Source organism: Hyperoodon ampullatus (assembly GCF_949752795.1).
Source record: "Hyperoodon ampullatus genome assembly, chromosome: 18".
Taxonomy (NCBI): domain Eukaryota; kingdom Metazoa; phylum Chordata; class Mammalia; order Artiodactyla; family Ziphiidae; genus Hyperoodon; species Hyperoodon ampullatus.
The window spans coordinates 59729562-59868334 of NC_136931.1; the positions used below are offsets into that span (position 1 = coordinate 59729562).

The following is a 138773-nucleotide window of genomic DNA, read 5'->3' on the forward strand; positions in this document are numbered from 1 at the left end:
GCAGAGTGGAGAAGAATATCTCCAAGGTTGAGCGTTCCCAGGGGCCGACCTGGAGCCTTTTCAAATGGGCAATTGTGGATCTCCAGGCAAAAATGTCTTCCTTGAATGCCAAACTCTTACTTGTTTGCCTCCAAACTTATCTCCCTCCTTTAAATGTTTTTCGTTGTGAAATATAAGACGTATAGATGAAAAGAGCACGATAAAAACGCACAATTTAACAAATAATTATAAAATAATCACCAGATTAAGAAACGGAATGTTGGCAGCCACCCCAGAGCCCATAGAAGGTTCCACCATGTTCCATTCTGAATTTAACCGATCCAACTCCACAGTTCTGAGTTTTATGAAAAAAAAAATTTTCCTTGCTCTTCTAGATGGCTCACACCCACAAGGTATCCTAAACAATATTACAGTTTAGTTTTGCTTGCTTAAATGTTATAGAAACGGAATGGTATTCTATGTACCTGGTTTCTTGCGTCCAGCTTCTTTGTAACTTTCATTCATGTAATTTTGGGCATCTGTACTCATTCGTTCTCTTGCTGTGTAGTATTCCATGGCATAATATACCATCATTTATTTATCCACTGTATTGTTGATGAATGTCTTAATCTGTTGGGGCTGCTATAACAAAATACCACAGACCAGGTGGCTTATAAACAATAGAAATTTATTGCTCACACTTCTGGAAGCTGGGAAGTCCAAAATCAAGGTGCCAGCACGGTCACCTTCTTCTTTTTTTTTTTTTTTTTTTTTGGCGGTACGCGGGCCTCTTACTGCCATGGCCTCTCCCGTTGCGGAGCACAGGCTCCGGACGCGCAGGCTCAGCGGCCATGGCTCACGGGCCCAGCCGCTCCGCGGCATGTGGGACCCTCCCGGACCGGGGCACGAACCCGCGTCCCCTGCATCGGCAGGCGGACTTCCAACCACTGCGCCACCAGGGAAGCCCACGGTCACCTTCTGATGAGGGTCCTCTTCCTTGTTCACAGGCGTTCCTTCTTGCTGTGCCCTTACCTGGTAGAAGGGGCTAAGGGTCTCTCTGATGCCTCTTCTATAAAGGCACTAATCCCATTCATGAGGGCTCCACTCTCTTGACTTAAGCACCTTCCAAAGGCTCCACCTCCAAGTACCATCACATTGGGCCTTAGGATTTCTTTTATTTATTTATTTATTTATTTATTGGCTGCGTTCGGTCTTGGTTGCTACGCGCGGGCTTTCTCCAGTTGCGGCGAGCAGGGATTACTCTTTGTTGCGGTGCGCAGGCTTCTCATTGCTGTGGCTTCTCTTGTCGCGGAGCATGAGTTCCAGGTTCACAGGCTTCAGTAGTTGCAGCATGTGGGCTCAGTAGTTGCGGCACATAAGCTCTAGAGCACAGGCTCAGTAGTTGTGGTGCACAGACTTAGTTGCTCTACAGCTTTTGGGATCTTCCCGGACTAGGGCTTGAACCCATGTCCCCTGCATTGGCAGGCAGAGTCTTAACCACTGCACCACCAGGGAAGCCCCGGCGTTAGGATTTCGACATATGAATTTGGGGTGACACAAACATTCAGCCCAAACCAATGGACATTTGAGTTGTTCTGAGTTCAGGGCTGTACATTTTGCTGCTGTGAACGTTCTTATATGAATCTCCTGGTACAGGTGAACATGAGTTTCTCTAGGGTTCGTGCCTATCTTTGGCATATGGACATCTTCAGCCTTAGTAGAGCATGCCAATCTCCCAAGCATCTCAAATTTAAGAAGCTCAAGGTGGAACTCCTGACCCCTCTAGCCTCCACCCGAACTTGTTCTCTCTCCGTTTTCTGGTCTTAATACAAAGCAGCACCACGCAACCAGTTCCCAGCCCCGCCCCCATGCCTCCCTTCCCATTACGCACGCGCACACACAACACACGCTCGCACATTCCACCTCCAGAATTCATCTTGGGCCCCCCTAGTTCTGTGCATCCCTCTGCTCCGGGCCCCCACACCCCTCTCCCGGTGGACTGCAGTAGCCTCTGCTGCATCCACTCTGCCCCCACCAGGCCCTTTTCCGTGGTCGCGTCCCTTCACACTTCCAGTCTTGCCTGCCATTGCCCTTGCCCACAAAGCACAGTAGAATGCCCATCTCGGCCCACCAGTGTCTGTGTACCCTGACCCCTGCTTACCTCTCCACCTCACCTCACCCCTCCCTCCCCTCCTGGGCTCATCCAGGTGTCCCCCTGGCCGGCCCCTCCTCACCCTTCTGGTCTCAGATCAAATGCCACCTCTGCAGAGAAGCACCACCCCCCCACTTCCTCCCTGCTGGACCACCCCACCTAAGGTGGCACAGCCCAGCCACTCGTTTTCTTAAAGAGTTATTTTGTTCACTGTTGGATCCCCAGAGGGGGTGACAGCACCTGGCACTCGGTACCGGAATGTAATCTAGCGTGTAGGAGACAATCTGAGGGGCCCGCCCATCCTTAGATGGGCGGATCCTAATCGAGGGGAAGGATCTAGCGGCTAAGGTACAAACTTGGTTGCCTGGGAGACAGAGTCTAAGGGGCGGGGCCTCTTCCTAGGGGTAGGACGTCTGTAAGAGTTTGGTTTTCAGGGGGCGTGTCCTGTGGGATTGAAGGTTTCTAAAGGGCGAGTCTGGTCCTAGGGGGCATGTCCGTCCATTGGAGGTGGTAGTTAAGATGCAGGGTTCCACTTAGATGAGATCTAAACCATCTCTGATATGAAAAGGGTCTTGCACCGTCTAAAGGACTCGAAATTTCTCAGGTGGAAGGAAAGATCTGCCTCTATTTAGGAGGCCTGTCCTAAATCAGAGGGGGAGGAATCCCCACCTACCTAAAGCCAAGGATCAGAAAATGAGACGGCAGTGGCTGACAGGACAAGGTTTATTGGGGTCCAGGAGACACTGGGGAGTGGGACAGGGGGCAAGGTCGAGGCTCACAGGGGGAAACCCCCTAGCCAAATCCCCCTTCCCCTTGCGGTTGGGAAGAACACAGAGACAAACTGACAGAGATGGAGAGAAAGACCAACAGGTGCTACAGCAGAGCGGGAGGGATACCCCAGTGTCCCCCACCTCCCACTCGTGAGTTCACATAATGCGGAATGACGTGGACCTGCCCACACGCTAGAGGAAGGGAAGGAGTGTCTGCCGTGTGCGTTCTAAGGAGGGCGGGGCGCAGGTGGCAGCCTGGACCAGCCCATTCCAGTGGACAGGGCGTGGGGGTATGTCCATCCTACTGGGCGCAGGGATTTTGAACCAGGCTATTCTAGTTTTTGGGGTGGGGGAGATCATTAGATCCGTTCCTTAGTAGGGGAGGGAGACCTAATTGGGGAAGTGGTTGAGGGCAGGGGGCGACTACCCTGGTCCTCTTTCCGCATAGGGAATAAAGGGGGAGGGGAGAGGCAGATTCCGGCTATATCCTTTATCTGGGGGCACCAGTGACTCTGGTGGGTAGCATTTGGAGGGGATCCAGGGAAATCCGGGGACATGGTCCCCCCCCCATTCTCCGGATCAAGGTCGTCGGAATGATGGCTCTTAGGGAGAGGGGCAGTCTTCCCTTGGGGGAGGGGTGCCCATCTTTTATTATTTGGGCCCTCAAGATGAGAAGTACTTGTGGAGACTCATTCCTAGGTCCCGCAGCTTAGGAGCCTACTGATTTGTGGGTGCTCAGCACGTATTCCAGGGGCCTGGAGCTTAGGAATCTCTCCATAGATCCGGGACCCTCGAGCTGAGGAATCTCTCCGTTTATTCGCTGCCCCCCAGCTCAGGGGCCCGTGTGTTTGGTGGCTCCATATCTCCAGCCAGGGTCCCCTCATCTCGGGGCCCGTGTCTGGGTCTGGAGGGCCGAGGCTTCCCTCGTGGTCCCTAGGTCTCTTGGCCCGGGCCCTGAGTCCAGCCCTTGGGACGGGTGGTCTAGCGGAGGGGCGCACGGCCTGGCCACGTCAGTCCATGCCCCGGTGCAGCTTCAGGTGCCTGGAGAGGTTGCTGAGCGTGATGAAGCCCTTGCCGCAGATGTGGCAGGGGAACGGCCGCTCGGTGCCATGCAGCAGCCGGTGGCGCTTGAGGTAGCACTCGTGGCGGAAGAACTTGCCGCACTCCAGGCACGGGAACGGCTTCTCGCCCGTGTGCACCAGCACGTGCCGCTCCAGGTCCCGCGGCGAGCGGAACAGCTTCTCGCACTCGGAGCAGCCGAAGATCTTCTTGCCGCGGCCCGAGCCGGACGCAGGCTCCCCAGACGCGGGCTCCCTCTCCGGGGCGGGCGCCGCCGCCTCCTCCGCACCGCCGCCCTCGCCGTGGCTGGCGCGCCGGTGCTCCTCCAGGGCCGCCAGGGCCGCGTAGAGGGCCCCGCAGTGGCCGCAGCCGTAGGTCGCGGGGCGCGAGTGCGCCTCCAGGTGGCTGGCCAGCGCCGCCGCCGACGCGAAGAAGGTCCCGCAGTCGCACTGGTAGAGGGTGTCTTCCGACGGCTCGGCCGCGGCCGCGGGCGCAGGGGCCTCCCCGCCGCCCTCGGGGAGCAGCCCCCCCAGCTCGGGCACGCCGCCCCCGGCGCGGCCCAGGAGCAGCCCGCCGTCCCAGGCCGGCTGAGCCTCGCCCGCCTCCGCAGCGCCGCCCTCGCCGGCCTTCTCGGGCCCGGCGCCAGCCCCGGAGACCCAGGCCTGCGCGGGGGACGCGCCCGGCCCCTGCAGGTCGTGGGTCAGCTTGTGCCTCTCCAGCAGCGCGGGGGCGTTGAAGTCGCGCTCACAGCGCGGACACTTGAAGGGCTTCACGTCGGTGTGCGCAGCCCAGTGGGCTGCCAGCTCGCGGCCCTGGTCGAAGCGCCGCGCGCAAGCACCGCACGCAAACGGAGGCAGTGAGGCCGCCGCGGCGGCCGCCGCCTCCGCCAGCCCCCAGCTCCCCGGGCCCGCGCCTGCCCCCTCTGGGCCCTCTCCGCCGCCAGCCCCTGCGCCCCCGCACACCGAGCAGGGCCCCACGTTGCAGCAGACCGAGCAGGGAGCGCTCAGGGCGGGCAGGCCTGGGCCGGGCTGCAGGGGGGACGGGAGCACCCCACGGTGCTGGCGCTTGAGGTGGCGGCCCAGGCTGGAGCGCGAGGAGAAGCGGAGCTCGCAGACTAGGCAGCAGTAGGGCTTCTCGCCAGTGTGGACGACCTGGGAGGGCAGGAGGAAGAGCCCACCGTCAGGGCTGAGGGTCTAGCCCGCGGGACTGATTCTTGGCCTCCCAAAGAGATGCGGAGGAAGCTCCCTGCCAGGTCCACAGGGCCAAGATCTAGCTTCAACCCTCTCATTCTCGTTCTCTGCTTCCGGCCACGTTAGCATGCTTTTGGCCCCTCCAGCCTCAGGATCCTTGCACATGTTGCTCCCTTTGCCTGGAATGCTGTTCCATGGTGGATTCCTGCTCTTCCTTCAGGTCTCAGCTCAAATATCACCTTGCCCTGACCTTCCCCCACCTTGTGTGGTAGCCCATAGCTCTCCCCTCTTTACTCCTACATATCAGATGGTTATTATTGCTGTTGTTGTTTTAACTTCCTTCCCAACGCTTCTCCTTTTCCAGATCATCCTTGCCTGTGTATCTGCTTTCTTGCTGATTGTCTACCTGGCTATGGACCACTCACAATGGAATGTAAGTTCTCCGAAGGCGTGGACTTTATTGATTTCACCTTGGTATCCCAGGTGTTGGGAGCAGGGAAAACATTCAATAGGTAATTGCTGAGTAAAGGAATTAAGTACATACGTGGTAAATCTATCTTTAAAAACGGTAACGGAATGATGAGCACAGAGTTGCAGACGCTGGCATATGAGGAGGGGCACGGGGGAGGGGAGGTGCATAGCGGTGGGGCACATGTACTATGAATGCTTTAGTTCCTGGGTTGGGTGGAGACTGAAAGAGAAACAACTCATGCTTTGACTGGTCAGGGTGCTTCGATGGAGAGGGAAGGCGGGAGGGAGGGAGACAGAAATTTTCTTAGGGGCCAGCTGTCTGTTGCCCATAGTGGGTCCCCGGGGCTCCAAGGGCGAGTCCAGCCCAGGGAGGCCAGCTTGGGGCCGGCCTGCAGGACTCACCTGGTGGTGCAGCAGGCCGGTGGAGTCTCGGAACCCCTTGGGGCAGGCGGAGCAGCGGTAGGGCCGCTCGCCGGTGTGCGAGCGCAGGTGGTTGGCCAGGTTGAAGCTGTGCTTGAAGCCTTTGCCGCAGCGCGGGCACGCGTGGGGTTTGAGCGCAGTGTGCCGAGCGAAGTGGCGCCGCAGGTCCGAGCGGTAGCGGAAGCTCTTGCCACACTCACTGCAGTGAAACGGGACGCGGGGGGCAACAGCGGGCGGAGCCGGGGCCGGGGCCGGGACCGGGACCGGGGGCGCTGGCAGCGGGCCGTCATCCATGGTGGCGTGGCGCGAGGGCAGTGGCGGGTGGGGGCTCTCTCTGGAGCGGGGAGACATGGAGTGGGGTGAGGGACCACGTCCCCATCAGCCTCCCCCTATCAGGCTCCTTGGACTCACAGACCTGTGAGGCCCGGCCTACTACCTTCTAAGCCACGCCCATCTACCCAAGCCACACCTACTGCTCTTTAAGCCCCTCCCACTCTCCTACAACCGCTTCCACCACTCATCTATCTTCCTAATCACTTCCAAGTCACTTCTAAGCCACTGAATGCTTTTAAGCCTCTCCCCTTCTTTGTGAATGAACTCCCGCCCCGCTCTAAGCCCCGCCGAGTGTGGTTAAACCCCGCCCACTCGTGTTCAGGTCCCGCCTACCCCTTCCAAAGTCTCCATGTTGTTTCTGAAGCCTCTTATATGCCTTGACAAGCCTCCTCCCCTCTGAAAGCCACTCCCACTCTTTTTTGAAGATGAAAGTCACCTTCAGATGAAGATTGACGACATTCTTAGCCAATGACAGTATGAAAATTTGGGGCTAAGCGCACCTGAGTCAACCTTCCAGGGAGACCAGGACTAGTCCTGGAACCTTGGATAAAGCCAACTGATTCTCCTTCCATCTGCAAAATAGGAATAATGGGAGGACCTACCTCGTGGAGTGGTGGTGAGGACTAAGCAAACTTCTGGCCATGCATGCGGCGTGCTTACTGACGCTTGTGCACAGCAAAGACTCAACACGTAAGCTGTTTTGATCACCACTATCTGCTAAGTTCCTCCGAGTTTCCTCTTGAAGTCCCCCATCTCTTCCCCACTTTAAGATCCGCCTCCTAAACCCCACTCAAGTTTTCCTTTAAACTCAGCCTTTAAGTAAACCCCTTCCTTTCCAAGACCACCTGTCACTCTACCTCTCTTGCCATCTCAGCCCTTCCTCTCTGACACCCTCCCCATCCTAAGTCATTTCACCTGCAATATAAAGACTCCACTACGACGCCCCAAATTACACGCTTAAACCCCACCCCGCTATGTCCACCACTTCCTGAAAGCCACATCCCTAGACAAACTCCACCCCTTCTACTTTAAGCTCCTCCCACCTCCACACTGAACCCCTCTACCCCCCTCAGCCCCAATTAGGACCCTTCAACCTAGGGGCCCTCCTGCCATTCTCACTGAGCCACGCCCCTTTGTAAAACCCCACCCCTTTGCCTAAGCCCCTCCCATTTTCTACTCACAGTCCCGCCCATTTCCACTCTAAACCACGCCCACCTATTGCTCCGCCCCAGCCACCACTAAGCCCCGCCTCCTCCCCACCCAGTCGCCCGCGAGACTGAGCCCCCCTCCCCAGTCAGCTCGAGGACCCAGGCCCCTAGAGTCGGCCTTTTGTACCCCTCCCCCCTGTCCCTAAAAGGTGCGGCCCCGGGCGCCCGGGGCGGGGGTAGGTCAGGCTAGACCCGCAGTCGGGCGAGTCCACCTTGCTCGTACGGAGCGGGGGTTCTGGAGCCCTGAGGCGGCCCCGGGAGGCCGGGAAAGTCAGTCGGCTTTCCTCTTTAATTACTTACACCTCCCTCTGGGCGCCGACATTTTGGGCAGCGGGGGTAGCGTCACTTCCACCCGGGGGGCCCCTCGACTTCCGCCTCGGCTCCCTTCTCCCCCGCACTCCCCCTTTCTCCCGCCTTCTTGGCTTCCCTCCTCCCCGCCGCCCTCCCTTCTCTCTCTTTCCCGTCCCTTTCCTAGCTACTGGAGGTTCGAGAAGCCAGGGTGGCGCCATCTTGGGTGAGGGCATGGAGAAGGGGCGGGGCTTAGGGTGGCCCCCGGCGCCATACAGACTAAGGGCAACAAGCTCAGCGCGCGCGGCCTCCTCCCTGCGGTATCGACGCTGGCGGGTGTTAACATAGATGAGGGCTGACATGATTCCCTTTTCGCAGCCTCAGGCTCCTCCTGGGTAGGATGTAGAGTTGCATCAGGAGAAGAGAGAAATCGAAGTTCGCTGATCTGCGATAGAGATAGGAGGATAGAGCAGGCTCCATCTTGTGCTTAGGCTTCCAGTGGGCTTTGAAGCTAATCAGGAGCCATGTTAATTACGGGAATGAGGGGCCATTTTCCCGCTCTTTATCCTTTCGGTACCTTTCTTTGATTGGGTCACCCGGCTGGGTGCTTTGTGGGAGGAAAGACATTTCTGTGTGTTTGCGATGTGTTGGTGGGGTAATTTCCCGTTCGGGGCCAGCGAGGGCGACGGGTGCGCAGGCGCGGCTTGCCGACGGGGATGTGACCGGCTCTTAGGACCCAGCGGGTCCCCTTTGTTCCCCGCGGGCGCGGGCCCGACGGGGAGGGGAGGGGAGGGAGGGGCCAACCGGCATCCGCTCCGAGGGGCGGGGCAGTCCCGCGCGCGCGCGCCGCCGAGGGGCAGGGCCCCCTCGCCCCCGCCCTTTCCCACGCGCCGGCCCCGCGCCCCCGCGCGCGCACACTCGCGAGTCCAGGCGACATGCAAATGAGGTACCCAAGAGGCGGGGGGCCCGGGTGGGGGGAGAGGAGCGGAGGGAGGGGAGGCCCGGGGCCGCGCGCTCCTGGAGCGCGCCCCCCACCTGCTTCAGCTCTTGCGCTCGCTGAAGCGCGCGCGCCGACCTCGCGCCCCGCGGAGCCGGCCCGCCTGGGCGCGCGCGCGCAGACCCCCTTCCTGGCGGCCCTCGCCGTCCGCGGCCCGGCGCCGCTCATTGGCCGCCGCCCCCGCAGGGCCCGCCCCGCGCGGTCGGTGCTCACGGGCGCGCGCCTGCACCCGGGTGGAGGAGGGCGAGGGTTAGGGGCACCGTTCCAGGGACCCGTGTTCTAGTCCAGGCAACCCCAACCGAGCGAGCCGTGTGATCATGGAAAAGTGGCTGCCGTTCTCTGGACCTTAATCTGTGTGCTTGTTCCAGTGGGGTGCAGTGGCACCTGTAACCCCTAATCCTAACTGCACCTGTGCTCTCCTCCCCCTCCACTTTATTACTCTCCAGTCCCATGGTCCCAGACTTTGCTGCTGATGGTAGTGTTGGTGATGGTAGTTCATTTGGTGCTTACTATATATATGCCGACCGACAAGCCTGCTGTATCCATTTTACAGAGGTGGAAACTGGCTCAGATAGGCAAAGCCACTTGTTAATGAACGGTAGAGCTGGATTCAAACGCAGGACTAAGGGACCTATGATGTCCTTTGGGTCCACTACCGCTCACTCCCTGGGCCATTGGGGTCCATGAGATCAAGTCTTGGCCCTGCCACGTACCGCCAGAGGGAGCTTGGGCAACTGATTTGACTTTCCTGTGCCTTGGTTTCCCCATTTGCAAAATGGGCGTGATATACCCTTACTCAGAGAGTTGATGTGAGGCTTAGCTGCTCACCGTGATAATAAGAGCTAATATCTTCTAAGCACTTCCGTGTACTGAGCACTTTATGTGCGAGTGGGTGGAAATATTCATCCTGTTTTGCAAAAGGCTTAGCTGACGCTCAGAGAGGTGAGCACCTTGCCGAAGGCCACCACACAGAGAGGAAGTAACAGACTCAGGAATTGAACCCAGAACCTCTGGCTCCAGAGCTCACACTCTTTAACAGCTCTGACATATGTCCACATCCACAACTCAGGGGCAAACATCACCTGGGACCAGTCCCTTTCTTCTTCCAGTCCTGACCCCCCTTCTCTCCCTCTGTCACTTCTGTCAGAAGGAGGGACAAAAACATTTCTGAGGCCTCTGTAGCTCTTCTGTTTGATGGGTTCTCTGTTTTGAGGATCGAAATACTCGCCTGCACCCTCAGTTGGACTCTATCCTCCTTGGAAGATTTTTCTGTATTTTGGCTCAAGTTGACCCTGAATGTCTAGGAGGGGTTAGGGAGGTCTGGGAGACACCTGTGGGGCTCAGGACAGTGCCTGTTTACCAACTGGTACAGAATTATCTTGCTATTTTACCCACTAGCGTGGCTTTAATTGTGCGTCCAAGTGAATGTTGGCCACGCCCAGGTCGACAGACTCGGACCCAGGGATGGCGAGGTTTTGGGGGACGAGGGCGCTCCATACCCTCCTGCACTGACGGCTACCCCTTCTCTCCTCTTAGCCCGGCTCCAGTGCCCAGACCCAAGCCCCCCACTGCTCAATGGACACCCCCAGCCCAGACCCGTGGCCTTCGCCTTTGCCCGGGGAGGAAGAGAAACCTCTGGCCTTACCTCCTCCTGTTCCCCGGGGCCGCCGAGGCCGACGTCCCGGGGGGGCCACCTCCTCGAATCGGACTCTCAAGGCCTCCCTCCCTCGCAAGCGGGGCCGCCCCGCCAAGTCGGGGCAGGAGCCCCCACTGGCACAGGGGGTGACAGCCCCGGTGGGCAGCGGCGGTGGCAGTGACCTCCTGTTGATCGATGATCAGGGTGTGCCCTACACAGTCTCTGAAGGGTCAGTAGCAGGCGGGCCCGAGAGCTCTGGCCCTAAGAAGGCCCCGCACTTCTGCCCCGTGTGCCTTCGGGCCTTCCCCTACCTCTCCGACCTGGAGCGCCACAGTATCTCACACTCAGAGCTGAAGCCGCACGAGTGTAAGGATTGCGGCAAGACCTTCAAGCGGTCCAGCCACCTGCGGCGGCACTGCAACATCCATGCCGGCCTTCGGCCCTTCCGCTGCCCGCTCTGCCCCCGCCGCTTCCGAGAGGCGGGCGAGCTGGCCCACCACCACCGCGTCCACTCCGGGGAGCGCCCCTACCAGTGCCCCGTCTGCCGGCTGCGCTTCACCGAGGCCAACACGCTCCGGCGCCATGCCAGACGCAAGCACCCCGAGGCCATGGAGGCACCCCTGGGTCCTCGGGACCCAGGACCTGAACCACCGTGGGACGACGAGGGTATCCCGGCCACGGCAGGGGCCGATGAGGAGGAGCTGGAGGGGAAAGAGCTGGCTTGACCCCCACCCCCGGCCACCGCTCCCCAGGCCAGGTTTAGAGCTGGGCGTTCAGCTGGCACTGAACCTGGGCAGGGAAACTGGGACACGCTCTTGTCTGGTAGTCTTCCTGTTGTGGGAGAAGCTCGAGGGTGAGGACGTCCACTTCTGGGTCCTGCAGCCTTCTGCCACCCTCCCTCGGACTGACAGGCCTGTGGAGGCAGGGGCTGTGGAAATAAATTTCTGCCTACTGGCTTCCTGTGTGTGTTCCGTGATGATCCCAGGGCTGGCGCCCCTCTTCTCTTCCCTTCAAATGTTCTTCCCCGCTGCACCGCCCCCTTGTCATGTGCCTCGTTAGCTTGGCGCTAAAGACTGGCTTAGGGGAAGACTTTGCCCCTTCTCCCATCTCCAGTGGACCTCAAAGCACTCCCTCTGAAGATCCACTCTTAAGTAAAACATTGAACCTTCTGTGCAAACGTGACTCTAGGTCCCCCGCCAACCCCCGGCGCCGTTCTAACCAGATTCCCGGAAATTCTGCAGCCACCACTTTGGCCCATCTCTGTCCTGGCACTGTTTGCAGAGAAACACTGAGTTGAGGGTTGTGTGCGGGACTGACCACTTTGGTAGGGCCGGAGGGGCGGGGCTAAGGACTCATGAGGTGGGGCTGAGGCTGAGGGGCGAGGCTTGTAGGGCAGTTAGGTGAGAACTGGGCGGGGCTGGCTGAGCTGGCTTGGGGCTTAAGGAGGTGTAAGGGTTGGCGGGCAGAAACTGAGAGCATTTAGAGGGAATGGATAGCGTTTATCTGAGGGGAGGGGTTTCAAGGGGAAACTGCAGAACAAGGTGTTTGGAGAGGTAGGACTTGAACTGTTAAGATGCTGAGCGGTGGGTATGACTGCTATGCAGGCCAAGGGGAGAAAAGGGGGTACCTAAGAGGAGTAACGAAGGAAACGCCCTGAGAGAGGGGGCGCTTAGGAGGAAGAGCTGAATAGAATCGGGCTTAGCTGCTTGAGGTGGGGCCGAGTTAGGGGCGAGGCTTACAGAGAGTATACGAGAGGGGCCGTGTAAGGTGTGGTAAAGCTGTGGTTCGAAACTTCAGCCTGCATCAGAATCACCTGAAGGGTATTTTAAAAACCCAGGTCCTTAGGCCCCATCCCCAGGGTCTCTGATTCCGGAAGTCAGAGGCAGGGGGATCTGAGAATTTACATTTCTAACAAATTCCCCTGGTGATGCCAATGCTACTGGTCTCCAAACCATACTTTGAGACCCACTGACTTCAGAGAACGCTTTGGAAGTTCGAGGCAGAATTAATTTAGCATGAAAGTCATGAGAGAGGTGGGACTTAAATGCTATGGACGGAAGGGGCGGGGCTTAGGCGCAGGGGCGTGGTTCTGCCTAAGGAGCTCTGAGAGGAGGGGCTTATGAGGGAGAGCTGGAGTTCTAGAGATTAGGGGATTGGAGGCGGGGAAGAACAGGGTAAACTTCACGGGGCTGGGTCGAGGAGGACAGATTCTGAGACAATGGGTGGGGATTATGATAATTAAGCTCTGAAATAGGCGTGATTCGGGGACCAGGGCGGGGCTTAAATGTGAAATTTACATGAGGGGCGTGGCTTAACAGGATGTCCGGAGGATGTGGGCGGTGTCCTAAGAAGAGGCGGGCGCACAGGACGCAGGCGCACTATTCTCAGCTCACCCACAGGAAGCGGCCGGCTCTTCCCCCGCCCGCTGTCCCGTGCCAACGCGCAGGCGCACTTCCCCTTCCCGGTCGCCGCCGCCGCCGCCTCCTCTTTCCGCTGCTCCACGCCGGCGCCGCGGAGACGGGCGCGATTTCCGCTTCCGGGCGGGCGGGCAGGCGGGCGGCGCGGGGCTGCCGGGGAGGGGGAGGGGGCGGCACTTCCGGTCGGGCCCTCGGGTCTCCCCGGAGCGGCGGCGCCTCCTCCGCCTCCTCGGCCTCCTCCCGGCGGAGACCCCGGCGCCGGTGAGTGACGGGGCGCGTGGCCGGGGGTCCCGGGGGCAACGTGGGCGGGGGGCCCCGCCCTGGCCCGCCCTGGTCCCCAGAACGTTCCCATCAGTGCTTCTCCCGCCGAGCCCTCGCCGGGGGCCCCCCAGTGACTGCTCCCCCAAAAGACTACTCCAGATATCTCCCCATTAATGCCCCATGTAGGACAGCTGCCAGAGCGCCCTCATTCGTGGCGATCCCCCCAACTGCTGCCAGGGCCCCCCACTAAGGCTTTCTCATAGGATCCCTTCTACATACTCCCCCCCCGTCATTGCTTCCTCCAAGACAGCCCCAAAAATGCCACCGGCATTGCCCGTCCCCATGCAGGGCAGCTGCCCGTGAACCCTCCCTTTAGTATCCCCTGTAGGTTGCCTCCAAAGAGGGTGGCATTAGTGCTTTTCGGCAGATCTGTCTCCCATTATCTCTGTCTACACACAACAGCCCCCAAAGCTCCTAACCAGCAGCCCCCCAACGCCCCCTTCATTAGTGTAAAAATATTTTGCATTCTGGTCAGTGGCCAAGGATGCCTTTTTTCCTTCTCCAATTCCCCCCCACCAAAAATTCCCCTTGAGAATAATCCTTTCAATCACCGACACCCCTCACCCGCCCCCCCCATAAACAGCTCCGTCTAGAGTTGTGCTCTCACACCCACATCCTCTCCCCCTTTAGGTAGAAATAGCTGCCAGTTTAGCCCCAGGTTCCCATGAAACACTCTCACCCCACCCTCCTCCGGGTCAGCTCCTGTCTGCTGTCTTCCCACAGAGCAGTGCCCTACGTGAGGCTTTACCTCTCAGGATGCTGTCTTCCCCTGCCCCTGACAGCTCTCATCCTGACCTTCCACTTCCCACTCCCTTCTCCTGGACTCCCTGAGGAAGACTCCCAGCTCCACTAGGCGATGACTTCTTTTTTCCCTAGACATTCATTCATTCGCTCTTTACAGAATGAATATTCACTGTTCTAGGTCCAGGACGTACATCCATGAAAGAGAGAGACACACACAGTCTTTGTTTTGTGGGTCTTTACAGTCTAGTTGAGGAGACATCAAAAGCAAGCAAACAAACAAGACCAATGCTGTTTTCTGGGTTTTCTGAGTCTTATGAGCTACTTCAGAGGTGAAACCTGAATTAGCAGAGGCAACTTCGCCATGTAAAGATGTGGGTGAACTGTTCCAGGCATCCAGGCAGAGGAAGAGCACGTGCAAAGGCCCTGAGGTGGCCGTGATCGTGATGATCAGAGGGGCGGCAGGGGAGGCCAGTGAGGTTGGAGCAGAGGAATTGAAGGGAAGAATGAGGGGAGAGAAGGTTTGATCTCATAGTGCCTTAGAAGTGAGGGCATTGTGATCAGTCACCTGGCCTTTGTCAGCTCTACAGAGCCCAGAATGTTCTTCATTTGTTCATTCTTTGTTCAACAACTGTTTAATGAACACCTATACACACTGGGGATGCAGCAGAGAACAAAACAGACAAAAACCCCTGTCTTGGTGGAGTGTATATGCCAGTTCATGGTGCACAAAATTAAAAAGCAAACTACAAATGTTTGTGTGAAGAAAATACAGTAGGATAAGGGCATAGAGTTACAGGGGCTGCGGTGTCAGAGGGCGTGGCAGGAAGGCCTCTTCCAAGAGATTCCTATGATCCTCTTGTCACCCCGCCCCCCCCCCAGAAAGTTACACCTGTGTGTAAACTCCTCTCTGTGGCCCACCAGGGGGCTGCCTTACTGCTCCCCCCACCCCGAGAGTGAAATGGTTACAAGGATGAACCCTGGATCCCACCAGCCGTCATACCTCTGAGCAAACTATTCCCTATTTCCCAGGCTTCATTCATTCACTTATTTAAAAAATACTTGAGACAGGCCCTGTTCTAGGTCCTGGGGATAGAGCAGTGAACAAAACAGGTACAAAACCTTGCCTGCTTGGACCACCCCCCCCCCCCCAGAGCAGGAGCCCAACAGCAAGAAGACAGACAAACAGACCATATGGTTTGTCAGATGATGCTGACAGGAAAGGAGAGAAAGGAAGGAGGCTGGGGTGAGCAGGAATGTTGGTTTGGGTGACAGGTTACAGTGGTCTTGGAGCACCTCACTGAGAAGACAGCATCTGAGCAAAGACGTGGAGGAGGTGAGGGAGCGAGAGCCTTCCAGGCAGAAGCAACAGCCAGTGCAAAGGCCCTGGATCAGGAATAGAGCTGGCACGTTGGTGGAGCAGCCAGGAAGCTGCTGGAGCTGTGGAGGTCATCTCTGACCCGCTTTAAGATGGTGTCACTGAAGGTTTTGAGTGGAGGAGTGACACTGACATGGTTTGGCCTTAGTCCTCCTGTCTACTAAATGTGAACAGTAGTAATGCTTATCTTAGGAGTCTGTTGTGAAGTCTGCTTGAGACAAGCCACATAAGACACCTAGTGTGGTGCTAGTTAGCATTCAGTAAATGCCAGTGGCTAGTCCTGGGGCTGAGTGCCAGGGAAGTGGATGGGGCAAAGTATATTTCCAGTATAAGGTGGAGAGAGGGCTTTCCTTTATTTTGGAGAGAGAAATACCCGAAGACAGCATGGGAATTCCCTGGCGGTCCAGTGATTAGGACTCCACTGCTGTGGGCCCGGGTTCGATCCCTGGTCGGAGCCAAGATCCCACAAGCCACGCAGTGCGGCCAAAAAAAAAAAAAGGAAAGACAGGATGTTGTAAGGGTAACAGCACGTACTCTGGAACCCCACTGCTTGCCTTCAACTCCTGGCCTTGCCACTTGTTAGTGGTATGACTTTAGGAGATTAATTGACCTCTCTGGCCCTCAGTCTCTTCCTCTCTAAAATGGGGTTAATAATCCTAACCATCTTTTAGGGTTATTGGGAAGATTCATTGAGTCGACACATGTAAAGGATTTAGGAGGGTACTGGGCATGTAAAAAGCACTTGGTTCAGTGTTACATGTTACTATATGTTACTATTATTGTTATTACAGGCTAGAGTTTCATCACAAGGCAGGTTTGTTGTACCAGAATGGCCCACAGGTCCTGGCATCAGAGAGACCTGGAATCTCATACTTGCTTTCCCCTCCACTGGCTACATGACCTTAGGGAAATGACCCCCACTTCTCCTCAGTTTCCCTACATACAAAATGGGTCCAGTAATGGTACAGCACTATTATGAGGCATCAAGGTGATGGTACATGTGAAGCTGGTCAGACAATAAACACGAGCTGTCATGACTGTGATCGAGGTTGCTGTGGAACTCCTGCCCCTTGGGAGGGGCTCCCCCATCACACCACTCTGTGCATGAAATCCATGGCACATCTCCCCTTAGAAAGGTAGCAGTTTGAGGCTTGGGTCCCCTGAGAAAGGAAATGTCTCTCATTTACCATTGGAAATAATTGTGGGCCTGAGCAGTTGTGTCCCCCAGTAACACCCCCTGTGCCTCTCCCAGCAGCAGTCCTTCAGCAGCTGCCCAGCTGCCCTTGGGGCCCTCTTCGTAACATCACTTCCACCGGAATTCATTCTCCTGGGAACACCCTGCCAACATTAGCTGCATCTCCACTAAATGTCCCCCTTCCTCCCTCAGGTAGATCTGGTCAGCATAGTCTCATCCCTTCACTCATTCAACAAATATGTATCAGTAGACATTTACAGCTATAAATTTATCTCCGAGCACAGCTTTAGCTGCATCTCCTGTTTTGGTATGTTGCTTTTCCATTTCTTGTTCATCTAATTTTCCTTGTGATCTCATTGTAGACCCTCTGGTGATTTGGGAGGGCGCTGTTTAATTCCCACATTTCAGCAAATATTTATCAAGTACCCACACTGTGCCAGGTGCTGTGCTAGGTGCTAGGGGCCCAGTGGTGAACAAGACAGGCCAAGTCTTCACTCTCTTAGGTGAGGAGGCCAGACAGTAAATACATAGCAAAGGAAATATACGCAATAAGTTGGTGGCAATGACTGTGGTGAAAACAATGCAGCAGGATGAGGGGCTGGTGAGCGGTGGGGTCAGAGGTATTCCCTCTCTTGGAGATGACACCTGAGCAGAGACCTGAAGGAGGCACAGGAGGGAGCTTTGAGGTCTGGGGAAGAATGTTCCAGGCAAGAGGGAACGGCCTCACCACATCACTTCTCCATCTGTTCAGGATGGCAAATACCTCCCCCAGCCACCTGGCCCCTTCTATGAATGTCCCTCATAATGCGGACAGCACCCCCAAATAAGGCTCCTGTCCCCACAGTTCCACCCTCCCCTTCGTCCTCCTCAGGGAACAATCCTGTCTGTGTGTGTGGTGGTGGTGGTGGTAGTGGTGGGGTCCAGCCGCAAACTCGCTCTGTGACCTTGGCCCAGTCACGTGCCCTCTCTGTGCCTCTGTTTTGTCACATGGGGATAACAACAGTCCCTGGGTCATAGTCTCATAGAACCGTGGCGGGGATTCAGTGAGTTAGTGTGCGTGACCTGCTTGGAAGGGTGCTGGCCTGTGGGAAATGCCCCGGCAGAGCTAGCTGTTAACATGTGCTCTGATGGAGGCGCGCCAGGGCGGGGCTTCCTTCCTGGGACCCCCTCCCCCCGTGCCCCACCGTAACACCCCAGTGCTCCTCTACTCCGTGCACCCTTCCTCCATGTTCTTTCTCCCTGTCCCCCAGCCCAGTCCAGCACTGTCTGCCAGAGTCAGGTTCTGCCCACAGGCTTCCACGAGCACCCAGGCTCTCCTCTGCTGCTTCCGGAGATCAGCTTAACTAGGGGAGTGTGAAGGCCATAGGATGTTGAGTCTCATCCAGGGACACCCAGAGCTGGAGGCTAAAGATACTGACCTCTGGGCAGGGGAGGAGGAGACACTCTCCTTTCACCTGTCTGGGGAGCCAGCCAGCCAGATGGATGGGGGCTGATGGGCCCTGGCGTTGGTAGCCCCCGCTGACCCCTGTGGTGGGCTGGGCGCAGAGCCAGGCCCCCAGCGAAGGGGGATGGCGGCCAAGAATCATGGCAGACCTTGTGGGCCCTCCTCCCACCGGCCCTCCACCCGCTTAGTGGAGGCGTTGCCCGAGGTCCCTGGTGGGTCTGAGGCTCAGATCAGTTGCAGGAGACGAGGTTGGGGGGGTGGGTAGACAGACATGGACAGCTGCAGCCTGGAGTGAGAGTCCTGTAAAGGAGGCGCCCAGAGAGTAACTGCCATCCTGGAGGGGGCAGGAACCCATGCTCCCGGAGCATCCGCCGTCAGGCTCCTCCCAGCTGTGCGACGTCACTGGAGGTACAGATAGCTCCAGGGGCTGAACGAGCTCTGCCAACGGCTGTGTCTCCTTAACTCCTATTTCAGCCCCCTTAAGCCCCCCTGCCTTCTGGGGGTCACCGCCCCCTTTTAGAAGTGGAGAGGGTGTGGGTCAGGAAGGAGACGGGACTTGAACCCAGGGCCAGGGCCCACGTGTTTCCTGCTGTGTCAGGCTGCCCAGCTGCGCTGCTGAACTTGTTCTTCCCAGGCAAGCAGAGTCTCCTTCCTACCTAGTAAGAAGAAGAGTAAAAGAATGCCCCCTCCCCACACTGACTTCATCCCAGCTGTCCTCATTTGTCCTGACTTTCTCTTCGTGCTACTGGCAGTGAGAGTGCTAACCAGAATCCCGTCCAGCATGCCGGGAAGCATCCACCGTACACACATAGCTTGCTGGAGCCTCACGGCAGCCCTGTGAGGTAGCGATGTGCTCCGTCACCTTCATTTGTAGATGGGGAAATGCAGGCACAGAGAGGCTCAGGAACTTGTCCGTGGTCACACAGCCAGAGAATGGCAGGGCTTAGATTCAGATCTGGCATTCTGGCTCCAGAGGCCACCCTCTTAACCGCTCTGATGGAAACTTATTATCATCTGACAAGGCAAAACGTGAGGGGATTGAGAGCAGGGGGCTGGGGATAGTGTGTGTGTGTTGGGGGGGAGGGGGCTACAGAGCAGAGGGCCTGGGGGGGACCCAGAGTGGAGGCCTGAGAGGGTGCACGAGGGACGGAGAGCAGAAGCCAGGGATGCTGGAAGAACCAGAATCTGAGGAGAGGAAGTCGGGGGCCTGCAGGGTGTGCAGGATGGATAGAGATGTGTGAGAAGCCTAGAAAAAAGGGGAGAGACAGAAGGCATCCGAGAAACAGGAGGGGGACGAGGAGCGAAGAGGACTCAGAAAGGGGACAGGCCAAGGGGGAGAGGTCAGTGGGGCCAGCGGAGCCAAGAGGAAGGCTGGCCCGCGGGGTGGCAGGACTGAGGGCCGGGTGAGCAAGGCTGGACGAGGAGGGAGCCGATCTCGAGCCCGTGGGCGTGCGTCTTCCAGTGCCCGCAGCTGGGGGACCCCGCGCGAGGCCCTGCCTCCTCAGCCCCGTCCTCCTCTCTGCAGGGTCCCCCATCTCCCACCCGCCCAGGATGGAGGCCAACGCGGCGGGCAGCGGCGCCGGGGGCGGCGGGAGCAGCGGCCTAGGGGGCGAGGACGGGGTTCACTTCCAGAGCTACCCCTTCGACTTCCTGGAGTTCCTCAACCACCAGCGCTTCGAGCCCATGGAACTGTACGGGGAGCACGCCAAGGCGGTGGCGGCGCTGCCCTGCGCCCCCGGGCCCCCGCCGCAGCCGCCGCCCCAGCCGCCGCCCCCGCAGTACGACTACCCGCCCCAGTCCACCTTCAAACCCAAGGCCGAGGTGCCCTCCTCATCCTCGTCGTCCTCCTCGTCCTCCTCGTCGTCGTCCTCCCAAGCCAAGAAGCCCGACCCGCCCCTGCCGCCCGCCTTCGGGGCGCCCCCTCCTCCGCTCTTCGATGCCGCCTTCCCGGCCCCGCAGTGGGGCATCGTTGACCTCTCGGGACACCAGCACCTGTTCGGGAACCTGAAGCGCGGAGGGCCGGCATCCGGGCCGGGGGCGACGCCGGGGCTAGCTGCCCCCACGGGGACGCCCGGGCCGCTCCCCGCGCCCTCGCAGACGCCGCCGGGCCCCACCGCGGGGGCGGCCTGCGATCCAGCCAAGGACGACAAGGGCTACTTCCGGAGGCTGAAGTACCTGATGGAGCGGCGCTTCCCCTGCGGCGTGTGCCAGAAGTCCTTCAAGCAGTCCTCGCACCTGGTCCAGCACATGCTGGTGCACTCGGGGGAGAGGCCATACGAGTGCGGCGTCTGCGGCCGCACCTACAACCACGTCTCCAGCCTCATCCGCCACCGCCGCTGCCACAAGGACGTGCCGCCGGCCGCGGGGGGCCCGCAGCAGCCAGGCGCGCCGCTCCCACCGCTGGGACTGCCCGCGCCCGCGCCCGCCGCCGCCGCCGCCGCCGCCCCCACCTCGGCGTCCTCCGGCCCCCTGGCCACGCCCGCCGCCCCCGCCGACGGCAACGCGACCCCCACCGCCCCTGCGGGTCTGGGGGTGCCCCCTCCGGCGGCGGCGGCGGCGGCGGCGGCGGTGGCAGCGGGGGGCGGCGACGGCCCGTTCGCCTGCACGCTCTGCTGGAAGGTGTTCAAGAAGCCCAGCCACCTGCACCAGCACCAGATCATCCACACGGGCGAGAAGCCCTTCTCGTGCTCCGTGTGCAGCAAGAGCTTCAACCGCAGGGAGAGCCTCAAGCGGCACGTGAAGACGCACTCGGCCGACCTGCTGCGCCTGCCCTGCGGCATCTGCGGGAAGGCCTTCCGCGACGCTGCCTACCTGCTCAAGCACCAGGCGGCCCACGCGGGCGCGGGCGCGGCGGGGCCGAGGCCCGTGTACCCCTGCGACCTGTGCGGCAAGTCCTACTCGGCGCCCCAGAGCCTGCTGCGGCACAAGGCGGCCCACGCCCCGCCCGCGGCCCCTGACGCGCCCAAGGACGCGACGGCCTCTGTCCCGCAGCCCCCGCCCACCTTCCCCTCGGGACCCTACCTCCTACCCCCCGACCCCCCGGCCACAGACAGCGAGAAGGCGGCGGCGGCCGCGGCGGCGGTGGTGTACGGCGCCGTGCCCGTCCCGCTCCTGGGCGCTCACCCGCTGCTGCTCGGCGGGGCCGGTACCAGCGGGGCTGGAGCCTCGGGCGCCAGCGTCCCCGGCAAGACGTTCTGCTGCGGCATCTGCGGGCGTGGCTTCGGGCGCCGCGAGACCCTGAAGCGCCACGAGCGCATCCACACGGGCGAGAAGCCCCACCAGTGCCCGGTGTGCGGGAAGCGCTTCCGCGAGTCCTTCCACTTGAGCAAACACCACGTAGTGCACACCCGCGAGCGGCCCTACAAGTGCGAGCTGTGCGGCAAGGTCTTCGGCTACCCGCAGAGCCTCACCCGCCACCGCCAGGTGCACCGACTCCAGCTGCCCTGCGCCCTGGCCGGGGCCGCCGGCCTCCCCGCCAGCCAGGGCACGGCGGGGGCCTGTGGCCCGGGCGCTTCGGCCACGTCCGGGGGCGCCGCCGATGGACTGAGCTATGCCTGCTCGGACTGCGGCGAGCACTTCCCGGACCTCTTCCACGTCATGAGCCACAAGGAGGCGCACATGGCGGAGAAGCCGTACGGCTGCGACGCCTGCGGCAAGACGTTCGGCTTCATCGAGAACCTCATGTGGCACAAGCTGGTCCACCAGGCTGCTCCCGAGCGCCTGCTCCCGCCCGCGCCCGGCGGCCCGCAGCCCTCGGATGGCTCCAGCAGCACCGATGCGGCCAACGTGCTGGACAACGGGCTGGCCGGGGAGGTGGGGGCGGCCGTGGCGGCGCTGGCAGGGGTGTCTGGGGGCGACGATGCGAGCGGGGCGACGGTGGCCGGGGGCGGCGGGGCCGCTGGTGCGGGCCCCGAGCGCTTCAGTTGTGCCACGTGCGGCCAGAGCTTCAAGCACTTCCTGGGCCTCGTGACTCACAAGTACGTGCACCTGGTGCGGCGGACCCTGGGCTGCGGCCTCTGCGGCCAGAGCTTCGCGGGTGCCTACGACCTGCTCCTGCATCGCCGCAGCCACCGGCAGAAGCGGGGCTTCCGCTGCCCGGTGTGCGGCAAGCGCTTCTGGGAGGCGGCCCTGCTGATGCGCCACCAGCGCTGCCACACGGAGCAGCGGCCCTACCGGTGCGGCGTGTGTGGCCGAGGCTTCCTGCGCTCCTGGTACCTGCGGCAGCACCGCGTGGTGCACACGGGCGAGCGGGCCTTCAAGTGCGGCGTGTGCGCCAAGCGCTTCGCGCAGTCGTCCAGCCTGGCGGAGCATCGGCGGCTGCACGCGGTGGCCCGGCCCCAGCGCTGCGGCGCCTGCGGCAAGACCTTCCGCTACCGCTCCAACCTGCTGGAGCACCAGCGGCTGCACCTGGGCGAGCGCGCCTACCGCTGCGAGCACTGCGGCAAGGGCTTCTTCTACCTGAGCTCCGTGCTGCGCCACCAGCGCGCGCACGAGCCGCCGCGGCCCGAGCTCCGCTGTCCCGCCTGCCTCAAGGCCTTCAAGGATCCTGGCTACTTCCGCAAGCACCTGGCGGCTCACCAGGGCGGCCGGCCCTTCCGCTGCTCCTCCTGCGGTGAGGGTTTCGCCAACACCTACGGCCTCAAGAAACACCGCCTGGCCCACAAGGCCGAGGGCCTCGGGGGGCCTGGAGCAGGGACGGGCACCTTGCCCGGGAAGGATGCCTGACCAGGGCGGGGGGGTGCTTCCCATCTGCCACTCCAATCAGGTGTCCCCTTTCGGACTCGCCCCTTCGGGAGGCTGATCAGACTCTTTCCCCTCCTCTCTTTGTCCCATCCATCCTTCAGAACTTCAGACAGACTAGCCTCCTTCAAGGCCCATGTCATGCAAACGCAAGCCTGAACCACTCCCGTCTGGACCTCTCTGGCCCCCTTCTCCTCCCATCAAGACTCTGAACTTGATCCTCCGTCCAGCCCCGTTTTGTAGCCCTCATCAGCCCCCTGCCCCAGCAGCTGTTCGGTCCCCCAGTAAGCTTGGTGGAGATGGGCCTGAACTGCCCCTCCCCCTTCCTTTGGAATCTGGCCGGACAGTGGAGTGCGAGCAGTTTGGGAGGGCACAAGGGGGGACTGGGCGCTCTTGGTTCGTGGGGGTGGGCGGCGGGTGGCAGACGCGGCTTGTACAGAGCGGAGAATAATAAATCTTACCAACAGGGCCGCTGCAGTCCTTTCTTGCCTCCCAGGGGGAGGGGATTAAACACTGACAAACCGAAGGTCGAGAACTTTTGTTTCCTGGGATTTCGGTTTCCTGACACCTCCTGCCTCACCCTCGCTCTCTCTGCTTTTCCTCCTTCAGCTGGTAGTTACCACGGGTTCACCATATCCAGGCTCTAGGCTTCCAGTCGGGCAAGTGGGAGATGAACAAAACAGGTAAGTCGCTGTTTTCGGGAACTGACGATGTGCCTGGACTCCTTCCCCTTCAAGAAGCTTTTGGCATTTGTTCACTCAGCCAACATTTCCCCAAGGCCCCCGTCTGCCGGGTCCTTCGATGGACTCTGGGGAAACATGAATTGGACGTGTTCCTTGCCCTCGAGTGAGATGGAAGAGAACCGGTAAGCCATTACTGGGTTCCAGCCTTGTGCAGACGCGTGTTTATCATACAGCTCGCTCATAGTAACCTCTCCCTCCAGGGTGACGTAGGGGAGCTTCAAAAGCCCTTTCACAGCCCTCATTTTGGTTCTTGGAACAGTGAAATATATGACCTGCAAGGTTCATGTAGTTATCCTACTTGTCGGAAGAGGATGCTGAGGTCGTAGAGAAGAAAGAGGCTCCAAAGATACCTAAGAAGTTCGTGGTAGCACTGGGACTACAGTCCGGGGTCCCTCAATACTGAAACCTGAAGACAAAGCCGGTTCAGGGGGCACTGCCTGGGCGAGTCCGGTTTGACCCACGAGAGGGCGGCAGTGTGGCCACCATGCTCTAAGGCTGGAGATCCAGCAGGCGACAGACCTCGTACCAGGGCTCAAAAGTCACATGGATGTGGAACACCATAAAGGACATGGAAGTTTCACCGGGGGCTGAGAGCATGGAAGAGTCACTTTATCAGACTAGGGGACTAACCAAGCTTCCTGGAGGAGAACGATGCCCGAAGGACGACAGAGCCACAGGAGCTTGCCAGGTAAAGTGGGCAAAGAATTCCAGGTGGAGGGTTTTGTGTGTCTAACTCAACCCAGCTGTTCCAGAGAATTTCAAATAGGTTGGTGTGGTTTGAGAGGCTGGTGGTAGGAGACTGGATCCTGAAGGGCCATGAATTCCAAATAGCGGAGCTTGGGTGATCTTGTGGGCTGGAAGCTGGGGCTGGAAGCTGGCAGCTGCTGGATATAAGACACTGACACATTTGGTTTAGCCCATACATTAAAAAAAAGAAAAGGCTGAGTTAGTTGCCAACATTTGAAAATCAAGAGATTTTACATAATAGGAACTAATTCAACTTCTGAAAAATTTGGAAGATCTAGCAACACAGCCTGCACCCTCCCAGGACCAAGTAGCCGTGGCTCTCTTTGGACGTGGCATATATTCTCCAGTTTGCTGCCATTTCCCTAGCGCTGTCAAATCCCAATGCTGAGCCCAAGTGTCAGTGGTCCTATCTCACCTCGCCGGTCCTGGTGTTTCCCCTCAAACCCGGCCACCTTCCTCACTTAGTTACACTGCCACCACAGTTCCTGTAGGCACTCACATTTGGAATCCCTTCTCACGGCCACAAGGAGCTGTGGGTTGGTGACAAGGTTGGGATCTGAGTTTTGGAAGGATGGATCCACGTGGCCACAGTATGGAGAATGAAGCGGGCAGGGCGTGGACGTGTGAAACCACTGTCGGCTTGGTCTACAAGAGTAGTGATGATGAAAAGAAGCGTTCAGATTCCGAAGACATTTGACTCAACAGCGGGAAATTGATAGGGAGTCAGATAAATGGATGAAGGATGAAAAAGACTCAAGGAACCTGCCAAGGCTTCTAGCTTGGGTGGTGATGCCAGTGATGGGAAACATGGGCACTTCCTTGGTAAAAACTGAATTCTGTTCCCCTTATGAGTTGTCTGTGGGACAGCTTATGGGGGTGTTGGGTGGACAGGAAGGGGTGCGAATCCATGGCTCTCCCTTCTTTAGTATCCTGACACAGGAGTCCCTTTGTTTTGCCAAACTTCCCTGACCCCCAGTCCCAGAGCTGAACGATATAGCTTCTTTGAGTAGCCGGAAGCTGTCCACCCCCTTCTAAAGATGAGGAAACAGAGGTCTGGAGAGAGTTGCAACTCACTGCCAGGGCCAGGACCACAGTGTGGCCCTTCTACCCCCAGCCCTGGAACACAAGACCAACATAGAGAAAACCCTTCATAAAGTCCTTTAATGGGAATAGAACTGGAGGCTTCCCACCTCCAGCTTCTCCTCTGCCCAACCCCCCAGTGACCCAACTCCTGTTCCCCACCCGCCCGACGCCAGCCAGGCCACCACACTGCCACCCACCAGCCATTCCTTGGCATAGCTTGGGACCAGGCTGTAAGCCGTTTGCTTCAAATTGGGAGTGAAGCTAGTTAGAGAAACTTGAGGCTACTTTGTAGACCTGGGGGACCATGGGCTCTGAGCCTGAAGGTTTAGGAGGGGGATGTTTGGTGACTGTTCGTGGTCTGGGTTTTCAGGCCTTGGAAGAGGAGTCTGGGTGGCTCAGGGACGGACCACGTGGGAGCAGGCCTAGCAGCTCCTGCAGTCAAAATTCTTAGGGTCCGGCTTCCATCCTTGCGACTTGAGTGCTCTTGGCTATGACTTGGGGACCCTCTGGCTTTGAGGTGATGGGGTCCCAGTCTCTTTAGGGAGGACCCGGTGGGCGTCTTCTGCCTGAGGACGGGTAGGCATCCCATGGTCAGTGCAATCCAGTGAGGTAGGCAAAAGGTTCCATCCTGGACCCCCTCTGCAGCGCTCAGCTCTGCTGCCGCAAGCTGTGTCTTGCGCAAGGACAACCCGTCAGGGGGGCAAATGGGGCAATGAAATCGAGCCCGTGTTCCTTGCATTTCGCTGGGCATCCACAGGGCTGCCTCTTTGCCTTCCTCTGAATCTCATGCAGGTGCTGTGTGGTTTGTGAGCGTCCTAAGCCCGCTTCTCCCTCTGCTCGCCCACCCTGGCCGCTCGTTGCCATCTCCGTGGGCTCTTATGTCACCTCTCCCCCAGCCTCTCCCCTTCCTCCCCTGCCTCCGTCTCCCACCCACCCCTCCCCTGCAACCTGCCGCCGACCTCCCACGTTCCTGCTCTCCCGGACTACTGGTCGATCTCCACCTTCACTTTGGCGGTCTCCCCACGTCCCTCTTCCAGAGTGTTTCCTGCCCCACACCCACTCCCTGACCCGTCGGCCCCCGATGCCAGCTGACTTCCAGAGTCTCCCAACCCCGGTCCCGGCCCGTGGAAGTGGGTGCGCTGATGCTTTCGGAAGTTGGAGGAGTTGTTGAAAGTGCGATCGCAGAGGGTGCAGCGGAAGGGGCGCTCGCCAGTGTGGATGCGGGCGTGGCCGCTGAGCACCGAGGACTGGGTGAAGCCCTTGCCGCACACGCCGCAGTGGTAGGGCCGCTCGCCCGTGTGCACCCGCTCGTGGTCTCGCATGTCTGAGGAGCGGCGGAACGGCTTGGCGCAGAACCTGCAGGCGAAAGGCTTCCCCACCGCCGCGCCTGCGGCCGCCGCAGCCATCACCACCTCCGACCTCTCCTGGGGCACCCCCGGCCGCTGTTCTCGAGCCGCCGCCGCCTCCGGAGGCCTTTGAGAGGTCCCCGGCTCCACCCCGTGTCGGTGCTGGTGCCGCAGCAGAGGTGCCAGGGCCTTGAAGGCCCGGGGGCAGAGCGGGCAGCGGTAGGGCCGCTCTCCCGTGTGCAGGCTGTAGTGGGCACGGAGGCTGGCGGGGCCTGGACAGCTGTGGCCACACACATGACACCGGCTTGGGTCCCCACCCTGCCCACCACCCTCAGCCCCCGCCAGGTGGCCGTGTTCGTGGAACAGCAGCTCGGAGACCAGCCGGAAGACAGCTGGGCACAAGGCACAGTGGAGAGAACCTGGCTCCGGGGGCTCAGGTACCAGCGTGGTGCCCGTCACCCTCACCACCTGGATCTCGATGAGGTCACTCGGGGGCGTGGCCGGGCGGCTGTCATCAGGCACCAGGACCTGGGTGAAGGGGGGAGGGGAGAAACAAGGAGCCTGTGGACTCTGCCTCAAGGCCTCCCCAACATGCCTTACTAAAACACACTCTGTAACATACTGAGCCCCTTAATTTCTAGATTCAGCTCTCCTTCCCCAGAGATTCTGCCATGACCACCAAGACGTCCCCTCCTGTCCAAAATATATCGCAGATCCAGCCATTTCTCTCCTCCAACCCACTTACAATTAAGCCAATCATTTCTTGCCAAGCCCCCTGACCCTCTGAATGACTCTGTTCCTACGCCTGCTCCCTTATAACCCACCTCCCCAAAGCAGCCCGAATGACCTTTTGAAAACGGAAATCAGACGGCAGTCATTTTTCCCACTCAAAACCATCCCACGATTCCAACTGCTCTTAAAATCCAAAAACGCCATCTACTATCCATCATGATCCGGCTCCGGCTTATCTCTCTGACCCTAGTGTAAATATAAGCGGGCACACAGCCGACTTCTCTCGTCTAAATTTAGCTTCCCTACCCCCCAACTCTATCAGCTCACTCTTTTTTATAGAACGTAACACAGTAAGTCTCGTCTGTTGTCTCTCTTCCCTACCCAACTGCAAGCTGCAAAAGAATACAGCTTATGTGTCTCATTCACGTCTCCATCTGTCTAGCCCAAGTAGGAGCTGAGTAAATGTCTGTTGAATGAATGGTTGTCCTCAGATACTCTCCCATCCTGAGTGGGGTTCCAAGGTCACCTGGAGCAGTCAGTTCTCCCCCCAAATCCTCCCCTGGGCATCAGGACGCATCACTCAGACCCTTGCAGAATCATCCCCCCACCCCAACGTGCATGCCCCAACCATAACCCCACACCTTTGTCTTTCAGGGTCACCTTCCCAACCTCCCACCTTAGAATTTCTGAGGCCCCGCCCTCTGAAGGCTCCGCCCCCTAATTAGACAAACTTCATCCCTGGGACTCCTCTCTCTGGACCTATCCCCAGCTCAGATGTTCCGCCCAACCCCCTCCTCAGGCTCCACCCCCACTCAGGCCCCGCCCCTCCACCCTCATAGGCTCCGTGCTAAGCCCCACCCCTCGCCCACCCCGAGAAGCACCGCCCCCAGGGCCGGAGCCCTAAATACCTTCCCCGCCCCGCCCTAAGCCCCGCCCTGGCCCCGCCCCCCGCGCCCTCCTCCCGCCTCGAGACCCCCGCCCAAGCCCCTTCCTCGCCCGCACCAGGTCCGGAGGCTCCGGGGATCTCGGCTCCGGGGCCGCTGAGCTCGGACTCGGGGGCTCCGGGCGCGCAGCGGCCATCTTGTGCCCAGGCCCCGCCCCCGAGGACAGCGATCGCTCCGGGAGGGGGCGTGGCCTGGGCTGGCGTCAGCGCCTCGGCGCAGGCGCACTGGAGGACGGGCCGGGGCTTCCCGGGAGCCGGGTCTCCCCCTCCCCGGGGAGAAAGTGATGAATTTCTTCCTAATTTCCTGTCAGTTCCCGCAGGAGACAGCCTGCGTGGGTTACTGGGTGGCTGCGAACTAATTCGAATTTCTCTTTTTAACCTATATGAGTAAGCTCTGTCAGTCAGTTGACACTGACCAGAATTGAATAACCTTTGTTCTCTTTTCATGTTACACATTTTTGTGGTCACCTCCTCTGCATGGCTCGTGATAACCTAGTGAGGCAAAGTTTATGAATGTAAGGTGTTTAAAGTCCGTTTGCAGAAAGATATTCAGCAAACAGCAACACTGGTGATACTGGGACTTATTTGCAAAAGTCCTTAGGTGGTGTGACGTTTGGGAAACGCTTTTTTTTTTCAGCCACGCGCAATGGCATGCGGCATCTTAGTTCCCCGACCAGGGATGAACTCGTGCCCCCTGCAGTGGAAGTGCGGAGTCTTAACTACCGGACCGCCAGGGAAGTCCCGGGAAACGCTCTTTTGGAGGAAAGAGCCCAAAGACTGGCGGTTTTCGGCAGCACCAAGGACAGGGCTGAGGTCTTAGCCCTCCAACTGTTAATTTCATGGCCTGGGTGCGTGACCTTGGAGAGGTCAACATACTTCTCTAGACTGTGCCTGCATTTTCTCATGTACAAAACTGTAGAGGGTTGTAAAACCTAATAAGAAAGAGATATGTGGGCTTCCCTGGTGGCGCAGTGGTTGAGAGTCCGCCTGCTGATGCAGGGGACACGGGTTCGTGCCCCGCTCCGGGAGAATCCCACATGCCGCGGAGCGGCTGGGCCCGTGAGCCATGGCCGTTGGGCCTGTGCTCCGCAGCGGGAGAGGCCACAACAGTGAGAGGCCCACATACCGCAAAGAAAAAAAAAAAAAAAAAGAAAGGAAGAAAGAAAGAGATATGCAAGATCTTTGGAACAACCTTAAGTTGTTTTCTTGGCAGGGCAGGGTAGGAGATGCTAAACATGAAGGTCATTCCTAAATTCTCTGTTTCTCCTTATGGGAACGTGATAAGATTGCATTTTCCTTTGCGGTTAGACGTGGCCATGTGATTCCCTTTGCCCAATGAACTATAAGTGAAACCAATGTGTGTCAACTTCAGCACAAGATAAGAGCCAGCAAGCTGTTCACCACTTTCCATCCAGGCTGTTCTGTGTGTGGGGATCTATTGGGTGAAGTGAAGTTTCTATCAGCCTGAATTCCAGAGTATGTATCTACAGTGACCAGAAACTGATGCTCATCTTCCTTGGATATATAGCATTTAAAATTATCATTTGTTTGGTTAAAGCCACCGAGCTTTGGGGTTGTTTGTTACTGCAGCAGAACCTATTGTATCTTGTCTGATAAACCTAGGGAGTCTTTTTTCTTCTTCTTTTTTCTTTTGGCTGCATTGGGTCTTTGTTGCTGCAGGTGGGCTTTCTCTAGTGGTGGCGAGCAGGGGTTACTCTTTGTTGCAGTGTGCGGGTTTCTCATTGTGGTGGCTTCTCTTGTTGTGGAGTACAGGCTCTAGGCGCGTGGGCTCAGTAGTTGCACGCGAGCTCAGTATTTGTAGCGCATGGGCTTAGTTGCTCAGCGGCATGTGGGATCTTCCCGGACCAGGGATCGAACATTTGTCCCCTGCATTGGCAGGTGGATTCTTAACCACTGTTCCACCAGGGAAGTCCTAGAGAGTCTTTTCTTAATTTTATTTTGAACCATTTCTGTATACAAAAATTATTTGGAATCATATAAATGGCTCCCTATCCTCACTAATAAACTTAGAAGACTATACAACTTTACAGAAGCAGTCTAAGCCCTTTGTGTACCCCCCATCCATTTTCCTCCCTCCCTCCCCTAAGGTTATTAGGTTTTGCATTTTCTGTTTATCATTCCCATGTATGCATTCCTATTTTGCTACATATCTGATACAACGTGATATTGTTCTGCGTATGTTAACATGTTTAGGATAAATGATATCATTTTAGTGTAAGCTTCTCTAACTTTTTGCCCCCTCGACATTGTTTTTTATATTTGTAAACATGGATACCTGTAGTCTAGTCACTCACTGTCAATGCTGGTGTGATAGCCCACTGGTGATGATGTCATAGTACATTTTTTCATTCTCCTGTTGAAGGACATTGGGTTGGTTCCAATTTTTTTCCTTCTTATTGAAGTATAGCTGATTTACAATATTGTGTTAGTTTCAGGTGTACAGCAAAGTGATTCTGATATACATATATATATATGCATATATACATATATATTCTTTTTTGGATAGGAATATTCCTTTAAACATTTTTTCCATTATAATTTATTACAAGATGTTGAATATAGTACCCTGTGCTATACAGTAGATCCTTGTTGGTTATTTTTTATTTTTTAATTTTTTTGCTGCAGAAAGCTTTATTGTTTCCCTTTGGCCCAGGGCTCGGAGAGGGCTCCAGGGCGGTTAACAAGCTGCCCAGTGGCTGCAGGGAGAGGCTGCAGGCAGAAGCCCTGACGCCAGAGGGGCTCCTCACAGGCCGCTGGGCTCCAGGGGCTCCTAGTGGTGCCTGAGGCTCGCGCAGCCCAGCCTGGGGGCCGAGCAGCCTGCGGAGGTTGGTCAGGCGGTCGCCCATCTTCTTGATGAGCTTCACCTGCTCATCCAGGAAGTGGCTCCAGGAAGTCCAGAGGTGGAGTCTGCGTGGGGAGAACCGAGGGCCTGCGGACCCACAGGGCCTGGCGCAGGTTCTTCTCCGTCAGCCGGGCGGCTTCCACGGCGTCCTGGGCTTTACCCACGGCTCCTGGGACAGCTTCGGCACGTCCTGGAAGAGGGCGCGGCCACAGCGCTGCTTTTGCCTTTTCCAGTGAGCTCGGGCCCTCCGGCTTCTCCTCGGTCAGTTTGCGAAACGATGTCTCACGCCCTCGCGAGCTGCTGCGTCAGGTCGAAAGAGAAGCGCGGAGACAGGTAGGTGTGGGAGAGCGGCTGATGCACGTTACCAGGCGGGTGACGGCGGCCTCCACCGGGCGGAGTAATTGTGACGAATCTGGGAGCTCATGCTTGGTCGGCGACAAGGAGCTAAGCTCAGAAAATGGTGTTGGCTGGTCCGGGAGGCCGAGGAGAGCTGAGTGGGTGATTCCAAGGTTGTGACTGGAAAAAAGCTTGGAGGGTGGTCAGAGTCTGGAGGAAGGGGCGCCCTTGGGTCTGTTCAGTCCAAACACTGGGGAAGCAAGAGACACATGCGTGGCCAGCGCGCTGCGGGTTGTCTATAGTACTGTGCATCTGCTGACCCCATACTCCCAATTTATCCCTTCTCCCTTTCCCCTATGGTAACCCTAAGTTTGTTTTCTATGTCTGTGACTCTGTTCCTGTTTTGTAAATAAGTTCATTTGTACTATTTTTAAGATTCCTCACGTAAGTGATACTGTATAATGTTTGTGTTTCTCTGACTTACTTCACTTAGTGTGATCATCTCTAGGTCCATCCATGTTGCTGCAAATGGCATGACTTCATTCTTTTTTATGGCTTAATAGTATTGCATCATAGATATATGATGGAATATATGATGGATATATATGTGATGGAATACTACTCAGCCATAAAAAAGAATGAAATATTTATATCTCACAACTTCTTAATCCCATCATCTGTCGATGGACGTTTAGGTTGCTTCCATGTCTTGACTGTTGTAAATAGTGCTGCTATGAACATAGGGGTGCATGTATCTTTTCAAATTTGAGTTTTCTCTGGATATATGCCCAGGAGTGGGATTGCTGGGTCGTATGGTAATTCTATTTTTAGTGTTTTGAGGATCCTCAATACTGTTCTCCACAGTGGCTGCACCAATTTACATTCCCACCAACAGTGTAGGAGGGTCCCCTTCTCTCCACACCCTCTTCAGCATTTATTATTTGTAGATTTTTAATGATGGTCATTCTGACCAGTGTCAGGTGGTACCTGAATGTAACCAGTTTTTGATGATTACAAATGATACTGCTATGAAAATTCTTGCTTACATCTCCTTGAACCCAGATGGGAGTTTTCGCTAAGTTATATACCTGAGAGTTGAGTTGCTGGATCAAAGAACAGGAACATCTTCAACTTCCATCTTCAATTTGGTAGATATCACCCAACTGCTCGTCATAATATCTCCACCACCTACGAGCTGGGAAATCTTGGGTAAGTTCTTTTTTTTTGTTTTAAAGGAACATTTATTTATTTATTTATTTATGGTCTGCATTGGGTTTTTTTTTTTTTTAACATCTTTATTGGAGTATAATTGCTTTACTATGGTGTGTTAGTTTCTGCTTTATAACAAAGTGAATCAACTATACATGTACATATATCCCCATATCCCCTCCCTCTTGCGTCTCCCTCCCTCCCACCCTCCCTATCCCACCCCTCTAGGTGGTCACAAAGCACTGAGCTGATCTCCCTGTGCTATGCGGCTGCTTCCCACTAGCTACTTATTTTACATTTGGTAGTGTATATATGTCCATGTCACTCTCTCACTTCGTCCCAGCTTACCCTTCCCCCTCCCCGTGTCCTCAAGTCCCTTCTCTAGTAGGTCTGCATCTTTATTCCGGTCTGGCCCCTAGGTTCTTCTGACCATTTTCTTTTCTTTGTTTTTTTAGATTCCATATATATGTGTTAGCATATGGTATTTGTTTTTCTCTTTCTGACTTACTTCACTCTGTATGACAGACTCTAGGTCCATCCACCTCACTACAAATAACTCAGTTTCATTTCTTTTTATGGCTGAGTAACATTCCATTGTATATATGTGCCACATCTTCTTTATCCATTCATCTGTCAATGGACACTTAGGTTGCTTCCATGTCCTGGCTATTGTAAATAGAGCTTCAATGAACAATGTGGTACGTGACTCTTTTTGAATTATGGTTTTCTCAGGGTATTTGCCCAGTAGTGGGATTGCTGGGTCGTATGGTAGTTCTAGTTTTAGTTTTTTAAGGAACCTCCATACTGTTCTCCATAGTGGCTGTACCAATTTACATTCCCACCAACAGTGCAAGAGGGTTCCCTTTTCTCTGCCCACTCTCCAGCATTTATTGTTTGTAGATTTTTTTAATGATGGCCATTTTGACTGGTGTGAGATTATATCTCATTGTAGTTTTGATTTACATTTCTCTCAGGATTAATGATGCTGAGCATTCTTTCATGTGTTTGTTGGCAACCTGTATATCTTCTTTATACAGGTTGGAGAAATGTCTATTTAGGTCTTCTGCCCATTTTTGGACTGGCTTGTTTGTTTTTTTGATATTGCGCTGCATGAGCTGCTTGTAAATTTTGGAGATTAATCCCTTGTCAATTGCTCCATTTGCCAATATTTTCTCCCATTCTGAGGGTTGTCCTTTCGTCTTGATTATGGTTTCCTTTGCTGTGCAAAAGCTTTTAAGTTTCATTAGGTCCCATTTGTTTATTTCTGTTTTTATTTCCATTTCTCCAGGAGGTGGGTCAAAAAGGATCTTGCTGTGATTTATGTCATAGAGTGTTCTGCCTATGTTTTCCAAAAATATGGAACGCTTCACGAATTTGTGTGTCATCCTTGCGCAGGGACCATGCTAATGTTCTCTGTATCGTTCCAATTTTAGTATATGTGCTGCTGAAGGGAGCACTGCATTGGGTCTTCGTTGCTGTGCGCGGGCTTTCTCTAGTTGCATCGAGTGGGGGCTAGTCTTCCTCGTGGTGCACAGGCTTCTCATTGCGGTGGCTTCTCTTGTTGCGGAGCATGGGCTCTAGGGGCACAGGCTTCAGTAGTTGTGGCACATGGGCTCAGTAGTTGTGGCTCTTGGACTCTAGAGCATAAGCTCAGTAGTTGTGGCGCACGGGCTTAAGTTGCTCCGCGGCATGTGGGATCTTCCCGGACCAGGGATCGAACCCATGTCCCCTGCGTTGGCAGGAGGATTCTTAACCACTGTGCCACCAGGGAAGTCCCTCTTGGGTAAGTTCTTTAACCACTCATGGTCTCCAGTGCTTTCCTGGGCCCTGGCATTTGTGCCTTTGTGGCCTCCTTCATTCCAAAAAGTATATTTAAACTTGTATGTTATATCTGTATTGGTATAAAGACAAACATAAGCTAGTCTGGATTACATTCTTTTTTCTTCTGATTTTAAAATTAAAATGTTTTTCCTGGGCTCCTAAGAGTGTCCTGGGCCTTAGGCATTGTATGTACCTGCTGTGTCTAATAGAAAGTCAACCTTCTCCTTTGCCTCATCTGCAGAACAAAAATTATAATAGTATTTACTCAACACAGTTAAGTGTAAGGTGCTATGAGAATGAAATGAGTCATTATGCATAAAGTGTTTTATGGCACAAAGTAGGCACCGTGTATTAGCTACAATTGTTACCAGTTTACACATCCACCACCGATGACTGGGCAGTCCCCTTACTTGACATCTTTAACAATACTTGTCAAACTTCAATTTTTGCCAGTCTGACTTGTGTGAAATGGTATTCCACTGAGATTCTCTTTATTAAATGAGATCTTTCATGGCACAGGGTTTAGAGCATGAAACTCATCCTCTGTTCTCCCTTCTTTGAGGGCAGAGTCAATTCCATCTTTGCATCCACAGAGAGGAGGCATATAAATACCTCAGTGAATGTTTGGTGAATGAATGAACAGATGAGTGAATGAATAACTGAATTAATGGATATAGAAGATTGAGATATTGAGAATATTAACACTGAGAATATGAAATATTTGAAGAGGAGGGCATAGTTCAGTGGAATGACCATAAGCTTTGAAGTCAGATGCACCTGGATCCAGATCCGTCTATCCACTTGCTATACAATTTTGGGCAAGTGATGTCCTTTCTCCCTTTGAGAGTGCTACAGTCTAGCGTAATTCTGGGAACCAGATGGTGCTCAGTAATTGTGGATTCCTTGCCTTTTCCCCTCTTGTCTGTTACCCTCAGGGATTGGCACTACACTAACAGTCTGTTGCATGACCTGAGGCTACAAGTCTGGCTACATGGAACCACTAAAAAAATGTCAGTAAGGGTCTTGGACTTGGAATCAGAAGTTGGGGGGGTGGGTGTTAGCCTTACTTCTTTCTGTCCCTGCCTTGAGCACGTCATCTCTCCTCTCTGGACTTGGATCGCCTGTCTTTTTTTTTTTTTTTTTTTTTTTTTTTTTCGATACGCGGGCCTCTCACCGTTGTGGCCTCTCCCGTTGCGGAGTGCAGGCTCAGCGGCCATGGCTCACGGGCTCAGCTGCTCCGCAGCACGTGGGATCTTCCCGGACCGGGGCACGAACCTGTGTCCCCTGCATTGGCAGGCGGACTCTCAACCACTGCGCCACCAGGGAAGCCCACCACTGCGCCACCAGGGAAGCCCTCTCCTGTCTTTTAAATGAATTGACTGATAGAGTTACCATATGACCTAGCAATTCCACTCATAGGTGTGTACCCAAGAGACATGAAAATATATGTCCACACAAAACCTTGTAAACAAATGCTCATAGCAGCATTGTTCATAACAACCCAAATGTCATTGACGGAGAAATGGATAAGCAAAATGTGGTGTATATCCATAAAATGAAATTTTATTTGGCCACAAAAAGGAAGGAAGTACTGATACCTGCCACAACATGGATGAACCTTGAAAGTATTCTGGTCAGTGAAGAAGCCCCTCCCCCCTTCCCTTTCCCGACTGGTAACCACTAGCTTGTTTTCTATATCTCTGAGTCTGTTTGTATTTTGCTATATACATTTATTTGTTTTATTTTTTATATTCCACATATAAGTGGAATTTGTCTTGTCATTTGTCTTTCTCTGACTTATTTCACTAAGCATAATATTCTCTAGGTCCAGCCCTGTTTCTGCAAATGACAGAATTTCATTTTTTATGGCTGAATAGTATTCCATTGTATATATATACCGCATCTTCTGTATCCTTTTGTCTGTTGATGGACGCTTAGGTTGCTTCCATGTCTTGGCTATTGTAAATAGTGTTGCTATGCACATTAGGGTGCATGTATCTTTTAGAATTAGTGCTTTTGTTTTTTTTCTGGGTATATATCCAAGAGTGGAATTGCTGGATCATATGGTAGTTCTATTTTTAGTTTTATGAAGAACCTTGGTACTGTTTTCCATAGTGGCTGCACCAGTTTACATTCCCACCAACAGTGTAGAAGGTTTCCTTTTTCTCCACCATTATTACCATTCTCACCATTTGTTATTTGTAGATTTTTTTGATGATAGCCATTCTGACAGGGGGGAGATGATATCTCAACATTTTGATTTGTATTTCTCTAATAATTAGCCATGTTGAACATCTTTTCATGTGCCTGTTATCCATCTGTACGTCTTCTTTGGAAAAATGTCTATTCAGGTCTTCTGCCCATTTTCTGATTGGGTTGTTTAGTTTTTTAATATTGAGTTGTATAAGCTGTTTATATATTTTGGATATTAATCCCTGTTGGCCAAATCATTTGCAAATATTTTCTCCCATTCTATAGGTTGTCTTTTTGTTTTGTTGATGGTTTCCTTTGCTGTGTAAAAGCTTTTAAGTTTATTAAGAGAGGGGCAAGATAAGGGTGTGGGATTAAGAGATATAAACTACTATTTATAAAATAGATAAGCAACAAGGCTATATAGTACAGCACAGGAAAATATAGCCGTTATTGTGTAATAACTTAATGGAGTATAATCTGTAAAAATCCTGAATCACTGTGCTATACACCTGAAACTGGTATAACATTGTAAATCAACTGTGCTTCAATTTTTTAAAATAGTGAGTGAAGCTGACACAAAAGATCACAGTTTATTACCCCATTCATATGAGATGTCCAGAACAGGGGAATCTATAGAGACAGAAAGTAGATGAGCGGCTCCTTGGGGCGGGAGGTGGAGTGGAATTGAGGGGGTAAGAACGTGACAGCTAAAGGGTGCAGGTTTTCCTTCTGAGGGGACGCAGCGTTCTAAGGTTGACTGTGGTGACCCTGCACATACCTGTGACGAATTGTACACTTTAAATGGGTGAATTATATGGCATGTGAGTTAGATCTCAATAAAGCTGCGAAAAAAAGAATCAGCTGAGGGGCTTCCCTGGTGGCACAGTGGATAAGAATCCGCCTGCAAATGCAGGGGACATGGGTTTGAGCCCTGGTCCGGGAAGATTCCACATGCTGCAGAGCAGCTAAGCCCGTGCACCACAACTACTGAGCCTGTGCTCTAGAGCCCACGCACCACAACTACTGAGCCCATGTGCCACAACTACTGAGCCTGCAAACCACAACTACTCAGCCCGCGCACCACAACTACTGAGCCTGTGCTCTACAGCCCGTGTGCCACAACTGCTGAGCCTGCGCACCACAGCTACTGAAACCCGTGCGCCTAGAGCCTGTGCTCCACAGCAAGAGAAACCCCTGCTCGCCGCAACTAGAGAAAAGCCCATGCACAGCAATGAAGACCCAGTGCAGCCAAAAATAAATAAGATTAAATCTTAAAAAAAAAGAATCAGCTGAACATGATGCTCTTTTAGGATCAACCTCTAATGATATTTAAAAGTTATAAGCCTATATAATAGGTGTATGCATGTTCACTATGTGATTATTTCAACTTTTCTCTGTGGTTGAAAATTTCTGGGAATTCCCTGGTGGTCCAGTAGTTAACACTCCACACTGCCAATGCAGGGGCCCCGGGGTTCAATTCCCTGGTCAGGGAACTAAGATCCCACATGCTGTGCAGTGTGGCCAAAAGATTAAAAAAGAAAAAAAGAAAGAAAGAAAAAAAGAAAATTGTCATAATAAAATGTGGGGTGGAGAGAGTTTGTAGATGACTTTTTTTTTTTTTTTTTTTTTTTTTTGCGGTACGCGGGCCTCTCACTGTTGTGGCCTCTCCCCGTTGCGGAGCACAGGCTCCGGATGCGCAGGCTCAACGGCCATGGCTCACGGGCCCAGCCGCTCCGCGGCATGTGGGATCTTCCCAGACCGGGGCACGCACCTGTGTCCCCTGCATCGGCAGGCAGACTCTCAACCACTGCGCCACCAGGGAAGCCCTGTAGATGACTTTTTAAATCTGATTTTTGAAAACGTCAAACCAATCCCATGGACAATTCTTATCAGACTGTAAGCTCCCTGAAGGCAGAGACCACGTCTGTATAATTTCCTGCTGCGTCTCTACCACCCACACTCATGTCTGGGGATTCAGTACTGAATACAGGTATTCAGTAGCCATGTATTGAATTAATGAGTCAATACCTAAGTGTGTGGATGAATAAGAAGATGGTGACTATGGCTGTCTGAAGTCCTAAGCCAACAGTCATCCTTAAATTGTAGATCATCCTCAAGCCTTCCTATTGGGTCTGCAGATTACAGTAATACTGACAATAATAACTAGTGTGTGTTTATTTATTTATTTTAAAATGGTATATGTGTTCACTCATTCAATAAACATTTCTTTTTTTAAAAAAATTAATTAATTGATTTTGTTTTGGCTGTGTTGAGTCTCTGTTGCTGCGCACGATCTTTGCTGTGGCCAGCGGGGGCTACTCTTTGTTGCGGTGCGCAGGCTTCTCATTGCGGTGGCTTCTCTTGTTGCGGAGCACGGGCTCTAGGCGTGTGAGCTTCAGTAGTTGTGGCTCGCGGGCTCTAGAGCACAGGCTCAGTAGTTGTGGCGCATGGGCTTAGGTGCTTCATGGCATGTGGAATCTTCCTGGACCAGGGCTCGAACCCATGTCCCCTGCATAGGCAGGCAGATTCTTAACTACTGCGCCATCAGGGAAGTCCCACTAGTGTTTACTGAGAACACACAGGGTCATATCCAGGTTTGTAGGGTGTGAAGCTTGTACAGCTTAGAAATACAAAATGTAAAATACAAAAAAAAAGTATACAAGAGAACATTTATTTAGCATGAGAAAATAAGTTGCAACCAATTATGAAATTCAAAAGGTGACAGTTACCACGCACAGCCCCCAAAACTGAAAAGCACATATAGATAGCATTTTAATTAGTTTACTACCTGACTCAGCTCTGTAATGCTTTCCCTCTATTTTCCTTGATTGGCTTTTTATATGACAACAATATTATAATATCATTTTCTGTAGAGAGAACAGAAAGTTTATCTGATCTTTCCTATAATGTGATTGGTCAAAACATTTCTTTACGATTAACTTAAACTTTAATTTCACATTCACAGTTATTTTAGTATTGTTGTCAAGTTTGGGAAACTTCTAAGCAAGTTTCCTTCACCTATGAATTTAAGGTTGCAGAGTGTTGCAAGCTTTTTTTAAAAAAATATGTTATTTATCCTTTAAAAAACTGTTTAAGTTGAAGCATAATTGATTTACAATGTTGTGTTAGTTTCAGTTGTACAGCACAGTGATTTGGAGACATATGTGTATGTATATATATATATATATATATATATATATATATATATATATATATATATTCTTTTTTAGATTCTTTTCCCTTATAGGTTATTACACAATATTGAGTAGAGTTCCCTGTGCTATACAGTAGGTCCTTGTTGGTTATCTATTTTATGTATAGTAGTGTGTATATGTTGATCCCAAGCTCCTAATTTATCCCTCTCCCCCCACACCTTTCCCCTTTGGCGACCATAAGCTTGTTTTCCATATCTGAGGGGTCTTTTTCTGTTTTGTATGTAAGTTCATATGTATCATATTTTAGATTCCACATATAAGTGATATCATATGATATATGTCTTTCTCTGTCTGACTTCATTTAATATGATCATCTCTAGGTCCATCCATGTTGCTGCAAATGGCATTATTTCATTCTTTTTTATGGCTGAGTGATATTCCGTTGTATATACACGGCCCATCTTCTTTAGCCATTCATTTGTCTCTGGACATTTAGGTGCAAGTTTTTTGTTTTTTTTTTTAAAGCAGTGACTAATCTTAAGTACTCTTTGAATTGTCAACACTCACTACCCAGGGAAAGCCTTGTGCAAGTGAGAAGCCTTGGAAGCTTAAGGTTCATTAGCTTCATGGTGAATCCACCTCTGCAGTTATGCTTAACTACTTTTGAGGGAAAGAATTACATCTGCTTTGCTATGTGTTAAGGAGAATCCCTGTAGATCAGGTTGGGAACCAGAGTGGAACCTGGATGTGATTGTCCTGCATGCCTCTTTTAGGAGCCTTGCTGTTACTATCTACTTCACCTATTTTAAAACAGAAAAACCACCGAGGTTCTGGGAACTGGGAACCAGGAGACCCTGGCTTGATTCCCATTTGGTTCCTGGTTGACTAGTTCTGAGCAAGTTCCTTCCCCATTCTTGGCCTCATTTCCCCCAGTCTGTGTAAGGAGGCGGGCATTTCCCGATTTCCTTGTCTGTCTCTGACACTGTCGGAACAAAAATGAAAGAAGAAACAGGAAACTCCTATAGAGAGTAATCCTTTTGGAATCCCACTTATTAGAGGTGGGCCCAAGTGCAAATTGGATCCTTCCTCTCTGGGCCTCGTGTTTCCGGCCAGAGCATTTTCGCAAAGGGCCTGAAATGGGCCGCTTTAGCACAGGGTCACCCCTTAGAAGTGCGGGGTCCCTCCTTTGCAGGGCCTTCCCTAAAAGCACTTCCCCATTGGCAGCCGTTTCCGCTCGGCCTGACCAGAGAGGCAGCTCAGAGGCAGCATGCATCGGTATTGAGCGCGGGGTGGGGGGGCTGATGGCCGATTTTGTGGAGTTTAGAGGAGGAGCCGATAAGTACAGAACCAGGGAGAAGGGGGACCATGGAGAAGTTGGCGGTGGATAGAGAGGCCAGGGTGGGAGGCAAACGAGAGGCAGCGTGTGGGTAGAGGGGTGGGGGTGGGGAACCATAGAGAGGCTGGCCTGGGTTAGAAGGGCCACGGGGGGCGGGGAAACGGAGGGAGGTGTGGGGAAGGGAGTTGGCCTCTGAAGGTGGGAACTAAAGACGCAAAAAAGACTCTCTGGTCGAGGGTTGGGGGTTGTGGCGTGTGGTGTGGGGTGTCGGGCCTCCGCGTCTCGCTTAGTCGCTGCCACCGTGCCCTTGAGCAATGAACTCCCTCTCTGCGCCTCAGTTTTCTCACTGAAAACTGAACGGATTAACCTCTTAGAGAAATTAAATAAAATCACGTATGAAAGTACCTAGCATAATAATGTCTTAGCACGGACAGTATGTAACACGTGGGTGGTAATGCTAATATATTTTCGCATGTTGACTCCCTTCTGCAGCTCTGAAATTCTTGAGGGCATTAAAATCAGGCATTTGAGCATGAACATCAAGATTTTGGAGGAATTTCTCAATCCCCACCGCCCCTTCCGTAGCTCAAGCCTCGTTCTTTCTCATGTAGATTTCAGCACCAGATTGATTGTTCCGTAGTCCCCCAGCTTCCACTCTCTAGCCCGCCAACATAAATAAGCAAACAGACCTTTCAAAAATTTGGAACTAATCTTGTCCTTTCCCAGCTCAAAATCCTTCCACAGCGAGAGGGCTTACCGCAAGACAAAAATCCCAACTCCTCTGCCTGGAGTTGGAAGCCCTAAATGTTGTAGTGCCCGCCAAGCTCTCCAGCCTCCTCTCTCATCATTTGAGACACACAACGTGTGTCACACCCCCACTGAAACACTCACACTTTCATTTCTCCAGGCGCCAGGTCTTAGGCTGGTCTTGCTGCCCAGAGTAACCTTTCCTGGGGGATCCTGGCCATTTTTTCAGGCCTTATTTCCTCCAAAAGCAACCTCTGACTCCTGCCTACCTCAGGCTCCCAGGCTGGGTGAGGCACCCCTTCAGGCTGCCATTTCCACCGGAATCTCTGTGAAGCCCTCACATGATAGTTCCCTGACTAGCTCCAGACTTTCCTGTGATGCCTGCAGCACAAACTCCATGTTCTTCAGTCTGGTCCTTGTTGTCTCCAGTCAGCATCGTCCCTGGCTGAGCACATGATGCTTAGTCACTCTGAAAGAAGAATAGTTGGGCTGTTTTCTGTCCTGGCTTTTGCCCCTACTTTTCACTCTGCTTGGAACTGCATTCACTGTTCCCAAGGCCTGGCTAACCCTCCTGTCCTCCAAGACTGAACTCAGATGTCACCTCCAGGAAAACTTTCCGATTATTTATTTATCTTTTAGTTTTTTGGCCGCACTGCACAGCTTGCGGGATCTTAGTTCCCCGACCAGCGATGAGCCCATGCCTCTTGCAGTGGAAGCGTGGAGTCCTAACCACTGGACAGCTAGGGGATTCCCAAACTTTCCAATTCTATACTCCTCCCCCAGTTGAGTCATGAGCCCCTTCTGGCCCCCTGGAGTGTGCCCTGTCATTGCACTTATGACCTTACATTGTAGCTGCCTGTTTGTTAGTTGGCCTCCTCTAGATTTGTCTGTCCAGTATGGTAGTCACCAGCCATACATGGGTATTGAGCGCTTGAAATAGGATTAGGTCAAGTTGAGATGTGCTGTAAGGTGGCAGCTGGCCACTACTAGCAAATACTGTTTTGAGAATGGCTGGTGGTGGCCTTGAGTCTGATGCAGTTCGGAAGATTCAAGTTCTCAGTGATGCAGGAACGTGTCTGAAACCACATCTACAGTGGCCACCCAGCTCCATTTTGGATGCCTGAACCATGGTGACTCCATTTTGATTTTTTTTCCTTTCACTTATTTATCTTTTAAATTAATTTTTATTGGAGTATAGTTGCTTTACAATGTTGTGTTAGTTTCTACTGTACAGCAAAGTGAATCAGTCATATGTATACATATATCCACTCTTTTTTAGATTCCCTTCCCATCTGGGTCACCACAGACCATTGAGTAGAGTTCCCTGTGCTATACAGTAGGTTCTCATTAGTTATCTGTTTTATACGTAGTGGTGTATATATGTCAATCCCAATCTCCCAGTTCACCCTCCTCCCCCATTTTGATTTTAAATGCGTTCTTTTCTTTAATGGTTAACACAGCTGTACAGTGTACATTTGACAGGCCATAAGACAGGCTGTTCTGGTTAGCATAAAGTTCAAGTCAAATCATGTATCAGCTAGAAGGACTTCCCCATTCCTCAACATATGAAAATTTCTTCCATCATAACTTACATCTTGATACAGAAAAATAAAAGGAAAAACAAAGAATGGTGGCCTCTCCATGACAGATGGGGAAACTGAGTCACCAAACGGAATGGTGTCACACAGTGTTTTTCAGATTTCCCTGGAGAAGGAACTTCCCTGGTGGACCAGTGGTTAGGACTCGGTGCTTTCACTGCCTTGGACCTGGGTTCAATCCCTGGTCGGGGAGCTAAGATCCCACAAGCCTCTCGACCAGAATTGGAATCCTACTGTTTCTAAGCTGCCTCATTAACATCTGGGGTTTGCTATGAAATCCGCATGGAATGCCTAATCCTTCTAGACAGTCTGTACTGAGGCAAGAAGGGGCTCTTCATGACTTTACAGGGCTCCTTGTGGGCGGGAGCTCGGAAGCCCAGCCTTCTGGCTTTGCCTTGCCAGCATCTACAGCTAACCTTGAGGGCTGTTTCACACTCAGGCAACTCTTTCCCTAAACTTCTTTTAGCTTCAATCCTGTAACTCTAGAGGGCCATAGAACAATTTCCCCATAATGAAGATATTAGAGATTTTTTGTTTGTTTGCACAGCGCAGCAAGCAGGATCTTAGTCCCCCGACGAGGGAAGCACGGAGTCTTAATCAGTGGACCGCCAGGGAAGTCCAAAATGAAGATATTGGGATGAGAAAGTGTAAAGACCTCCCCGCTTTAGGATTTAGGGTGTAATCCTGGCTCTGGCACCCCCTTGCTGTGGGACCATCAACGTCTCATGTAACCTCTCTGGGCCTCAGTTTCCTCATCTGCGAAGCACTAGGACTGAATTTGAGACAGCTTTTTGTTTGAAGTCCTCTTCTCGGGCTGTGTAAGATTGTTTGGGGACGCTGTCCGTCGTTGAGCTTGTCTCGTGAATGTCATCCCTACCTGCTTCTCCCAGGTGCTAAGGTGGAGGCAGACATTTCAATATTTTGGTCTCTGTCGCCCCCAGGAGGCTTAGGAGGGTTCCTTGTCGCAGCAGGTGTGCAATATAGATAACATTTGTTGCCTCTAAGGTAGAGAAAGGCAGGGACTACCTCGATCTGGTTGGCTCATGTTTTTACCCCCGGAAGCTGGCGTATGGGAGACACTAAACAAATATTTGTTGAATGAATGACAGAGATTCAGGCCAGCGGAACAGAAGGCACTTGGAACCCTTCCTTTGAGGGTTTGTGTTTCCGGCCGGAAGGCTTTCTCGTGAACCTCACCCCTCTCCTGGCTGGTCGGAGCCCTATGGCTCCACTTAGGGCTCCCGGAAGGTTTAATCTCTTCGCCTCCTGTATCCCGGGATCAGACTGTCGGAAGGCCTCTCCTCATAACGCACGGACAGCAAAGGCCATGCCTGGAGGAGGGGTCCAGGAGCACGAGGACGGGGGGCAGCCGGGGGTGTGTGTGTGTGTGTGTGTGTGTCAAAGACCGGACCCGACTGACCCATTGCGGGGACGATTGGGGAGGGTCGAGAAGGTTCGTGTCGGAGGACCCCTCGGGAACAGAGAAAAGGCAGAAACCAGGGAGGCCTTGGTGGGCTTTGGAAAGGGATGGTGGGGAGGTGGTGGAGTGGGTCGAATACAGACTCTGGAGATGAGAGACTTCTTTCTGGGCGGATGGAAACACTTAATGGTGTCGCAGGACCAGCATGAAAGGAAGAAATCTTGGATCTGGGCAGAAAAAGAAACTCGGAGAGTTTGGGGGAGGTCCTAGAAGAGAAGAGTGATACCCTGATGGGGAGGAATGGAGACAAGGGAAAAGGACACCCTACCCACCAGGGGTTTGAAAGAGGAGATGGAGGGCAATATAGTAAAGCATGGGTCCCACAGATTCTGGGGCGTGTAACACGACTCTGAGTGCACATCATAGGAATCGATTGATAGATGCAAGAGGCCTGTGCAAATCCCGGGAGCATGGAGATGTGGTAAAGTTAGAAAGTCCAGGGTTTGGGCACATGGAGAGAGGCCCATGGAAAGTCCCCCAGCCCCTTGGAGAGATGAGGGGTTTAAGGAGTAGGGGGTGGAGGATGACGTAGGTAAGCAAAGATTGGGGGATGCAGAGAGGTCCTCTGGTCATCTCAACCCTTAGCTTACCTCTCTGCACCTTCAGTCAATGCAGTTTTTCCTTCCTTTAGCTGCTTCTCTCATTCAAGGATGACCATGACTGGGACTTCCCTGGCGGTCCAGTGGTTAAGACTCCGCGCTTCCACTGCAGGGGGCGCAGGTTCGATCCCTGGTCAGGGAACTAAGATCCCACATGCTGCGCAACGTGCCCCCCCCCAAAAAAAAGGACGACCATGACTTTATTCTCATCAACTGTGGTTCCCCCGCCCCAGTCAAGTGCTCCTCCCACAAGTTGGCCCTTCCTCCTCCTCCTCTTTCTCTGGGCCTTCAGCCTCTGACTGGACGGGCATACAATACACCTACGCATACACAGTGCGAGTGGAGAAGCCCAATGACAAGCAGGAAGTTTTGCCCAGCGTACAGCTGTCCCGAGTGCCTGCAGGGCTTCCAGAATGCTGTCTGTCTCAAGGCCTATGGCCTCTCACATCTGGTCATCTGGGGCTTCATCTCTGAGACTTGTGGCAAGGCCTTCAAATGCCCCAGCAGTCTTTGCCAGCCTCCGCTCATCCACCGGGCTCCCTGTACCTGCTCCTTCTGCCCCCGGCGGGTCAGGCTTGCCAGGGACCTGGCTCAGCACGTCCTGATATATTAGGGCAGACTGAGTCTGCTCCTAATATGGGCACAAAACTGATGCCTTTGGGGAGCCACGTGCTGGGAATCTTTCCCAAGCTGCCAGCGTCCAGCTTGAGAGATGATGGTTGCAGAGCTAGACCCTGGCATCTCTAGTGGACAAGGCAACACCCTTTTCTGGACTGTTCTTGTTAAGACTGAATGATTTCCAGCCTTGGGGTGTGCTGCAAGTCTGTGGGTGGCAGGGGAAGCAGGGGAAAGTAGCAAGAAAGATGCCCTCACCTCCCAGGGCCATTACTGGTCTCCTTTTCCCCTTTAGCCTTACCCAGGAGGCAGGGACCCTGGGTTTTAACTGCACCGTGTGGGCTTTGTGACTGGTGGGCTCACTCTCTGGCCTCAATAACCCATTTGAAACTAGGGATGAATTCTCTCATCCCTGTCAGCGGCCAGATGGTAGCAATTTGCCAAATCTGCTGAGACATCTGTGTTCTTGTCTGGTTCTTCTTTGTTTCTTCCTCTCAGTTTTAAAACTGGGAATGTCCCGGGATGCATCTCAAACTCAGTCACCTATTTTGTCCTCACCTGTGCCCCCAAGCTCAAGTGGTCACTTACTGATCACCACACACATCCTACTGGGGCTTGAGGAAGCAGCTCAGGGTGATGCAAAAAGAGATGGGCCAGCTCCCATCACACTTCTGCCCCGTGTGCTTACAAACGTGTAAGAGCCTGTTTTACCTCAGGTAGCAGCGTGTCCTGCACTCGGAACTCTGCCCCTAAGTGTGTGGCCCCTGTGGGAAGGCATTCAAGTGCTCCAGCCACCGCAGCCAGCACCGGCTAACCCACCTGGGGTGGGATGACCACTTTCCAGGGGGTGGCCCAATGCATCCCGGTGTATTCATCAGGGCAGGACTTCCTGGCTGGCTGTGGAGCCTGAGGCCAGGAGTTCAGGTGTACTCCAGACCCGGATGTCACTTCCCTCCACCACTCCAGCCCTGTGGAGGGACTGGCATCATACAAGCCAGCCCCGACTAGCTGTGTGACCCAGGGCCAGTGACTACCCCTCTCTGGCCTTGGTTTTACCACCAACACGGAGAATGATACCTGACTCCATTTTCTTGCCATGTAACACATTAAATCACAAGGCCTGGGTTTCCTCAGTTGTCCCACCGGCTGAATAATTCTGGCTCTTTGTCTTTGCTGTGTAGCAGCCGACCAGTCACTAGCCCTTTCTGGTTTCAGTTCCTATTTGTAGGTAGACGGTCTATTTTCTCTCCTATTGAAGAGAGTCTTTCTTATTTTAGAACGACTAGTTCCTTCTCCAGCCCAGAAGGATAAAGTGACCTTTTTTTTTTTTTTAATGTGGAACATTTTTTTTAAAGTCTTTATTGAGTTTGTTACAATATTGCTTCTGTTGTTTATGTTTTGTTTTTTTTGGCTGCCGGGTATGTGGGATCCTAGCTCCCAGACCGGGGATCCAACTCGAACCCGCACCCCCTCTATTGGAAGGCGGAGTCTTAACCACTGAACTGCCAGGGAAACCATAGATAAAGTGACTTTTAAAGAAAAGTCACGGGGCTTCCCTGGTGGCGCAGTGGTTGAGAGTCCGCCTGCCAATGCAGGGGACACGGGTTCGTGCCCTGGTCCGGGAAGATCCCACATGCTGCGGAGCGGCTGGGCCCGTGAGCCATGGCTGCTGCGCCTGTGCATCCGGAGCCTGTGCATCCGGAGCCTGTGCTCCGCAACGGGAGAGGCCACAACAGTGAGAGGCCCGCGTACCACAAAAAAAAAAAAAAAAAAAAGAAAAGTCACAACTTTTCGGACAAAAAGACATCCCTTTTGTCTTCCCTCCCTCTGTATCTACCACGTCGCCAATGACTTTATATTGGCTTTTCTCCCCTTATTGCAGAGAAGTGAGGCGGGCAGACACCCGGAACCATTGTTCGCGGGTGTTTGTTTCCGGCCGGGGCTGATTTCTGGGTGCCGCGTCTGGCCGAGACGGAGGCAGGAGTGGGAGCCGTTTCCGAGCTCTCGGAGTCCATCACCCCGCGCGGCGGACTTCCTGCGGCCGCCCCTCGAGCCGCTTCCCACCGCGCTCGGACCCGAGAGACCTCCGCACCGCGGGCCGGCGCCGGGAGGTAGGCGCTGAGCTCCGGGCGACCGGAGAGGCCCGAGCGGTGCGTCCGCTGGGTCACTCGCTTAGACTCGCGGGCGCGGGGTGGAGAGGCTTTGAGCCGGTGAATTCCGGAGAAAGAACTTCATCTACTCGCCCGTCTGTCCTCCCCTCAGCCTCCCAACCTGTATCTTGACCCTGAATCTCTCTGGAGGCCATGGGCCCCTCTCTCCCTAGGGTGGTCCCCGCCCCTAAGCCGGCCCCCTCCTCTTCCTCCACCCCCGCCATCCCCATCCCGCGGCCTCAGCCCGCTTCTCAGGGACCGTCACCTGCTCACTGACGGGAATGGTGTTCGCTATGCGTGCACACGGAGGAGGCCCCTGGCTGGAGCCCAACCCCCACCCCACCCCGCAAGGCTTCAGTTGTCCCCAGTGTTTTCAGGTCTTCAAGAGCTACCCGCACCGCAGGAGCTACAGCATCTCCCACTCAGAACTCCGGCCCTTCGTCTGTGGCAAGGCCTTCAAGCGCCCCGGCGAGGTATCGCTTCATACGCCAGCTCCGGTTGGGTCGGGCTCACACCTGCCCGCTGTGTTCTGGCGTTTTCAGGATGCCGGGCAGCAGGCGCAGCACATTCTGGACCACTTGGCTGGAAGGAATTTCCTGGACCATGGAGAGACTGCAGGGGCTCCATAGAATCTCTTGTTTCTGGTACAGAAGGTAGAGGCTGGGGGTTTGGCCTCACTGTTCACTTGCTGTGTGACCTGAGGCTGCCACTCTGGGCCTCAGTTTCCTCATCCTGAAATAGGGAATGGCTTGTGGTTCCCAGCCATCCTGGCCAGGGGTGAGAAGCAGGAGTCTCTTGCTGAATCCCTGACTCTGCCACAGCCTCTGTTTATAGCCTGAGATAGATCCCCATACCATTCTGGAACTCAGTTTTCCAATCTGTAAGATGGGATAGAATGAAACATCCTTATCAGGTGAGCTGCGAACTCACCTAATAACGAAGGTAGCACCTACCACTCCATCACTTCTTTATAGCAACTGGTGGTGCCTGCTGAGACAGGTGCAGATAACGTTCGTTAGTTTTGATTCTTTTTTAATTGCGGGGGTAGGGCTGGAACACGAGGTGGGAGCCTTTCCTTTGCGGGTGTGAGTTATTGGCTGGAGTGCTTTCCTAGGGCCACGTCCCTAGGTCCCATTAGGGGGCTGTGAGATGCTATGTGGGGCTGGGATGAGGTGGATTGGCTGGGCCACCTCATGAAGGGCTTCAAATCCCGGGGTGAGGAACCTGGGAACTTGGTCCTGAGGGTCATGGGGGCCATGACGAGATTTTGTGCAGAGGTTACATATGAGACAGCTGTGAGAAGAGTGTCAAGGAGGGCGGGGGCAGTACTGGGGACCAAGACAGCAGGGAGAAGGCTGGTGCAGGGGCCCTGGGCAGGAAGGCGGGGCCAGAGCTGGGGCTTGGGGAGCTGGGGGGAACGTTGAGGATGAGGGCGGGACGGAACTTGGTGCCTCTGGCTTTGGGGAGTGTAGAAGTCGGGGGGGGGGATGAGGACGTTAGAGGTTCCAGACTGGTGTGGGTGCGGGGCTTCATCATGATCCTGTCCCAAGAGAGAAGCAAGGCTTTTTGTTTTGGTGGGGGGGGGAGATCATGCTTTACCTTTGGACGGGGTGACTGAATTCATTCATTCAACCAATATTGAACCGAGCCCCGACCCTCTCCCCAGACCTTTGCTAGGTTCTGAGGGTAGAATGTTGCCTAGGACGGAGCGGGAAAAGCAGGCGGTAAAGTAGCAAATCCAGAAACGAGCGAGACCACTACGGACGGCAGTACGAGAGGCGGAGGGGATGGCCTCACCTGCTCGCCACCTTGAGCTCTGATACAACCAGCAGCCGCTTCAGTGATGAAGGATCACTCGAGTTGAGGCCTGAATGGCCAGAAAGGGTGTGCCCTTGTGAGGGGCTGGGAGGAATATTCCAGAGGGCAGAACAGCAAACACAAGGCCCTGGAAGTGGGCCAGGTGGGCTGGGCGGCACTGTGGTGACGGCAGCTTCTGAGTTTTATTCCAAGTGCAGCAAGGAGGGTTTTAGGTCAGGTGATGACGCGATTCTGCGGGTTAGCGTAATTATACTGCTGCAGTGTTGCCATAGAGAGAAGGGACTGGGGGGGTGGGGAGGCTGTCATGGTGAGCTGGGGCGGTGGCGGCAGTGGGTTGGGGAGAAGCATGAGGTGCTTGCAGACAGTGGCCATGAGCTCTGACTCAGGGGTCAGTTAGAAGCACGTGCTGTCCAGCGGATGTATGACCTCAGTCTCAATCACATGACCTCTCGGAGCTTCTGTTTCCTCATCTATAAAATAGGTATCTGCATGGCACCTCCCTCCTGGGTCTGCTCTGAGGGTTCAGTGCATTTAGCGATGGCTGGCACCATAGGAAGGGCCCAATAAACGTTGGTCCTTGTCATTATTTCCAGAGTTCGGGGTCGGGTGGGGTGGGGTGGGCGTGGCTCTCATGGACAAAGCAAGTTTCATGGGTCTGAAACTCAAGAAAGGGATCTGGGTGGGAGACTCCTGTGGTAGTTGTCTGTGTAGCCCAGGATCTGTGTTGCCCCCTGGGGGACATTTGGCCACGTCTCTTGTCACAGCTGGGTGGGAGTGGGATTGAGGGGTGGGAGACGGTGCTTCTGGCATCCGAAGCCTGGAGGCCAGGGATGCTGCTCCACATCCTACAATGTACAGGACAGCCCCCCATAACAAAGAATGATCCAGCCCCAAAATGTCAGTAGTGCCAAAGTTGAGAAGCCTGGTGTAGACAGAAGGTGTAGTTACCCCTTTAAACTGTGCACACCCTCTCAGTTCACCAGTTTCCACTCTCCCTACTGCCCCCCACCCCATAAAATTACAAAAGAGGAAGAACCTCTAGGACAACAGTTTCCAGGAGTGAGCCATGCTTTAAAAAGTGCAGGGGAACAGCTGAAATTAATTTAATAACATACTTAACCCAGTCAGTATACCGAGTGTCATTTCTAAATGTTATCAACATAAAAGTCATTCATGAGATACTTTACACTCTTTTCACACTCAGTCTTCAGAATCTTTTAGGTGTCTTGCATTTACGACACATCTCAGTTCAGACCGGACACATGCCAAACGCTTAAGAGCTATCCGTGGCCAGTGGCTGCCCTTGAGGACAGTACAGTTCTGGAGGATCTTTAATTGAAGCCTTAAGATCACAGTTGTTGGGTCACTTGGAGGTTTCTTGAAGGTGTTCTAAGAATGCTTAATCAGTTTCAGTTTACTGTTGCCCCATCTAGAGACTTTTTTCCATGGCTGGCAATTTATGTGTGCATTTTCTGGCTTTTTAAATATTGCCCAGTAAAACATTAAGACATATCTGTGATCCAAACCAAATATAACTGTGCCCTCTCTGGCCCGCGGGTCTCCAGTTTGCAACTGGTTGAGGGTGGTTTAGGAGCTGTACCGTAAGGTGGCAGCGGTTAGATTTAGATTTAAATTAAGATAAATTAAATGCCATTTAAAATTCAGGTCCTCAAGCCCTAGCCACATTTCTTTTTTTTTTTTTTTTTTTTTTGCTTTTACGCGGGCCCCTCACTGTTGTGGCCTCTCCCGTTGCGGAGCACGGGCTCCGGACGCGCAGGCTCAGCGGCCATGGCTCACGGACCCAGACGCTCCGCAGCATGTGGGATCCTCCCGGATCGGGGCACGAACCCGCGTCCCCTGCATCGGCAGGCGGACTCTCAACCACTGCGCCACCAGGGAAGCCCCTTAGCCACATTTCTAATGAGCAATAGCCTCACGCGGCTAGTGGCCGTCCCAGTGGACAACGCGCAGATCATAGAACTTTTTCATCATCCCAGAAAGTTCTTTTCGGCAGCTTTCTCGGACGCACCTCTGGCCAAGCCGGGGTCATTGGTCTGGGCGCGACCTTAACGCCGGTTCTCTGCCTTCAGTGACCCCAGCTGCCTCCCCTCCCCAGCTGCAGCGGCCGCCCCCCCTCTGGTTCCCCCCACGCCACGACCTGCTCGTGGACACGCGCAGCATTCGCTCCTAGTTCACCGCGCAGCTGGAGGACGAGCTGCGGGCGACCCCCGGCGCTGCACTCGACGTTCCAACCTTCCGCGTGCGCCGCCTGCCCCAGGCCTTCCAGCGCTCTGGCCACCTGGCGCGGTCCGGCGCCGACCGCCGCACTAGGTTCCGGATCTGGCCTGGCTGCCCTGACCCTCTCTGGTCAACGCGCTCCTGCACCAGGACGCGGCCGCCGGACCTCGGTTTCCTCTCTGCGCGCGGGAGCGTCGGGTCCACCGCGCTTTGTGCCGACACCACCCAGACACTGTCGGTGCTGCTCCTTGCGCCTCAGTCTCCCCCTTCCTCGATGGGAAGAGCCACTCTTGCCCACCTCTGCATCTGGCAAGGTTTGGCCCTCTCGGGCTCTCGGTCTCCCCATTTGCCCAGCCGACAGAAACTTCCCTCTTCCCGCTCTGTTCCTCGTTTGGAAGGGGATGCAGGCGGGTCGGCCAGTGGGAAGAGGACGGATTGGGCGCGCCCGTTGCTTGTGGGACTTAGGGCAAAGTCATCCTCGCGTAGCCCCGTCTCCTAATCAATCTCTGTCTCAGAGAACGAACTGTTCCCATAGGGGATGGGAAGGGAGCGGGGGGCAGGGGGCGGGCTGTGTGGTTCCCGCGCGTTCGGCCCCTCTCCTTTCTCGCGATCCCTAGATACTCAAAAAAAGCGGGCCGTCAGAGCGGCGGGCTCTGGGGCGGCGGAACCTTCTTTGCGGCGCGCGCGTTTCCAGCCGGCGCCCTTTCCCAGGGACGCCGCCGCCCCTCGCACCCCCGCGCCCCCCGCGCCCGCGTCCCCGGCGCCGCCGGCCCGGAGCTCCCCCAAGCCTCGGTCCCGCCGCCGCCGGCACTCGCGAGGGGAAGCCCGGGCCGCTCGAGACCTCGGCTTGCTCCTCCGGACCCGAGAAGCCACTGCACCGGGTACGGGGGCCGGGATGGAGGGAGGAGCCTGGCTCCGGGACGGCGTGAGGCCGGGCAGGGCTGGGGGAGGGGCTGGTGATAACGGAGATGGGGGGGTGGGGCTGGGGCACGGCGGGGAAGGAGCCGGGGCTCGGGGGACAGGCAGGAGGGAGTGCGGGAGCGAGGGGTTCCTGAGGGCGTAGCGGAAAGGGGGACACAGGGGCCCTGGGGTTACAGAAGGAAGCGGAGCAGAGAAGCGGGGTCGAGGCGCTGTGCTGGGTACAGCAGGGATAGAAATGGGGACATAAAGATGCCAGATGCATGCAGAAGTGAGGGAGAAGGGGGCTTGGGAGAGGGACTCCGGGGCCCTGGTGTGTGTCACGGGGAGTGAGAGGAGGCCCCGAGGGATATAGAGAGGAACAGCAAAGATGTCAGTGGCTTATACCTGGGGGCTGGGGAGAGAGAGGGACCCTTGGGTGGAGATGTAGCAGGTGGCAAAGTTCATGGACCGTGGGCTACGTAGAAGGCCGGCAGTTGAGACGTCCTAGGTAGGCATACCTGAAATTTCGAGGACAGGTTAGGTAATGGGAGAGGATGTTGAAACCTTAAGGTGCTAAATGTAGGAACAGGATAGAGGAGCCCTGGGTGAAGAGTGGGGAATTGGGTTAGTGGGGCTCCGGGGATGTACCTAGAGAGGAAATTAAGAGAGGCTACAGCCGTATCCAGAGATGGGAGGCCTTCCAGGGAACCTAGTGGGGATGGAGATCTAGGAGGGTCTGGAGGCCAAGGAAAGGCTGCTGCGGTGGTCCTGGGGGGAGAGGATGCAACCTGAGCTGGGGCTGGGAAGAAGAGGAAGCGACCCATTAGAGAAATTCTGGAGGCAGGAGCCCTGGCGTGACATGAAAGAGGCTATGAAGATGTAAAGGGGAAAATAGGGTTGGAAATTGATTGGCTTTTGGGGTGGAGGAGGAGGGAAGTGGCTGGGTGAAGCCCTCTGGTCCAGCTGGGGGATGAGAGGAGGACCCGGGAGGAAAGGCAGGTCGGGGCCCTGAGATGCTGAGCTTAGTTGTAGAAGCCCCTGAAGCTGCTTGATGCAAGTAGAGCGATCTGGCCTAGAAGCAGTTTCTTTTTTTTTGTAGGGAAGGTAGGTCAGTGGTACAGAGAGGGTAACAAGCAGTGAGAATTGGTACACTCTCCCCAGGAAGTGGCGATTTTAACTTCTCTCCCCTCCGCCGCTCCCAGCTGCCGCTCCAGATGCTGCTGCTGCCGCCGCGGCCACCCCACCCTCGGTCCTCCTCTCCGGAGACCATGGACCCGCCGCCCCCCAAGGCTCCCCCTTTCCCCAAGACGGAAGGCCCTTCCTCCACTCCTTCCTCGGTGGCGGGGCCCCGACCCCCGCGGCTGGGCCGTCACCTGCTCATCGACGCCAACGGGGTCCCCTACACGTACACGGTGCAGTTGGAGGAGGAGCCCCGGGGCCCGCCACAGCGCGAGGCACCGCCTGGAGAGCCAGGCCCTCGCAAGGGCTACAGCTGCCCTGAGTGCGCCCGGGTCTTTGCCAGCCCTTTGCGGCTGCAGAGCCACCGCGTGTCGCACTCGGACCTCAAGCCCTTCACGTGCGGCGCCTGCGGCAAGGCCTTCAAGCGTTCCAGCCACCTGTCGCGGCACCGTGCCACGCACCGTGCCCGCGCCGGCCCACCGCACACCTGCCCACTCTGCCCACGCCGCTTCCAGGACGCAGCGGAGCTGGCGCAGCACGTGCGCCTCCACTAAGTTACAGACCCGGCCTGTGCTGCCCGGCCCCTCTCTGGGCCACCACGTCTGACCCACACAGCGTCACTCCCACACACATTCCCTTACTCCGCTGAGGTTACTGCCTTACCCTGGGCCTCAGTTTCCCCAACTATCTAAAGGGAGAAACATTCCTTCTTCCCTCCCTCTCTAGCTGTGTGATGTAGACCAAGTCGTTGCCCCTCCCAGTGCCTGGGAGCCAGTCGGAGCCCAGTTTCCGCCCAGCTGTGCTGTGTGAGCCTTTGCAAGCGGCGTAACCTCTCTGAGCCCTGGTTGTCTGCTCCTAAGTGGTGAACGGTTGTCTGCGTGGAAGATTTGACAAAAGCACGGGCACGGTCTGGCTTATTTCTGTGTCGTCCCATTTCCACCCACCACCCTCACCCTTTACTCAATAAACATTCCGCACTCCATTTTAGGGCTCTTATTTGAGTGTGGGGGCGGTGGGGGCGGACAGGGTGAAGCAGGCAGCGGGGTTGGGGGATGGAAACCGGACCATAAGCACCTGGGAACCTTCATCTCGGCCTGTGTTTCTGGCCGGAGCCGTTTCCCAAAGGCCCAGGCGCCCCGCCCCCACCGCTCTCCCCGGGACCCTCTTCTCTTTACCCTGGTCTTCTCTCCCCTTACCCGGCGCCGCCAGCTCTGGGGGGACACCCTGAGGCCACCGACCCGCCGCCATCCTCAACCACGAGAGTAGCCCGGGGCCGTTCCGGAGTCGCCCGGACCCGAGAGGCTGCTGCACCGGGTACGGGGGCCGGGAGGCGGGAGGGAGCCGGAGAGGGCCGTAGGGAGGGGCGGGGCCGGGTGAGCGGGTACCTGTGCGCTGGGCGGGGAGGGGCTGTTCCGACGGCTCGGAGGGGGCGCTGCCGAGAACTTGCGTAGAGAAGCTTGAAGGCCCGGGCCGCGGGTGGAACCCTAGAGAGCGCTGGGACACTGCCAGGACCGGGGGGTGGATGGGCGCGGACTGGAGAGAACCAGCAGGTAGCCGGGCGAGGGGAGGTGGGCGGGTTAGGACATGGGGTTCCCAAAGTGACAGCCCATTTGAGAAGGTCTGAGCGCATATAGGGGGGTAGGAAATGCTTCTTGGTGGAAAATGTAGGATGGACTGACACCCAGACTGGGATCAGTGGCGTAGACAAGGGAGAGGCCTGGAGGTCTATTAGGTGGGGCCTGCGGGCAACCTGTGACCTGAGGGGGGCACAAAGCGGAAAGATAGAGTAAAGAGAGCCTGTGCGTACAGTCGGTGGTGGAACAGAGTCGGAGAGGTTTTTCAAGGAGGGGGTGCGTAGGAGCCTTACAGAGGGTCACAGAGTTCAGGGCCAAAGGACTGGAGAGGAGATGGGGGATGGGGGTTGCAGAATTCCTGAGTAGGTTACATAGAGAGGGGAGAACAGAGCCCGTGGGTCTGAGCTTCCCTCCTCTACTGTAACCTTCTCATCCTCTCTCCCCTCCACCAGGCCTCAGTCACCCCTCCGGATGCTGGTGCTGCCGTCCCCCTGCCCCCAGCCCCTGGCGCTTCCCTCCGCTGAGGCCATGGAGGCGCCTCCCCCTCGGACAGGCGGGTCCCCAGAACCCGGACCTTCCTCTTCCACAGGATGTCCCCAGACTTCGTCCCCTTCGAGGCCCAACCACTACCTGCTCATAGACACCCAGGGCGTCCCGTACACTGTGCTGGTGGACGAGGAGTCTCAGAGAGAGTCCGGGCCCGATGGGGCTTCGGCTCAGAAAAAGTGCTACAGCTGCCCAGTGTGCTCCCGGGTCTTCGAGTACATGTCTTACCTTCAGCGACACAGCATCACCCACTCGGAGGTCAAGCCCTTTGAGTGTGACACCTGCGGGAAGGCATTCAAGCGGGCCAGCCACCTGGCGCGGCACCATTCCATTCACCGGGCGGGTGGCGGGCGGCCCCACGGCTGCCCGCTCTGCCCTCGCCGCTTCCGAGAGGCGGGCGAGCTGGCCCAGCACAGCCGGGTCCACTCCGGCGAGCGCCCCTACCAGTGCCCGCACTGCCCACGCCGATTTATGGAGCAGAACACGCTGCAGAAGCACGCTCGGTGGAAGCATCCCTGAGCCAGGCTGCGGGGTACCTCAGGTACCATGGGATTCTGGGGGGAGCGTGGACTCCCGTCGCCCTCAGACAGCCGGGAGCGCCAGAGGCTGGGCTGCGGGGGCCCTGGACACAAACACAGGACCCCGCCGTGGGGAGGCTGAGCCCTGCCTTGAGGAGTAATCTTCGGGTCCTCAGCGTTTTGGAGATAAGGATGGGAAGAAGACCTCCCGTGTACAGAGTGGAGTCCTCCAACCTCAGAGACATCAGCGAGTCCACGGCCGAGCCCTGGCTGGAGGGTAGGGAGCAGAGTGGTGTGTGTGGAAGTTCTCGGGCCTGAAAACCCGTGGTTGGGGGCCATCAGGAATCTGCAGCATCTTGCTGAGGCCCCCCTGCGATGCTGGGGGAAGGGGCCCCAGACCTGCTTCCCACTCCCCAGCCAGGGCCTGAGACTGGACACTCACTAAACACGGGTTCCACTTTGAGCGTGTGAGGTTTTGGGGGACCGTGTCTCTGCCGACGGCCTAGCACAGAGACTGAGCAAGTGCCTGGCCCGCTTGGGCCTTGGCTTGCCTGGGAAGGTTGGCCTGCACTGGGGTTTGTCCTTGCTTGGCTCCTGACCACCTGTGTCCTATAGGCCGAGTGTTTCTAGATATTTCTTTTTTTTTTAAACCACGATCCATTGTAAGAAACATTTTGTATGGCAACCCCGTATAGATACACAATATATGCAAAACAAAGGTTTAACAGTAGTTACCTCTGCCATGTGCAGATCTCTGGTTTTTTCCATCTACTTTTTTTTTTTTGACTGCCAATTCCAGATTTCATTCTACCATATTATCTGCGCGTGAACCTGTAGTTTGAAAAACACGGATCTAGGGCAGGTGCCTCCCCCTGGACGTTTTGACTGAGGCTGCAATTTATCCGTAGTGTGAAGTGGGTAGGAGGGGAGAGTGACACTTTCTAGGTGGCGCAGACATTTAGGTTCTCCCGCTGCAGGGTTAAAGCACTGCTCTCATAAGGGCTGGCAGAAATTCCAGAGCATGGAAGCTACCTGAGAATGGGAGGAGAGGCAGGTGGAGCTGGGCCAGAAGCTGAATAAACATCTGCCTTCTCAATGAATTTTCCTTGCGTGTCGGATTTGTGCCAGGCACTGTGCTGGGCCTCATTTCTTCTTCCGACCTCTTTTTGGGTGGAGGAAAAAAATCATCTGTCTCTACTTCCCAGAGAGGGAAAGAGCTTCCCACCATCTGACTTCAGATAACAGTAACAGTGCCCTGTCTTGAGCTCTCACTGCGGTCAGGCGCTGAGTTGAGCGTTCTGCGTGTCATATCATCCTATGTACCCACAACAAACCTAAAAGGGATTATAATCTCCCCACTTTACAGGTAGACTGAGGCTGTGAAGGAGCGGCCAGGACTGGGATCTAGGTCTGGATGTTCCAAAGCCAGCTCTTAACAACACGGGGGTGATGGTGCGGGGGTGGGGAGTGGTTTCTAGGCCTTTATTTTCGGGGAGGAGTAACTCTCCCTACCCCATGACCCTTAGAACCCTGGGGTCTGGCTGTGCTGAAGCCCAGTGGGAGATGAAGGAGCAAAGGAGCCGAGCGGGTTGCAGGGGTCCACACTGGCCAGTTCCCAGGGTACCTCTTAAGGGGATCTTCCCTGTGCTTCAACTTTCCCGGCTGTTTCCTACATTTCCCCGCCTCTCCCGGGCCGGACTCGGCGCGTCGTCACCCCCCACTCCCCCACCCCTGGGGACCCCCGGAGCTGCCAGCTCTCTAGGAATTGGGAAATTCGTGACGTTCCCTGCCCAAGCTTCGCCAAGGGCGGGGGAGTGCTGCAAGGGGCCATCGCGCAAGTGCGGCCCCGGCCTCCGCCGCAAACGGCCGGCCTCTTCTGGGGCCGGGGACTCCAGGAGGAGGCACGCCAACTGGCGCACCGGGCCGTCCTGGCGTCCCTACCTCTCCCATTGCCCGGCTCCGAGACTCGCCGCCTCTGCCGCCCTGCCCGCGGGTGTGCGGTCGCTTCCCTCCGCTCCCCGTTATTCTTTGCAGACGCTCCCCGGCGCCGGGCATGGGCGCCGCCGCCGCCGCCGCTGCCGCCGGTCCTCGGGCCGGATTCCGCGCGCGGGTGGGTGAGCGTGGGGCCCCGGCCAGTCCGACCCCGGGCACCTGCGGGCCGTGGGGTGGTGGTGGCCGTGTCGGCACCTGCGGCCAGGTGCATCCCCCGCTGAGACCACTTGCCACCGTCGCTCCCCCTCCCACCCGCGGGACAAAGGGCGGGGGCGGGGGCGCATCCCCACTCACGACCTTCCCCCGCACTGCGCACGCGCCCAGCTCCCCAACGGGTGCTAGGCCTTGATCGCCCACGCGAGTGCGTGGGGTGCCCGGGGGTGGCGAGGCGCGGCTCGTGGCTTGGGCCCCCACCCTGCGCCTGGAAGTTGGGGTGCACTCTCCCTCCCCCGCACCTCTCACTTCTTTGGCCCCGAGGCGACCCGTGATGAGGGTCTGTCCTATTTCGGCCAGGATGCGCCTGCTCTGTCGACCCCACCGGTCCTCCTTCTTCCAGCACCCGCGTTCTCTAGAGTCGAGGAGTTTGTAACCCCAGGGGTCCTCCCTCAGTCCTGAGGGGTCTGGGTCCCCTCCTCCATCAGACCCAGGAGTCCTGGCCCTCAGCACGCCCTCCCGCAGTCGTGAGCCCCAGCTCCCCCGGGATGTCCCCGAGGAGTCCGTCTGTGTTCCTTCATCTGTGGCTGCTGTTTCTGTCCAGTGCCCCTGAGGCTCTCAGCTGCTGGGGTCCGCAGGAGGCCGCACCATGAATGAGCGCAACATTAGCCGGAGGAGGACAGGTGAGGAACTGGACCTTGCTCCACCCTTGGTCCCACAGCTGCTGCCCGTTGTCCCTGCCCTTTCCTCTCCAGGGCTGCGTGGTTGGGGGCTGGTCCGCGGCTCCTTGGGACTTCCCTGGGGTGACCTCGGCCTCTCTTTTCCAGTGAAGAAGGACAACGAGGCCTTCGAGATTTCCATCCCCTTCGACGAGACGCCCCACCTAGACCCACAGATCTTTTACAGTCTGAGCCCCTCTCAGGGAAACTTCGAGGGTGAGTTGGTTGAAGGGGGACTTGAGTCAGGCGGGGGTGCAGGGCCCTGAGGCCTGGGGTCGACCAGGGTCCTCTGCTGTCCCTAGAGCCTCCGGAGGCTGCATCCCCGACTGTGGCCCTGATGAACGGTGTCAGGGCCCAGCTGCACATGGCCCTGGAGAGGAACTCATGGCTGCAGAAGCGCATTGAGGACCTGGAGGAGGAGAGGGACTTCTTGCGGTGTCAGCTGGACAAGTTCATCTCCTCTGCCCGCATGGATGCAGGTGAGGCCGCCAGTCCCCTCCCCATCTCACTCCTGGGCCCCGGCACCCAGCGCGGCCCTCCTCAGGGACACAGGACCCTTCTTACCCACACTCATCCTCTGGTGGCTCAGGGGGACCTGTCATTTTTGCCCTCTCCTTGCACCTGTGGCCATCTCTGGGGCTCCAAGCCCAGCTTCCTTCCTGCTTGAGTCCTTCTGCTGATGGAGAGGACACTGTGCCCTGCTTGTCCATGTATTCTGAACACTGACCCCTCCCCTTCCCTTTTAGGGCTTTTCTCTGCCAAACCTTTAGCTGTGTTGGTGGGTCCAGCCTGTCCTCTCCCCTTCCTGCCGTTCAGCCCCTGGCTGTGGCTCCCTCAAAAGCTTCCGCTTCCCTCTCTGTGAAGTCCGCTGGAAGTCTGGGCAAGGGGCCTGTGTTTTTTTCAACACCTACTTTACTGAGGACCCCTCTGCTCTTGAGCCACCTCTAGCCTGGGTTGCTGGGCCTCCCACCATCCACCCACGCTGACGGGAACCTACCAAGGATGGTCAGGCCTAGGGGCTTCTGGATTTACTCGGTGGGAACCCCAACACTGGACCTCCAAACCCACCCTTTGGAGGGCCCTGCATCAGAACCCCCGCTGCTTCCTCTGTCTGGGGGAGGGTGGGCGCCTGCCTTTCCCAGCGCACTAGACCCAGAGACTAAGGTTTCCCTCTGGGTCTGCACTCCCACCCCCACCCAGGCTTTGCCTGCCTCCCCGCTTATACAGGCCTCACTGGGTCCCCAGAACACCCCTCCTCCACCGTGGGAACCCCACAAAGCCACAGACTCTCCCGAGGTTCCCGGGACTGTCTTGGTCCACTGGGCCCCTCCCCCAGACCCCTTGCCACCAAGTTGAGGAGTGAGCATCCTCAGCCCGTGCCCCACCCCACAGAGATTTGGGATCTCTGTCCCCAAATCCCAGCTGCTTGTGGAACTTCAGCATCTGTAGTGCACTTCCTGCCTGTCCCCTCCTTGGGGACCCCTTCCTGGGGACCTGCTGTCCGACCCCACCTGGCCGACTCCTCCTCCCTCCCTCCTGTTCGTGAAGTTCACGCATGCGCGTGTCTCCTCTCACCTCTCCAGAGGACCACTGCCGGCTGAAGCCTGGGCCGCGGCGGGCTGAGGGGGACGGCAGAGGCGGGGCTGGGGGCGAGGCCTCAGACCCCGAGTCGGCTGCCTCCTCACTCAGCGGAGCGTCTGCACAAGGCAGTAACGGGGAGAGGAAGAGGCAGCAGCAGAAAGGGGGCACTGGCCGGAGGCGCTTCGGGAAGCCCAAGGCCCGGGAGAGGCAGCGGGGTAAGCGAGGCACAGGGGGTGGGGGCTCTGGGGCTCTGGGCCGGGGACTTAATGTGTGACCTCCAAGGAGCTCCCCCTTGTCCTCCCAAGCCTTGGTCTCCCCATCAGCAAACAGACCAGACCTGGTTGTCTGTCCCGGCCTCCACGTGTGGTCCTGGTTTACAATCCTTAAATCTGTGTCCACCCTCACCGCCGCCTGGGGCTTGGCCTTCCTGAGCCTTGGGCTCCTGTCAGTAACAGGGGAGGGGTCGATGGCCCAGGTGGGCTGGGAACTCCACCCTTGAGCCCACTCCCTCCTTCATTTTTCCTCCTCATCCCCCTCCCTGGGCTTGCCTTCTCTGATCTCCCTCTGGTCCGACTTCTATCTCCGTTTCTTCCGCCTCTTGTAACTCTCACTGCTTTTCCTCGTTCTCTGTTTTGTTCCCCTGATCTTCCGGCTTCCCCTTCCCACTTCCTCTCTCTGCCCGCCCCCCCCCCCCCAATGCCTCTCTCTCGCTCTCTCCCCTCGGCCGTGCAGTGAAGGACGCCGACGGTGTGCTCTGCCGCTACAAGAAGATCCTGGGCACCTTCCAGAAGCTGAAGAGCATGTCTCGGGCCTTCGAGCACCACCGAGTGGACCGCAACACGGTGGCGCTGACCACGCCCATCGCGGAGTTGCTCATCGTGGCCCCCGAGAAGCTGGCGGAGGTGGGCGAGTTCGACCCCTCCAAGGAGCGTCTGCTCGAGTACTCGCGCCGCTGCTTCCTGGCCCTGGACGATGAGACCCTCAAGAAGGTGCAGGCCCTCAAGAAGAGCAAGCTGCTGCTTCCCATCACTTACCGCTTCAAGCGGTGATCCCGCCCCACCTGGCCCGGGAGACGCCCCCCGGCCCCTCTTTCCCTCCCCCTCCGCCCTCCCGGCCCTGGTCAAGCGTGTGTAGGAGTGGTGGACCCTCACGAGGGCATGGGGGCGGGTGGGTGGCCTGTTTCTGCGCGTGCCTCTCTCCTTCCCCTCCTGCGGACCGCCACCCCCTTCCCGGGTCCCCTGTATATAGATCTGCCCCTTTGCCTCTCTCATTCCTAGCATCCTCCCCGTCCTCCGCATTCCCTGGTGTGGAGGCGGTCGAAGAACTACTGTCCAGGGGCCGGTTTCTGCCCTTTCCTAAACACTGGCGCCCCCTCCCACCTGAGCGGCACCGTCCTGCTGTCACCCGGCCCTTGCTCCTGGGAAAACTGCCGGGACTGCGGGGCGAGGGCACTGTACATACCCCGTTGCCTCCCCCAACCCCGAGGAGAGGCTGGCCCACCTGCCCGCCCTGCAAGGAGCTCCCCAACCGCGTTCCGGGACCGCCCCGAGTCCACGTGAGACAGATAATTATTAAGAGAATTTAAATTAAAAAGATGATAAAATTTGGAATAAACTAGGACCCGGCCTTTTCCTGGGAGGGGGTGGCCGTTGCCGCGAAGACGGTGACGGAGGCTCTGAGGGGTTCCGGGGCACGGATGGTCAGGCGGGAAACGGGGAGGTTGGGGAGACAGGGTGTAATTAGCTCCCCGGAGGCAGGGGTGGGAGGGGAGAAGGAGCTGTGCCCTGGGGAACTCGGAGGGGCAGAGCTCGGGAAAAAAGGCGTGAGTACTACCCGCTGGGCTACTTGGACTAGAGGCACGGCGGCAGGAGGCGGCACTCAAAGAAACCTCTGGCGGAGGCGGCCAACGAGGGGAACGGAGAATCTCTGAGCATAGGCTTCCGCCAGGAGGCGGAAAAACGAAATTATCTGCCTCCCGGAAGTGTCCGCTACGTCACCTGCTGCGCCTGCGCGGCAGCGGGTGGGGCGGGCGCGCTTGTGCGGTTGCCACGGCAACCAGGAGAGGGCGGCCTTGCTTAACGGTCGGGAATGCAATACCTTCCCTGGAGGAAGGGAAAGACTCGCGCACGCGCTCCGGGGGCTCGGGAAGCGGGCACCCTACCGGAACAGCTGAGAAACCTCGCCTCAGACCGGCTTCTACGCAGGCGCAGAAGCCCACCTCGCGCCCCGCCTCTTCCCCTTGCGCAGGCGCACAAAGCCGCTCTGGCAACCTCCGCAGCGGCCGCTCGCACCCTTCACCCCGCTGGCTGATTTTGTCTCGCGCAACCTTCTTAGGCCCTCCGCAAGATCAGCCCTTCTTTTCCTCCCCTTTCCCCACCCGGAGAGCCAGGTTCCGAGAGCCGGGACCCTGCCCCTTCTCCGTTTCCCTTCCCCTGACCCACCTCTCCTCTGTCCTCCCTCCCTTTTCGGTTCCCGGAGCCGGAAGGAGCCGAAGTGCCGACGGAAAAAGTCGAAGCTATCTCTCGTGAGTGAAGCCTTCCCGAAGCGGTGGCGGAAGGAGCCGAAGTTCTCCGAGAGGGGAGGAGGGTGCTCCTGGAATCTCCAGAAAGAGCCGAAGTTTAGAAACGAGATTAATCTCTGGCTGGGTCTGAGGGCGAGCTCCGGAAACCTTCGGAAAGTGACGAAGTCTGGGACGGTTGGGATTGTCGGAAGTAGCCGATTGCTTGGACAGGGCCGGCGGAGAAGAGCGGGGAGAATCTGCGCAAGCAGTCAAAGACTGGGACAATTTGAATTTTCGGAAGAAGCCGAATTCTTAGAGGGGGCTGGGTGCAGAAGAACGCGAGGATCTACGGAAACATCTGAACGTTGAAGAGCTAATATCCGAAAAGTTACGAAAACCTGGGAAGGCGGCGAAACCCTCGCTTCGGGTGTTTTCGGAAGCAGCCGTAGCTGCTGCTCCCGAGGCTTTCCTCTACGGTCCGGAAATAGCCGACGCGTTTCGGAGCCAGGCCCGGGGGGGAGGGGCACCTCGCGGGCGCGCAGGCGGGGAGAGGGGCGGAGCCGGGGCGGGGCGGGCGGCCCGGGCTTGATTAGGTAGGGGGCGGTGGAGCGCCGGCGGCGGCCGGAAGTAGCCGAAGCAAGCGGCGGAAGTAGCCGAAGCGGCCGGAGCGGGCGCGCGGCAAGGCGAGGCGAGAGCTCCACAGGGCCCTACGCGGCCGCTTCAGCATGTCGGACTTCGACGAGTTCGAGCGGCAGCTCAACGAGAATAAGCAAGGTGAGGGCACCGGGGGCGCGGGACGGCGGGCGGGGTGACTCTTGGCTTCTCTCCGTGTCCCCCGCCATTTTCCTCCTTGCTTCCCCCTCCTCTCAGGGCCGCGCGGCGCCCCCCCACCAAGTCCCGCGGCGCGCGCCTCGCTCACGTGACCTTCCGGCGTGCAGCCGCGCAGGAGGGGAGGGGAGGGAGCGGCGGGCTCAGGTCCGGACGCATGCGCTCCTTTTTTCGCGCCCCACGTGGTCCCCGGCACGCGCGGCGGGCTCGCCGGGTGTCCCCTCGAGGATTTAGGTTTTTTTAATCTGGAAAGGAGATTATATAGATTTGGTGTCGCAACTCCTCCTTTTCTCCCGCTGCCTTGGCACTTCCGCTTCCGGCCGGGCCCGCGGCCCGGGTCTCCACGCCCCCTTTGTTCCAAAATGGCCGTTGTGGGCCCCCCTTCACGTGGGCGCGGGCCGGGACGCGCGGTGGGGCGCTTGTAGCACCGCCGCCCTTTGCGCCTAGTCCTGCGGACCGGCCGCCAGTGTCACGCCGGGCCGCTGCCGTGGGGCGCCAGGGTCGGCGCTTGTGGAAGAGGCCGCATTGTGCGTGCTCTGTGTTCCTCCCGCACGCCTGTACCCCTTCCTCAGGGCTCTGGCTCTCCCGGCGATCACAGTGCGGAATGTTTGCGTCCCATCGCTCCCTAGGTAGAGAGGCACACCCCACGTCCTGTAGGATCGCAGCTCGGGACACCTAGACTCAGCCTCGTAAATCTCAGTGTGGAGGGGAGGAGACTGAGGCTGAGCGAGTAGGGAGACCTGGTTCAGTCGGGAGGGTGGGAGGCACGTCCCCCTCGGGTGACGCCGAGTCCAAGCACGGGGCCGTGATAATGCTGATTACTTTGGGGACCCCAAGAATGTTAGCACTGAGAGAGGCGTTAGATAGTTAACAGGTTTCTCTTGCCTTCTTATTCCTATTTGAGAGTGAGGAAGCTTAGGCCGAGGGAAGGTGGTAGGCTTGAGGCTTAAGCTACCTGTGTTCGAAGGGCCCCATGGGGCGCTGGGATTCCCCTTTCGGCCCAGCCTAGAGTGGGGTAGGGGGTGGGTGGCTGGATTAGGAGACAAGAAGTCACGTTTCGGGGTGCCCACGGGGTGTCTGTACGTCCATGATGTACCGCTTAACAGCACAGGCTTTGGAGGTGAGCAGACCTGGGTTCTAGTACCTACTTCGTTGCTCACTAGCTGTGTGCTTATTTTCTTTGTGTGTGTAGGGTGACCTTTTTTGTTTGTTTTTGTCGTTGGGATGTTGGAATAAACAGGGATGATAGGAATGATAGTTGCAGGTAAACTTTGAGCATGTGTCAGGCACTTTGTTAAACTCTTCTGCACAGTTTTTCTAAGTGGATCTTGTAACAGCCCTATGAGGCTGAAGTGATTTCCTGCCCTTTGCAGAGGAGGAAACAGGCTCAGAAAGTAAAAACTTTCCCACGTTTCAGCTGATCAGAGGCAGAGCTGAGATTAAATGGGGCAACATATGTAAAGTGTGTGGCGTGGGGGTTGGCATACGTTAAGTGCCCGATTAGTGATATTTTTTATTGTGAAAGAATTCCTAGTGAAATTTCTTACTTAGGGAGGAAGTCCGGAGGCAGGTTTTCAGCTCACTCAGAGGTGGTGTTAGAGACGGGGAAGGGCAGGGAACGTTGCTTTCCAGACGTCCTTCCGCCAGGTCCCACACCTGGGGGTAAGCGTGAGTCTCGTTTAAAGAAGAGGAAAATGAGGTTTAAAGGTTTGGTTGCTGTTGCATGGTTTTATGCAGAAAAGCTGAAACCGATCCTGAGTCTGCCTGGCTGCAAAGCCATGTTCCACTAAGCTGGACAGCCAAGTGGAACTGATGGAGCCTTCCTTGGGGGCGCTTACAGGTGTGCTGCCTGCTTTCTCCCTGGGTGTTCCCACTGGTACTGGGGGGCCAGGCCCTCAGCCGGGGCATGTCCCTTGGGTTGGTGGAGTTGTTCCCACCACAAGGTGGCCACAGCATTTTGAGCAACCGTAGCTCCCTCTTCTGATCTGATCTGTGCTGTATCGGTGGGTGTGTTGGGGGCGGGTGTTACTCTTGCCTCAAGGGGAAGCTTTGCCCATGTGTTGCTCTGCCCATGGGTCTTTGTGCCTGTGGGTCTTTGTCTCTGCGGTCCCGCTTCCTCCAAGTGTCAGTCTGCATCTCCAGGGAATTAATTTCCTTTTCCGTGTCCCAGGCACCCAGCAGGTGCCACTGCTTCCTCTGTGTTCGTCGCTCTCTCCCTGCTTGTCTGTTTTAGAGCCTAAGCCACAGGAAAGGGTCTCCTGCTCACAGCCTGCCCATCTCACAAGTGTGGAGCCAGAGGCCCAAAGCCTCAGGCCAGGGCTCCTCCCCGGGCCCCGGGCCATGGCTCTGTGCTTACCTCTGGCTTCACACTGTCTGCCCGTTCCCTCCTGTCCCCTTCAGCTGCCAGCTTTCAATTTATTTTTTATGTTTAGTCTTTTCATCTTCAAGGGGGCAATCCCACTGTCGTTAGTGGTTCCAGGCCCTAGGGTGTTTTCGGAGTGTTTTCCGCTGCTTAGCTGCCTTAGCTGTCATTTCAGGGTTCACCATTTCCATGCTTTTTGGCCATGGGTAAGTCACGTGGTCTCCTTGCGCCTTAGGTTTCTCATCTCTTAGTGAGCAAGGCCCCCTCCCCAGTGTTTTCCCAAAGTAACAGTAAGGATTGAGTGCAAGTAAAACTAGCACAGAATATGGTTTTAGGCGGCATTCCAACGTTTGCTACAACGTTTTTTCCTTTTTAAGGTGGATGCAGGTTTATCCTGTTGTAGTGAAGTCCATGGCATTCTCTTATTATTTCCATCACCCTCACCCGCCGCCCTGTCCCCAGACACGTGGTAAAGTTAACACGTGTTTGAGGGGTAGTCGAGGATAGTTGAGGAATCAGTGGCGTCTTTGAACCGAGGAAATAGAGTACAAACAGCGTGGTGCAGGAGCTGTACCTCCTTCAGAGGGGGAGAGGTCTGCTGGGAGCCGAGGTTTCTGTGCTTTGCTGGCAAGGCTGTGCTCTTGTTCCTAGGCGCCGCCCCCAAGGCGAGTGGGGGGAGGTTGAAGGCGCCAAGGGGAGCTCTGGAGAAAGCCCCCGCCCCAGCTCCTGCTGTCCTTGGCTCTGAGGGAGTGTGGGAATGGGGGGTAGTGGGCGGGCACCACCCCCCCCCCAGATTCTGAAAGACACGCCTTCCTGGAGGTGGGTGTCCTGCATTGTTCAGCTGGTGGGGTGGGGATGGGTTGGGTTTCCCTGCTTCTCTGCGAAGCGGGTCCTGCCTGGGACCTGACCCGGGGCCTGATGGTGGGGCTGTGGGGGCCAGCTGGTTGAGGAGGTCTCCTGAGGGGTTGCTGGGTCCCTTCAGGAAAACATCATTGGGTCTCTTGATTCCCCAGCCTCTAGCCCTGCCCCTCTCAGGGACGACCCTGGGGTCAGGCCCCTCAGCCCTCGAGGGGGACCAGGAGCCAGCCTCCTCTGTCTTCTCTGGCTCCCCAGCTCCTCCTGAGCATCCTCAGGTACCTTACACCCCGGGGGCACTTCCAGGCCCTGTCCCCTCAGGTAACCAGCTCCCACCCCGGTCCCGAGGGTCTTTGGACTCACGTGTGGACCCAGGAAGCCTGCTCTCCCTTCCTCCATCAAGCCCCTTCCCCTTGGGGGTGGCCTCCCTGGGGCTGGGACGAAGCCACCAGTGCGCGGGTGGGCTGGGCCGTGGCCTCCCTCGGCTCATCCTCTCCCCCGCCTTGCCCAGAGCGTGACAAGGAGAACCGGCACCGGAAGCGCAGCCACAGCCGCTCTCGAAGCCGGGACCGCAAGCGCCGCAGCCGCAGCCGGGACCGGCGCAACCGGGACCAGCGCAGCGCTTCCCGGGACAGGCGGCGCCGAAGGTACCAGGGCGGGGAGCGGGCGGCTGCGTCCAGGGGCTCCGGGGCTGGCTCCTCTCCGCGTGCACCTGGGGGAGGCGCTGCTGCTTATCTGTCTGAATCAGTTTCTTCCCTGTTCCTGGGGTTTCCTTCAGTTTCTGGTGGGTCGCTGGTGCGGCAGGTTCTTTATCTCCAAGGCGAGTCTGGCGACAGGGAGCCGCTGTGTCTGTCCCTCGGTGAGGGGCTCCCTCCTCTTGCCGGCCCTCTGGTGCCCACTGTGCGGGTCTGCGGGGTGCCGCCCTGGGAGGGGGCCGGCGGTTTCCGCTCTAACGCCTCTTCCCTCCCCAGGCGCCCCCCTGTCCTCTCTGCCCCCTGGGTGAGGAAGGGCGGGACAGGTGAAGTCCTGCCGCCTCCCACCTCAGTCTCTCCAGCCAGAAAGTGGTCTGTCTGGCCCCTCCTCCCTTCCTCTTGCTTGGGGGTGCGGGGCGCGGGGGAAACGGCAGGGCCGAGGGCGTTTGCCCGCTGCTTGCTCACCTCGGCCCTGCCCCAGCCCTGGGCTCAGCGGCCTTGGGGGGTGTGGTGTGTGGGGAAGACGAGGGTCCCCAGTCACCCCTCCCCACACCTTTCCCTCCCACCCCCCAGCAAACCTTTGACCAGAGGCGCTAAAGAGGAGCACGGTGGACTGATGTGAGCTGCTCTTCCTGCCCCTTCCGCCCCACGTCCGTTCCCTCCGCCTCCCTCCCCGCTGTGCACCCTGCCCTGTCCTCGTCCAGCCCCGGCCTGAGCGCTGGGGAGAGCCCGCCTGCCTTGCAATAGCACCCTCCCCGGGCCTGGGCGCGGCCCTGACCCGGATCCTCTCCCTCCCGGAGAGAGCCGAGCTGGGCGGGGGAGCCGAGGGGAACCTGGGGGGACTTGCAGGCCCACCTTTGGTCAGACTGAGGTCGCCCTGCCCCGCTCTCCCCTCCCCCCTCCCCCAGTCGTTCCCCCCGCCACGAGAAGAAGAAGAAGGTCCGTAAATACTGGGACGTGCCACCGCCCGGCTTCGAGCACATCACCCCCATGCAGTACAAGGCCATGCAAGGTAGGTTCCGGCCGCCGCCCCGCACCCGCTGGTCCTCTGGCCCCTCACCCTCTCGTGAGCTGGGGTGGTTGTATGCTGGGGTGGTCAGGAAGCACAGCCTCGGTCTTGGGGGGGTGGCGGATGGGGTTTGCACCCTGGGTTTTCTGGCCTCTGCCTTTTGAAGCCCCTTGACAACAGCCCGTACTGTTGAAGTTGACAGCAGGGATGAAGCTGTCAACAGGCCTGGTTTCGCAGAGGCGGTGGTTGCCCATGTCTGGGAGGGCGCTGCTGCTGAGCCGCTCCACGGGCCCCTGACGTCTTCTAATGCCCAGACTCTCTTCCTTTTGAAGCTGCCGGTCAGATTCCAGCCACCGCCCTTCTCCCCACCATGACCCCCGACGGTCTGGCTGTGACCCCGACGCCGGTGCCCGTGGTCGGTAGCCAGATGACCAGACAGGCCCGGCGCCTCTACGTGGGCAACATCCCCTTCGGCATCACTGAGGTACTGCCCTCCCCCTGCCCTCCCCCTGTCCCCCCACCCGTTCCTCCCCTTCCCTCCGTTCCGTCCCCCAACCTGCACGGGTGAGACTCTGCTCCTGCGAGACCCCCCGGCCCCCTCCCAGACGGACCGATGGAGTTGAGCCAGCCAGGGGCCGGGCTGGGGGTGGCCCTCCCCTCCCTCCTTTCCCTCTCCCGTCTCCCTTTCCCCACCTCCTCCAGCAACCCAGAGAGCAGGCACACACGTAACGTACCTACGAATCCACGAATCCGACTCCGTGCGGAGAGAGACAGAGAGGGAGACTCGGACACGCACACACGCACATGCACACGCACACGCACGCTCCCCCTCAGTGTTTCTGACACGCCTCTTGTTCTCTGCCGCCTGTGTCCCCCATCCTCTCGCCACGAGCCTCCCATGGTCGCTGGTCTTTTATTTTTGATCGCCCCGACCCCCCCGCCTTCCCCCCCGCTCCTCCCCCTCCCCCTCTCCCCGACCCCTTCCCGTGGCACCCCCTGAGAATCCCGAGATCAAAGAGTTGTTTCCATTTCTCTTTAAAGTGAAATATTGTGGGGCTGAGATCCCTCGTAGCAACAAAAAGTTTGCTACCGTCGTTGAAGGCAAGTAAGGTCCATTCTGACTTTCTCAACCTGCACTTTGCTACATTTGATAAACCAGCCCCCGGACTCCAGGGCCAGATTCCTCCACATCACTCTTTTCTCCTCCCCTCCCGCCCGCCCTTCCTCCCCGACCCTCTGCCCTGCGCTCCCCGCCTCCCGGCCTCTCTCCTCCGTCCCTTTGCTCCTCTCTCTCTCTGTCTCTCTCTCTCTCACTCACTCGGGTTTCCTGTGTGTCCTGCCTGCTGCTGCTTTTCCACTTTCCGGCCATTTCTGTCTTGCTGTCGCCGTTGGATGTCTCTTTTTCTCACACGTTCTGTTTTCTGTTCTTTCTGCCTCTCCCTGTTGTTTGCCGCGTCTTTCTTGAGCAATCCTTCTCTTTCCCCCTGGTTGGGGCCCCGTGGCTCTCTCCACACCTCCTGTCCCGCCTCCTGGCCCCCGGCTGTTTCCTGCTGCTGCCTCCCCGCCTTCTCTGATCTTTCTCCTGCCTTTGTTCCTACTGTTGCTCTCTATGCCCACACCCATGTTCCACTGTTCCCTTCCCTCCCCCCCGCCCCCCCGTCCCTCTCCCCTTACCCCCAAACCCCTCTGTGTCTCCCTCTCTCACCCTTCCCCTCCTCTCTCCACCTCCCTTCCCCCGCCCCCCCCTGTCTCCTCTTCCCTCTGCAGGAGGCCATGATGGATTTCTTCAACGCCCAGATGCGCCTGGGGGGGCTGACGCAGGCCCCCGGCAATCCCGTCTTGGCAGTGCAGATTAACCAGGACAAGAACTTTGCCTTCTTAGAGGTGAGCCGGGCATGTGGTGGGGTCAGGCCCAGCCCGTCTGCAGCAGCCCTTGTCCCCACTGGGCCCTTTTCAGTCCGTTCTCTACCAGGTTGCTGTCCCAGAGCCCTCGGGGCTTGGGGGGCTGGCTGGCCCCTCACCCTGTCCCTCACCACCTCCTTTTCTTTCCTTCAGTTCCGCTCAGTGGACGAGACCACACAGGCCATGGCCTTTGATGGCATCATCTTCCAGGGCCAGTCGCTGAAGATCCGCAGGCCTCACGACTACCAGCCCCTGCCTGGCATGTCAGAGAACCCCTCTGTCTATGTGCCTGGTGAGTGGGGATCTTGCCCACCTTTCCCTCCGTAGGCCAGCCGGAGCTAACGGGGAAGCAGCGCGAGTGCTTCAGAGGGGATGCGTCGTCTCATCCGGCCCTCGAATTTTTGGGAGTTGGGCGTCTCCCTGTTTGCAGAGGTGGCGCCCAGCGCCCAGAGAGGGTGAGCTGTGGTCTGCTTGAGGACTCACAGCTTGGAAGTGGCAGAGCCAGGGCCAGACTGAAGGTGTTGTGGGCAGTGAGAGGCCCCTGCCCTGGACCGCGGGGTCAGTACGGGCGTGGGTGAGCCTGTGTGGATGGGCAGGGGGTCAGTAGAGCTCCTGGTGCGGGGTCTGATGTGGATTTTCCGTCGACCCCCGTGCTCCGGGCCCGCCTCCGCAGCCGTGTTCCATACCATCTCAGGTTGGTAGGTGACGTAGCAGACCTGGGGTCAGCAGGACTTTCCTCTGTAAAGGGCCAGGGAGTGACTGTTGTTTGCTCGGCAGGCCGTGTGGTCTCTTGAAACTGCCCTGCAGTTGTAGCAGGAAAGCAGCCACGCGTGCTCCCTAAGCGAGTGGGTGTGGGTGTGTCCCGTATGCCTTAACATATGTGGACCCTGATGTTTGGGTGCCGTGTAACGTTCACATGTTGTAAAAACAACCTTTCAGAAAGCCTGCAGGCGGTACAGAAACAGGAAGCGGGCTGGACTTGGCCTGCAGGCTGTTTGCTGACCCCTGTGGTTGACTGCCGGGTGGAAGTGAGGATTTGGGCCTGTGCGGGGCCCTGTTGGGGGCCGGGAACGCTGTGGGGTTGGAGGGGCCAGTGCTGCGGTAGCCGAGCTGGGGGCCCGGCTCTCAAGCAAAGGCGGGGTGAGCACCGGGTGCTCTGGGTGTGGGAGCCGTGAGCCACACCCTTGGGGGCTGAGAACGTGGGATTCTGCTGGCTGAGGCTTCACGCTGAAGGACACCTTTTGGAAATGGGGGATGTGGAGTCAAGAGAGGGTGGCGTCCAGAGAGGGTGGCACCTTGGGACTCAGGGCTGGGTCCCTGGCTCATCCCCAGTGTTTTCCACCATACCAGTTTGGGTAAATTCAGCACATCTCTCTAACTTATAAAAAAACTTGAGAAGTTGCTGATTTTCTGATGCTTTACGTGCACGTATGTCTGTGGAGCCACCTCCCAGGTCAAGTCACAGAACGTTCCTTTGTGTCTCTTTCCAGTGAATTCCCTGCGTTTTAACTCATTCCTATTTACACAGGAGCCCACTGCTTCTCCTGCTTCCTGGGCCAGCACAGTCCAAAGTGTGCCCCGTGGATCAGGTGTTCGTCATCGTGACTGTCCTGTAGTACAGGGTCGGCAAGTGACAACTAGGGGCCAGATGTTTAAGATCTATCGGCACGTAGCCACTCGCACTGGCGCGTGGTTTGAGTTGCTTTTGTGCTGCAGTGGCCCTTGAGTCCTGCGGTAGGTGCTGGTGCGCCCTCTCACCGAGGAGGGGAGTGAGGCAGGGAGCGAGCGGTGACGTGCTCAGAGGCGTGATTGCTGGGCCCCCCGGGGGCGCAGCGTGACCGCAGAGTCTGCCTCGCCGTCTCCCATGGTGCCCCGCCCGTCACCTCTCTCCTGTGGAACCGGAGGCATCGCAGAGGCAGGGACAGTGCTCGGTCGCAGGCTCTGTTACTACGGCTGACGTCCTCTCTGGGATTTACCTCCCCGGGGAGGCCGGGGATCCAGCCACCAGTGACTGGGCGAGTCTGTTCCTTCCTTGGGTGCCAGGGGTGGCAGGAAAAGTGATGGTGGCTGCAGGTTAAACGTCCTCTGCAGTAAAGGTCCTATCTCGATTTCCCTTTCCACTCCAGCAAAACAGTCAACTTTAGGATTAAAGGGGAGAAGCATTTGATAAAATTGGAGACACGCTTGGTTGGAGAAGAAACAGTGTAGGAATCTGGAAGATAACTTCCTTATCTTGGTAAAAGGGGACTGACCTGAAACTGTAAACGTCCATTATCTGCAGCGGTGAGACCTTTACTGCGCTCCCTGACCTCAGGCCTGACTGTGCAGTGGGGCCCTAAAGACGAGGTGGAAACTGGGAGCAGGAAGGCACGGCATCTTTGAATTTGTGAATTTAGCTCCACTTGAGTGCCCGCCCTGGATCAGGCTCACCCCTCAGTTCAGGGGCGAACCTGATTCTGCCTCAGGAGGCCCCTACCTGTGGGGCTTCCTCCACTCCCCCAGGAGGATCCTACGAAGCAGTGCTGGGGGTGCCAGGGGCACAGCAGTGCACGAGGCGGTTACGGTCCTCCTGCCGAGGGGCAGGTGACGCTGCAGGTATGAGAAAGGATTGCTTGGCCCCTGGGGGTCCAGGGCAGCCTTGCGAGGGGTGGTGAGGTTTTAGAGCTGAAGGTGAGAGGTAGCCCCTCTGGAAGAGAACAGGTATGTGAAGCAGGGCGGCGCCCAGAGCGTGCCGTCAGGAGGTGAGCTGCCCGGGGCTTTGACTGTGGGCATCAGCGCTGGCCTGGGTTCCCCATTTATACCCTGCTTTCCTGGTCGTGCGACCTTGAACAGGCCCTTCTCCCCTGGCAGGACCGAGTGAGCACGGAGGGGCTGTGGTTGCTGAGGCGCCGACCTGCTGCTCCCTCGTGCTGGCGCGGCCTGGCCTTCGTGGGGTGGCGAGCCCGGCCACCAGCCCGCGTCCAGTGCTCGTGTGGCTCCGTCGTGCTCATCCACACGCTCGGGGTGGGGGGTGCGAGCTTCTCCCCGTTCCACAGATGAGGTCACTGAGGCCCAGAGGAGCCTCACTCAGTGCCGTACCCCAGATTGGAGCCCAGGGAGCCCAACTCTGGTGCCCTCGGTGCCGTGTGCTTCCCCGAGGTGTGTGGTGGGGTTCCAGCCCCGGCTCTGCCACTTTGCAGCCTTGTATCCGCAGCCCGTGTCCTGTGACGGCACCCTTGCAGAGCCCTTCGCTCCCTGAGAGCTGCCTGTGAAGTTGGGGGCCCTGGAGCCTGTGACCTCAGGTGGTACCTGCTCCCTGTGCCTCAGTCTCCTCCTGTCGTGCTCTGGGTAGGGGTGGGAGAACGTGAAACGAATAGCTGGAAGGAGTTCGGCTGGGGGTGCCCGGTGTGGAGTGTTCGAGCCGTGGCCCTGGCTCCCAGATGCTCCTGCTCATCCCTCCTCGCCCAGGCTGGGTCTCAGAGGATTGCATGCCCCACCCCGATGGGGCTGGGCTCTGGTGGTTGGAGCGGCAGGGCCGCAGGGGCCGGACTGGTGGGTGGTGGTGGGAGAGGGAGCCCTTCTGCGGACGCAGTGGCAGTGTCTGAGGCTCTTTCCCATCCCCCATGTCGCCTGCTCCTCCCCAAGGTCGGGAGGAGGTGGAGCGGGGCCACCTGGTGCCGGATTGCAGAGGAAGGCAAGGTGGTGCGTCTGGCAGCAGTGGGCCTTGAACTCAGAGTCAGCAGCAGGTCCGGCCGTGTGGGTGGCAGTCCACGTTTCTGTCTTCTTTGTGTCCAGCCGGCGTTCTGGAGCTCTGTGTAGCTTACGCCCTGTGGGGAGGCTCCAGGAATTGAAGGACAACGTTTTGGAAGCCTGCGAGACATTGGGCTGAGTCCTGGCAGGCACCCGAGTCAAAAGCTCAGCGGAGAGGGCAGGATTGGGGTGGACGCACGGTGGTCGTTAAGCCCGCTTGGCTGATGTGGCCCCCGCCTTGCCAGGGCCCTGAGTGAGCCGGGCACGTCCCAGCCCTCATGGACACCGAACAGCAGACTCCTCCGAGGTCACCTGTGACTGAGGCCAGAGAGCAGCTAGGGACACCTGTAGCTGTGCATAGCGCAGGCCCGCAGGGAAAGGTCGTGGAGGCTTCCTGGGGAGACGTGGTCTCAGCAGAGGCAGGTTGGGGGAGGGCTCTGAGTGGAGGCTTGAGGATGAAGGAGAAGTTGTGTATCCCCACGATGCCTCTCCAGCAGGCTGAGAGCCAAGGGAACCTGCCCAGGTGACACAGCAGCAGGTGGCAGGTTGGGGTGTGAGCTCGTGTCTCTGACCCCAGGGCCCCGATGTGCCGCTGTGCTGGGGTCGCTCTGTGTCCCGAAGAGTGCTGCCGGGATGCGCCTCCGAGGCGGGGCTGGGGCGGGTGCATGGCCGGGAGGGACGCGGCCTGACCGGGGCTGCCGGGCCTCTCCTGCAGACGTCCGCCAGGGTCTGTGAAACGACCTGGTGCTGGGACTCAACCGTCCGTCTGCTCCCTTCTCCCCCTAGGAGTCGTGTCCACCGTGGTCCCGGACTCTGCGCACAAGCTGTTCATCGGGGGCTTACCCAACTACCTGAATGACGACCAGGTAGACCCTTCGTCTCCTCCCGCCCCTCCCCCGTCACAGCCTTCGTCCAGACTCTCATGGCGTCTTGGCCTGCCACAGGTAAAAGAGCTGCTGACATCGTTTGGGCCTCTCAAGGCCTTCAACCTGGTTAAGGACAGTGCCACAGGGCTCTCCAAGGGCTACGCCTTCTGTGAGTACGTGGACATCAACGTCACAGATCAGGTGAGCCCTGGGGCCCTGCACTGGCGTGTCTGTCCTTGCCCTTACCCTGCTCTGTATCCACGCTGAGGTCTCCCTTATGTAGGGTGGGTGGGAGGAGGCCAGCCCGAAGCAGGGCCAGGCGCGGGGGCCCCTTTGCCTCGGTTCTAGCTCTTGCCGAGCTCTCACCCCTTTGCCTTGCCCTCTCCCCTACCAGTGTCCGGCTCTGGGGTAGTGGGGCTTGCGGGGAGGTGTCAGGCTACTGGCCTCTGACCTGTACCTCTCCTCTGCGTGCCCCCATCCCGCGTTCTCCAAACGCAGGCCATCGCAGGGCTGAACGGGATGCAGCTGGGGGATAAGAAGCTGCTTGTCCAGAGGGCAAGCGTGGGAGCCAAGAATGCCACGCTGGTGAGCCCCCCGGCACGTCATCTTCCATTGGCTAGGGGACATCTGGGGGTGGGGGGTGGGAAGGGGCCGGGGGGCGTGCTGGGTGGGCCGTCCTAAGCTCTGCCCCTGGCTTTCCTGGCCAGTGCTGGGAGTGGGTGCCTGGGTCTTCAAGGGCAGAGCAGGGTCTTTCCCTGGGATGGCGTCTGGCGGGGAGGGCTCGGGGGAAGCGGGCATGGAGGGGGCGAGGGCGGAGCTGCCCCGTGACGCCCCTGCCCCCGCCGCCCCACAGAGTACCATCAACCAGACCCCCGTGACCTTGCAAGTGCCTGGCCTGATGAGCTCCCAGGTGCAGATGGGTGGTCACCCGACTGAGGTCCTGTGCCTCATGAACATGGTCCTGCCTGAGGAGCTGCTGGACGACGAGGAGTACGAGGAGATCGTGGAGGACGTGCGTGACGAATGCAGCAAGTATGGGCTCGTCAAGTCCATTGAGATCCCCCGGCCCGTGGACGGCGTGGAGGTGCCCGGCTGTGGAAAGGTGCGTGGGAGCGCGCTCTCGTGAGCGTCCCCTGTCCCTACATGTGCGCGGGCACACACGCACACCCACCCCCTGCTCTGACCCGGAGAGAGCAGGGCCTCTGGGGGCCCAGGCCTGCGGCGAGAGGCGGCGCGCGTGCTGTGCTGCTGTGGCTGAGGACTTGCCTCTTGCTTCTGTATCGAAGCAGCTTTGGTTCAGAACCTGGGTTTCATGTGATCTTGGGTAAGTGGTTTGGCATTGTCTATGGAGGGGGGAGAAAAGTGCTAAAAATAGTCCCCAAAGCAGCAAACCCACCTGTGTCTTCCGGCTGCCAAGTACTCTGCTGAGCTCACCTGTGTCAATCCTGAGCTCTCACAGCAGCTCCGAGCCCTTCCCCACAGTTAGGTTTCTGATTTCTGGGGTCTGATTCTGAGCTCACCGAGTCACGTTGTCTCTGGCACTGTGCCAGGTGCCAGCATCTCACATCCCCCCTCGGGATGCCTGGAGTGTGTGTGGCTGCTCGCCTCGTGGGTCAGCGGGATGCCCACGTTAAGAGACAGCGCATGTGCTGCCTCCGGTGGCGGCTGGGAGGGGAGCAGCGTCGCGCTGGGCCCTGTGTTCAGGTAGGAAAGTCAGGAGCTGGTGAAGCCCGAGCGACACCCAGTTCTCGCGGCAGGCAGGTGGGGTCCTGGCAAGAGGCAGCGAGGTGGCTGGTGTAGCCGGAGGGGGTGAAGCGGAGAGCAGTGGGGCCACGTGGGTGCTAGGAAGCATGCTGGCTGTTCTTCCGAGTGAGGATGGGGGGAGCCTTCGCAAGGTCTTAAACGTGGGAAACACCTGGCACATAGAGGTGGTCCCTTATAGTGTGGGGGGATGGGTGGGCATGGAGTGCAAAGCAGAGCTGGGAATTTGGAGGGGTGGGGGGTGACAGCCGTGTGATGTTTGGAGCTTTGGGAACTAACAGCTTGTGGTCATCTGGGTGGAAGACGGTGACCTGATTTAGAGCAGGCAGGAGGATGGAGAGAAGTCAGCAGCCTGTGAATGCCGGGACCCTGGTGGCTGATCTGGGTGTGCCCGGGGAGGGGGAGGAGCCAGTGAGATGCCCAGCCTTCTGGCTTTGGTGACCTGGCAGAGGTGGCAGGTGAGAAGCAGGGGACATGAGCAGGTCTGGGGGGAGGGGACGATGGTCAGTGTTGGGGGCTGGCTTTGGGGTCCTGAGACCCCAGCAGAGATGTTGCAGGGAGCAGTGGGCTGGACAGAGCTGCTTCCAAGTTTGAGGTCTGGTAGGCACCCTGGTCCCTGCTCAGGTGTCAGGCTGGAAAGACTTGCCAGGGAGCAGTGGAAAAGCATCGCGGGGGGGGGCAGAGGAGGGTGGGGCGGGGGCAGGAGGGGAGGGTGGGCGGCACTGGGTTTGGCCTGCGCTCCTACCTGCCCCCAACTGCTGCACTGGAGACGCCCCGTCCATGACAGGTCAGTCTCCTTAGTGCGGTCGTGGCTCGAGAGAGGAGAGCCTGGAGGCTGCCTGGGGGCTGCCTGGGGGCTGAGGACGTGTTTGTGGGGGACTAATTGAAAGACCCGGACTGGTCTCAGGGATCAGTCTATGTGATTTGTTTTTAAACTTTATTATCGTTCTTTTCAAACATAAGAGTAGAGAGAAACCGTCATAGCAATGGAGTTAAGGTTATAGTATCATGTTTTTAAAGCCATATTCTAGTATGTGTCGCAGTGTCTTGGTGGCCCGTCGCCCAGCTTTAGGTTACCAATGTCTTACCATTCTTGATTTCTGTATATTCAGCTTCCCATGCCCCCGCTTTTCCCCCCTGAAACAAGATGTATCTCATGTATCACTTAGGTACAGTTCTGTATCTGAACTCCTGATGTTTGGGGCCTGGCCACTCTTGCTTTGGGGCCTGTGCTGTGTGCTGTAGGATGTTTAGCCCCATCCCAGCCTCCACCTACTAGATGCCAGTAGTGTTACTCATGCCTTTGTGACGATGAAAATCATCTCTAGACATTGCCAAACGTCCCCTGGGGACACATTCACCTTGGTTGAGAACTGTTGCTATAAACAGATGACTTTAAAAAATTATTGAAACCATACAGTACCATTAGTATGTTAACAAAATTACCGTTAGTATCTGTCTACCCAAGCCATGTTCCGATTTCCCTTACTGTCTTAAAAATGTCTTTTTACAGCTGCTTTGATCAAAATAAGGAACCCTGCAGTTTGGTTTCAAACTTCCTTAAAATTTATCAATTTTGTCACTTCTTTTTTTTCGTTTTGCAAGCCGTTTTGCTTGTTGAGGCATTAGGGGGCATGTTTTATAGAACTCCCCATGTTCTGAATTAGGCTGGTTATAGCCACTCCTCCCTCCACTTCTGTAACTGGTGGTTCAAGCAAGATGAGAAGCTTGAGCAGATCAAGGTTCACTTTTTTTTTTTTTTTTTTTAAATCAACCTGGGTTTGAATACTAATTTGTCAGCTTTCCTTACTTCATCCCTTGTCTGGGGGAGACACCCATGGCTCTTGGGGTGGCTGGGGGAGCACCCAGCATGGTGCCTGGTACAGGGGAGACACTCAGCATAAGCGACTGGTCTTGAGCTCACCCCTGTCCCCTGCCCTTTGGGGCTCTTGACTTGAGTGAGCTTCCTCTGCTCTCATTCTCCATGCCTCTGCATGTCTCTGTCATTCTTTGATCCTGGGGTGCTGGAGGGTGTTTGGTAAACCTCTCTCCCTCCTATCTCCCTAACCTCCCTCCCTCTCCCTCCCGCGGAGTTCTGGGTTTGGGTAGATGCTGGCTGGTTGCTGTGAGTGAACCGGCGCATCCTTGGAGGCCGGGAGGCCTTGGTCTTCACAACCTGCGTCTTGTTCCCACAGATCTTCGTGGAGTTCACCTCTGTGTTTGACTGCCAGAAAGCCATGCAGGGCCTGACGGGTCGCAAGTTCGCCAACAGAGTGGTTGTCACAAAATACTGTGACCCCGACTCTTACCACCGCCGGGACTTCTGGTAGAGGCGGTGGGGGAGGGCAGGGGCAGGGCTGGCTGGGGCTTCTCCCCCTCCAGCTCCCCCTCTTTTCCCCCTCTGAAGACGATGGGCAGAGGAGTGACAGCCGAATGACAGCCGGCAGCAACTGGAATGGCAGCGATTAAGGGTTGGGGGTGGGGGTTTGGGGCGGGGAGGGGACAGGGGAAGTGCGCACACAGACCCACACAGACACATGCACCCACAGACACAGAGGGAAGGGGTGGGGAGGGGGTGCACAGCAGGGCGGGGTCGGACCCCCACGGCCCCTCCCCGGAAGTCTCTCTTCCCTTATGCCCCCTTTCTCTCCCCTTCCCCACCGTAGAAACATAGCGTGTTTATATTTTATGGCCAAACTATTTTGAATTTTGTTGTCCGGCCCCGATACCCTGCCCTGTCCCCTTTCAGGACCACAGCTCCTGTCCTTTTGGCCTCTGGTCCTCTCCACCGTGTCCTCCCTGGTTTCTTAAATAGTTGATTCTCTCCTCTTTAGTCTCCCCAGACCTGCCCCCCACCCCGTGGCCCCTGTCCCTCTCCTACTCTCTGTGGCAGTTTCATATTTGCTAAGACGAATTTGCTCATTAAACATTTTGTTGTATTTTACTTTATGGAGCTGCTCTGTGTCCGGTGTGTGTAACCCCTTCCCCTCCAGTTCTCAGGGGTTCCCTTGGCCCCAGGCCGAGGCTCGGCCTTGGGAGGCCCAGCTGTCCGCACTGTCGATCTGGCATGGGCACCCGTGCCCTTGGCACACCCGAGGTGGCACACCCCGCCTGCGTGGCCTGCTGCTCTAGGACGGGTGTAGGGCGTGGCCCCGGGGAGGAGGGTGCAGTGGACGGGCCCCCGCATGAAGGGAGGGGGGCATCCGGCTGGCCTTGTGGGCGCAGGAGTTCAGATCGTCCCAAGGCACCGCGGTGGGGCATGGGCTAGCGGGCCTGGGGCTACCGCGCGGGGGGCGGTCTGGGGACGACGACGTGGTTTCTTCGCCTTCGGCCGAGCTCGCTGCCCGACCCCTCGCTGCGCCCCGCCTCTCCGTGCGCGTCCCCGGGGCTTCGCGGAGGCGGGCGGAGATGAGGCAAGCGGCTCCTGGCGGCGGCTCCTGGCGGCGGCTCCCGCGCGCCGGAAGTGACGTCACGCGGGAGAGCGTGTCCTCGGAAGTAGCCACTGCGCAGGCTCGCCGCAGACGGGGCGGCTGGGCGGGTCGCGCGGCCATTTCCGCTTCCGGTCCGTCGCCTCCTTTGGTTGCTTCCCGTCCGCTCGGCGGCTCCCCTCCCCCGGCCGGCTCTCCGCGCCCCTCCCGGGCGCCGGGGCGGCGGGGCCGTCGGCGTGCGGCCCTCCGTGCGTCCGCGCGTGCGCCCGAGCGCGGCTCCGCGTCCGCCGTTCGCGGCTCGGCGTGCGCCCCGCGACACCGAGGCCGAGCGGGGGCAGGGGGCTGCCCGCCATGACCCCCTGGAGCGCGGCGTGAGGGGGCCGAGGTGAGCGCGGGCCGGGGCGCGGCGGGCGGGCGCGCTCGGGCGTCTCCGCGGCCTTTGTGTGTCTGCTCCCGGCCGGCCTGGGCCGCCCGCGGCTTTCCGTCTCTCCCGCGTCTGCCTGTGTCTGTGTGTCAGCGCCGCTGCCTCCCGCGGGCCTCGCTTGTGCTCGTGTCCGTGTCTGTTTCGGCGTTTTTGCAAAGCATTTGTCTCCGTGTGTCTGTCCCGGTCTCGTTCTGCCTTTCTGTCACGTTTTGGCGTCTGAGGGTCAGGATTAATGTTGGTGTCTCCGTTCGCCAGGTGTCTCTAGTCTCTGTGCATCTCTCCCCACCGTCTTCCCATCTCATTTTTGTCCTGGTACCTGTGTCCTCCAAGCCCGAGTCCCTCTCCGCGGGTCTGTCGCTTGGTCTAGGGTCTGCCCCTTCCCCCAGGTTCTTGAGTTAGTTTTGGTGAAGAACCCGGCTCTGGAATCAGAGGCCCACTTTTTGCGAGCCTGTAAGATTTGTCAGGTGATTTATCACCAAACCTTAGTTTCCTAGTCTTTAAAATTAGTGTGTTTATGTGTCCTGCGTAATAGGGCAGCTTTGCCTAATAACGGAGGTGATGCTTTTAAGTGCCTAACCGTGGCGCGTAGTAACTGCTGGGAGCTCTGGTTTCCATTATTATTTGTAGATTTTTTTGCTCCACACAGGTGACGTTTGATATCGTTTGATATCTGATTACCCTTTGGAGAATTTTGCCGTATGATTTGTCTTTTATTCGATCTAGTAATTCTCTTTGGGCTAAGCAATTTTGAAAAATGTAGGCTTGTTTTAAGCAGTATCTGTGAAGTTTTAGTTTTGCTGTGAAGATTGAATATATCTTCTAATGCCCGTTAATATAAACACACGATGTTAAGATAGCACATTTTCTGATGGCCACCCTTTTGGAAATAGGTCTGTTTTTTTCTCTGACAATAATAGTAGCCAACGTTATTGAACTACTACCCACGGGGCACAGTGCCAAGAACTTTATGTATCCATTGTATTTAATCAACAGTTCTGCCGGGTGGAATCTTTTCCTTCATTTCAGAGTTGAGCACACTGAATCTCAAGGAGGCCAGAATTTGGACCCAGAGTTCGTGTTCTTCTCCATTTTTCTTGTCTCTTACTTCCCTGTCCCAGGTTACTGCCGCTTTTCGTTTCAGGGTCTCCGTCTTTTCTCGTTGCCCGCCTGCCTCACTCTCTTCCCATGTTTCTTTATCTGTTTCTCGTGTCTTTGTCTGCCGAGCTTTCTTTGTGCCTCTTTTTCTTCTTCTCTCTCTTTCCCTTTCTTTTCAGTCTCCTGCTGTTAGGTGTCAGATCAGCTCTTCGTCTTAGTGTGTCTGGCTGGGTCTGTCTTGGCACCCTGGCCACCCCTTTTCAGCTGTTCACATCTGTCTCCAAGTGCCTGCTCTCCTGTGTTCAAGGCAGGGGCCAGCCGCCTCCCCTGGGACTCAGGTTGTAGGCGATCTCCGTAGGTCTCTGCCTGTGGCTAGCATGCTGGAAAGGTTGTGGACGGTGTGGTCAGAGCCTGCTCTGCAGCCGGGCTTCTCCGGAGGTGAGGCCTGTGCCTTGGGTTCCTCCCCTGTGAGGTGTTTGTGAGTCACGGCGCCATGGGGATGAACGGAGTTACCGTGTGTAAGGCACTCGAGCACGCCTGGCACCGGGCAAGGGCTGTGTGAGTGCTTGCTGTGACGGGCCTCACTGGCCTGATCCCCTTCTCCTCTTTTGTTTCTTTCCCATCACTCTCCTCTGGGCACAGGTTAACTTAAAAGAGAATGTTCTGGAGCCCAAGGTGGCCTGGGGTGGAGTCTGCGCCGCCGTGCCTAGCGTGTGACCTTGGCTGGGTTGTTTCACCTACTGTGAGCCCCTGCTTCCTCAGCTGTCAGAACCCCGCCCGCAGTGTTAAGTGAGATAATGGATGTCTCGTGCTCCAGGAGTGCCTGGCACGAAGCTGGGGCCTAGCCAGCGGGCTTGTTCCTTATCTCTCCTCCCGAGCCTCCCCGTTGGGACACCTCGCCCCCCGGCATACCCCCTCCTGTCTGTCGCTGCTCCCTCTGTCGGCCTCCTCCCTGTGTGTCCCTGTTCCTGCAGGGGGTTCTGCCCACCTCACCCCGGCTCCAGAGGTCTTTCCTGCCCTCCCTCCTTCCCTTCCTTCCTGCACGGCTTATTGAATGGCTCTTCCGGGTCAGCTCCTCTGATGGGAAAAGCCACGTCCAGACAAACGTGGTCTCTGCCCCCATGGGGCTCTCAGGGCGGCCTCAGCCACAGAGTCAGACAAACGAGTAGAAAATCACCAGGGCGAGTGAGCCTACCGACGAGGCCCCCTGGGGAATGGTGGCTGTGGTGTTGGGGTGGGGTGTTCCAGCGGCGCCCGCCGCTGACTGCGAGGACCTCGTGAGGGGAGGAAGAGCAGGGTGACTGTCTCATGACACCACCCACGTGGATAGCGCGCTTCCTGCGCCGCAGCCTCCCTCCAGTTTTCTGGACTCCGAATGAAGCCCCATCTCACAGAGGAGAAAACTGCGGTGCGGGAAGTGCCAGGCGAGGAAGTGTTGACTGGGGCGTGCCTCCTTCAGGCCTGCGGCCTGCCACTGCACGTTCTGCCTCGCTGAGCCTGGCAGGAAGGAGCTGGGCTCGACTGAGGAGCTGAAAGGCGGCTGGGGTGACGAAGGCAGAGGTTAACCAGGGCCAGAGCCTCGCAGGCCGCAGTGGGGACCTGGGCCTCCACCCCGCGGGCAGCGGGGAGCCGGGTGGCCGCAGATCCCGCTTGTGTTCCCAAAGGTTCTCTCCTTTCCCCAGATGCGGTGACCTGCCAGTGCCTGCCGCGGCCTCCCTCCTCCCGCCGCCCCGTCTCTGCACGCTCCGGGGGGCCCGCCCCCCTCCCCACCGCCAGCCACCATGTCGACCTCCTCACTGCGGCGCCAGATGAAGAACATCGTCCACAACTACTCGGAGGCCGAGATCAAGGTTCGAGAGGCCACGAGCAACGACCCCTGGGGCCCGTCCAGCTCCCTCATGTCTGAGATTGCCGACCTCACCTACAACGTCGTCGCCTTCTCGGAGATCATGAGCATGATCTGGAAGCGGCTCAACGACCACGGCAAGAACTGGCGGCACGTCTACAAGGTCAGTGCGGGGCGCAGAGCTGGGTGGGGGCGTGCCCACGAAGGGGCGCCCAGAGTCGCGCCGCCTTCCTGGTTTCCATGAGGAGCTGGAGTTCTGTGTCTTTACGTAATTTATGTAAATCTCTTTCTTGTTCAGTGAAGGCAGCAAAGAATTTTGGGCCTTGTGGTTTTTGAAGAAGCGGCACATTCTCAAGACTGATCCACTTAGAAGGCCTAAGTGGGTGCCCAGTGTCCGCCCCTCCCTCAGAGGCGGCCGTGTCCCCAGCTTCTGTCCTCTGTGGTGATCTGTGCGTGGAGGTCCAGGCAGGTGGGCAGCTCCGGGGAGTTTTGGGGGCCACGGACTGGCTCTGTATCCTCGTTGCAGCGGTGGTCCCGTGGCCGTATGCAGTTACCAGAACGCAAAGCAACGTGTAAGGAACAGTGAATTTTACCGTGTGTAAGTCACACCCTACTTTTAAAAAGGAAAACAAGCATATGTGTCAGGGATCATTTCTCATCAGGACAACAAAGATTTGTCACTCTTTCTTTTTTTTTAAACAATTTCCTGTCTCTTGTCTGGGTTGATCATAATTGACGTAGTCAGCTACCTGGTGCTGGATTTTTAAGTTGTTTGCAATGTTCTGCTTTTACAAACAAGACAGCCATGAATGTCCGTGTACGTTTGCCATTTTCCAGAACTGGAATTTCTGGGCATGTGCCTGTGCCATTTTGATAAATGTGGCTAAAGTGCCCCCAGTGATACACGCACACGCCCTGATCCAGTGAACAGACGGAAGGACAGCCCACAGGCTTTGGGTAAAGGGAACTCAGCTGCAGGCAGCGCTCAGTGGGTGGGTTTCTCGTTTGACTGCTGTTCTGGGGACCTGGGGCCTGGCGTCCCAAGGTAGGTCAAGAAGTGGTAAAGGGAGCTTCCCTGGTGGCGCAGTGGTTGAGAGTCTGCCTGCCGATGCAGGGGACACGGGTTCGTGCCCCGGTCCAGGAAGATCCCACATGCCGCGGAGCGGCTGGGCCCGTGAGCCATGGCCGCGGAGCCTGCGCGTCCGGAGCCTGTGCTCCACAACGGGAGAGGCCACAACAGTGAGAGGCCCGTGTATCGCAAAAAAAAAAAAAAAAAAAAAAAGAAGTGGTAAAGGGCCTGGGCTAGGGCAGGTGGCGAGGCCCCACCCCCAGCACTGCGGCCTCAGGCCAGTCCCGGGACCTCCCTCTGTGGGAGAGTCCGACTCTTGGGGCCCAGGGGTGTTGGTGAGTCCATTTGTCGCTGTTCTTTCGGTAAAATGGCAGTTGAGGGCCTGCTCTGTATGTGGCGGTGGGCAAGATGGGTGAGGCCCCTGGCCTCGTGGACGCGGACTGGAGCATGTCTGTCCTCTGGAGTCTGGGGTGGGTCCCCGGGGGTTCCAGGACGAGGAGCCTGAGGCCTGGAGAGGTGGCGCCGCTTACGTTCCAGCCGGGATCTGAGGCCCGTTTGCTCTGGCTCCTTTCCACGCTCCTCCCTACAAGCCACGCTTGGGTCTTGGATTCAATTGAGTCATTTCTTGTGAAGGGAAAGGGTGGGGGAGCTGGGGAGCCTTTGCGTGAGGTCGGGGGGAGGGGGCCGGGCCGGTGTGTGAGGGGAGGTGAGTCCTGAGGCCACAGGTGGCAGGTTTTTTGTGACCGGTGCCTGTGGGCGGAGAGCAGCAGTGGTTATTCTTCCAAGTGAGGGAACTGAGGCGCAGAGGTTCAGGGCCGCCCTCGCCGTGGTGGGGCTGAGAGGGGCGTCCCCGAGCCCACCCTCCTGACTCCGGGTTGTGTCACCTGACTTCGCTGAGGAGTGCAGGGTCTCAGTCTTTATTTTTGAAAATAGGGCTCAGTAAACTACAGCCCACGTGTCACACCTGGTCCTCCGCCTATGTTTGTAAGTAAAGCTTTCTCACACGTGGCCTGGTGCAGGGCTGAGCTCTCAGGACCGGGAGTGCACGCCTGAAATGCTGGCGGGTTTATCACCCGGCCCTTTACAGAGAAAGCTTGCTGACCCCTGTTGAAGCTGATGCTCGTGTTCTGGTGGCCCGGGACATCCTGGACCAGGCCGTTTTGGAAACCTGTGATGTCTTCCATCGAGGCGCATGTTCTGAGTTCACAGCCCAGCTGGCTCTTAGGTGTGTGCACCCCTTTGTAGCCACTGCCCAGGTGGAGATAGGGTATGTGTCCCCAGGAGGCACCGTGCCCGGCCTTCCGTCTGCCGAGATTGTTCCAGGCGTGGAGTCCTGTGGCCTGTGACCCTTGGTGCCTGTTGTCTTTTGTCTTTGTTCGCCGTCACGTGTGGGGGGTTGACGTGTGGAGCAGCCACTCATTCGTGTCCGTGGCTGTGTGGGGGGGCTCCTGTCATATGAACACACCACGGCTCGTACATGTGTTTTTCCCCCCTGTGGGGTGTTTGGGTTATTTCCATGTTCATAGTCTTTAAACTGCAGTTCCAAAGTCCCCAGAGCTCTGAAAACGAAAGTTTTCAAAAGTCATTTGGCACCAAGGCCCCATCTGGACTGGGGTGAGGTTGTTTATCCGGCATTTGAGGGTCCCACAGAGTGCGACCGTTGGTGTCACCCTCCTCTGGGGGACTTCTGTTACAAGTGGTGTGTGCAGTCTTTTTTTTTTTTTTTTTTTGCGGTACGCGGGCCTCTCACTGTTGTGGCCTCTCCCGCTGCAGAGCACAGGCTCCGGATACGCAGGCTCAGTGGCCATGGCTCACGGGCCCAGCCGCTCCGCGGCATGTGGGATCTTCCCGGACCGGGGCACGAACCCGTGTCCCCTGCATCGGCAGGCGGACTCTCAACCACTGCGCCACCAGGGAAGCCCTGTGTGCAGTCTTTATGGCGTGAACCCGGGAAAATTCTGAATTCCCAAGCACCGTTGGCCCAGGAGTTCCGGAGCCTTCCACACGCGGAGGTGGTTTTACTTCTTTCCATTCTCCTCTAAGGCGTAAACATCTCTCGGTCAGTTAAAGACTAACCTCTAATTACAGAGGTGAATAGTGTCAACACACCTTCAGGGCCCATGCCAGATACAGGTCAGGCTCCCTGGGGAGGCTGGGGAGCTGTGACCCTGGCGGACGCTGCCGTTCAGACGGCTTCCCGGGTGGCCTGCCCCGCCCTCTCTGTTTCGTTCTGCTCTAGACCTAGGAGCCCTGGGTGGGTCTGGGAACCCTGGGAGGCCCCTGGTGTCACCTGCAAAATCTAAGGTGTGCCCCTTTCCTGAGGACAGTGGCCATGGCCTCCCACAGAGCCTGAAAGGGGCCAGGATCCCTCGCCTCACTCCCCAGACCGCCTGGAGTCCAGGCTCTGCAGACCACAAAGGCCTTGCCTGGGGTGGGGAGTAGGGGGTATTTTCCATTAAACCTTGCTGAAAAGGGAATTTGTTCCCATGTCATAAAACGCAGAAGATCCCAAAGGGTGTTCCCTCCTCCCTGCCGGCGTGGCCCTCCCTCAGAGCGCCCAGGCCTGGACGGGCCCTGCCGGCACGGCACGGGGTCTCCCTCCTCCACCATTGTCTTCAGATTGCGCCGGGGCGGTGTGAAACTTTATGCTTGGGATGACACTTTGCAGACTCACAGGGTGCCAGAGAAAGCGGGTGGGTGCGTCGTGCACTGGGCACCCTGAGCGGGACCTAACAAGCTGCCTTCCAGCCATGCGACCTTAGATCTTCGTTTTAATGAACAGAGCAGCGTCTGCACCGCTCGCTTGGCGATCCCCACGCGGGCTGCGGTGATGCACTGGCCGTCTCCCCTTTCCGGGTGTTTATTGAGATATGCGTAGGTCACGTGACACACAGTTCACCCTTTTAAAGTGCACAGCTTGGTGGCGTTAAGCACATTCACGATGTTGTGCAGCCATCACCCCACCTAGTTCCAGAATGTTTTCGTCCCCCCAGACAGAAGGGGGGATCTCCCGATTCCACTGAGAGTCCCCCTCAAGTCCCCGGGCCCAGTTTGTGGGTTTGCCCGCCCGTACATCTCCTGTGAGTGGACTCTCACACACTCTGCTCTTTGGGGCCTGGCTTCGGCCACCCCACGTGGTGTTTTCAAGGCCCATCCCGGTGGCAGCTCGTGCCGCGGAGGGCGTGGGTGGGCTGGGCCTCGGGTGACGGTGCGTCCCCCCCTGCAGGCCATGACGCTGATGGAGTACCTCATCAAGACGGGCTCGGAGCGCGTGTCGCAGCAGTGCAAGGAGAACATGTACGCCGTGCAGACGCTGAAGGACTTCCAGTACGTGGACCGCGACGGCAAGGACCAGGGTGTGAACGTGCGCGAGAAGGCCAAGCAGCTGGTGGCCCTGCTGCGCGACGAGGACCGGCTGCGGGAGGAGCGTGCCCACGCGCTCAAGACCAAGGAGAAGCTGGCGCAGACCGCCACGGGTGAGCCAGGGTGTCCGGGCCCGTCCGCCGCCTGCGCCCTTCACCTGCGTGCTCCCTCCGGTCTGTCTGGGGGCAGCCCGTGCCCGAGAGGGAGCGCGCGGTCTGCAGGAGGTTGCTGCCACCATGGGAGCTGTGCTCAGGCAGAGGGCAGGGGGCTGAGGCCCTAGGTGGCTGCACAGGACGGAGGAGGGCCAGAGCGGTGGCGAGGGGGACTCGGCTGGAGTTGGAGGAAGTGTAGGTGCTGGGTGGCGACCAGCGATGAGGAGCACGAGGTGAAGGGGCGTCCTCCACGGTGGGAGGTCCAGCTGTGTCAGGAAGCTTTCAGTTTTATACGTGGGTGTGCAGATCCTGAGTGCTCCTGGGAAAGACCTTTTATGCTGGGACCGGGTGGGTGTCAAAGGTAGAGACATTCCCCAAGTGGTGTCGTGAGCGCAGGTGGAAGCTGTCTGCGCGTTTGAAGCGGGAAGGGTAGAGATGGGAGCAATGCCGAGAGGTGGGCCCGGCAGCTCTCGGATGGGGGTGGGGTGGGGCTGGGGGGCTGGGGAGGCGGGACCTTGTAGGAGGCCAGAGCAGTTTCCAGGTGATGGAGGTGGCGTCTTGGTAGGGTGGTCAGGATGGAGAGGCAACGTGCGCTGGTGAGCGCTTCCTGGCCGGCAGGAGCGAGCCTGGCCCGTTGGGGGAAGGCTGGGCGCTCCCTCCCGTCTGGGCCCATGTCTTCTCTCCGTCCTTTCCTCATCCGCCCCTTGTCCCGGGATGGGGCTGGGGCCAGGTGTGCAGGCCGCTCCTCCCCCAGCATCCAGCCGAGGGCCCCAGCCCTGGAGACCGAGGCTCCAGGCTCCCCACTGGGGGCTGTTGGGAGCTTTCCCGCCTGGGGACCAGGGAGGAAGGCCCTCCGTCCCCCTGGGGCCTGAGATGGGGCCCCGAGACAGGCCACAAGGCACCTCTGACCCTGTGCAGGAACTTAGCTCACAGGCTCAGAGGTTCCCCAGGGCCCGCCCTCTTTATCAGCAGACTTTCGTCCTGCGCCACCAGGGCTGTCCTTCCTTGACCCCGTCCTTCCTGCAGGTGGGGCCGCCGCACCCCTCCGTGGGTTTGCGTGCACACCACACCCCCTCCCTGACCGTGGAGCCTGGGGTCTGGGTCCCACTAGGGCTCCTGGGGGAGGGAGGCCAGGCCCGAGGGGAGTTGGGGGGTTTCAGACTCTGCCAGCCTGGCTGCCTGGGCCGTGGGGTCCCCTCTTCCGTCTGGGCCTCAGCGCCTGTGTCCCCTCAGCCTCCTCCGCAGCCGTGGGCGCTGGGCCCCCGCCCGAGGCAGAGCAGGCCTGGCCGCAGAGCAGCGGGGAGGAGGAGCTGCAGCTCCAGCTGGCCCTGGCCATGAGCAAGGAGGAGGCTGACCAGGTACGGCCGGGCGGCGGGGGCGCGGGGCCGACTGCCGTCCTGCCGTCCACCTCCACGCCGCGCCCTCAGCCCCCGCCCGCCCGTCCTCCCCCGGTCTCTCTGCTCTTCTCACCGTCTGCCCCGTCTTTCCCCGCTCCCTTTCCTCTCCGGGTGCTTGGCCTTCCTGGCCCTGCCCAGCCCGGCTCCCACCCACACCCCAGGCTCGTCTCTCTGCTGTTCTTCACCAGTTTGGGGACTGTGTCTGTGTGTCTCTTGCTGTGTCCGAGCCTGGCTCTCTGTCTCCATCCTTGTGTGTGCACGTCTCTCTCTCCCCGCCTCTGGGCCCCACCTGTCTCCCCCAGCCCCTCACACTCTCTCTCCCCCAGCCCCCGTCCTGCGGCCCCGAGGATGACGTCCAGCTCCAGCTGGCCCTTAGTTTGAGCCGTGAGGAGCACGATAAGGTCAGAGCAGCCTCCCCACCCCGAGGCTCCCCTGAGACCCTCCCCAGGTCCCAGCCTCCTCTCACCTTGAAGGGCCCCACCCCCACACGTTCGTGCTGCAGCGTTTTCAGTGGGACCTTGTGTCTAATGGGTCCCCGGAAGGATACCCGGCACATGACGCAGATGCCTTGTGGCTGCTCGGGGTGGTGAGGGTGCCCATCTCTCTCTCCGTCACAGCCCAGGGCTCCACCACCTTCACCCCTTGCAGAAAACACCCGGAGTCAGGCGCCCCGTGCTTCCCCAGCCTGTTAGAGCAGCCCGGCCCGGCCCGGCCCGTCCTGTCCCCTGCACGGCACCCTCCCGTCATCGTCCCCCCCGCCCCAGCCTGAGACCCCGTGTCCCACCCCATCCCACACATCGTCCGCATCCCATTTTAATTTTCAGTCGCCATTGTCTGGGTGGGAGGGTTCGGGGCTGTCCGTTTCGGGGTGGGGGGTGGTGGGAAGTGCAGTGTCAGCCCCGTTGCTCGGAGTCTGACCCCTCGCCTGCCTGCTGCTTCCGGCCGGAATAGGAGGAACGGATCCGCCGTGGGGACGACCTGCGGCTGCAGATGGCCATAGAGGAGAGCAAGAGGGAGACGGTGGGCCAGGAGGAGGTGAGTGTGGGCGCCGGGCCTGGGGGGGCGCCGGGCCTGGGGGGACGGGCGGGCTGGCGGGAGAGCGCGTCCAGGCCGGCCTTGGCCAGAGGCCTCATCAGTGTCCGATGCAGCCCAGGAGGGTCTCGGCCCTGCCCCGCCTGCTCTGCCCCTGGGAAGGGGTGTGCAGGGTCTGTGGGGGCACCTCCCATCCAGAGCGAGCTGGGCTACCCCCGGGACGCGTGTGGGGAGCTGTGGGTGCGGGGCCCAGGGCGGCGGCGGCGGCGGCCCTTGTCCTCACTCCGTCGTGGACCGGTCAGCGGCCTGGGCTGGGTGGGAAGCGGGTGTGTGGTGTTGCAGGGCCAGCCGACTGCTGTGCAGAGAGTGGACGGAGGGGCTAGGGTGCGAGGAGGGCCGGGGCGGGTGGGGAGGTGGACGGGGTGGAGCGTTGCAGACGAACAAGCAGCTGGGCGTCTGCCCCTGCTCCCGTCCTCTGGGCGCTCGGAGGTCCCCTGGCGGTAGGTCCGCCTCACCTCGACGCCCGGCTCCCACTGCCCCTCCTGCTGCGTGGCTGTCCTGTCTCCCCGGCGTCCTCGCTCTGGGTCGGGGTCGGCCCCACTCCCCCTTGTCTCTCTGTCTCTTTTTTCCCTGCAGTCGTCCCTCATGGACCTTGCTGACGTCTTCACGGCTCCGGCTGCTCCGCAGGCCGCGGATCCCTGGGGGGGCCCAGGGCCCATGGCTGCTGCCCTCCCCGCGGCGGCCCCCACCTCGGACCCTTGGGGGGGCCCCGCTGTGCCTCCTGCTGCTGATCCCTGGGGTGGGCCGGCTCCTACACCCTCCTCCGGGGACCCCTGGAGGCCTGCTGCCCCCGCGGGGCCCCCGGTTGACCCTTGGGGTGGGACCGCGGCGCCTGCGGCTGGAGAAGGACCTACCCCCGACCCGTGGGGGAGCTCAGACGGTGAGTGCCCACTGCCTCCCTGGCCCTGTGTGTGGCGTGCAGTCGTGGCGTGCAGTCCTGGGGTGCCCTGGGGGGTGGGTGCCCAGCGGCTGCGGGGGCTGGAGGAGGCGGGGTGGGAGGCTGGGTGAGGCACGCACGAGGCCCCTCACCCCACCCTGGCCAGGGGCCTCTCGGGGGTTTTCTGGAGGCCTCAAGGCTGAGGAGGGCTTTGCCAGAAAGGGGCGTCTGGCAGTGTGAGTCGCAGGGCTGGAGGGTGGGGACGCGGGGAGGGGCCAGCTGGGGAGGGGCCTGAAGCCTCGGGGCTGCCTGGCTTTGGGGGGCGGGGTGGGCTGCCAGCCCCTCACCTGCTTTCTTCCTCACGCAGGCGGGGCCCCGGTCGGCGGACCCCCAGGCTCCGATCCCTGGGCCCCGGCCCCGGCCTTCTCAGACCCTTGGGGGGGTTCCCGTACCAAGCCCAGCGCCAATGGCACCGCAGGTACTGGGGGGTGGCCCGGGGGGGCTGGGCCTCGAGTGTGGGAGGAGTCACGTCGCCTGGGCCCCTGGGGAAGCTGAGGGCACACCCTGACCCCACAGCGGTCGGGGGGTTTGACACGGAGCCCGACGAGTTCTCCGACTTCGAGCGACTGCGCACAGCCCTGCCGGCCTCTGGGAGCAGCACGGGTGAGTGTCCCCCCCAAGCCCAGGAGGCCTGTCCTCCAGGCTGGGCGGCCGCCTGAGGGTTGAGACGCAGCAGGATGGCTGCAGCCCCCAGGTGGGCCCGGCCCCCAGGGCTCTTGTAACAGCGTGACTGAGGTGGAGCTGGTCGTCCACCCATTGTAAAGAGGAACTTCTTACTTTGTTTTCAAATAACTTCAGACTTAGAGAAGAGGTGCAAAAATCGTGCAGAGAATTCCCTTTCTCCAGTTTCCCCCAGTGCTGCCCTCTGGCCCCCTGGAATGTTTCTTGGAGTGCGGTGCAGCCTCTGGGGGCTACCGGGCGGCGTGGCGCCTGGACTGGCCTGATGGCCGCCCCTCCCTATGGGGACCGCACGCCTTTCCTCACCTGCCCACTGGCGTCCTGGGGCCCGGGGCACGGGCGTTTGTGCACCCCTCTTCCTGGAGATCCGAGGGCCTGTCTTCCGGCCAGAGTCCGGGCTGGCCCTGTGTCTGCAGGTTGTCCCTGGGCTTGTCCTTGAGGTGAGACCCCGAGTCTGTGTGGTGTTGGGGGCTCTCTTCATGGTGGCCGCCTCCCCGCCCTGGGTAACATTCTGTCTGGTCCCTGGTTTCTCTGCGTCTTTGAGGGCAGCAGGCTTTCTGGAGGGAGCCGGCCTGGCAGCAGGGCCTCTCCCCGCCCAGGCTGACCGTAGGTTGCCATCCAGTCTGCAGCTCTCACTCTTCCAGGCTTCTCTTCAGCTACATGTGTGCATGTCTTTCAGTATCAGACGGGGTTCTTAAATCTTAAAGAAACAAAAAAATCAGGCCTCACGCTAACGGCACATCACCCAGTCTCCTGGGACGGTGGGCGCCTGCCACTGCCCCCCCCACGCGTCCCCTCCGGGCAGTCGTGACCCGTCGTGTGAGCTTCCCGAAAGCGGTGCTGCTCTGCTGTCACCCGCCGGGGTCGGTCCCTGACCTGGAGGCTGTCAGAGGGTGGTCCTCCCGGCCTGGCCTCTTGGCCTCACACCCGCGTGGTTTGGCTCTGGGGCCGCCTCCTCAGGGTCCCCACGGCGGCCTCCCCCCTGAGCCCCCCCTCTGCGGCCCCTTTTAGGGGAGCTGGAGCTGCTCGCCGGAGAGGTGCCCGCTCGCAGTCCCGGTGCCTTTGACATGAGCGGGGTCGGGGGCTCTCTGGCCGAGGCTGTGGGGAGCCCCCCGCCTGCAGCCGCCCCGACGCCCACGCCGCCCACGCGGAAGACCCCTGAGTCGTTCCTGGGGCCCAATGCCGCCCTCGTGGACCTGGACTCGCTGGTGAGCCGGCCAGGCCCCACGCCGCCAGGAGCCAAGGCCTCCAACCCCTTCCTGCCGAGCGGTGAGTGTGGCCCGGGAGCAGGGGTGCTGGCCCGCCCGGCAGACCCCTGACTCGACTCCGCTCCCTGTCCTCTCCCCCTGCAGGAGGCCCGGCCACCGGCCCCTCCATCACCAACCCCTTCCAGCCCGCGCCCCCCGCGACACTCACCCTGAACCAGCTCCGGCTCAGCCCCGTGCCCCCGGTCGCTGGAGCACCACCGACGTACATCTCTCCCCTTGGCGGGGGCCCTGGCCTGCCCCCCATGATGCCCCAGGGACCCCCGGCCCCCAACACTAATCCCTTCCTCCTATAATCCAGGGCGGGAGGGGGCTTCCCCCATTCCTGCTCCCTGGGCGACCAGTGTTGTGAGTGCATGTGAAGCGGGGGACCCCTGCCCCCACCCCAGTGTCCTTCCCCCTCCTGGGGCCCACTCACACTACACCATCCCCCCCATCCCCGACCCTGCCTCCCCGGAGAGAAACTGGACCTGGGGATGGGGAGGGGTGCGGCCGAAGGGGGACCCCTGCCCACGGCATTAGAAGGGAGAGGGACAGCGGGGGTCCCCCACCCATCTCCCTCCCACCTCCTGACTGGCCCCTCAATCAGTGTTTGAGCCTCCTCGTCCCCTCATGCACCCCCCGGTGAATCCTTGGTGATGATTTTGGCAACTCCGGGAATAAATGGCAATTCTTATGGGCACGGTGCCCCCACATTCTCATTCATGGCTCCTCTGACCCCTTCACCTGGGGCACCCAGGGCTCCGAACCCATTGGCCTCCTGGGGGCAGTTGGGAGCCGGCGCCTCGTGGAAGCCTTGATTGCCCTGACCCTCTGGGTGCCGCTGGGTTCTATGCTGGGGGTAGGAGGGGGCACTGAGTCCTGGTGGAGCTGTGGCCCACTCAGGGCCAGACAGTCACCCTAAAGGGGGTCAGGAGTCCCTCTGGAGAGCTGACGGGGCCCTGGGCTGTGCCAGCGGACAGCACGTTGAGGTTGGGGTCCAGGACTCATGAGTTGTCGGTGAGGACGGGGAGTTCTTACTGAGGTGGCACACTCTTGACACACCTCAGACACGCTCCAGCCGTCCTGTGCCCAGCGTGGCACCGCTGGAGACGCGCATCGGCTGCTGCTGGCTGAGCTCGGAGACCACAGGTGCTTCTTGCCTGCTGTTCTCTAGGCTGGGCCCCGGGGGTCTGCAGGCCAGCCGGCAAGGTGAAGCCACTGTCGGCCCCAGGAACAGCGAGCGTCGCCTGGTCCAGGCCCCGCAGCCCCGCAGCCCCGCGGTCCCGGCTGGGTGATGGGGACCCCACGTGGGCTCCCTCCACACTCGTGGGGTCAGGTCCCCGCCCCGGTTTGTCCCGAAGTGATTCCTTTTAACAGCTGGCTCAGGGGCCCGGGGGGGCTCCATCCCATGGGCTGGGCACCCCGAGATCAACTGGCCTTTGTTCTTCCCCAGGAGGTGTTCTGGCCTGGGGTGCGCGAGGGCACAGGTGCATGCAGACCACCAGGGGCCGGAGGGTGTGCCCAGGCTGGCCTGCACTGACCTGCCTCCAGTGGTGCCCACTTCCCACGGTGTGGGGGGGGGACTGGGGAGCCTCAGACACGGCTGTGGCACGGTGGCCCCGATGGGTCCTAGAACAGGAGCGAGTGTACAGGTCAGAGGCGGGGGTTAGGATCAGTGGCCCTGGACTGGTCAGGCCAGGCTCCCTCCTGCGCACTTGCGGTGATTGGAGTTTTGTGGGGTCCGGATAGATGGAAGAGGGGACCACCACCCTTCCCCAAGGAGGACGGGGCCCAGGGAACTCGGTCCAGTCGGTTGGTTCAGGACTCAAGATGCTGTGTCTCTTGGGCTTACGGGGTGTGGGGGGCGGGCTCCTGGCCACCTGGACTGTGGGAGTGGGGAGGTGGCCCGGGGGCGCGGTGGGGCAGTTGCCAAGGGCAGGGGTACCATCCTTGGGGGTACCTGATCCCTGCTCCTGACTCTCGGGCTCTTGAGCCCTCCTGTTCCAGCCCCTGGGGTCCCCGAGGACCCTCCCCCTCCAGACACGAGCCAGACCCTCTGTTTCACTGGACGTGTTGCCGCAGAGCCTGCCCGCCACCTCTTAAAAAATGCAGAGGAAGGCGATGATGGGAATGTGGGACTTCAGTTTAAAACGCTAGTGGAAGGGTTAAAGGTTAGAGACTGCAGTCTTTCTGGCCGTTTCCTTATTTGTCAAAACAAGAGGAGAAACCACCACAACCCCGTCAGCCACGTGCCCATGAGGCATCACCACCTCCCGGACGTCCTTTCCATTCCTTACAGCGTGAAGCTCACAGGAGCTCCAGAACCTTGGGTCTCCTCGTGTATCACGCTTTCCAGAGTGTCCCGGCCACCATCTCTCAGGGGGAGCTGCCGCCTGAGGGCGCCCGCCCCGAAGGCCCGAGCTCTTGGTCTGTAGTGGCCCGTCCCTTCCTGGTGGTTCACGCCCGCTGCCCGGGCCGTTGTGCGTGCGCCTCCGACCGGGCGTCTCTGTCCAGGGGGTTGAAGGGACAAGCCCCCGCCCAGGGCTCTTCTGGTTTAGGGTCAGGGAGCGGCTTGTGGGCCTGTGGCCAGCAGGTGGCGCCAGAGACCGAGGGCGGCGGGCGCGGGGGGGGCGACGCTGGGCAGCTGGGCGCCAGCGCTGGACACGCTTTCTCTCCCAGGCCCCCTGGTCCACCTGCACGTACGCCCTCAGCTCGTCCCCACACTCACCTGCACCCTCCCTCTCACCTGCCCCTGCAGATGCCCCCTTCTCACGCATGTGCACGTCCGTACTGACCGCCCTGCGCTGCACAAGCTCACAGGGTTTCAGTCCCACCCCGTCTTAATTTTTCTCACACGGAAACTCCAATTCAGGCCCAGACTCGGCCTCAGCCAGACTCTGCCTTTGCCCCATGTTTCCTTTAAAGCAGAAATACTTTTCTTCAGAACGGTCTGCTCTCTGCAGAACGCCCGTCCGTCTCCTGCCACACTGGAACCAACGCCCTCATTCCTGCTTTCAGTCGGTGTAACCAGCCCTTTTCTGTGCGGGAGTGAAACCCACACACGTCAGCTGATGCCCCAATTCAGGGGTCACCGCCCTGTGCTCGAGGGTGGGAAGGGACGCGCACTGTAAGTAAAGTTTTACTGGCATGAAGCCACACCCGTGGTCTAGGGCGGCTTCTGCATACAAAGGCAGCGTTAAATAGGCGTCATAGAGACCCTCCGGCCTAAAGTATTTACTACCTGACTCAGAAAAAGCTTGCTCCCAGCAACTCCTTGTACTTTGCGGGAATTCTAGTGCCCGCCAACCATACCAGCTGAAAGCCCGCAGGGTCCCCAACCCCCGGGACAACCATAGGTTTCCCGAGAGCTTTTCAGCAAGTTCTTTTTGCTGTCTTTCGTCTCCTACTGAGTGTGTCTTCCTGCTCTTAATTCTACTTCTAGGGCGAATTCTTTGTTTCATCCACGTCAGTTTACTTCTGTTCGAACACTTATAATTTCCAAGAGTACTATTTAACATTTGCTCCTTAAAATACGATTTTAATGGACGTTTTCAAGCACACAAAACTGTAGATAACAAGGTCATCACTCTCCCCCACACACAGCTGGGGAACTCCTGTCTACCCTCAACCATCGTTTACATCCAAGAGATCTAGTTTCATCTACAGATCTAGTTTCATTTCAGCTGCCCCCTTGCATCCCCTTCCCCTGGAGAATTTTAAAATGGTAATTGTACCCTGGCTAGGAACAGTTTGGTGTTAGTGTATATATGGGGGGGGGACCCTGTAGCAGTTAACCCGACGCGTTCAAAGGGGAATAAACAATGGGGGAGAGGTTCACGATAGGACTATGGCAGAATTGCTTCCGTGTTGCCTTTCGGAATGTTCCAACTGATGACTTCAAATTGCCTCACTTCAATCATGCAGGCAAACCTGATTAAGCCTCATTAACTTCAATCATTATAAAGGCAAATAACGATTATTTGAGAATGTGAATTAAACAGAAGACAAATACTAAAAATGGTACCATGATGGATGTGGTTTAATCTCCACTCACAGCCCCTTTCCCTGGATGGCACACCTGCAGCGACAGACTCACCAGTCTCTAAAGAACTGCCTCCCCCACCCATCCCGCCCATAGCAGCAAACTACAGACTGGTAGAAAATATTTGTGAATCTTATACTGAAAAGGATTCAATATCCAAAATATATAAAATACTCTGAAAAACTAACAACAAAACCAACCCCAGGGGTGGGACTTCCCTGGTGGTGCAGTGGTTAAGAATCCACCTGCCAATGTAGGGGACACAGGTTTGAGCCCTGGTCTGGGAAGATCCCACACACCGTGGAGCAACTAAGCCCGTGCCACAACTACTGAAGCCCAGGTGCTTAGAGCCCATGCTCCACAACAAGAGAAGCCACCGCAATGACAAGCCTGCGTACTGCAACAAAGAGTAGCCCCCACTCGCCGCAACTAGAGAAAGCCCACGCACAGTAGCAAAGACCCACCGCAGCCAAAAATAAAATATAAATTAAAAAACCAACCCCGGGCTTCCCTGGTGGCGCAGTGGTTGCGAGTCCGCCTGCCGATGCAGGGGACACGGGTTCGTGCCCCGGTCCGGGAAGATCCCACATGCTGTGGAGCGGCTGGGCCCATGAGCCGTGGCCGCTGAGCCTGCACGTCTGGGGCCTGTGCTCCTCAACGGGAGAGGCCACAGCAGTGAGAGGCCTGCGTACCGCAAAAAAAAAAAAACCAACCCCATACAAAAACGTGCAAGGACTTGAATAGACATTTCTCCAAAGATAAACTGCCAGTAAATACTTGAAAAGATTCTCAACATCATTAGCCATTGGGGAAATGCAAATCAAAACACAGTGAGACAATGTTCATTGCACCACTATTTACAATAGCCAGGACGTGGAAGCAACCCAAGTGTCCATCAACAGATGATGGATAAAGAAGATGTGACACACATATACAATGGAATATTACTCAGCCATAAAAAAACAAAATTGAGTTATTCGTAGTGAGGTGGATGGACCTAGACTCTGTCATAGAGTGAAGTAAGTCAGAGAAAAAAATACTATGTGCTAACACGTATATACGGAATCTAAAAAAAAAAAAAAAAAAAGGTTCTGAAGAACCTAGGGGCAGGACAGGAATAAAGACGCAGACGTAGAGAATGGACTTGAGGACATGGGGAGGGGGAAGGGTAAGCTGGGATGAAGTGAGAGTAGCACGGACATATCTACACTACCAACTGTAAAATAGATAGCTAGTGGGAAGCAGCCGCATAGCACAGGGAGCTCAGCTCGGTGCTTTGTGACCACCTAGAGGGGTGGGATAGGGAGGGTGGGAGGGAGGCTCAAGAGGGCGGGGATATGGGGATATATGTATATGTATAGCTGATTCACTTTGTTGTACAGCAGAAACTAACACAACAATGTAAAGCAATTTTACTCCAGTAAAGATGTTAAAAAAAACAACAGTGAGATACCACCTCACACCTGCTAGGATGGATATAGTCAAGAAATGGAAAATAACAAGTATTGCAGAAGATGTGGAGAAACTGGAATGCTTGTGCATTGCTGGTGGGAATATAAAATATTGCAGCAGCTGTGGAAAAGTTTGGTGATTTCTCAAAAGGTTAAACATAGAGATACCATATGACACAGCAATTTCTCCTAGGTATATATCCAACAAACCTGAAAGCAGGGACTAGACAGATACTTGTACACCCATGTTCATACCAGCACTATTCACAATAGCCAAAAGATGAAAACAATGCAAGTGTCCATCAGCGACTGAATGAATAAATGAAATCTTGTATGTACATAGAATGGACTAGATTTCAGCCATAAAAGCGAAAGTTTGATATCTGCTACAAGGTGGGACAACCTTGAAAACATTTCAGTTAGAGAGACAAGGCAGATGCAGAGGGACAAATACTATATGACTTCACTTATATGAAGTACCTGGAACAGGCAATCCATAGAGACTGAGTAGAATAGAGGGCGCTTTGGGCTGAGAGAAGGGAGAGTGATTCTTTTAATGATACCAAGTCTTGGGTATAGGAAGTGGTGATGGCTGTACACACTGTAAATGTGGTTAATGTCACTGCATTATACACTTAAGAATGGTTAAAATCGTAAGTATGAAGTCATTCATGTTTTATAACAAAGTTTATAACAATGGGTAACTGGTAAATGATGACTCAATGTAGTAATTGTGATGTTATAGAAGCTGACATAATACATTTAGCAATTTAGCATTTCAACCGTGATTTCAACAACTCCCAAGCAGACCCTAGGAGTTCTAGGATCCTTAAGGATCAACAGGAAGGGGGTAAAAGTGGGGAAACATAAAGCCAAAATATGAGTGGCCTGCATTAACCACAGACGAGAATCTATAAAAGTAGTGGTATAAAAAGCGAAAATGCAATTTAGTATGTAAAAGTTGACAAAGGTGACCACCAGCATTAGGATGGTGTGGGTAGCTCTGGTCTCCGGGGGACATTTGTGGTAGCCAGTGGGGGTGTGAATATACTGCACTCTCTTGCGTCTGTGCAGGAGAAGGTACCATGTAGCCACTGGACCAGATCATGAGGCCAGTAAACATGGCATGAGAGATGGACCACAGGATGACAATGTCTGCAAAGGGACTTGAGGATGAACAGAACCACTTGCCTTGGTTGTCAGTTTCATTTCCCATGTACTGTGGACCAGTGACTGTCACAGAAACAGAGATATTCATTAAGACCCTAAGCATCCAGCAGGTGCAACAGGAAGGACCAATGACCTTGGGGGCTCTACTTCTGAGCATCATCCACTCCACTCCCCTCCCCTGGGGATGAGGGTGAAGGACTGATAGGTGCTCAGGACACAGGTGGAGCACAGGGTGGTGCTGCGAGCCACTCTCTTCATATAATATACAAATTTACACCCAAGACTGGACAGGGAGTTCCTTGAAACAAAAGCTGCCACTTTGTGGGGGAATCCCAGAGGAGAGAAGAACCAGGAAATTAGCCACAGCCATGTGGGTGGGCCTCTGCTTGGGGCCAGGCAAGACTGGAGAGATGCTGTGGAAGAAAAGGATGACATTGGCCAGAGACCCAGCTGCTATCTGTATAAGATACATGGTTTTTCAGAGCTGCCTGGTTTGCAGTTCTTAGGACATCTTTCTGAAAAGACATGGAGAGGGCTTCAAAGTGGCCTGAAGCAGAAAGGAGGCTGTGCTGGCGTTGACATCAGCAGCCTTCTTACCTAACCAACATTGGGAAGGGATTCTCACTCTTTACTTCTCCTGAGGAAAAAAGACACCATCATACTCCAGAGAAATGGCTTTGCCTGGAGAACGTACACCTGACATCAGTTATAACTTTCACCATTATTATTTTGTATTTACTTCTCTTCACCTGTATCAATATGTCCTGTTCTCCACCTTCATGTAAGGTCCATGAACTTAGGAACCATGTCTGTCTTGTTCAACAACACTGTTGACACATAATAGGTGTTAAATAAAATGTACTGAGTCCATGAATAATTGACAGGAGACAGAGAGCGTACTCCACCCCTTTTAGAATTCATGATCATCCTGAATACTTCAAGAATGTATCGGGATTCAAGGTGGAAGAGGACTAGGTGGACGTGGACTTCATCTCTCTCCACACGTGCAGCAGGAATACATCTAGAGATGCAACAGTTCTCAGAGAACACTGGCTGAAAACTAGCAGAAGACCCTGGACTCCAGAAAGGACTATAAAGATCCCTTCATAACTGCCAGGGAAGCACTTGAGGCTCTCAGAAGAGGGTGAAGCGGCCGATCTATGGCAGACGGGACAGAGTGAGAATTACACAGACGGTCCGTACCGTGGCCCTCTGTGCCCCCGGACTGGGACGTGTGTGCACAGGCTGCCCCTCCAAGAGCAGAGGCAGCGAGAGGACGTGTGCGCACCAGTCTGCATGGGGAAAGCAGTAGGGACAGAGCCCAGCACCACCTCCTGCTTCTCCCTCCAGGGAAACCAGGAAAACAAGAACTAGCAAGAGCTTGACAAAGGCCTGGCTTCTGCTTCCCACTAGCTATCTACCTTACGTTTGGTAGTGTATATATGTCCATGCCTCTCTCTCGCTTTGTCCAAGCAGCCGCATAGCACAGGGAGATCAGATCGGTGCTTTGTGACCGCCTGGAGGGGTGGGATAGGGAGGGTGGGAGGGAGGGAGATGCAAGAGGGAAGGGATATGGGAACAGATGTATATGTGTAACTGACTCACTTTGTTATAAAGCAGAAACTAACACACCATTGTGAAGCAATTATACTCCAATAAAGTTGTAAAAAACAGAAAAAAAAAATGCCTGGCTTCCAACTGGAGACCATTTACCTGCCTATTGCTTCATTCCTGGAAACTTCACTGCAACTAAGTAAGAAAAAAGACATACCTGAAAGAAAGAAAACAAAGAACAAAATACCCCAGAATTCCTAAAGAACAGGTCTTGGTACTCCGGCCGGGTGTCAGGCCTGAGCCTCTGAGGTGGGAGAGCCAACTTCCAGACACTGGTCCACCAGAGACCTCCCAGCGCCACGTAATATCAAACGGTGAAAGCGCTCCCAGAGATCTCCATCTCAGCGCTAAGACCCAGCTCCACTCAACCACCAGCAAGCTACAGTGCTGGACACTCCATGCCACACAACTAGCAAGACAGGAACACAACCCCACCCATTAGTAGAGAGGCTGCCTAAAATCATAATAAGGTCACAGACACCCCAAAACACACCACCAGACACGGTCCTGCCCACAAGACAAGATCCAGCCTCATCCACCAGAACACAGGCACCAGTCCCCTCCACCAGGAAGCCTACACAACCCACTGAACCAAGCTTACCCACTGGAGGCAGACACCACAAACAATGGGAACTACGAACCTGCAGCCTGTGAAATGGAGACCCCAAACACAGTAAGTTAAGCAAAATGAGAAGCCAGAGAAATACACAGCAGTTGAAGGAGCAAGGTAAAAACCCATCAGACCAAAGAAATGAAGAGGAAATAGGCAGTCTACCTGAAAAAGAATTCAGAGTAATGATAGTAAAGATGATCCAAAATCTTGGAACTAGAATGGAGAAAATACAAGAAATGTTTAACAAGGACCTAGAAGAACTAAAGAGCAAACAAACAATGATAAACAACACAATAAATGAAATTAAAAATTCTCCAGAAGGAATCAATAGCAGAAAAACTGAGGCAGAAGAATGGATAAGTGACCTGGAAGATAAAATAGTGGAAATAACTACCACAGAGCAGAATAAAGAAAAAAGAATGAAAAGAATTGAGGACAATCTCAGAGACCTCTGGGACAACATTAAATGCACCAATATTCGAATTATAGAGGTCCCAGAAGAAGAAGAGGAAAAAAAAAAAAAAAGGACTGAGAAAATATTTGAAGAGATTATAGTTGAAAACTTCCCTAATATGGGTAAGGGAATAGTCAATCAACTCCAGGAAGCACAGAGAGTACCATACAGGATAAATCCAAGGAGAAACATGCCAAGATACATATTAATCAACCTACCAAAAATTAACTACAAAGAAAAAATATTAAAAGCAGCAAGGGAAAAGCAACAAATGATATACAAGGGAATCCCCATAAGGTTAAGAGCTGATATTTCAGCAGAAACTCTGAAAGCCAGAAGGGAGTGGCAGGACATATTTAAAGTGATGAAAGGGAAAAACCTACAACCAAGATTACTCTACCCAGCAAGGATCTCATTCAGATTCAATGGAGAAATTAAAAACCTTACAGACAAGCAAAAGCTAAGAGAATTCAGCACCACCAAACCAGCTCTACAACAAAGGCTAAAGGAACTTCTCTAGGCAGAAAACACAAGAGAAGGAAAAGACTTACAATAACAAACCCAAAACAATAAAAAAAATGGTAATAGGAACATACATATTGATAACCACCTTAAATGTAAATGGATTAAATGCTCCAACCAAAAGACAGACTGGCTGAATGGATACAAAAACAAGACCCGTACATATGCTGTCTACAAGAGACCCACTTCAGACCTAGGGACACATACAGACTAAAAGTGAGAGGATGGAAAAAGATATTCCATGCAAATGGAAATCAAAAAAAGCTGGAGTAGCAATTCTCATATAAGACAAAATAGACTTTAAAACAAAGACTATTACAAGAGACAAAGAAGGACACTACATAATGATCAAGGTATCAATCCAAGAAGAAGATATAACAATTTTAAATATTTATGCACCCAACATAGGAGCACCTCAATACATAAGGCAAATGCTAACAGCCATAAAAGGGGAAATCGACAGTAACACAATCATAGTAGGGGACTTTAACACCCCACTTTCACCAATGGACAGATCATCCAAAATGAAAATAAATAAGGAAACAAGCTTTAAATGATACATTAAACAACATGAACTTAATTCACACTTATAGGACATTCCATCCAAAAACAGCAGATTACACTTTCTTCTCAAGTGCTCATGGAACATTCTCCAGGATAAATCATAACTTGGGTCACAAATCAAGCCTTGGTCAATTTAAGAAAACTGAAATCGTATCAAGTGTCTTTTCTGACCACAATGCTATGAGACTAGATATCAATTACAGGAAAAAGTCTGTAAAAAATACAAACACATGGAGGCTAAACAATACACTACTAAATAACCAAGAGATCACTGAAGAAATCAAAGAGGAAATAAAAAAATACCTAGAAACAAATGACAATGAAAACACGACAACCCAAAACCTATGGGATGCAGCAAGAGCAGTTCTAAGAGGGAAGTTATAGCAATACAATCCTACCTCAGGAAACAAGAAACATCTCAAATAAACAACCTAACCTTACACCTAAAGCAATTAGAGAAAGAAGAACAAAAAACCCCCAAAGTTAACAGAAGGAAAGAAATCACAAAGATCAGATCAGAAATAAATGAAAAAGAAATGAAAGAAACAATAACAAAGATCAATAAAACTAAAAGCTGGTTCTTTGAGAAGGTAAACGAAATTGATAAACCATTAGCCAGACTCAAAAAGAAAAAAAGGGGGCTCCCCTGGTGGCGCAGTGGTTGTGAGTCCGCCTGCCGATGCAGGGGACACGGGTTCGTGCCCCGGTCCGGGAGGATCCTGCATGCCGCGGAGCGGCTGGGCCCGTGAGCCATGGCCGCTAAGCCTGCGCGTCCAGAGCCTGTGCTCTGCGGCGGGAGAGGCCACAACAGTGAGAGGCCCGCGTACCGCAAAAAAAAGAAAAAAAAAAAAAAAGGGAGAAGACTCAAGTCAATAGAATTAGAAATGAAAAAGGAGAAGTAACAACTGACACTGCAGAAATACAAAGGATCATGAGAGATTACAACAAGCAACTGTATGCCAATAAAATGGACAACCTGGAAGAAATGGACAAATTCTTAGAAAAGCACAACCTTCCCAGACTGAAGCTGGAAGAAATAGAAAATATAAACAGATCAATCACAAGCACTGAAATTGAAAATGTGATCAAAAATCTTCCAACAAACAAAAGCCCAGGACCAGATGGCTTCACAGGCGAATTCTATCAAACATTTAGAGAAGAGCTAACACCTATCCTTCTCATGTTCTTCCAAAATATAGCAGAGGGAGGAACACTCTCAGACTCATTCTACAAGGCCACCATCACCCTGACACCAAAAGCAGAAAAAGATATCACAAAAAAAAGAAAACTACAGGCCAATATCACTGATGAACATAGATGCAAAAATCCTCAACAAAATACTAGCAAACAGAATCCAACAGCACATTAAAGGATCATATACCATGATCAAGTGGGGTTTATCACAGGAATGCAAAGATTCTTCAATATATGCAAATCAATGTGATAAACCATGTTAACAAATTGAAGGAGAAAAACCATATGATCATCTCAATAGATGCAGAAAAAGCTTTCGACAAAATTCAACACCCATTTATGATAAAAACCCTCCAGAAAGTAGGCATAGAGGGAACTTACCTCAACATAATAAAGGACATATATGACAAACCCACAGCCGACATCGTTCTCAATGGTGAAAACTGAAACCATTTCAACTAAGACCAGGAAGAAGACGAGGTTGCCCATTCTCACCACTATTATTCAACATAGTTTTGGAAGTTTTAGCCACAGCAATCAGAGAAGAACAAGGAATAAAAGGAATCCAAATTGGAAAAGAAGTAGTAAAGCTGTCACTGTTTTCAGATGACATGATACTATCCATAGAGAATCCTAAAGATGCCACCAGAAAACTACTAGAGCTAATCAATGAATTTGGTAGAGTAGCAGGATACAAAATTAATGCACAGAAATCTCTGGCATTCCTATACACTAATGATGAAAAATCTGAAAGAGAAATTAAGGAAACACTCCCATTTACCACTGCAACAAAAAGAATAAAATACCCTAGGAATAAACCTACCTAAGGAGACAGAAGATCTGTATGCAGAAAACTACAAGACACTGATGAAAGAAATTAAAGACGATACAAACAGATGGAGAGATACACCATGTTCTTGGACTGGAAGAATCGACATTGTGAAAACAACTATACTACCCAAAGCAATCTACAGATTCAATGCAATCCCTATCAAACTACCAATGGCCTTTTTTCACAGAACTAGGACAAAAAATTTCACAATTTGTATGGAAACACAAAAGACCCAAAACAGCCAAAGCAGTCTTGAGAAAGAAAAACGGAAGAAAAGAAAGTATGGTACTGGCACAAAAACAGAAATATAGATCAATGGAACAGGATAGAAAGCCCAGAGATAAACCCCCACACATATGATCACCTTATCTTTGATAAAGGAAGCAAGAATATACAATGGAGAAAAGACAGCCTCTTCAGTAAGTGGTGCTGGGAAAACTGGACAACTACATGTAAAAGAATGAAATTAGAACACTCCCTAACGCCATACACAAAAATAAACTCAAAATGGTTAAAAGACCTAAATGTAAGGCCAGACACTATAAAACTCTTAGAGGAAAACATAGGCAGAACATTCTATGACATAAATCACAGCAAGATCCTTTTTGATCCACCTCCTAGAGAAATGGAAATAAAAACAAAAATAAACAAATGGGACCTAATGAAACTTAAAAGCTTTTGCACAGCAAAGGAAACCATAAACAGGATGAAAAGACAAGCCTCAGAATGGGAGAAAATATTTGCAAATGAAGCAACTGACAAAGGATTAATCTCCAAAATATACAAGTAGCACAAGCAGCTCAATATCAAAAAAACAAACAACCCAATCCAAAAATGGACAGAAAACCTAAATAGACCTTTCTCCAAAGAAGATATACAGGTTGCCAACAAACACATGAAAGGATGCTCAACATCACTCATCATTAGAGAAATGCAAGTCAAAACTACAATGAGGTATCACCTCACACCAGTCAGAATGGCCATCATCAAAAAATCTACAAACAATAAATGCTGGAGAGGGTGTGGAGAAAAGGGAACCCTCTTGCACTGTTGGTGGGAATGTAAATTGATACAGCCACTATGGAGAACAGTATGGAGGTTCCTCAAAAAACTAAAAGTAGAACTACCATACGACCCAGCAATCCCACTACTGAGCAAATACCCTGAGAAAACCATAATTCAAAAAGAGTCAGGGGGAATTCCCTGGTGGCACAGTGGTTAAGAATCTGCCTGCCAATGCAAGGCACACGGGTTCGAGCCCTGGTCTGAGAAGATCCCACATGCCACGGAGCAACTAAGCCTGTGTGCCACAACTACTGAGCCTGCGCTCTAGAGCTTGTGAGCCACAACTACTGAAGCCCGAGTGCCTAGAGCCCATGCTCTGCAAGAAAAGAAGCCACTGCACTGAGAAGCCAGTGCACCACAATGAAGAGTAGCCCCTGCTCACTGCAACTAGAGAAAGCCTGCAAGAAGCAACGAAGACCCAATGCAGCCAAAAATAAATTAAAAAAAAAAAAGAGTCATGTACTACAATGTTCATTGCAGCACTATTTACAATAGCCAGGACATGGAAGCAACCTAAGTGTCCATCGACAGATGAATGGATAAAGAAGATGTGGCACATATATACAATGGACTATTACTCAGCCATAGAAAGAAACAAAATTGAGTTATTTGTAGTGAGGTAGATGGACCTAGAGTCTGTCATGAAGTAAGAATAAAGTAAGTCAGAAAAACAAATACCATATGCTAACATATATATGGAATCTCAAAAAAAAAAAAAAAGGTTCTGATGAACCTAGGGGCAGGACAGGAATAAAGACGCAGACATAGAGAATGGACTTGAGAACACGGGGAGGGGGAAGGGTAAGCTGGGATGAAGTGAGAGAGTGGCACGGACATAATATACACTACCAAATGTAAAACAGATAGCTAGTGGGAAGCAGCTGCATAGCACAGGGAAATCAGCTCGATGCTTTGTGACCACCTAGAGGGGTGGGACAGGGAGGGTGGGAGGGAGACACAAGAGGGAGGGGATATGGGGATATATGTATACGTATAGCTCATTCACTTTGTTATACAGCAGAAACAAACACAACATTGTAAAGCAATTATACTCCAATAAAGATGTTAAAAAAAAAAAGAATGTATTGGGTGATGTCACCATGATGGCAACACAGGAGGCTCCGTCCTCTCATGGACACACTGAAAACACTTACACACAGATTAATTCCTTCTGAGAGAAATGCAGAAACACACCAGATGACTTAGAAAATACCCACTTCAATGAGTGGAAGGAAAGGAAGAGAAACAAAAATGAGGACGCCAGGCACCTCTAGGTGATGGTGTTCTGGATCTAGAAAATAGGAGAATCTGAAATAGGAGGCTGCCTTTTATACATTAATGAAACAAGGAAGTTTTATAAAAATATAAAACTTTAGGTTAAATGAACAATATGTAAAGGAAATTAAGAATTCCCTTTACAGGGCTTCCCTGGTGGCGCAGTGGTTGAGAATCTGCCTGCCAGTGCAGGGGACACGGGTTCGAGCCCTGGTCTGGGAAGATCCCATGTGCCGCGGAGCAACTAGGCCCATGAGCCACAATTACTGAGCCTGCGCGTCTGGAGCCTGTGCTCCACAACAAGAGAGGCCGCGATAGTGAGAGGCCCACACACCGCGATGAAGAGTGGCCCCTGCTTGCCACAACTAGAGAAAGCCCTCACACAGAAATGAAGACCCAACACAGCCATAAATAAATAAAATTTAAAAAAAAAATTCCATTTACAATACCATCAAAAGATTAAATTCTGAGGAATAAACCTAACCAAGGAAGAGAAAGACTTGTACACTGAAAATTTTAAAACACTGATGGAAAACACTAAAGAAAACATAAATACATGGAAAGACATCCTGTATTCATGGATTGGAGGACTTACTTTTTTTTTTTAATTAAAAAAAATTTATTTATTTTTATTTTTGGCTGCTTTGGGTCTTCTCTGCTGTGTGTAGGCTTTCTCTAGTTGCGGCGAGTGGGGGCTACTCTTCGTTGCGGTGCGAGTGCTTCTCATTGCAGTGGCTTCTCTTTGTTGCGGAGCACGGGCTCTAGGTGTGCGGGCTTCAGTAGTTGTGGCACGAGGGCTCAGTAGTTGTGGCACGAGGGCTCAGTAGTTGTGGCACATGGGCTCTAGAGCGCAGGCTCAATAGTTGTAGCGCACGGGCTTAGTTGCTCTGTGGCATGTGGGATCTTCCCAGACCAGGGCTCGAACCTGTGCCTCCTGAACTGGCAGGCGGATTCTTAACAACTGTGCCACCAGGGAAGCCCTTAGTATTGTTAAGATGTCAATACTGTCTAAAGCTATTTACAGATTCTGTGCAAATCCCATTAAAATCCCAACAGTTTTTTTTCAGAAATAGAAAAATCTACCTTAAAATTCATAAGGAATTTCAAGGGACTCTTGAATGTTCAAAGCAGTCTTACAAAAGAGCAAAGTTTGTGGTCTCACAATTCCTGATTTCAAAACTTACCGCAAGGGCTTCCCTGGTGGCGCAGTGGTTGAGAGTCCGCCTGCCGATGCAGGCGACATGGGTTCGTGCCCCGGTCCAGGAGGATCCCACATGCCGCGGAGCGGCTGGGCCCGTGAGCCATGGCCACTGAGCCTGCGCGTCCGGAGCCTGTGCTCCGCAACGGGAGAGGCCACAATGGTAAGAGGCCCACATACCGCAAAAAAAAAAAAAAAAAAAACAAACTTACCGCAAAAAGTTATTAATGGAAACAATGTGGTACTGATAGCAAGACAGATATACAGGCTGATGGAGAAGACTAGGGACCCCAGAGATACCCCACTGCATTTATACGATGAAATGATTTTCGACAAGGGTGCCCATATCTCTCAGTGGTGAAATAGAGTCTCTTCAACACATAATGCTGGGCCAGTTGGATATCCACATACAAAATGAAGAAGCTGGACACTTACACCATATACAAAATTAATTCAAAATATATTAAAAGTCTAAACACACAGTGCCAAACCATTAAACCCCTATACGAAAATAATAGCTGAAAAATTCTTGATGTTGGATTTAGAATCGATTTCTTGGATATGACATGAAAAGCACAGGCAGCAAAAGCAAAAATAGACAAATGAGACTACATCAAACTCAAAACTGCTATGACTCAAAGGATACAATCAACAGAGTGAAATATAACTTATCACATATCTGATAAGGTGTTAATATCTAAAATATGTAAAGAACTCTTACAACTTAACTAAAAACAAATAATCTGATTAACAAATGAGCAAACGACTTTAAATAGACAGTTCTTTAAAGATGATATACAAATGGCCAACCAGAATATGAGAAGGTGCTTAAGATTACTAATCTTTAGAGAAATGCAAAAGGGAACCAACATATGATATCATCTTACCCAAATTAATATAATTACTCTTGAAAAACCCCAGAAAATAACAACCGTTTTTGAGGATGAGGAGAAATTCAAACACTTGTGCACTGTTGCTATGTTTATAAAATGCAGCAACCACTACAGGAAACATAGGGCAGATCCTCAAAAAATCGAAACTAGAACTACCATACGACCAAGTCATCCAAATACCAGGTACATAGCCAAAATAATAGAAAGCCAAATACTTGACGAGACATTTGCAAACGCACGTTCACAGCAGCACTATTTCCAATAGTGAAGAGGCGGAAACAACCCAAATGTTGATCTTCAGCTGAATGGGTAAATAAAATATGGTGTAAACCCTCGGTGAAATATTATTCAGCCTTTAAAGGGCACTCCTGTCACATGAAACAACATGGTTGAAACTTGAGGACAATATGCCAGTGAAATAAGCCCATCACACACACAAATGCTTTAGAATTCCACACACATGTGGTACCTAAGGTCATCAAATATATATAGAATATCAACAAAAAATGGTGGATACCAGTGTCTGGGGAGACAGAAAAATAACAACTTGTTGTTTAAAGGGTATAGAGATCAGCTTTGTAAAGATGGAAAAGCTCGGGCTTCCCTGGTGGCGCAGTGGTTGGGGGTCCGCCTGCCGATGCGGGGGACGCGGCTTCGTGCCCCGGTCTGGGAGGATCCCACGTGCCGCGGAGCGGCTGGGCCCGTGGGCCATGGCCGCTGGGCCTGCGCGTCCGGGGCCTGCGCTCCGCAACGGGAGGGGCCGCAGCAGTGGGAGGCCCGCGTACCGCAAAAAAAAAAAAAAAAAAAAAAAAAAAAGATGGAAAAGCTCTGGAGACCTACAGCATAACAAGAATACACTGGACACAACTGAGCAGTACAGTAATAGCTGGGATTATTTTCAACTACGAACATTTTTTTGAAATGTAGTTTTTCAGCATAAGACGAATTAGTCAGTATAATACAAAACATTCTTCAAGGGAATTAATCAGTTTTCTGAAAAGGATTCCAGAAAGAAAAAAGTCACAGTAATGCTAATTTTCCTAAATAAGATTAAGGTTCTGTGGGTAGCAGTATAACGTTATATTACATGCATTGTCTCTAATTACTGCAATAACTAATTTCTAATTACTGATAATGAGAAGAATTTTCCTAAAATTTAAAAATAAAAGAACATTTTCTTCCAAAAAAAAAAAAAAAAAGAAAAGCTCTCAAACTTTATACATCACAAAACTAAAAAGAACAAACTAAGCCCAGAGTTAGCAGAAGGAAGTAAATAACAAAGACCAGAGCAGAAGTAAATGAAATAGAAACCAGAGGAACAATAGAAAAGATCAACGAAACCAAGAGTTGGTTTTCTGGAAAGAAAACATTCATTTCATTTCGTTACTTACCACTGGCAGGAATGTGAGGGATGATATTCACGGTCAGGAAACTAATTGCATTTCGCACCTATAGGGCCCTCTCCTCCTTTTCCTCATTAAGTACAGCTGAATTTATTTCCCTTAAAAAAGCAAGAATCACGTTTTACTTTGATCACAGCAATTCACATTCTCCTCCCTTCCTGGAATTCCCTCTCCCATCACTTCAATTGCCTCACTCCTTGGACTCCAGCCCAGCTGATTTCTCCAGCTCATAGACACCTGATGGTCCTCCTCAACCACTGTGACTCTTTTAGTCTCAAAACAAAACTCATGGGCCTCCCTGGTGGCGCAGTGGTTGAGAGTCCGCCTGCCGATGCAGGGGATACGGGTTCGTGCCCCGGTCTGGGAGGATCCCATATGCCGCGGAGCGGCTGGGCCCGTGAGCCATGGCTGCTGAGCCTGCGCATCCGGAGCCTGTGCTCCGCAACGGGAGAGGCCACAACAGTGAGAGGCCCGCATACCACAAAAAAAAACAAAACTCATACTTTTGTTGTTTATCTTATACTCCTTTTTCCTCTGTCTTCCTAATACGTTGAGAGCTAGGTGAAGACAAGTAGTATTCTCCCGACTGACTAATAGATAGTCAGCCCACAGTGTCTGGACACAGGGAGCTTCCTGGGATCAGCACCTACTGCTATTCCACATCATCTCCAACTGAGGGAGGAAATGCAGAAATTTATTTATTCTGAGCTCTCCTCTGAATTATAATTACCAGCAAGTTCTCTGGCACTCCAGGATGCTAGGTTTTACTGTAGCCCCAATGAATCTCATTTTAAAACTTTTCTTAGCAAAAGTCCTGACTTGAAGTTCACGTCCAGTGAGTCCTCATAGGACCCCACTAGAAACCCCACCCTATGCTCCCTGGATCACAGCTCCATCCAACCAGATCATGGGTTTGTTTGCTCAGAGTGAGGCAGCCTCAGCATGTGTCCTGCCTGATGTTAGTGCACAAACACAGCTCCAAGGTCCTCTCCTGTTGGAGACTTCCTCTCTCCTGTTTGTTTTCTCCCTGAGACTGAACATAAGGAAGCACTTACCTGCCTGGTCTCTGCTGCAAAGCTCTGTGCAGGGAAGTGTCGATCAGGATGGATCAGAGGCTCTTGAGTTTATAGTTATAGGGACACGGTCCACAAACCTGCTCTCCCCACAGAGACGCCACCATGCCATCATCTGCTGTCTCGGCCACACTGTCTACATGGAGTGTGTGGGGCGTCTCCCCTGAGGAGCCAGTTTTATCCCCAGCGCTAATCATCATCATCCTCCTCAGCTGATTAATCAGTTAAAGAAGATCCTAATGAGCAGCCAGGCAGCAGGTGAAAAAAGTTTTCTGCGTTCCCTGAGGAAAATCAAAGGTTCAGAAACAAAGTTGTCTTCAGGCATTAAAGGGACATGCAAAGGTGCATCAGTGACTTTTACTATATTTTCAGTTGGGTGTGTTCTTCAGAGCTTTTCATCTCCTCACAATACTGAGGACCATCTTGGTCAGGAGTGTGGTTCCAATGAGTTTACATTCCATGGTTCTTCCTATTTAGGGTCTTAGGTCTTTTTTTAATCTGGAAAATACCCCATTTTGAAGTCAGCTTTCCCACCTCAAAATACTGTGTATTCTGCATGCCCACGTGTTTCCATGGGAAGATGATGCCTTTTATTGGAACAATTATTGGAGTGCTTTATTGGAACCTAGTCACACCCATCTTTACATTATCTATGGCAGCTTCCACCTACAAAGGCAGCATTAAGTAGGTGTGCCAGAGACCACATGGCCCATGAGCCTAAAATATTTATTATCTGATGCCATAATAAAAATTGCCCTCATGCAACTCCTTGTACTTTGTAGGACTTCTACTGCCCACTACCCACCCCATCTGAAAGTCCATAGTGCTCCCAATACCTGGGACAGCCACACATCCCCGTGGATTTCCAACAGGGTTTTCACTGAGAAGTTACTTTTCCTGTCTTGTTTCTGAGTATGTCTTCATGTTTTTATTCTTCTTCTAAGGCTAATTCAAAGGCTTCTCAAGTCATCATTTATGATGAGGACATCATTGGCTGTGTCAACATCCAAGGTCATATGTCCTGTGGAAAGAAAAATAGGTCAAGCAGCAAAAACCCACACTACAGGCATCCTCTTCACTTTTATTGCAAAGGCACAAATAGCTCATTCACTTTTACCTCTGTGATTCCACTTCTTCCCTAAATCAGAATTTTCCTGGGGAAACTTACCTGGTCCCTAACTAGGTGAAGTTTTATATACAAAACGAATGGCTATAACTGGAACAAATCCTCCTATTCCCAGTAGCTATTCTCCTTACATGAAGGTATTAGATTATTTGATTAAATATTTTTCTCTTCAGTATATAATATACATGAAAAAGACAGGCAAAGTGGTTATGGATTGGGATATTAAGCATGTAAGCCATCTTTGAGCAGATAATACCTATATACTGGGGTGAATATGGTCCAGGTTTCTCACTGTTGGTTGGAATATTTATTAATTTTTATTTTTTATGCTTCTAAAAGCTCCTTTTATTTTTATTTATTTTATTTTATTATTTTTTTTTATTATTATTATTTTTTGTGGTACGTGGGCCTCTCACTGTTGTGGCCTCTCCCGTTGCGGAGCACAGGCTCCAGACGTGCAGGCTCAGCGGCCATGGCTCACGGGCCCAGCCGCTCCGCGGCATGTGGGATCTTCCCGGACTGGGTCACGAACCCGTGTCCCCTTCATCGGCAGGCGGACTCTCAACCACTGTGCCACCAGGGAAGCCCAACTCCTTTTATTTTTTTATTATTTTTTTTATTGGTTGGGATATTTATAAGCACAGAAGAGGGAAAGGGTAGGATGAGTCCTAAGGACTGGTTTTGAATTGGAGGAATCACGAATAACTCATAGTTCATTATAAACGTGTGTGTGTGTTCATGAAAATGAAACAACTATGAGCTCTTTTTCCTGTAAGGTACCAGAAGAAATGACATACTGGTAGCAAAATACTAATAGGGCTAATAGCAGATCTTGCTTCCTAAACATTCATCTTGATTTGAAGGAATCAGCATTTTCTAGTAAAATAACTGATTACAGGACTGCATCAGGACCAGTACAAGATGAGCCTACAACAATTTTTGGGGGCTGTTTTAGCTTTATTGATCTTACACTGCTCAAATCTGGGGCAAAATGAGCATTAAAATAGACAATGTTGCATCAGAATGCATCCCTTTGAAACATATAGGAATTTAGGAGTATATTTGATATGAATAAAAGTGAATAAATGAGAAAATGAATGATTAAATAAACACATGGGTGAAGGGAAACCTCTTCCTTCAATAGACTCCTACCAATAAATGTTGAAGGCTGAAATAAGACAATCATCATATTTTGATTCGGGCAAAAAAAGTTGTGATTGGGAGCTAATGTGTGTGAGTGTAGAGGTGATGAGGAAGACCATACTGGGAAATCTCAGGATACTTCTAGTAGAGAACTAACCAACTGCAAAGACCACATGGTCAATGTAATATGGAGAGACCTGGCAGGTGCCCATCACCACTATTGGGATAGGTAGACATACTGTGTCCCCTGGTGTGAAGCACTGAGAATATCACAGCATCTTTACCCTTTAAAAAAGTTTTACTGAGATATTATTGACATATAACATAGGTAGTTTTAAGGTGTGCAACATGATATTTTGATACACATATATATACTGTGAAATACAATAAGCTTTATACCTCCATCCCCCGACATAATTAACTTTTTTTTTTTTTTTTTTTTTTTTTTTTTTTTTTTTTTTTTTTTGGCATTACGTGGGCTTCTCACTGCTGTGGCCTCTCCCGTTGTGGAGCACAGGCTCTGGACGCGCAGGCCCAGCAGCCACGGCTCACGGGCCCAGCCGCTCCGCGGCATGTGGGATCTTCCCGGACCGGGGCACGAACCCGCGTCCCCTGCATCGGCAGGCGGACTCCCAACCACTGCGCCACCAGGGAAGCCCAACATGATTAACTTTTTTCCACTTGGTGGTGAGAACATTGAAGACCTACTTTCTTAAGAACTTTCTAGTATATAATACAGTATTGTTAATTATAGTCACCATGCTGTACATTAGATCCTTAAAACTTATTTATTTTTTAGTTGAAATTTACTACCCTTTGGCCAACAGCTCCCATTTCCCCCACCCCAGTCCCTGGAAACCACTATTCCACTCTCTGTTTCATGAGATTGGCTCTTTCATGCTCCACATATAAGAGATATCACACAGTATTTTTCTTTCTTTGTGTAACTTATCTCACTTAGCATAATACTCTCAAAGTCCATCCATGTTGTTAGAAGGTAGAATCTTTTTCTTATTTATGGCAGATTAATATTTCATTGTATATATATATATATATATATATATATACACACACACAACCTTTTCTTTATCCATTCATCTTTTTTTTTTTTTTTTAATTGGTCAGGCTGCGCGGCTTGCAGGATCTCAGTTCCCCGACACGGGTGGAACCAGCACCCCCTGCAGTGGAAGCGTAGAGTACTAACCACTGGACCACCAGGGAATTCCCTACCCATTCATCTTTTGATGGTCATTTATTTGTTCCATGTCTTATTTTCAGATAAATTTATTTATTTATGGCTGCATTGGGTCTTCATTGCTGTGCGTGGGCTTTCTCTAGGGCTTTCTCTAGTTGCTGTGAGCAGGGGCTACTCTTCGTTGCAGTGCGCAGGCTTCTCATTGCGGTGGCTTCTCTTTTGTGGAGCATGGGCTCTAGGTGCGTGGGCTTCAGTAGTTGTGGCAGTGGGCTCAGTAGTTGTGGCTTGTGGGCTCCAGAGCACAGGCTCAGTAGTTGTGGCGCACAGGCTTTGTTGCTCTGTGGCACGTGGGACCTTCCTGGATGAGGGCTCCAACCCGTGTCCCCGCATTGGCAGGCGGATTCTTAACCACTGCGCCACCAGGGAAGCCCGTCAACAATACTTCTAACTACAATATAATACTATTGGAACCTGTATGTGATAGCTAAAACCATCAATAAAAATTGTTATACCTAAACTCTATCAATCTAAAAAATGGAATACTATAAACACCAGACTGTCCCAAAAGAAGGCAAAAGAAAAAACAAAGAGAAAGCAGCAGATAGGACAAATAGAAAAGTAAGACCCAAGTCTCTGTTCTTCAGTGATGAAAACCAGACGTTCAAGTGAGAAATATGAAAGAGGCAGCTTCTTCTCCCTCCCTCACATTACTTCATCCATCTAATTAACCATATTTACTAGGGTCAACCATGTAAAGAAGATTTAGGTTTAAAGATGAATCAGCACATTGAACAACATTGATTTCCTGTGTAACATTACAGTATGTTGGAGAAATATGAGTGAAAAAAAGATACATACTAAAATAGAAAAACACCTCCTTCATTTCCCAGGATTCTTATCTTCATCTATGAAATAAAATCTCCACCCACTCTGGAGTAACATTTATCTGGAGCAATACTGGATTATGTGCAAAAGTCCACCATGTATTAGCCACACCCACAGGGAGATAAACTTGGTGAAAATACTTCAGATATTCCTGAAGAAAGGGGTTTCTTTCAGACAGCTGCACTGGTCAAGGGGAAAACTGGTTTCCTCAATAACAGTCAGAATCTTTTTCAAGCTGTAATCTCTTGGATTGACTTTCAGACTTCCCAAGGCAGCACCAGCATTCAATTGACCCTCTAAATTCATTGGATTTTTTTTAACATCTTTATTGGAGTATAATTGCTTTACATTGTTGTGTTAGTTGCTGCTGTATAACAAAGTGAATCAGCTATACGTATACATATATCCCCATATCCCCTCCCTCTTGTGTCTCCCTCCCACCCTCCCTATCCCACCCCTCTAGGTGATCACAAAGCACCGAGCTGATCTCCCTGTGTTATGCAGCTGCTTCCCACTAGCTATCTATTTTACAGTTGGTAGTGTAGATATGTCAGGGCCACTCTCTCACTTTGTCCTAGCTTCACCTTCCCCCTCCCCATGTCCTCAAGTCCATTCTCTATGTCTGCGTCTTTATTCCTGTCCTGCCCCTACGTTCATGAGAACCTTTTTTTTTTTTTTTTTTAGATTCCATATATATGTGTTAGCATACGGTATTTGTTTTTCTCTTTCTGACTTACTTCATTCTTACTTCATGACAGACTGTAGGTCCATCTACCTCACTACAAATAACTCAATTTTGTTTCTTTTTATGGTTGAGTAATATTCCATTGTATATATGTGCCACATATTCTTTATCCATTCATCTGTCAATGGACACTTAGGTTGCTTCCATGTCCTGACCCTGAGAAAACCATAATTCAAAAACAGTTCATTGGATTTTGTGTAAAAATTTGGTATTGAGTACAAACTTCAGTGGTATCAACTTCTAGTTATAAAACAAATAAGTCATGGGTATATAATGTACAGCATGGTGACAATACTTAATAATACTGTACTGCATAATGAAAAGTGGTAAGAGAGTCAAACTTCAAAGTTCTCATCACAAGAAGAAATTTTTGTAACTATGCATGGAGGTTAGCTAGACTTATTAGTCAATAAAAAGTCATGATCATTTGTAATGTATACAAATATCCAATCATAATATTGTAAGAGCAAAAGTAATATAATGTGACATTAATTATACTTCAATAAAAAATGAAGTATAATTACTAATTACTTCAATGTAAATAGTATAGTACTAATAACTGCAGTAATTAGTATAGTACTAAATACTTCAATGTAAGTAGCTACAGAAGAGAGGAATTATGGTTATTACTGAAGCTGTCTACTACATATTTAGTACTTTAACCATAGTTTCTAACAACTCGAGAACAGATCCTAGGTGTTCTAGGATCCCTAATGAGCAGCAGGAAGGGAGAAACAGTGGGAAAACATGAAGCCAAAACATGAGAGGTTTGCAGCAACCATAGACGGAAATCTAAAAAGACAGAGATATAAAAAGTAGGGGCCTCCCTGGTGGCACAGTGGTTGAGAGTCCGCCTGCCGATGCAGGGGATACGGGTTCGTGCCCCGGTCCGGGAGGATCCCATATGCCGCGGAGCGGCTGGGCCCGTGAGCCATGGCCGCTGAGCCTGCGCGTCCGGAGCCTGTGCTCCACAACGGGAGAGGCCACAACAGTGAGAGGCCCGCGTACCGAAAAAAAAAAAAAAAAAAAAAAAAAAAAAAAAAAAAAAGTAATAACAGAATCCAACACATAGAAGATGACAAAGGTGACCACCAGCATCAGGATGGTGTGGGCGGCTCTGGTCTCTGGGGGCCATTTGTGGTAGTCGGTGGGGGTGTGAATATACCACACTCTCTGGTGGTGTCCGTGCAGGAGAAGCACCATGGAGCCACTGGACCCGATCATGAGGCCAATAAACATGGCATCAGGAAATGACCACAGGACGACAACGCCCTAATTTGTAACGGATGATGAACAGAACCACTTTCCTTTGGTGTCTGTATTATTTCCCAGGTTCTGTGGTCCAGTAAGTGTCACAGGAACAGAGATATTGAATAAGAAACAATATCCAGCAGGTGCAACAGGAAGGACCAATGATCTTGGGGGCTCTTCTTCTGAGCATCATCCACTCCACTCTCCTGGGGATGAGGGTGAAGGACTGATAGGTGCTCAGGACACAGGTGGAGCACAGGGGGGTGCTGTGAGCCACCCTCTGTATATAAATCACAAGTTTACACCCAAGACTGGACAGGGGGTTCCTTGAAACAGAAGCTGCCACTGTGTGGGGAATCCCAGAGGAGAGAAGAACCAGGAAGTTAGCCACAGCCATGTGGGTGGGCCTCTGCTTGGGGCCAAGCAAGACTGGAGAGACGCTGTGGAAGAAAAGGATGACATTGGCCAGGGACCCAACCACCATCTGGAAAAGGAAGACGGTTTTTAGAGGAATCTCCCCTTGTTTTCTCAGGGCATCTTTGTGAAAAGACATGGAGAGGATTTCAGAGTGTCCTGAAGCAGAAAGGAGGCTGTGCTGGTGATGAAATCAGCAGTCTTCTTACATAACCAACACTGGACAAGGATTCTTGCTCTATTCCTCTCCTGAGAAGGGAGACATTTTCATACTCCACAGGAGGGGCTCAACCTGGAGAACTTACGCGTGACACCACTTACACTTTTCACTTTTGTAATTTTATATTTCTTTCTATTACTTTGGTATATCCTTATTCTCCACCAGCATGTAAGGTCCAGGAAGAACCAAGTCTATCTTGTTCAGCGACATAGTTGATACATAATAGGTGTTACAAAATATGCATTGAGTGTATGACTATGTGACAGGAGACAGAGTAGCAGATACACTAAACCCCTTAGAGTCATGACGTTCCTGCCTATTGTAAGAATGTGTTAAGAAAAAGAAAGTTTGGGACTTCCCTGCTGGCGCAGTGGTTAAGAATCTGCCTGCCAATGCAGGGGACATGGGTTCAAGCCCTGGTCGGAAGATCCCACATGCCGTGGAGCAACTAAGCCCATGAGCCACAACTACTGAGCCCCAGTGGCACAACTACTGAAGCCTGAACACCTAGAGCCCAGCGTGGGCAGGTCAGTTTCCATGTGATAAGAGAAGCAGGTGCAAACCATTCGAAAAAGACAAAGGGAGTGACTCAGAAGCCCTATTTTCCAACAACATTTCTGATGATACAGCTCTGCTTTCACTGAAACAAAATTTAAGGAGTTGTTTCTCTCTCTGGTGCCTGAGCACTTCTTGCTCCAGTTGCTTCCTCGTAACTTCTGGGTTTTATATCTGCCGTGACTAAAAATGCACACAATACAGTGGAAGCAGGAGGAATTTATATGATGCTGAACAAGCAGAGGAGTGTGTAACTCACCTCATCCCAGGTCAGCACAGAAATCAGAGCTGGTTTGTGGAGACCTCCTATGAGAACGAGAAAGTCCTGCTAAGAGAGCTCATCGTGTGCCCAGGACAATGGACAAAGGAGTCGGGAACACAGCCCTGGAGAGAGGGACACAGGGAGAGTTGGGTTGGGTGGGGGCACATTGCTTCCAGGAAAGAATCTCTAAACCTCTTCTCAGACATTTTCTCTCTGTCTTAGCCGTGACGACAACCTGGAGTCCTTTTCAATATTGGCCTTAGTCTGTCTGAGCTGCTATAACAAAATATCACCCACTGGGTGGGTTATAAACAACAGAAATGTATTGCTCACAGTTCTGGAGGGTGGGCAGTCCAAATCAAGGCACCAGCATTGTCCCCTTCTGGAGAGAGTTCCCTTCCTGATTCATGGCTTGCACCTTCTCGCTGTGCCTTTACATGATGGAAAGGGCTATGGAGCTCTCTGAGGACTCTTTTATAAGGGCACTTACACAATTCATGAGGTCTCCATCCTCATGACCTAATCACCTCCCAAAGGCCTCACATCCTAATACCATCATCTTTGGGGGTTACATATCAATATACTAATTCAGGGGGACAGAAACATTCAGACAGTACCATGGCCCAAGGTACATTCCACTGTACTTCAAAATATAAAATACAGTGTTGAACTACCACAGACAGCATTATTCTAATCCTATTTCCAATTTTTAACAACAGGCATACACTGGTTATTCTCCAACATTCACACCATTTTGGCAGACTTGACAATTAACTGGATTTCATCTCACTACAAATTATTTTTTCTTCCTCCTCTTGCTTCAGGTTAAAGTAGGACAATGAGGCATTTCCCCATTCAATTAGATAAAAATATGAGCAACACCTACACACACAACTTAAGAACACCCATAATGGTGACAGTATACCTTGGCAGAAATTGTACACCCAACCCTCATATGTTAGGTCCTAGAAAATCAGTAGACCCTTTTTTACATGATTGAGAAGCTCTGTGACTCCGGCCATAAAAGGTTCATCACAGATTCCGCAGTGACCCCCATCCCTCTTTCCATCATTTTCAGGGACTCCAGGGCACAGGGATTTGCAGTGAACCTCATGACTCTGGTCCCACTCAGATACACACCCCAGCACATTCCCACCTTCTACCCGTCCAGCCAGGGCATGAATGGGGCACCTCAGGACAAGGCAGGGTGAGCAGTGTCCTGCCTAATGGTGCTAACAATACAGCTCTGAGTTCCTCTCCTGTTGGAGAGCCCTTCTCTCCTGTTTTCTGCCCTGAGATTGAACACAAGGAAGCACTTATCTGCCTGGACTTGGCTCCAGAGCTCTGTGCAGGCAAGTGTCAATCAGGATGGGCCATAGTTATAGGGACAGGGTGCCTGGACCTGATCTCCCCACAGAGGTGCCATTATCATGTCATCTGTAGTAGAGGTGACACTGTCTGCATGGAGAGTCTGGGGCATCTCCAATGAGGAGCAAATCTTATCCCCAGTGCTCATTGCCTTCATCCACGTCTGGGGATTAGTGACAACTCCTGGTAATTACTGAGAAGATCTACATGAGCAGCTGAGCAGAGGTCAGGGAAGGTTTCTGTGTTCCCTGTGGGAGAATCCAAATTTAGAATGAAAGTCATAATTGGGGGGAGGGGACACTCAAAGTGCACCAGGGGCTCCCTTCACTATTTTTCCCATTGGGCATTTTCCTTCATAGTCTCAGTTTTCCAAACTGTTCCAAAGTCTGTTCACCATGATCATCAACATATGATCTGAAGGCTGGACTTTCCCCTGAGTTTAAGTTCCACAACCCTTGATATTTATGGTCTCAGGTCTGTTTAATCTGGAAAATACCTCATTTGAAGCCAGTGTTTCCCTCCTCAAAATCCTCAGTTCTCTGTTGTGTCCACATGACTCTGCAAGGAGATTGTAATTTGTTCTAAGACACACATGGATCTCCCTTCTTGAGTGTCTTGTTGGACCAACAGCCTCTCCCTGTGTTCTGGGCAATTACTGCCAAACAGAATCATTTCTGGACATACAGGGAGGGGTTAAGAAAAAGCATTTATTAGAAAATATAGAGAGATAACATTAGAATGCATTAAATTGATCACTGGAATTATCAATTGTTGTTGGAAATTTCAGTTGATAATTGGTTCTTGGGTACCAGTTCTCTCAGCTGGGAAATAGGTCTGATTTCATTCTTCTTAGAGACCACAGAGCAGAAGGAGCACAATTAATCCTCCCCATTGTGCTCCTTCTGCCGTGAATTGATGTACTGGGGCAGCAGACATGTCCACATTTCAGGTACCTGGATTTTAAAAGATAAGTCAGGCAGATAGGGCAGCTACTGCTTCTTTAAAGTGTTCAGCTCTTCCTCTCTCCTTGGGGAAAATGTTCATGATAATGATTTAATGTGTTGAATGATTATTCATCCTCAGAATCTGTCCCCACCCATTTAGACACATCGAGTTACTGTGGACCTATTGTGTGCCATCCCTAGCACTAGGTAATGAAGATACAAACAGAGATACTCCTGGTCCTGGTTCTGATATTTTAAATGCTGATTAGTTGAAAGACGTGATTCATCATAAGACTTTTCACTGAGCTGGTGAAAGGGTCTAGATTTTGGCTGTCCAGTTCGGTAGCTTCAGTCCCATGTGGCTACTGAGCACTTGAAATGCATTCATCTGAGAGATGCTTTGATTATAAAATACACACTGGATTTCAAACATGTGTTAATATAGAGAGGTAGTAAACTATCTTGTCAAGAACTTTTCAGAACTGATTATAGTTTGAAATGGCAATGTTTATAATGTTAAAATAATTGACACAGTTTCTTTTCACTTTTGTTAATGTGGCTACATGTAAATTTTGAACCAGGAAAATATATAGGTCCAGAAGAAAGACTCATTAATTATAAAACTGGTATAATATACACATTCTCTATACATGTTCTCTAATGGCAACAGACTTAAATTAGATATCAGAAACAGAAAGAAATCTGGGAAATCTCCACATATGTGACAGTGAAACAACACACTTCTAAATAGAGAGCAAAGATGAAATTACAAGAGAATTAGAAAATATCATGTACTGAATGGAAATAAAAGCACAACTTATCAAAATGTGTAGATGCACATGTTAGAGGTAAATATAGAACACTAAATACTTGTATTAGCAAGGATGAAAGTACCATGATCAGTTATAGAAGCATCTACTTTAAGTTAGTACACTAAGAGCGATTCACCTTCAGAAGATATAGAAGTAAAGAAGTAATAAAAAACATGATGGTGGGGCTTTCCTGGTGGCGCAGTGGTTGAGAATCTGCCTGACAATGCAGGGGACATGGGTTCGATCCCTGGTCCGAGAAGATCCCACATGACACGGAGCAACAAAGCTCATGCACCACAACTACTGAGCCTGCGCTCTAGAGCCCGCGAGCCACAACTACTGAGCTTGCATGCCACAACTACTGAAGGCTGAGCGCCTAGAGCCCGTGCTCCTCAACAAGAGAAGCCACCACAATGAGAAGCCTGCGCACCTCAACGAAGAGTAGCCCACGCTGGACGCAACTAGAGAAAGCCCACGTGCAGCAGCAAAACCCCAACACAGCCAAAAATAAATAAATAAAATAAATTAATTAAAAAACAGAAAACCACGATGGCAATCAATAAAATAGGAGATTGAGAAATATGAGGTGAAATCAAGACAATGTTGGGTTCCACAAGATCAAGGAAATGGATAAACTTTTATTTGCAGTAAGAAAGAGGTGGGGGAGAGAGAGAACACATTACCTGTAGTAAGAGGAAAGAAGAAGAGACATCACTACAGACGCTGTAGATGTCAACAGGAGAATAAGAGAAAATAAGAGGGTGGAGCCCAGAACCTTGCAAAGTAACATGAAAGGCACTGGCCAGCTCTCATCACAAAAAGTATTCTAGCCCCAAATGTCAATTTTGGTAGTTTTAGAGATGCAACCTTATAAATATGTCCTCATTCTCTTGCAGCATTTAAGATTTTCTCTTTACCTTTGGCCTTTAGTAGTTTGAGTATGATAATGTCTAGGTATGGCTTTCTGTGCTTTTGTACTTAGGGTTTCTTGAGCTTCTTGGAGTAGTAGATTGATATTTTTTTTGGCCCAAATTGGGAAGTTTTCAGCAGGTACTTCTCTGTCCTTTTCTCTTTCACTACAACTTCCATGACTCCAATTACACGTAGGTTGAAATGCTTCATATTGCTGCACACACCACTATTAATTTTATTCAGTTTTTTTTATTTTTAAAGAATCATAGCAAAATACACAAAACATGAAATTTATCACCTTAACCATTTTAAGTGTACAATCCAATGGTATTAACTACATTCATGTTGTGGTATAATCATCACTATACCTCCAGAATTCTTCTTGTTTGTAAAACTGAAACTCTGTACCCATTAAACAATAACTGTTTTAGCACCAATTCCCAGGCCCTGGCAACCACCATTCTTTATCTTTATAAAGTGGACTCCTTAAGTGTCTTATAAATGGAATCATAGTGTATTTTTCTTTTTAGATGGGCTCCATTTCACTTAGCATAATATGTTCAAGGTTCACCCATTTTGTATCAGGTGTCAAAATTTCCTCCCTTGTCCAAACGTCATCAACAGTCATAATAGTCCAGATCTACCTCAGAATGAGAGTAAAACAATATTTCATCTATACGGTTAAAAACGATTAAAGGAAGGGGGCTTCCCTGGTGGCACAGTGGTTAAGAATCTGCCTGCCAATGCAGGGGACACGGGTTCGAGCCCTGGTCTGGGAAGGTCCCACATGCCGCGGAGCAACTAAGCTCGTGAGCCACAACTACTGAGCCTGCGCATCTGGAGCCTGTGCTCCGCAACAGGAGAGGCCGCGACAGTGAGAGGTCTGCGCACCGCGATGAAGAGTGGGCCCCGCTCTCCGCAACTGGAGAAAGCCCTCGCACAGAAATGAAGACCCAACGCAGCCAAAAAATAAATAAATAAATAAATAAATTTTAAAAAAATGATTAAAGGAAGTATTTTAGGTTATAAGCTTTAACATTTTTGAAACAGTCCCTCTTCGAAGAATTGCAAAATAGGGCAGAAGAAGCAGGAGGCTTTAATAACGAATAAAAACCAAGGAAGTAAAAAATAGAAGATATTTGATTGGCTGGGGCCACATACAAAAGGTTGTCTGGGCGAAAAGAAGCAAGGAAATAAGTACGGCATCCAGAGGTGGCTTGGCTGTTAGAGATGGGCTGACTGGATACATTCTGTTTATGATCCAGTGGAGCACTTACAGGGAAACAAGAATTACATTAGGTTCAGTTTGCTGACCTGTGACCACTAAGTAGGAGCAGGTTCATCTAAGACCTAGAAAGTGATTTCAACACTATTAACAAAACTAAAATGACTCTCAGGATAAACTGCTGCCCTGTGTTTGTGGTCACCTCCCTATCTTCAATAAAATCTCACATATTCCAGAAATAAATCAAAATTTGACTGGATTAAAGAAGGGGAGGTGGAATGTGAATAAGGAAGAAATGGGAACCATCTCCAATAAAAGCCCCTGCAGGGGAATCTCACTCCAGAGCTGCGCGGTCAGTGGAAGCAGGTGGAGGCCACAGGAGAGCCTAGTGGACTTGAGGTGAGTCCACTTTGATGGAATTTCTTCTTCACGTCTCAGATTTCTCCAAAAGGCATATTTGAGAGACAAGGTCTGCAGAACGGAGATGTTTATTAATTCAGCAAGTGTTGTCTGAGGCCATCTCTGCGCCAGGCAGTGTGTGTGCATTTAGGGGCAACGGACTGAATACTCTGTCCTGAGAGAAGTAAACTGACTTTGATTTTTACACAAAAGCTGGAGAAATGACAGGGTTTCATTTTCTTTATCGTCATGGCTTCACATGTTGCATAAGATGGTGAATGTCCCCCGTTGACTAAATCAACTTCTCAGGTTCTGCAAGGCCTCCTGCCACAGCCAGATGGGTCCAGCTGGGGGTAGGAGGGTTCGAGCATGACAGGCAATGTCCAACAGAAATGGAATACGGCCCGTAGAGTTCAAGGTGCACTTGAAATGAACGTGTGTTTTTCAGTTGTTGAGTGAAACCGAATACGTGCACGCTTTTTTTTTTTTTTACTGTTGAAACATGTCTTATTTCCATGATATGTAGAAAAATGCATCTGTAGAGTCACAAATGAACTTTATTTAGTTTATAATCTCCATCATGCACTAAGTTAAGCTTACAGGAAATTAAAAGAAAACATTTGGAAATTGATCTGAAAGAACATAATAATTGAAATAGAAATAAACAAGTCTATAACACTAATTCTGGAAATGTAATTTTCCCTAATACAATTTGTGTTAATGATTCATGAATTGTTCAATAATCTTCTGCTACACTTTTGTACCATATGTGTAGCAAACAGGAACATTCCCATTCACAGCTATGTGTACACAAGAATTTCCTATCCATGTTTCCATAGTGAGAGTTTCATTTGCTTTGCCCTGGATTCCACAGAGGACCGTCAGTGCCTAGACTCATCAAAGGACAGATTCTCAGGAAGCTTTGATCATCCTTAGTTGGATATGCAGGGGAAAAAAATGGACGCAGTGGCTCCCCAGCAGAAACTTTAGTGAATGTAAAAATATGGGATCCATCACCAACGTGATAAAAGGAAACAATCCCAATATTCATATCCAGGAAAATCCCCACTCGATGTAACCTGGGGCTCACCTTGAGAACAGTGGAAGGCACAGTGTGGGCAGAGAAGACATCTCCATTTCTCAAACTGACAGTCCAGAAGCCAAGATCTGGAGCCAGTTGAGTCTTCCCTCGTCGACGCACAGATTCTTTGCAAACGCCCACATCCCATTCTTGGCTGGACCCCAAGTCCACCTCCCAATAATGGCGGTCAGAGGTGAACAGAGGGAATCCCAGGACACAAGTTGTACGGCTGAATCTCTCAGGTCGGGACCTCTTCTTCTGCTTGAAAAACCCACAACGGACAGTTTTCAGGTCCTCAGAAATGATGAGGTACTTGTTGGCTGTGTCAACATCCAAGGTCACATCCACTGTGGAAAGAAAAATAAGCAAGTACATACAGCAGACACTACAATCCATGGATTCTGAAAAGTCCCATATGTTTCATTCACTTTCACTTCTTTAACTCTACACTTCTTTCCTAAGCAGAAGCTTCCTGGGGAAGATTCCCTGACCTGGATTAGATCCAATTCCATGTAGAATGAATGATTAAAATGGAACTAGTCTTTCTGATTCATACTGGTGTTTTCTTTACATTAATTGGATTATTTGATTAAAATATTATTTCTTCTCTTCAGTACATGATATACATGAAAAAAAGAGTCCATGGGTGTGGATTTTTCTCAAAAATTTCCAGTTGACACAGACTCTGTCAACATATAGACATCAAATATACATTTGAATGATGGTGATTTTACATGTTGCAGAGTAATTTTGAAATAGTAAGGTATTTTTTTCTTTTTTCTTCTTTTTGCATCTACTTTCTTTGTTTAGAGTTGTCGAATAGGCAAATAGGCAATTGCATTTCAGTTCTTTTTCATTCTCTGGAGCTATAGAAAAATATAAAGAAAACATGCTAGGAGTCTTTGGATGAGATGGGTTAACTCTGGAAGTCAAGATAGAGGAAGGGATTCCCATAGACATGGGTACGGATGTGCTGGGATCTTGTAGCAACTTAGACCCAGAAATGGATGGGGCAGTGCTCACGGGCCAGGTAACCTGGAGAAGTACTATGTGCTTTGGCAACATCTCCAACTAACCCTGTGATGAGGATGGGTGCATAGACCTGCCTGTCCTAATGTGACCATGTGCATAGAGCCACAGGAGCCTCAGAAATAAACCCTCTGGACCAAAGGCCAATGACTTCACCTGGCTCCCCTATAACATGGTTCTTTGGGAGGTGCTCAGACTTCCTGACCATTGGAGAGAACTTGTGAAGGCTTGTCAAGTTTCTGTGACAGGTTTCACCATCATAAATACAGGTTTGCATGGAGCAAAACGGAAACTCACTCAAGAAGTAAAACAAGTGGTTACTTTCCCGATGACACCGCTGGCTGGAATGTGTATCATCGCACAATCATCACAACCCATTCACACCCAAGGACCCATCATAGGAGGCAGGGAATGGGTGACAGAATGAGATTGTGGCACTCTCCAATGAACCTGGGTCCTAGCATTCCGAATTAGACACGCAGCTAAGCTGTGATAATTCCCCTTTGCTCAGAATTCTGAGCCTGAATCAGGCATCTTAGGTACAGGTCAGGGAGTGAAGCACATGCTGCAGTGCTCAGGTCCAGACTCGGCAACAGGATTGAAACCTACAGTCACGACCACATGCACTTTTACCATCCTTTCCCCTGGGGGGCTTGTGCTCTAAGTATTCCTTGTCCACACTCACTGTGCATAGAATCACCTGGGGCTTTTAAACAGTGCATATCTCTGGGCCTCGCTGCCTGAAGAGTTCAGATTCACTAGATGCAGGGGCCTGTTACTCAAAGTGTGGGCCATGAACCTGCACTATCAGCATCACCGGAGCTCAAGTCAGAAATCCAGATTCTTAGGTCAGCCCAGAGTTCAAGAAGAAGAACCTACATTTAAACTGGATGGTCAGGGAATTTATACATCCTCAAATTTGAAAAACCACATTGTGTTGCAGTACCACCCAAAGAAATGCAATGAGAGCCCCGTGTGGATTTTAAATTTTCTTACATGTTTAAAAATAACAATCAGGTATAATTGATTTTAATACATTCCATATCCTCCAATATATCCAAATCTGATTCCTACTTGTGGCAATCGCCACGTTTCAAGTGATCAGAAGCTGCCAGTGGCCATTGGAAATATTCCAATGTATCTAATATTGGATAGCACAGGACTAGGGCATGGCCTAAATATTATCTTTTCTTAAAAATCTACAGATAGGGGGAAGCGGGGGAGGGATAAATTGGGAGATTGGGAGATTGACACATATGCCCCACTATATATAAAGCAGATAACTAATAAGGACCTACTGTATAGCACAGGGAACTCTACTCAATACTCTGTAATGACCTATATGGGAAAAGAATCTAAAAAAGAGTGGATATATGTATAACTGATTCACTTTGCTGTACACCTGAAACTAACACAACACTGTAAATCAACTATACTCCAGTAAAAATTTTAAAAAAGTCAACAGATAGTTCTTAGCTATACTTACAGGTGAGAACAATGGTTTCCTGGAAAGAATAGAAATTTCAGGTGCCAGAATTCAGCTAGTGCCCTTATTTAGTGGAGAGCTTTTGAAAAGGTGCTTTTTCCAGGGCCCTTTATGGGTTGAAGGCAGTTTGTACAGATGTCTTACCTTGGAACTTCCGCATCCTTGGGTTCATCTGGAGAACAGCTCTCAGCTGAGGCTCTAACTCCTTAACCTTTGAAACCAGAGCTCCGAGCTTGAGAGCGCGCCTAAGGTCATTCTTCTGTGAGACCATAGAGCAGTTGGGGCACAATAAACCCTCCCCATCAGCCTCCTTCTGCAGCAAATCAAGGCACTGGAAGCAGCAGACATATCCACATTTCAGGTACATGGGGTTTTCAAGATAATTCAGGCAAACCATACATTTACTTGCTTCCTTAAAGTGTTCAGCCATGGGTCCTCTATGGGAAAAATGCGCATGAGATTGGAATTTCCATGAGTTGAATCGATACTATTCCCTGGGTCACTTTTATCTTTACATGCATAGTGATTTGAAACCATTATTGCTACGTAATGAAGACATAAGTACAAATATAAATGATTCATAGTCCCAAAGTTCTGATTTTTGAAATGCTGTTTGGAATGAAGGACATGATTCATCCTTGGGGTATAATTTAGGTGGTGAGAGGGTTTATACTACACTTGAGCTGTCAGATATGGTGTCCACCAGCCATGTATGGCTACTGAGCACCTGAGGTGGGGCTCATCCGTATTGAAAGGTGTTATAAGTGTCAGATGCACACTCAGTTTGGAAGATATGATTAGAAAAAGACAACATAAACGATCTCCTTGAGAACTTTAAAAAGTTGATTGTAAGGAAGATAAAAATCACATGATCATCTCAATAGATGCAGAAAAAGCATTTCACAAAATTCAACATCTGTTCCTGATAAAAACCCTTATCAAGAGGCTATAGAGGGAACATATCTCACATAATAAAGCTCATTTACAACCAATCTACACCCAACATAATACTCAGTGGTGAAAAGCTGAAAGCCTTTCCTCTAAATTCAGGAAAAAGACAAGGATGCCCGCTCTTACCACTCTATTTATCATAGTATTGGTAGTCCTAGCCACAGCAATTAGACAGGAAAAAGAAATAAAAGGCATCCAAATTGGCAGGAAAGTAGTTAAGCCGCCACGATTTGCAGATGACATGATATTCTGTATAAAGAAACAAAGTCTCCACCTCGAAACTAATATGAATTCAGCAAGGTTGTAGGATACAAGATTAATATACAGGAATCTGTTGTGTGTTTATACACTAATAATGAACTATCAGGAAGAGGACGTAAAAAAACAATTCCATTTAAAATCCATCAAAAAAATACTTGGGGGAAAAATAGTATAAATGAACTTATATACAAAATAGAAATAGACACACAGACATAGAAAACAAACTTATGGTTACCAAAGGGGAAAGGTGGCAGGCGGGAGGGATAAATTAGGAGTTTGGGATTAACATATACACACTACTATATATAAAATAGATCATCAATAAGGACCTACTGCATAATACAGGGAACTATACTCAATATTCTATAATAACCTATAAGGGAAAAGAATCTGAAAAAAATAGATATATACATATGTATAACTGAATCACTTTGCTGCACACATGAAACTAACACAACACTGTAAATCAACTATACTTCAATTAAAAAAAAAGAAAGAAAAAAAGAGTTATTAACAGCAAAACAAAATATCTGGGAATAATCTTAACCAAGGAGGTGACAGACCTATACTCCGAAAACTATAAAACAGTGATGAAGGAAATTGAATGTGATTCAAAGGAATGGCAAGATATCCAAAGCTCTTGGACTGCAAGAATTAATATTATTAAAACGGCCATATTACTAAATGCAACCTACAGATTTAATGAAATCTTTATAAAATACCCTTGATACTTTTCACAGAACTAGAACATATAATTCTAATTTTTTTTTTTTTTTTTTTTTTGTGGTACGCGGGCCTCTCACTGTTGTGGCCTCTCCCGTTGCGGAGCACAGGCTCCAGACGCGCAGGCTCAGTGGCCGTGGCTCACGGACCCAGCCGCTCCGCGGCACGTGGGATCCTCCCGGACCGGGGCACGAACCCATGTCCCCTGCATCGGCAGGCGGACTCTCAACCACTGCGCCACCGGGGAAGCCCACCTTGCTTTCTTATATTTGCCTTTTGTAGAAAATTGAGAAGTAAAAACAAAATCCCATATGACAGGCTCACCTCTGCTCAACTAGGTCCAGCTGTTTCCCCTGACAGCTCAGTTCCAGAGTGAGATCCACCGAAAGGGGCTTTTTCTTAGAGGCGGTCCCTCCCATCTCACTCCCATCCTGCCTTTCTTCATTAATCCAATCAGGTTGTGATTTAATTCTGGCATTAGTGAGATTTTTCCCCCTCCAGTCATAAAGAGATTAACACACACACAAGAGATAATTGTATCTTGAAAGTGTTATTTTTAAACTAATATGAACCAAATTTTGCCATATTATCATTCTAGTTTAGATCTCGAGTATTCTCTGTTGATGATAAGAATTGGAATTAGGGTTGAAGTTAATAGAACATTGCCATCATGATTAATCCTAAAACAAATGGACTAGTTTTTTTTTTTTTTTTTTTTTTTCTACGGGGGCCTCTCACCGTTGTGGCCTCTCCCGTTGCGGAGCACAGGCTCCGGACGCGCAGGCTCAGCAGCCATGGCTCATGGGCCCAGCCGCGGAGCAGCATGTGGGATCCTCCCAGACCGGGGCACAAACCATCGTCCCCTGCATCGGCAGGCGGACTCTCAACCACTGCGCCACCAGGGAAGCCCCATGTTTCAGGACTTTTAAGTCCCAACCGAAACTCTGCACATCCATGTGTCCTTTTATATTCACACCAAAGCTAATCTGTTAGGTCTGAAAAATCAGTGGACCCTTTGATACATGGTTGAGGATCTCAGTGACTTTGAATGGCTTGGCACAAATTCCAAAGTGACCCCATCCCTCATTCGCTCATCATTAGGGGCTTCAGGGCACAAGGACTTTCAGGGAACCTCATGACCCTGGTACCACTCTGAAACATACACAATATATTTTCAACTTCTACCTGCCCAGCCAGGGCATGAATGGGGCACCCTAGGACAAGGCAGGGTGAGCACCTGTCCTGCCCAATTGTGCTAATAGCACAGCTCTGAGTTCCTCTCCTGTTGGAGAGCCCTTCTATCCTGTTTTCTGCCCTGAGATTGAACACAAGGAAGCAGTCGCCTGCCTGGACTTGGCTCCAGAGCTCTGTGCAGGGAAGTGTCAATCAGGATGGGCCATAGTTATAGGGACTGGGTGCCTGGACCCGACCTCCCCACAGAGGTGCCATTATCATGTCATCTGTAGTAGAGGTGACACTGTCTGCATGGAGAGTCTGGGGCATCTCCAATGAGGAGCAAATCTTATCCCCAGTGCTCATGGCCCTCATCCACGTCTGGGGATTAGTGACAACTCCTGGTCATTACTGAGAAGATCTACATGAGCAGCTGAGCAGAGGTCAGGGAAGGTTTCTGTGTTCCCTGTGGGAGAATCCAAATTTAGAATGAAAGTCATAATTGGGGGGAGGGGACACTCAAAGGGCACCAGGGGCCCCCTTCACTCTGTTTCCCGTTGGGCATTTTCCTTCATGGTCTCACTTCTCCAAACTGTCCCAAAGTTTGTTCACAGTGATCATCAGCATATGATCTGGAGGCTGATCTTTTCCATGAGTTTGAGTTTCACAACCCTTGCTATTTATTGCCTCAGATCAGTTTAAAATGAAAAATATCCTATTTAAAAAGTGTTTCCGGGCTTCCCTGGTGGCGCAGTGGTTGAGAGTCCGCCTGCCGATGCAGGGGACACAGGCTCGTGCCCCGGTCTGGGAGGATCCCACATGCCGCGGAGTGGATAGGCCCGTGAGCCATGGCCACTGAGCCTGCGCTTCCGGAGCCTGTGCTCCGCAACGGGGGAGGCCACAACAGTGAGAGGCCCGTGTACCGCAAAAAAAAAAAAAAAAAAAGTGTTTCCAAAAATAAACTTAAAATGGATTAAAGACCTAAATGTAAGGCCAGACACTATCAAACTCTTAGAGGAAAACATAGGCCGAACACTCTATGACATAAATCACAGCAAGATCCTTTTGGACCCACCTCCTAGAGAAATGGAAATAAAAACAGAAATAGGGCTTCTCTGGTGGCGCAGTGGTTGAGAGTCCGCCTGCCGATGCAGGAGACACGGGTTTGTGCCCCGGTCCGGGAAGATCCCACGTGCCGCGGAGCGGCTGGGCCCGTGAGCCATGGCCGCTGAGCCTGCGCGTCCGGGGCCTGTGCTCCGCAACGGGAAAGGCCACAACAGTGAGAGGCCCGCGTACCGCAAAACAAAACAAAACAAAACAAAACCAGAAATAAACAAATGAGACCTAATGAAACTTCAAAGCTTTTGCACAGCAAAGGAAACTATAAACAAGATGAAAAGACAGCCCTCAGAATGGGAGAAAATATTTGCAAATGAAGCAACTGACAAAGGATTAACCTCCAAAATTTACAAGCAGCTCACGCAGCTCAATATTAAAAAAAATACAACCCAATCAAAAAATGGACAGAAGACCTAAATAGACATTTCTCCAAAGAAGACATACAGATGACCAACAAACACATGAAAGGATGCTCAACATCACTAATCATTAGAGAAATGCAAATCAAAACTACAATGAGGTATCACCTCACACCAGTCAGAATGGCCATCATCAAAAAATCTACAAACAACAAATGCTGGAGAGGGCGTGGAGAAAAGGGAACCCTCTTGCACTGTTGGTGGGAATGTAAATTGATACAGCCACTATGGAGAACAGTATGGAGGTTCCCTAAAATCTAAAAATAGAATTACCGTATGATCCAGCAATCCCTCTACTGGGCATATACCCTGAGAAAACCATAATTCAAAAAGAGTCATATACCACAATGTTCACTGCAGCTCTATTTACAATAGCCAGGACATGGAAGCAACCTAAGTGTCCATTGACAGATGAATGGATAAAGAAGATGTGGCACATATATACAATGGAATATTACTCAGCCATAAAAAGAAATGAAACTGAGTTATTTGTAGTGAGGTGGATGGATCTAGAGTGTGTCATACAGAGTGAAGTAAGTCAGAAAGAGAAAAAAAATACCATATGCTAACACATATATATGGAGTGTAAAAAAAAATGGTTCTGAAGAACCTAGGGGCAGGACAGGAATAAAGACGCAGACGTAGAGAATGGACCTGAGGACACGGGGAGGGGGAAGGGGAAGCTGGGATGAAGTGAGAGAGTGGCACTGACTTATATACACTACCAAATGTAAAAGAGATAGCTAGTGGGAAGCAGCCACATGGCACAGGGAGATCAGCTCGCGGTGCTTTGTGACCACCTAGAGGGGTGGTATAGGGAGGGTGGGAGGGAGACATAAGAGGGAGGAGATATGGGTACATATGTATACGTATAGCTGATTCACTTTGTTATAAAGCAGAAACTAACACACCATTGTAAAGCAATTATACTCCAATAAAGATGTAAAAAAAAAAAGAAAAGTCTTTTAGCTGAGCTGGTGAAAGGGTCCAGATCTTGACTGTCCAGTGTGGAAGCCTCCAGTCCCATGTGGCTATTGATCTCCTGCAATGGGCTCATCTGAACTGAGAGGTGCTGTGAGTGTAACATACACACTGGATTTCAAAGATGTATTAAGATGGAGAGAATATAAACTATCTTAAGATCTTTTCAGAATTGATTATGGCTTGAAATGACAATATTTAAGCTATTAAAATAATTGAGAGGTTTTTTTTACTTTCTTTAGTGTGCAGCAAGTGACATGTAATTAATGGGTCATGTTCTATCTCTCCTGGACATTGGTGGTCTAAACTCAGAAATACATCCACCACCCCAGCTGGACCCACCTGTGGCAAAAACTTTGCAGAACCTGAGAGTTTGAATAAGTCAAAGGGGGGTATTCACCATCTTATGCAGACTGTCAAGCCATGATGACTAAAGAAAATGAAGACACTGTCATTTCTCTAGCCTGTGTATAAAAAAATCAAAGCCAGCCCAGGACTCCCCGGGCATAGTATACTAAGTGCACACACTTAGCTTGGCATTGAGTTGACCTCAGACAACACTTGCTCAATTAATAAAGGACTACGCTCTACAGACCTTGCTCTCTCAAATCTGCCTTTTGTAGAATTCTGAGATAGAAAAAAGCAATTCCATAAACTGGAACCACCTCAAGTCCACTAGGCTCTCCTGTGGCCTCCATGAGCTACTGACCGCGCAGCTCTGGAGTGAGATTCCCCTTCAGGGGCTTTTACTGGAGATGGTCTCTCCTCCCTCCTTATTCACATTCCCACCTCTCCTCCTTAATTCCATCAGATTTTGATTTATGTTTTGAATGAGTGAAATTTTATTGAGGACATAGGGAGTTTACCACAAACAAAAGAGAACAATTTATCCTTAGTTTTATTTTTATTAGTATTGTTAATTTTCTAGGTCTAAGGTGAAGCCTCTCCTATCTAGAGTGCCACCTTGGCAAACTGAAATTTAAGTAACATTCATGTCCCTGTAAATGCTCCAACTGACTATAAATGCAGCGTATCAGTCAACCAATTCCCCTGTGCCAAGCCAGCTCTGGACACTAATTTCCTTGTTTCCTCTCACCCCAGACAAAGCTTGACTATGTGGCCCCAGCCAGTCAGATATTTTCCTTTTTTTACTTCCTTGTTTTTTACTCTTTCTTCTATAAAACCTCCCCCTCCTTCTGCCCGATTTTGCAGTTCTCCGACCGTTTCACTAAGCGTTAAAGTTTACCATCTAAAGTGCTTTAATTATTTTTAACAATATGGATGAAATATTGTTTCATTATCATTCTGTATTAGATCTGGAATATTATGACTGTTGGTGAAGATTATAATTTTGGACAGAAAAAGATTTTTTTTTTTTTTTTTTTTTTTTGTGGTATGCGGGCCTCTCACTGTCGTGGCCTCTCCCGTTGCGGAGCACAGGCTCCGGACGCGCAGGCTCAGCAGCCATGGCTCACGGGCCCAGCCGCTCCGCGGCATATGGGATCCTCCCAGACCGGGGCACGAACCCGTATCCCCTGCATCGGCAGGCGGACTCTCAACCACTGCGCCACCAGGGAGGCCCAGAAAAAGATTTTTAACCTGAAATTTTTGCAATCAATACTAATCTTCATGAAATAAATGGAGCTAATTTCCAATACTTTCTGCTCACTTATGTAGACTCTCTTTATGTTTAGATCACGAAATTAATTAAACCTGCTCAGAAGTATTTCCTAATATACGCAGTGGTTCACAATCACTTCTTCAAAATGGCTTTTTCTTTATGGCTGGCAAGATTTTAACAGAGAATAACAAACCTGAATCCATATTGGATCTCTTCCTTTAGTTC

At 53.3% G+C, this 138773-nt stretch overlaps 11 protein-coding genes across 19 annotated transcripts; 7 read left to right on the forward strand and 4 right to left on the reverse strand.

The window, feature by feature from the left end:
* Window positions 1-3911: 3911 nt before the first annotated feature.
* On the reverse strand, window positions 3912-8091 carry FIZ1 (FLT3 interacting zinc finger 1; the record flags this gene model as incomplete). The annotated part of the gene is made up of 3 exons (XM_079723391.1): window positions 3912-5111; window positions 6024-6375; window positions 7883-8091. The coding sequence occupies 3 exons, from the start codon at window positions 8089-8091 to the stop codon at window positions 3912-3914; spliced, it is 1761 nt and encodes a 586-aa protein (XP_079579517.1).
* Window positions 8092-8769: 678 nt separating this feature from the next.
* On the forward strand, window positions 8770-11459 carry ZNF524 (zinc finger protein 524). The gene is made up of 2 exons (XM_079723558.1): window positions 8770-8816; window positions 10404-11459. The coding sequence occupies exon 2, from the start codon at window positions 10443-10445 to the stop codon at window positions 11226-11228; it is 786 nt and encodes a 261-aa protein (XP_079579684.1). The 5' UTR covers window positions 8770-8816; window positions 10404-10442; the 3' UTR covers window positions 11229-11459.
* An 8091-nt stretch (window positions 11460-19550) lies between these two features.
* Window positions 19551-22724, forward strand: ZNF865 (zinc finger protein 865; the record flags this gene model as incomplete). The annotated part of the gene is made up of 1 exon (XM_079724154.1): window positions 19551-22724. One exon carries the CDS (start codon window positions 19551-19553, stop codon window positions 22722-22724), a length of 3174 nt encoding a protein of 1057 aa, XP_079580280.1.
* Window positions 22725-26295: 3571 nt separating this feature from the next.
* ZNF784 (zinc finger protein 784) lies at window positions 26296-28473 on the reverse strand (the record flags this gene model as incomplete). The annotated part of the gene is made up of 2 exons (XM_079722946.1): window positions 28393-28473; window positions 26296-27186 (listed from the first exon to the last, which is right to left on the reverse strand). Exons 1-2 carry the CDS (start codon window positions 28468-28470, stop codon window positions 26296-26298), a joined length of 969 nt encoding a protein of 322 aa, XP_079579072.1. The 5' UTR covers window positions 28471-28473.
* A 24738-nt stretch (window positions 28474-53211) lies between these two features.
* Window positions 53212-55552, forward strand: ZNF580 (zinc finger protein 580). Its single transcript, XM_079723392.1, has 2 exons — window positions 53212-53372; window positions 54594-55552. Exon 2 carries the CDS (start codon window positions 54606-54608, stop codon window positions 55122-55124), a length of 519 nt encoding a protein of 172 aa, XP_079579518.1. The 5' UTR covers window positions 53212-53372; window positions 54594-54605; the 3' UTR covers window positions 55125-55552.
* A 1018-nt stretch (window positions 55553-56570) lies between these two features.
* ZNF581 (zinc finger protein 581) lies at window positions 56571-57209 on the forward strand (the record flags this gene model as incomplete). The annotated part of the gene is made up of 1 exon (XM_079723479.1): window positions 56571-57209. Exon 1 carries the CDS (start codon window positions 56616-56618, stop codon window positions 57207-57209), a length of 594 nt encoding a protein of 197 aa, XP_079579605.1. The 5' UTR covers window positions 56571-56615.
* A 2793-nt stretch (window positions 57210-60002) lies between these two features.
* CCDC106 (coiled-coil domain containing 106) lies at window positions 60003-62702 on the forward strand (the record flags this gene model as incomplete). 3 transcript variants are annotated; one of them, XM_079723631.1, is made up of 5 exons in its annotated part: window positions 60003-60036; window positions 60181-60288; window positions 60375-60551; window positions 61656-61868; window positions 62386-62702. In XM_079723631.1, 5 exons carry the CDS (start codon window positions 60003-60005, stop codon window positions 62700-62702), a joined length of 849 nt encoding a protein of 282 aa, XP_079579757.1. The 3 variants fall into 3 exon arrangements, with proteins under 3 accessions (XP_079579757.1, XP_079579756.1, XP_079579758.1); XM_079723630.1 differs by having other exon boundaries at window positions 60003-60288; XM_079723632.1 differs by lacking the exon at window positions 60181-60288.
* A 2109-nt stretch (window positions 62703-64811) lies between these two features.
* Window positions 64812-80616, forward strand: U2AF2 (U2 small nuclear RNA auxiliary factor 2). 4 transcript variants are annotated; one of them, XM_079723768.1, is made up of 12 exons: window positions 64812-64927; window positions 68710-68845; window positions 69464-69508; window positions 69799-69902; window positions 70232-70383; window positions 71667-71783; window positions 71955-72093; window positions 76317-76396; window positions 76475-76597; window positions 76895-76993; window positions 77250-77498; window positions 80353-80616. In XM_079723768.1, the coding sequence occupies exons 1-12, from the start codon at window positions 64879-64881 to the stop codon at window positions 80485-80487; spliced, it is 1428 nt and encodes a 475-aa protein (XP_079579894.1). In that variant the 5' UTR covers window positions 64812-64878; the 3' UTR covers window positions 80488-80616. The 4 variants fall into 4 exon arrangements, with proteins under 4 accessions (XP_079579894.1, XP_079579893.1, XP_079579896.1 ...); XM_079723767.1 differs by having other exon boundaries at window positions 76895-76981; XM_079723770.1 differs by lacking the exon at window positions 69464-69508.
* Window positions 80617-81800: 1184 nt separating this feature from the next.
* Window positions 81801-95585, forward strand: EPN1 (epsin 1). 3 transcript variants are annotated; one of them, XM_079724261.1, is made up of 11 exons: window positions 81801-81970; window positions 84787-85113; window positions 89246-89495; window positions 90768-90892; window positions 91258-91332; window positions 91883-91966; window positions 92600-92903; window positions 93268-93378; window positions 93477-93563; window positions 94650-94907; window positions 94991-95585. In XM_079724261.1, exons 2-11 carry the CDS (start codon window positions 84886-84888, stop codon window positions 95197-95199), a joined length of 1731 nt encoding a protein of 576 aa, XP_079580387.1. In that variant the 5' UTR covers window positions 81801-81970; window positions 84787-84885; the 3' UTR covers window positions 95200-95585. The 3 variants fall into 3 exon arrangements, with proteins under 3 accessions (XP_079580387.1, XP_079580388.1, XP_079580389.1); XM_079724262.1 differs by lacking the exon at window positions 91258-91332; XM_079724263.1 differs by lacking the exons at window positions 81801-81970; window positions 84787-85113 and adding an exon at window positions 85528-85548.
* Window positions 95586-120000: 24415 nt separating this feature from the next.
* Window positions 120001-121146, reverse strand: LOC307066941 (vomeronasal type-1 receptor 4-like; the record flags this gene model as incomplete). Its single annotated transcript, XM_079724155.1, is given in 4 exon segments — window positions 120001-120165; window positions 120399-120614; window positions 120618-120723; window positions 120725-121146. Coding segments are annotated over 4 exon segments (909 nt in total).
* Window positions 121147-128551: 7405 nt separating this feature from the next.
* Window positions 128552-131730, reverse strand: RFPL4A (ret finger protein like 4A; the record flags this gene model as incomplete). 2 transcript variants are annotated; one of them, XM_079724459.1, is made up of 2 exons in its annotated part: window positions 128552-129132; window positions 131445-131730. In XM_079724459.1, the coding sequence occupies 2 exons, from the start codon at window positions 131728-131730 to the stop codon at window positions 128552-128554; spliced, it is 867 nt and encodes a 288-aa protein (XP_079580585.1). The 2 variants fall into 2 exon arrangements, 1 of the variants encoding a protein (XP_079580585.1); XR_013811409.1 differs by lacking the exon at window positions 128552-129132 and adding an exon at window positions 129431-129651 and having other exon boundaries at window positions 131445-131530.
* Between the last annotated feature and the right edge of the window lie 7043 nt (window positions 131731-138773).

Excerpts from the sequence above, each read along its gene's own strand:
- ZNF524 (XM_079723558.1), top strand. The coding sequence starts at position 10,443 with ATGGACACCCCCAGCCCAGACCCGTGGCCTTCGCCTTTGCCCGGGGAG.
- ZNF580 (XM_079723392.1), top strand. The coding sequence starts at position 54,606 with ATGCTGCTGCTGCCGCCGCGGCCACCCCACCCTCGGTCCTCCTCTCCG.
- U2AF2 (XM_079723768.1), top strand. The coding sequence starts at position 64,879 with ATGTCGGACTTCGACGAGTTCGAGCGGCAGCTCAACGAGAATAAGCAA. Across the intron at positions 72,094-76,316 it reads CCCCTCTGTCTATGTGCCTG|GAGTCGTGTCCACCGTGGTC; the intron begins GTGAGTGGGGAT and ends TTCTCCCCCTAG. Across the intron at positions 76,598-76,894 it reads ACATCAACGTCACAGATCAG|GCCATCGCAGGGCTGAACGG; the intron begins GTGAGCCCTGGG and ends CTCCAAACGCAG.
- EPN1 (XM_079724261.1), top strand. The coding sequence starts at position 84,886 with ATGTCGACCTCCTCACTGCGGCGCCAGATGAAGAACATCGTCCACAAC. Across the intron at positions 90,893-91,257 it reads GCAAGGAGGAGGCTGACCAG|CCCCCGTCCTGCGGCCCCGA; the intron begins GTACGGCCGGGC and ends TCTCTCCCCCAG. Across the intron at positions 93,379-93,476 it reads CAGCGCCAATGGCACCGCAG|CGGTCGGGGGGTTTGACACG; the intron begins GTACTGGGGGGT and ends CTGACCCCACAG.